Genomic DNA, 139,103 nt, shown 5'->3' with positions numbered 1-139,103 from the left:
TTTAGGGTTATGTTTATAGTTACGGTTATGCTTAGCATTAGCTTTAGGTTTTGTTTTTGTGTTAGGATTAGCGTTAGGTTTACCTTTAAATTTAAAATAATGGTTAGGGTTACAGTTAATGTTAGGGTTAGGATTTGGGTTAGGGTTAGTATTATGCATTGTGTTAGGGTTAGGGTTAGTATTATGGTTAGGGTTCTGTTTTGTGTTAGGGTTAAAGTTAGGGTTAGTGTTACGTTAGGTTTTCAGGTAGTATTAGGGTTTTGGTTAGAATTACTGTTAGTAATAGGGTTTGGATAGGGTTAGTGTTATGCTTAGGGTTCTGGTGGATTAGGGTTAGTGTTAGGGTTGGGTTTAAGGTTTGTTTTCGGGTTAGTGTTAGGTTTAGGGTTACGTTTAGGATTGGTGTAGGATTAGGGTTAGGGTAAGTGTCATCTTTAGAGTGAGCGATAGGAGTAAAGTTAGTGTTATTGTTAGCTTTAGGGTTCGGTTTAGGTTTAGTGTTAGGGTTAGTGTTAAGGTTAGGGTTAGGTTTAGGTTATGCATTAGGGTTTTGGTTAGTGTTATTGAGAGTGTTAGTTTTAGATTTAGGGTTAGGGTTTGTGTTAGATTTAGGATTAGGGTTAGGGATAGGTTTTCATTTTGGGTTAGTATTAGTGTGAGTTTTACTGTTAGGATAAGGGTTAAGGTTATTGTTAGGGTTAGAGTTCATGTTCGGGTTAGGGTTACAGTTAGGGTTATTTTTGGGGTTAGGGTAGGGTTAGTGTTAGGCTTAGTGTTAGTGTTAGGGTTTGGTTTAGGGTTAGTGTTTGGATTAGTATTAGGGTTAGGTTTAGTGATAGGTTTAGGTTTATGTTTAGTATTAGGGTTAGGGTTAGGATTAGTGTTATGGTTGATATAGGGTTAGGATAGGGTAAGTGTTAGGTTTAGGGTTAAGGTTACGGTTATAGTTAGTTTTAGGGTTAGGTTTAGGGTTAGGGGTAGTCAAGGTTAGGGTTATGGTTAGGGTGAGTGTTAGGGTTAGGATAAGGTTTTGTGTTAGGTTTAAATTTAGGGTTAGGGTTAGTTTTAGGGTTACAATTAGAATTTGGGCTAAGATAAGGGTTATGTTTATGGTTAGGGTTAGGGTAATGTTAGGTTTAGTGTTAGGTTTAGGGTTGTGTCAAGATTAGATATAAATTAGGTTTAGGGTTAGTGTTAAGGTAGTTTTAATGTTTGGGTTAGTGTTAGTGTTAGGTTAGTGTAAGGATTTGTTTTAGGGTTAGATTTAGGGTTAGGTTTAATGTCAGGTTTAGGATTAGAGTTAGGGTTACATTTAATTTTACAATTAGGTTTGGGTTAGGTTTAGGGTTAGGGATAGTTTAGGGTTCGGGTTAGGGTATGGTTAGGATTATGGTTTGGTTTATGGATTGTGTTAGGGTGAGGGTTAGTGTTAGGTTTGGGGTTCATGTTAGGGTTAGGGTTCGGTTTAGAGTTATGGATAGGATTAAGTTTAGGGTTTTTGTTAGGGTTAGAGTTAGGGTTAGATTTAGGTTTAGGCTTTGTGTTAGGTTTAGGGGTAGGGTTAGGGTTAGGGTTACATATAGGAAAAGGGTTGGATTTAGGGTCAGGGTTTGAGTTAGTTTTAATGTTAGGTTATGGTTACAATTAGGGTTAGTGTTAGCAATAGGGTTAGTGTTAGTGTTAGGTTTAAGGTTAGAGTTAGGTTTAGCATTGGTGTTAAGGTTATATTTAAGTTTAGGGTTAGGGTAAGGGTTAATTTTCAGGTTAGTGTTAGGGTTAGGGTTAAGTTTAGGGTCAGGATTTTTGTTAGGGTTAGGTTTAGTGTTAGTTTTAGGGTTAGGGTTAGGGTTAGGGTAAGTGTTAGGGTTGGTGTTAGCATTAGTTTTATGCTGGGAGCCATTAGCCAAGTAGGTATGACAATTTCCTTGCCAGAGTACCCCATGTTGCTTAGTGGAAGGACTCGTGGAAATAGGACATTTTGCAGTGACATTGAATGTAGGTGACCTTGGTCAAGGACCAGGGCGGATTAGGGTGTTCCTGGTTTAGGATAATTGGTTTTAGGGCGTTCCAGTTTAGGGCTTTCCAGGTTTAAGATTATTCCTCCTGGATATAGGGCGTATCCTGTTGCCTGAGTTCCCCTTGAGTTCTCACGGAATTCAGACAGTATATTTTGGAGATAGAAGCCCAGTGGAGTGGATTTGGTCAGAGAACGTGGATTTCCCCAGAACGTGATTGTAGACGGCTGGTGTGAGTTCGGGAATAAAGAGTTGCTGTTTGAATCTACAAGCTGTGTGGTGGCTCATGATTGTGTGCCCAGCCAGACTGCGGCATTTGTGCCCAGCCAGACGGCGGCAGTTTTAGTGTTTGGGTTAGGGTTAAAGTTAAGGTTAGTGTTTTGATTAGGATTAGAAGTAGGGTTAGTGTTAGGGTTAAGTTTACGGTTTTGTTAGTGTTAGTGTTAGGGTTAAATTTTGTGTTAGGGTTAGGTTTAAGATTAATGTTAGGGAAAGAGTTACGGTTAGGATTAGGATTAGGGTTAGGTTTAGGTTTAGTGTTTGGGTTTTCATTCAGGTTAGTGATAGGGTTAGTTTTAGGGATAGGGTTAGAGTTAGTGTTAAGGGTAGTGTTAGGATTAGGGTTAGTGTTAGGATTCATGTTAGGGTTAGTTTTGGGCTTAGGGTTAGGATTAGGGTTAGGGTAAGTGTTAAGTTTAGGTTTAGGTTTATTGCTAGTGTTAGTGTTAGGTTTAGAGTTATAATAAGGGTTAGAATTAGGGTTAGGTCGGGTTAGGGATAGGGTTAATGTTAGTGTTGAGATTAGTGTTTGTGTTTGGGTTAGGGTTAGGCTTAGATTTATGGTTCTGGATATATTTAGGGTTAGAATTAGGGTTAGTGTTAGTGTTACGGTTAGGTTTAGGATTAGTGTTAAGGTAAGGGATAGGGTTGTTGTTGGTGTTAGGTAACAGTTAGGGTTAGGATTAGTTTTAGAGTTAGGGTAGGAATTAAGTTTAGGGTTGCTGTTACGTTAAGTTAGCGTTAAGGTTAGGATTAGTATTAGGGTTACGGATAGGTTCAGGTTTATGTTTAGGCTTAGGGTTACTTATAGGTTTAGTTGGTGTTAAGATTAGTGTTAGTATTATGGTTTGGGTTAAGGTTACTGTAAGTTTTAGTGTTAGGGTAAGTGTTAGGGTTAAGATTAGTTTAGGGTTAGTGTTAGGGTTTGGATTAGGGCTACTATTAGCTTTAAGGTTAGGGTTAGGGTGGGTGTTAGTGTTAGGATCAGGATTAGGTTTAGTTTTAGTGTTAGAATTAGTGTTTGTGTTAGGGATAGGATTAGGGATAGTGTTAGGGTTAGTCTTAGGTTTATTGTTAGGTTTAGGGTTTGGGTTTGGGTTAGGGTTAGGGTTAAGGTTAGGGTTGGCGTTAGGGTTAGGTGTAGGGTTAGTGTTAGGTTATGGTTAGTGTTTGAGTTAGGGTTATGGATAGGGTTAGGTTTAGTGTTAGGGTTAGTGTTAGGATTAGAGTTAGTGTTTGGGTTAGTGTTAGGGTTAGGTTAAGGTTTAGGTTTAGGGATAGAGTTAGGGTTAGGTTTAGTGTTATGGTTAGTTTTAAAATTAGGGTTAGTTTTAAAATTAGGTTTAGCTTTTAAGTTAAGGTTAGGTTTAGGGTTAGTGTTAGAGTTAGTGTTTTGGTTTTCTTAGTGTGAGGGTTAGTGTTAGGGTTAGGGTTACAGTTAGGATTAAGGTGAGTGATAGGTTTAGGGTTACAGTTAGTGTTAGGATTATCGTTAGGGTTAGGTTTATTGTATGTTAGGGTTAGGGTAATGGTTAGTGTTGGGACTATGATTAGGATTAGGGTTAGGTTTAGGGTTAATGTTAGTGTTAGGTTTTGCATTAGTATTAGTGTTGGGTTAGCATTAGAATTAGTGTTAGTGTTAGTGTTTCGGTAAGGTTTAGCATTAGGATAAGGATTAGGGTTAGTTTTCGGGTTAGTATTAGGGTTAGGGTTAGGTTTAACCTTAGTGTTAGGGTTAGGGTTAGTGTTAGTGTTAGGGTTAAAATTACGAAGATCCTAGGGTTAGGGTTAGAGTTAGGATTAGTGTTAGGTTTTGTGTTAGATTTAGGGATAGGGTAAGTGTTTCAGTGTTTGTGTTCGAGTTAGAGTAAGGATAATGTTAGGGTTAGGGGTATTTTTAAGGTTAGTGTTAGGATTGCAATTAGGGTTAGGATTGGTGTTACTGTTAAGGTTAATGTTAAAGTTAGGTTTAGGGTTAGGGTTAGTGTTAGGGTTAGTGTTAGATTTAAGGATATGGTAACTGTTAGTGATAGTGTTAGAGTTATATTTAGGGATGATGTTAGGGTTAGGAATATTTTAAGGTTACTGTTAGGATTAAGATTAGGATTAGGGTTGGTGTTACTGTTAGTCTTAGGGTTAAGGTTAGGGTTAGGGTTAAGGTTAGGTTAGGGTTAAGGTTAGGTTAGAGTTAAGGTTAGGGTTAGTGTTAGGGTTAGAGATAGGGTTAGAGTTAGGATTAGGATTAAGATTATTTTAGCTTTATGGTTAGTGTAAGGGTTAAAGTTAGGGTTAAGGTTAGGGTTAGTTTAAGAGATAGTGTAAGAGTTAGGGTTAGTGTTAAGTTTAGTGTTAGGGTTAAGGTTTGTGTTAGGTTTAGGGTAAGGTAAAAGAATTTTTTAGGTTTAGATTTAGGGTTAGGGTTAGGCTTATGTAGAGAATTAGGTTTAGATTTAGGGTTACAATTAGTTTTAGGGTTAGTGGCAAGGTTAAAGTTAGGGTTAGTGGCAAGGTTAAAGTTAGGGTTAAGTTTAGGATGTGCGTTAGGTTCAGGGTTAGATTTTATGGTTGTGATAGGATTAGGTTTAGGGTTAGGGTTAGGTTTATGAATAAGATTTAGTTTAGATTTAGGTTTAGGATTAGTGTTAGGTTTAGGGTGAGGTGTAAGTTTAGAATTAGTGATAGTATTACGGTTGGGGATAGGGTGTGTGTTAGGATTTGGGTTAGGGTCAGTGATAGTGGTAGGTTTAGGTTTAGGGTTAGTGTTAGGTAAGATTTGGGGTTAGGGTTAAGTTACGTTTAGGGTTATGGATTGGGTTAGGGTTTCTTTTAGGGTTAGGGTTAGGTTTACGGTTAGGATTAGAGATAGGTTTAGTGTTAGGTTTACGGATAGTGTTAGGGTCAGAGTTATGGCTAGGGTTAGATTTCGGGTTAGGGTTAGGTTTACCAAAGCGGTTAGAGTTAGTGTTAGGGTTAAGGTTAGAATTTGACTTAGGGTTAAGGTTAGGCTTAGGGTTAGGGTTAGTTTAGGGTTAGGGTTAGGGAAAGGGTTTGTGTTAGGGTTATATTTAGGGTTAGGTTTAGTGTCAGTGTTAGGGTTTGTGTTAGGTTTAGATTTAAGTTAAGTCTTAGGGTTAGGGTTAGAATTAGGGTTAGGGTTAGGAGAAGGGTTAAATTAGGGTTAGTGTTAGGGTTAGGGTTAAATTAGGGTTAGGGTTAAGTTAGAGTTTTGTTAGGTTTAGGGTTAGTATTATGGTTTTGGTTAGGATTAGGGTTAGACTAGGGTTAAAGTTGGGGTTAGGTTATGGTTAAACTTAAGGTTTGTGTTAGGTTTAGGGTTAGTGTTATGGTTATGGTTACGGTTATGGTTAGTGTTATGGTTACTGTTAGGGTTAGGATTAGGTTTTGTATTATCGTTAGGGTTTGGATTAGGTTTAAGTTTATGTTTAGGATTAGGATTAGAATTAGTGTTAGGGTTAGGGTTAGTATTAGTGTTAGGGTAAAGGTTAGGATTAGTGTTAGGTTGAGTGTTAGTGTTAGGGTTAGGGTTAGGGTTAGGGTTATATTTTGGGTTAGGTTTTGGGTTTGGGTTAAAGTTAGCATTAGGGTTATGGTGACTGTAAGGGTTAGGTTTAGGGTTAGTGTTAGTGTTAGGGTTTAGATTAGGGTAAGTGTTAGGGTTCATTTTTGGTTAGGGTTAGGGTTAAAGTTTGTGTTAGATTAGAGTTAGTGTTATGGTTAGGGATAAGGTTAGTGTTGGAGTTAGGGTTAGTGTTACTGTTACGGTGAGTGTTCTGTTTAGGGTTAGGGTGACAGTAAGGGTTAGTTTTTTGGTTAGGATTAGAGATGGATTTGGGTTTAGTATTAATGTAACAGTTAGTGTTAGAATAAGGTTTAGGTTGTTTTTTTATTTTAGGGTTGGTATCTGGTTAGGTTATGGTTATTGTTAGGTTTGGGGTTAGGGTTAATTTTTGGTTTAGGGTAAGGTTAGGGTGAGTGTTAGAGTTAGGGTTTGTGTTAGGTTTAGATTTAGATTTATGGTTAGGGTTAGGTTAAGGGTTAAGGTTAGTTTTAGGGTTAGGGTTAGGGTTAGTGTAAGGTTAGGAAAGGGTTGTGATAGGGTTAGATTTAGGGTTAGGGTTAGGGTTACTGTTATTATTAGGGTTAGAGTTAGGGTTACGTTTAATTTTAGAATTAAGGTAGGGTTAGGTTTAGGTTAAGTTTACACTAGTGGTAGGCTTAGGGATTGGATAGGTTTAGGGTTAGGGTTAGGCTTACGTTTTCTGTTAGGTTTATGGTTGTGTTTAGGGTTAGGGTTTGGGTTAGTGTTAAGATTTATATTAGGGTTAGGGTTAGGTTTACGGTTTGTGTTGCAGTTAAGTTTAGGGTTAGAGTTAGAATTAGGGTTAAGTTTAGTGTTAGGGTTTGTGTTAAGTTTAGGGTTAGGTTTAGGTTTAGGGTTTGTGTTCCGGTTAGTATTAGGGTTAGGTTTTGGCTTAGGTTTAGGATTTGGGTTAGAGTTAAATTTAGGTTTAGGGTTTGGTTTAGTGTTAGGATTAGGGTTAGGTTTAGTGTTACGTTTAGGGTTAGGGTTAGGGTGAGTGTTAATGTTAATGTTAGGTTTATTGTTATGTTTAGGGTTAATGTTTGGGTTAGGGTTAGGGTTAGTGTTAGGGTTAGGTTTAGTGTTAGTTTAAGGATGGAGTAAGTGTTGTGGTTAGTGTTTAGGTTAAGTTTAAGGATTGAGTTCGGGTTACAGTTACGTTTAATTTTAGGGTTAGAGTTAGTGTTAGGTTTACATTTAGTGTTCGGGTTAGAATTAGTGTTAGAATTAGGGTTAGTGTTAGGGTTAGCATTAGGTTTAGTGTTATGATTAGTGTTAGGATTAGGGTTAGGTTTAGAGTTAGAGTTAGGGTTAGTGTTAGGGTTAGGTTTAGGGTTAGTGTTAGGGTTTATATTAGGTTTAGAATTAGTGTTAGGATTAAGGTTACATTTAGGTTTAGGTTTTGTGTTAGTGTTTTGGATAGGGTTAGTGTTTCAGTTATGGGTAAAATATAAGTTAGGGTTAGGGTTAGGGTTAGGTTAGGGTTAGGGTTAGTATAAGGGTTTGTTTTAGGGGTAGAATTAGGGTAAGTGTTAGGGTTAGGATTAGGGTTAGGCTTAAAGTTAGTTTTAGGTTTGGGGTTAAGGTTAGGTTAGGGTTATGGTTAAGGTTAGTTTTAGGGATAGGATTAGGGTTTTTGTTAGATTTAGAGTTAGATTTAGGGTGAGGGTTAGGGTTAGGGTTACTTTTAGGGTTAGGTTTAGAGTAAGAGATAGGTTTATCATTAGGGTTATGGTACAGGTTAGGTTTAGGGTTAGTGTTAGGATTTTGTATAATGTTAGATTTAGGAATAGGGTTAGGTTTAGTGTTAGGGTTAGGATTAGGATTAGTGTTTGTGTTAGGCTTATGTTATGGTTAAATTTAGTTTAGGTTAGAGTTAGGTTTCAGTTTAGGGTTAGGATAAGTGTTCACGTTAGGGTAAGTTTTATGATTTTGGTAAGGGTTAGGTTTAGAGTTAGGGTTAGGTTTATTGTTATGGTTATGGTTAAGGTTAGGGTTTGGTTTATGTTTAGGGTTAGAAATATTCTTAGGGTTAGTGTTAGGTTTTATATTTGGGTTAGAATTAGTGTTAGGTTTAGTGTTAGGTTTTATATTAGGTTAGAATTAGTGTTAGGACTAAGGTTACATTTAGGATGAGGGTTTGTGTTAGGGTTTTGGATAGGGTTAGGATTTGTGTTAGGTTTAGGTTTAGGGTTAGTATTAGATTAGGATTATGGTTAGGGTTAATGTTAGGGTTTGTTTTAGGGTTAGATTCAGAATAAGGGTTAAGGTTAGGGTTAGATTTATTGTTAGGGTTAGGGTTAAATTTAGTTTTAGGGTTATGGTTAAGGTTAGATTAGGGTTAGTGTTATGTTTAGGGTTAGTGTAGATTTAGGGTTAGGGTTTGTGTTACATTTAGAGTTAGGTTTACGGTGAGGGTTAGGGTTAGGTTTATTTTACGGTTAGGTTTAGGATTAGAGTTAGGGTTAATGTTAGTGTTAGGGTTTGGGTTAAGTGTTAGCATTATTGTTAGTGTTAGGGTTAGAGATAGGGTCACAGGATTATTGTTAAATTTAGGTTTTAGGTTGGTGTTAGTGTTATATTTAGTGTTAGAGTTTGTGTTAAAATAATGGTTATTGTTAGGTTTAGGGTTACATATAGGATGAGGGTTAGGTTTTGGGTTTGGTTTACTTTTAGGGTTAGTGTTAATGTTAGGGTTAAGTTTAAGATTAGTGTTATTGTTAGCGTTAGAGTTAAAGTTAGCAATAGGTTTAGGGATAGTTTTAGGGTTAGTGTTAGGGTTAGGATTAGTGTAATGGTGAGGGTTAGGATTAGGGTTAGAATTAGGGTAAGCATTAGGATTAAAGTTAGAATTAGGGTTAGGGTAAATGTTAGGGTTATGGTTAGGGTTAGCTTTAGGGTTAGTTTTAGAGTTAAGTATAGGTATAGGGTTAATTTTAGGGTTAGTGGTAATGTTATGGTTAGTGTTTTTGTTATTTTTAGGTTTAGGGTTAGGGTTTGTGTTAGAGTTAAGAGTTAGGGTTAGGGTTAGGGTTAGGGTTAGGTTTATTATTGGGGTTAGGGTTAGTGTAAGTGTTAGGGTTAAGGTTAGTGTTAGGGTAAGTGTTAGGGTTAGGTTTAGATTTACAGTTAGAATTAGTGTTAGGGTTAAGTTTAGGGATAGGGTTAGTGTATGGGTTAGGTTTAGCATTAGGTTTTGTGTTAGGGTTAGGGTTAGGGTTAGAGTTAGAGTTAGTGATAGGTTTAGGGTAAGAGTTAGGTTTAGTGTTAGGGTAAGGATAAAGTTTAGTGTTCGGTTTAGTGTTAGGGATTGGGTTCGGGTTAGGGTTCAGGTTAGGGTATGTGTTAGGGTTAGGGTTAGGGATAGGATTTGTGTTAGGGTTAGGTTTAGAATTAAGGTTGGATTATGGTTTGAGTTAGGGTTAGTGTTAGGTTTAGGGTTAGGGTTAGTGATAAATTTAGGATTATGTTTAGGGTTACCTTCAGGGTTAGGCTTAGGTTTAGTGTTTGGGTTAGTTTTAAAGTTAGGGTTAGGATTAGGTAAGGGTTAGTGTTAGGGTTAGATTAGTGTTAGGGTAATGATTTGGGTTAGGGTTTGTTTTAGGGTTAAAGTTAGAATTAGGGATAGGGTTAAGTTGGGGGTTAAGGTTATGGGTCAGGTTAGGGTTAGGGTTAGGGTTAGGTTTTGGCTTAGTGTTAGTGTAAGGGATAAGGTTAGGTTTAGTGTTTGGTTTATGGTTAGATTTAGGATTAGTGTTAGGCTGAGGGTTAGGATAAATTTTATGGTTAGTGTTAGTTTTAGGTTAGGGTTAGGGTTATGGGTAGGTTAAGTTTAGGGTTAGGTTTAGGGTTACATTTAGGATTCGTGTTAGGATTAGGGTTAGGGTTAGATTCGGGTTAGGGTTATTTTGGGTTCATCGTAGGATAGGGTTAGGGTTACTGTTAGGTTTAGGTTTAGGGTTAGGTTTAGCGTTAGGGTTATGGTTACAATTAGGATAAGGGTTATTGATAGGGTTAGGTTTAGGGTTACTGTTAGTGTTTAGGGTAGGGTTTGGTTTAGGTTTAGGGTTAGTGTTAGGGTTACATTTAGGGTTAGTATTAGGGTTCGTGTTAAATTTTCTGTTCGCGTTAGGGTTAGGGTTATTAGGGTTAGTGTTAGGGTTTGGGTTAGAGTTAGTGTTTGGGTTAATTTTATGGTTAAGGTTAGTGTTAGGGTTAGGGTTAGCATAAATTAAGGGTTAGGATTAGGGTTAGCTTAAGGTCAGGGTTATAGTTAAGTTTACGGTTTAAGTTACCATTAGTGTTGGTGTTAGGATTAGGGTTAGGGTTGCTGTTAGGTTTTTTGTTAGTTTTAGTTTTAGGGGTAGTGTTAGGGTTAGGGTTAGCGTTAGTGATAGGGTTAGGTTCAGCATTAGGATAATGTTTAGGATTAGGTTTAGAGGTATAATTAGAGTTAGTGCTATGTTAGGGTTAAGGTTAGGGTTAGGGTAACTGTTAGGGTTAGGGTTAGGGTTAGGGATAGAGTTAGGGTTATGTTTAGTGTCAGCGTTGTGGTTAGGTTTGGGTTTAGTGTTCGTTTTAAGGATAGGATTAGGGTTAGATTTAGGTTAGGGGTAGGGTTAGCTTTAGGGTTAGTGTTAGGTTTAGGTTGAGTGTTATTGATAGGGTTAGTGTTAGGGTTCGAGTAAGGCTTTGCGTTAGTGTTTGGTTTTGCATTATAGTTAGGTTTAGGAATAGGATTAGGGATAAGATTACAGTTAATGTCAGGTTTAGAGTTAGGTTTAGTTTTAATGTGAGGGTTAGGCTTGGGGATAGTGTTAAGGTTTGGGTTAGTATTAGGGTTAGACTTAGGGTTCGGTTTAGGTTTCAGTTTAGGGTTAGGATTGATGTTATTGTTAGGTTTAAGGTTAGTGTTAGGGTTAGATAAGGGTTAGGGTTATTGTTAGGTTTAGTGTTATGGTTAGCATTAGGGTTAGCATTAGTTTTCAGGTTAGGATTATGGTTAGCGTTAGTGTTAGGGTTAGGTTTAGGGTAAGGGTTAGGGTTTCTGTTAGGTTAGGGTTAGAGTTCGTATTAGAGTTAGGGTTAGTTTTAGTGTAAGGTTTAGGGTTAGGGTTAGGGTTAGTATTAGATTTAGGGTTAGAGTTAGTGTTTTGGTTAGGTTTAAGGTTATGGTTATGGTTATAATTATGGTTAGGGTTAGGATTAGGTTTATTTTTTGGTTAGTGTTAGGGTTAGTTTAGGGTTAGGAATATGGTTAGGGTTAGGGTTTGGGTTACGGTTAGAGTTAGGTTAGGGTTACTGTTAGGGTTAGCGTTAGGTTTAGGGATAGTGTTAGTGTTAGGGTTATGGTTAAGGTAAGGTTTATAGTTAGGGTTGTGGTTATGATAAGAGTGTTACTGTTAGGGTTAGGGTTAGGGTGAGTGTTATACTTAGGGATAGGGTTAGGGTTAAGGTTAGTGTTAGGTTTAGTGTTAATGTTATGGTTAGCATTAATGTTATGATAAGAATTAGAGTTAGGGTTTGGTTTAGGGTTATGATTAAGTTAGGGTTAGGTTTAGGGTTAGGGTTAGTTTTAGGGTTATGTTTAGTTTTGGGGTTAAGTATCATGTTAAGTTTAGGGTTAGTGGTAGGTTTACTTAGGGTTAGGGTTAGGGTTATAGTTAGTGTTATGATTATGGTTATGGTTAGGGTTATGGTAACGGTTTGTTTTAGGGTTAGATTTAGGGTTAGAGTTAGTGTTAGGTTTAGGTTTAGGTTTAAGGTTACGGTTAGTGTTAGTGTTAGGTTTAGAGTTAGGGTTAACTTTAGGGTTGGCTTAGGTTTAGGGTTAGTGTTAGTGTTAGGATTAGAGTTATCGTTATTGTTAGGGTTAGGATTAGGCTTCATGTTACGATTAGGATTAGGGTTCGTGTTAGTGTTAGCATTAGGTTTAAGGTTAGGCTTACTGTTAGTGTTAGTGTTAGGGTTAGGTTTAGGAATCGTGTCAGGCTTAGGGAAAAATAGAGATAGTTTTAGGGTTAAGGTTAAGATTTGTATTACATTTAGTGTTAATGTTAGGGTTAGTGTTGTGGCTAGGCTTAGTGTTAGGTTTAGTTTAAATGTAAGGGTTAGTGTTTGGGTTTGTGTTATGGTTATGAATAGTTTTAGGGTTAGGGTTTGTGTTAGGTTTAGGGGTAGTTTTAAGTTTTGTGTTAGGGTTACGTTTAGGGTTAGCATTATGTTTAGTATTAGGGTTAGAATTAGTGTTAGATTTAGTGTAAAGTTTAGTTTTAGATTAAGGATTAGGGTTATGGTTAGGGTTTTTTTTTTCAAATTAGGTTTACAGTTAGGGTTTGGGTTAGGTTTAGGGTTAGTTTTAGAGTTAAGTTTAGGGTTAGGTTTAGTGTTAATATTAGTTTTAGGTTCATGGATATGTTTTGTGTTGGGGTAAGTGTTAAGTTTAGGGTTTCTGTTAGGGTTAGTTAAGGGTTAGGGTTAGTGTTATTGTTAGGATTAGCGTTAGAATGAGGGTTAGAGTTAGGGTTAGTTTTAGGGTTATGGGTACGATAGGGTTAGTGTTAGTGTTATGGTTAGTGTTAGGATTAGGGTTTTTGTAGGGTTAGGTTTAGTGTGAGTGTTAGGGTTAGAGTTAGTTTTATTGCATGTGTTAGTGTTAGCGTTAGGGTTAAAGTTAGGGATAGTGTTAGGGTCTGGGATATCTTTAGAATTACTTTTAGGGTTAGGGTTAGAGGTAGAATTAGTGTTATGGTGGGATTAATGTTTAGGTAATGTTAGGGTTAGGGTTAGGGTTAGGGTTAAGGTTAGTTTTGGGGTTAGGTTTAGAGTTAGGGTTTGGGCTAGGGTTAGGGTTAGTTTTAGAATTAGCCATAGGGTTAGGGTTATGATTAGTGTTAGGTAAGAATTATGGTTTGTGTTAGGGTAAGGTTTAGGTTTAGATTTTCTGTAAGGGTTAGGATTAAAAGATAGATTTAGTGTTAGGGTTAGGGTTAATGTTACGTTTAGGTTTATGTTTAGGTTTAGGATTAGTGTTTGGTTTAATGTTATACAAAGGTTTATGGTTAGTGTTAGTGTTAGATTTAGGAATAGTATTACAGTTAGGGTTATGGTTAGGAAGAGGGTTAAATTGAGGTGCAAAATATGGTTTGTTTTATGGTTATGGGTAGGATAGGTATAGTGTTGGGTTTAGGGTTAGTGTTACTTTTAGGGTTAGGGATAGGGTTAGTGACATATTGAGTGTTGGGGTTAGAGTTAGTGTTAGATTATCCTTAAGGTTAGTGTTAGGGTTAGTGTTTGAGTTTGGGTTAGGGTTAGTGCTAGGTAACAGTTAGGGATAGTGTTAGGTTATGGTTAGGGTTATGTTTTGCTCTATGGTTTGTTTTAGGTTTATGGTTAGAGTTAGGTTTAGGGTAACATTATGTTTATGGTTAGGATTAGGGTTAAGTTAGCATTAGGGTTACTGTTAGGGTTATGGTTATGGTTAGGTTTAGGTTTAGAGTTAGTGTTGTGGTTACTTTTAGGGTTAGTGTTATGCTTATGATTAGGGTTATGCTTAGTGTTAGTGTTAAATTTAGGGTTAGGGTTAGTTTTAGGTTTAGGTTAGGGTAAGGGTAAAATATTGGTTTAGGGTTTGGGTTAAGTTTAGAGATAGTATTAGTTTTAGGGTTAGGGTTGGGGTTAATATTAGGGTTACTGTTCAGGTTAGTGTTAGCTTTAGGGTTAGGGTTTGTGTTGGGGTTACGGTTAGAATTATGGTTAGGGTTATAATAAAGGTTATGATTAGTGTTAGAGTTAGGTTTAGGTTTAGGTTTAAGTTAGATTTAGGGTTAAGATTAGGGTTAGTGTAAGGGTTAAGGTTACGATTAGTGTTTGTGCTAGGGTTAAGGAATGGGTTAAATTAAGGTTAGGGTTAGATTTACACTTCATGTTAGGATTAAGGTTAGGATTCGTGATATATTTAGGTTTAGGATTAGGGTTGGGTTTAGGGTTAGTGTTAGGGTAGGTTTAGGGTGAGGGTTATATTAAGTGTTAGGGTTAGGGTTATGGTTAGTGTTAGTGTTAGGGTTAGGATTAGGGTTAGTGTTAGGGTTAGGATAAGGGTTAAGGTAAGGGTTATGGTTAAGATTAGTTTTAGTGTTGGGGTTAGGGTTTGGTTTACATTAGGGTTAGGGTTCGACTTATGGTTCGTGTTAGGATTAAGGTCAGGTTTTGTGTAAGGTTTAGGTTTAGGTTTATGTTGAGGGTTAGGGTTAGGGTTTATGTTAGGGTTAGGTTTAGGGTTAGTGTTATATTTAGTCTTAGGGTTAGGATTAGGTTTAGGGTTAGTGTTAGGGTTGGGGTTAGGATTAGTTTTATGGTTAGGATTAGATTTAAAGTTAGGTTTAGTGTTTGGCTTAGGGTTAGTGTTAGGTTTAATGTTAGGGTTAGGGTGAGGCTTAGGGTTAGTGTCAGGGTGACAGTTAGCTTTACGGTTAGGGTTAGGGTTGTGATTAGGGTGAGAGTTAGGTTTAGGTTAAGGTTAGTGTTTAGTTTAGGTTTAGTGTTAGGATTATTGTTAGGATTAGATTTATGGAGAGGTTAGGTGTTAGGGTTGTGGTTAGGGTTTGTGTTAGGGATAGGGTTAGAGTTAGTGTTAAGTTTTGGTTTAGGGTGAGGGTTAGAGTTAGGGTTAGGGTTAATGTTAGTGTTAGGTTAATGTTAGGGTTAGGGTTAGGGTTAGTGTAAGTCTAAGCTTTCGGTTTAGGATTATGTTAACTGTTAGTGTTAGGGTTATGGTTAGGGTTAGGTTTTGTGTTAGGATTAGGGTAAGTGTTAGGGTTAGTGTTAAGTTTAGGGTTATTTTTAGGGTTAGAGTTAGTGTTTGAATCAGGGTTAGTATTAGGTTTAACATTAAAATTAGGGAGGGGGTTAGGTTTAGGGTTCCGGTGAGGGTTAGGTTTAGGGATAGGTAAGAGTTAGTTAGGTTGAGGGTTAGGTTAGGTTTAGGGTGAGAGTTAGTGTTAGGGTTCGAGTTAGAGTTAGGGTTACGGTTCAAGATAGGTTAAGATTACTTTTTGTGTTAGGATTAGGATAAGGGTTAGTGTTACAGTTAGAGTTAGGGTTAAGTTTAGGTTTAGTTTTATGATTAAATTTAGGGTTATGTTTAGGGTTATTTTGGGGTTAGAATTAGAGTTAGAGTTCAGGTTTTGTTTAGGGTTAATTTTAGAGTTTGGGTTAGGATTAGTGTTAGGGTTAGTGTTACGGTTAGTATTAGGGTTAGAGTTATGATTTGTGTTAGCATAAGTGTTGTGGTTAGTGTTTCTGTTAGGGTTAAATTTAGATTTATGCTTTAGGTTATGGTTAGTAAGAGGGCTAAAGTGAGGCATAGGGTTAGGGTAGATTTTATGGTTAAGGGTAGGTTAGGGTTAGTGTTAGGGTTAGGGTTCCTGTTAGTGTTAGTGTTAGGGTTAAGGTTAGGGTTAAGGATAGGGTTAGTGTAAGGTTTAATGTTAGGGTTAGGGTTAGTAATAGGGATAGGGTTTAGTGTTAAATTTAGTTTAAGGATTAAAGTTAGTAAACGGTTAGAATAAGTGTTATGTTAGGATTAAGGTAACATTTTGGGTTAGGATTTGTGTTAGGATTAGGGTTACAATTAGGGTTAGGATTACTTTAGGCTTAGGGTTAGAGTTAGGGTTTGTGTAAGGGTTAATGTTAGGGTTAGAGTTAGGGTTAAGGATAGGTTTAGTGTTAGGGTTCTGGTTAGTTTTAGAGTTAGTGTCAGGAATAAGGTTAGGTTTAGGGTTAGTGTTGGGGTCAAGTTTAGTGTTAGGGTTAGTGTTAGAGTTAGGGTAATGGTTAAGATTCTTGTTAGGGTTAGGGTTCTTTTTTAGTGTTAGGTTTAGTGTTAGGTTTATAGTTAGGGTTAGTGTTACTTTTAGGGTTATTGTTAGGGTTAGGATTAGTGTTTGGGTTAGTGTTAGAATTAGGTTTAGGGTTACAGTTAGTGTTAGGGTTATGGTTAGCGTTAAGGTGAGGCTTAAGTTTAGTGTTAGGGTAGGGTTAGTTTTACGGTTAGAATTAGTGTTAGGTTTAGGTTTAGGTTTAGGTTTTGTGTTTAGGTTAGGTTTACAGTTAGTGTAAGGGTTATTGTTAGTTTTTGGGTTAAGTTTAGGGTTAGGTTTAGTGCTAGGCTTAGGGATAGTTTTAGAGTTAGTATTATCATTAGGTTTAGGGTTATGGTTTTTCTTACCATTAGGGTTATGATTAGGGTATGTTTAGTGTTAGAGATAGGATTAGGGTTAGTGTTAGGGATAGGGTAAGGTGTAGATTAGTGTTAGGATTTGGTTAGGGTTAGGTTTCTTTTATGGTTATGGTTAGTGTTAGTGTTAGGGTTTCTGTTATGGTTAGGGTTAGGGTTACCGTTGGGGTTAGAATTTAGTTGGGGTTAAGTTTAGGATTAGTGTTACATTTAGGTGTAAGTTTAATGTTAGGGTTAGGGTTAGAATTAGGTTTAGCATAAGAGATATGGTTATAATTAGTGTTACTTTTAGTGTTAAGGTTATGGTTTTGTTTAGTGGTAGATTTAGTGTTACGGTTATTGTTAGGTTTAGGGTTAGGGTTTGTATTGGAGTTATGGTTAATCTTATAGTTTGGGTTACAATAAGGGTTAGGATTAGGGTTAGAGTTAGGTAAGATTTAGGGTTAGGGTTAGGTTTAGGGTTAGTGCTAGTGTTAGGGTTAGGGTTAGGTTTAGGGTTAGGATTCGTGTTAGAGTTAGCGTTTGTGTTAGGTTTAGGCTTAGGGTTAGGTTTAAAGTTAGGGTTAGTGTTAGGTTTAGGGTTAGTGTTAGTGTTTGGGTTACGGTTATACTTACGTTTAGGGTTACAGTTAGTCTTAGGGTTAGGGTTAGTTATATGTTTAGGGTTAGGGTGAGGGTTAGAGTTAGGCTTAGAGTTACAGTTAAGGTTAGGTATAAGGTTTGGATTAGAGGTAGGGTTAACACTAGGTTTAGTGTTAGAGTTAGGCTTACGGTCTAGATTAGTTTAGAATTAGTGTTAGGGCAGGGTTAGGGTTATGGTTTGTTTTAGGGTTAGGGTTTGGTTTACGGTTAGAGTTAAGGTAAGTGATAGGGTTATGGTTATGGTTATGGTTATGGTTAAGGTTAGAGTTAGGGTTAGGGTTAGTGTTAGTGTTAGTGATAGGATTAGAGTTAGAATTAGGGTTAGAGTTACTGTTACATTAGGGTTAGGGTTAGTGTTAAGTAAAGTTTTAGGGTTATAGTGAGGTTTAGGTTTAATGTTAGGGTTAGGATGAGCTTTAGGTTTAGGGTTAGGGTATGGGTTAGAGTTATGGTTAGGGTTAGGTTGAGGTTAGTCTTTGGTTTAGGTTTTGTGTTAGTGTAAGGTTTATAGTTAGGGTTACTGTGAAGGTTAGTGTTAGGGTTATGTTCGAGTTAGGGTTACAGTTTGGGTTCATGTTATGGTTAGGTTTAGGGTTAGTGTTAGGTTTAGGTTTAGGGTGAGGATTAGATTTAGGGTTACGGTTATTGTTAGTATTAGGGTAGTTTTATGGTTAGGGTTAGGGTTACTGTTAGCGTTAGGTTTAGGTTTGGATTAGGGTTAGTGTTAGGGTTAGATTTAGGGTTAGGTTTATGTTAGGGTTAAGTGAAGGTTAGGGATAGGGTGAGTGTGTTAGTGTGAGGGTTAGGGTTAGTGTTAATATTAGGCTTAGGTTTAGGGTTAGGGTTAGTGTTAGGTAAGGGTTAGGGTTAAGTTTAGTGTTAGAGTTTGGGTTAGGCTTATAATTAGATTTAGGTTTAGTGTTAGGTTTTGGGTTAGTGTTAGTGTTAGGTTTCGGGTTACGTTTAGGGTTAGGGTTATTGTTCCAGTTACAATTAGAGATACTTTTTGTTTAGGTAAGGTTTTAGTTTAGGTTTGGGGTTAGGATTAGGATTAGGTTTAGCTTTAGGGTTAGGGTTAGTGTTAGGGTTAGGGTTACGTTTGGATTGGGGTTATAATGAGGCTTAGGATTAGGGTTAGGGTTAGTTTTAGTTTTACAGTTAGGGTTAGGGTTATGGTTAGGGTTAGGTTTACAGTTAGGGTTAAGTTTAGTGTTAGGTTTAGTGTTAGGTTTAGAGTTATGTTTAGTAATAGCATTACCTTTGGGCTAAGAGTAGTGTTAACAGTTATGGTTAGGTTTAAGTTTAGTGTTAAGTTTAGTTTTAGGTTTAGGGTTAAGGATAGGTAAGGGTTAGGTTTAAAGTTAGGTAAGGGTTAGGATTATGTTTTGGGTTAGGGTTTGTGTTAGGGTTAGGGTTATGGTTTCATTAGGGTTAGGGTTTGGTTAGGGTTAGGGTTAGGTTTCGTATTAGGGTTAGGTTTAGAGTTAGGGATAGGTTTAGTATTAGGTTTTTGGGTAGGATTTGGTTAGTGTTAGGGTTAGAGTTAGTGTTAGTTTTAAGATTAGGGTTACGGTTAGTGTTAGTGTTACGATTAGGATTAGGGTTAGGGTTCATGTTAGGTTTAGGGTTAGGGTTAGGTTTAGTGTTAAATTTAAAGTTAGGGTAAGAGTTAGTTTTAGGGTTAAGGTTAGGTTTTGGGTTAGGGTTAGGTTTAGGGTTTGTGTTAGGGTAACTGTTACAATTTGTGTTACTGTTAGTGTTAATGTTAGTTTTAGAGATAGGTTTATGGTTAAAGTTCATGATAGGTTTAGGTTTAGGGTTAGGTATAGGATTAGGGTTATGGTTAAGGTTATGTAGGAGCTTTGGGTTAGTGATAGGGTTAGTGTTAGTGTTTAAGTTAGTGTTAGTGTTATTTTTTCTGTTAGGTTTAGGGTTAGTCTTAGGGTTAAAGTTAGGGTTATGTTTAGTCTTAGGGTTAGTGTTAGTGTTAGGGTTAGTGTTAAGGTTAGGTTTAGGGTTAGGTTTAGCGTTAGTGTATGTGTTTTGGATATAGTTAGCTTTAGGGTTAGTGTTAAGATTTGAATTAGGGTTAATATTAGGTTTAGAGTTACGGTTAGGAGCGGGTTAGGTTTAGGGTTTGGGTGAGGATTCTGTTTAGGGTTAGATAAGGTTAGGGTTAAGGTTAGTTTAGATTTAGAGTTATGGTTTGGGTTATGGTTTGTGTTAGAATTAGGGTTAGGTTTGGGTTACATTAGCATTAGGGTTAGGGTTAGTACTGAGATTAAGGTTAGGCTTAGGGTTATTGTTAGATTTAGGATTACGGTTATGTTTATGGTTATATTTAGGTAAGGGTTAGGTTTAGAGTTAGGGTTAGGGTTACGGTTAGGATGAGGGTTAGGTTTAAATGTAGAGATAGGGTTATTCTTAGGGTAAGTTTTAGCGTTACGGTTAGTGTTAGTATTAGTGTTAGCTTTAGGGTTATCTTCTGAGACAGGGTTAGCATTAGGTTTAGGTTTTGTATTAGGGTTAGGGTTAGGGATAGAGATAGGGTTGGGGTTTGTGTCAGTAATAGGATTAGGGTAAGGTTTATTGTTAAGTTTAGTGTTAGGGTTAGGGTTAGGATTAAAGTTAGGAAATGGTTAGGGTTATTGTTATGTTAGAGTTAAAGTTATTTTTGGGGTTAGAGTTTCTGTTAGAGTTAGGGTTACTTTAGGCTTAGGGTTATGGTTAGGGATGTGGTTATAGTTAGGCTTAGGGTTAGGTTTAGGTTTAAGGATAGGTTTAGTGTTAGGGTTTTGGTTATTTTAGTGGTAATGTTAGGGTTAAGTTTAGTTTTAGGGTTAGTGTTAGGGTTAGGATTAGAGTTAGTGTTAGTGTTAGGTTTAGGGTTTGGTTTATGGTTAGGGTTAGTGTTACATTTAGTGTTATTATTAGGGTTAGTATTAGTGTTTGGGTTAGTGATAGATTTAGGTTTAGGTATAGTGTTTGAATTAGGGTTAGGGTTAGTGTTAGGGTTCAGGTTATGTTTAAGTTGAGGCTTAGGTTTAGTGATAGGGTAGGGTTAGGGTTAGGGTTAGAGTTAATTTTAGAATTAGTTTTAGGTTTAGGGTGTGTGTTTGGGTTAGGTTTAGGTTTAAGTTTAGAGTTATTGTTAGTGTTTGGGTTAAGTATAGGGTTAGCTTTAGTGATAGTGTTAGGGAGACTTTTAATATTAGTATTATCATTAGGTTAAGGGTTAAGCTATTTCTTTTCTTTAGGGTTAGGGTTATGGTATGGTTTGTGTTAGGGATAGGTTTAGGGTTAGGGTTAGTGTTAGGGATAGGGTAAGGTTTTGGGTTAGTGTTAGGTTTTGGTTAGGGTTTGGTTTAAGTTATGGTTAGGGTTAGGTTTAGGGTTTGTATTAGGGTTAGTGTTGGGGTTAGAATTTCAGTGAGGTTTAGGCTTAGGCTTTATTTTAGAATTGGGATTAGGTTTAATGTTAGGGTTAGGGATAGAATTAGTGGTAGATTAAGTTTTACGTTTAGGGTTAGGGTTATTTTTTCGTTTAGGGTTAGGGTTATGTTTAGTGTTAGTTTTAGTGTTAGGGTTAGGGTTAGGGTTAGTGTTTGTGTTGGGGTTATGGTTAGTGTTATACTTTCGGTTACAATAAGGGTTAAGTTTAAGGTTAGAATTAGGTTAGGGTTAGGGTTAGGGTTAGGTTTAGGATTATTGTTTGTATTAGGTTTTTAATTTTAGGGTTAAATTAGGGATAGGGTTAGAGTTAGGGTTAGTGTTAGGGCTAGAATTCGTTTCAGGTTTAGGTTTAGGGATAGGGTTAAAGTTAGGGTTAGGGTTAGGTTTAGGGTCAGGTTTGGGGTTAGCATTAGTATTTGGGTTATGGTTATATTTAGGGTTCGGGTTACAGTTTGGGTAAGGTGTAGGGATTGTATTAGGGTTAGGGTTATTGTTAGAGTTAGTGTTAGAGTTAGGGTTAGTGTTAGGATTAGTGTTAGAATTAGTGTTAGTGTAGGGTTAGGGTTTGTGTTAGGATTAGGGTTAGTGTTAGAGTTAGGGTTAGGTTAAGTGTTAGGTTTAGGATTAGGGTTAAGGTTAGAGTTCATATTAGTGTTAGGGTTAGTGTTCGTGTTAGGTTTAGGTTGAGAATTAGGTTAGGGTTAATGTTATATTAGCGTTAGGATTAGGATTAGGTAAAGTTTAGGATTAGGGTGAGGTTTAAGTTTAATGTTAGGGTTAGGGTTAGTTTTCTGGTTAGGGTTAGAGTTGGGGTTTGGGCTATGGTTAGGGTTAGGTTAAGGTTAGTGTTGGTTTAGGTTTTGTGTTAGTGTTAGGGTTAGGGTTAGAGTTACAGTGACAGTTAGTGTTAGGTTTAGGTTCAGGTTAGGGTTAGGGTTTGGGTTCGTGTTAAGTTTAGGATTAGGGTTATTGTTTGGTTTAGGTTTAGGGTGAGGGTTAGAGTTAGAGATAGGGTTTTTTTCGTGTTAGGTTAGTTTTATGCTTAGGGTTAGGGATAGTGTTAGGGTTAGGGTTAGGATTAGGTTCATTGTTAGGGTTAGAGATAGGGTTAGGTTTAGAATAGGGTTAGGTTATCTTTATGGATAGGGTGAGGGTTCGTGTTAGTGTAAGAATTAGGGCTATTGTTAGTATAAGGTTTAGATTTAGTGTTAGGGTTAGTGTTAGTGTTAGAGTTAGGGTTAGGTTTAGCGTTAGAGTTTGGCTTAGAGTTATAGTTAGGATTAGGTTTGGGTTAGGATTTGGGTTACTTTTAGTGTTAGGTTTAGGGTTAGAGTTAGTTTGAGGATTAGGTTTAGGGTTTCAGTGAGGTTTTGGATCAGGTTTATTGTTATGGTTACAGTTAGAACTAGGGTTATGTTTAGGTAAGGTTTAGGTTTAGGGTTAGTGTTACAGTTAGGATTAGGTTTAGCTTTAGTGTTCCGGTTAGGGTTAGTCGTGGGTTTAGTTTTAGCATAAGTTTTAGTGTTAGGTTTTAGTTAGGGTTAGGGTTAGAATTAGGATTAGAATTATAGTGAGGCTTAGGCTGAGGTTTTGGGTTAGTTTTATCTTTACATTTAGGGTTAGGATTATGTTTAGGGTTAGGGTTACATTTAGGGTTAATGTTAGTGTTAGGTTTAGAGTTAGGTTTAGGGTTAGAGTTAGTGATAGAGTTAGCGTTGGTGTAAGAGTAGTGTTAACAGTTATGGTTAGGTTTAGGATTAGTATTAGATTTAGTGTTAGGTTTAGTTTTGGGGTAGGTAAGTGTTAGGGTGCAGTTAGGTAAGGGTTAGGGCTATTGTTTGAGTTAGTGTTTTTGATAGGGTTATGGTTGGGGTTATGGTTAAGTTAGGGTTAGGGTTATGGTTATGATTACGGTTAGGGTTAGTGTCATGGTTAGTATTAGGGTAAGGGTTAGGGTTAGGTTATATATTAGGTTTTTGTTTAGGTTTATGGATAGTGTTAGGGTTAGGGTTACTGTTAGTTTTAGGGTTACTTAGGGTTAGGGTTAGGGTTAGTGTAAGTTTTAGGGGTATAGTTAGTGTTAGGGTTCGTGTTAGGGTTAGGGATAGGGTTATTTTTAGGGTTAGAATTAGGATAGGGTGAGTCTTTGGGTTAGTGTTAGTGTTAGCGTTAGGGTCAGAATTAGTTAAAAATTAGGTTTAGTGTTAGGGTTAGGGTTAGTGATAGAGTTAAATTTATGGTTAGGGTTAGGGTTAGTTTTAGGGTTAAGTTTAGGTGTTGGGTTAGGGTAAGCTATTAGGGTTTGGGTTAAGGTAAGAGTTAGTATTTTTGTTAGTGTTAGTGTTAGGTTTAGGGTTAGGTGTAGGGTTAGGGTTCGTGTTAGAATTAGGGTTAGGGTTAGGTTTAGGGTTAGGGTTATGGTGGGGCTTTGGTTTATTGTTAGGGTTGGTGTTAGTGTTAAGGTTAGTGTTAGGATTAAGTGTAGGGTTAGGGTTATTGTTATGGTTAGGGTTAGGTTTATGATTAATGTCAGGGATAGGGTTAGTGTTAGTGTTAGTGTTAAAGTTAGGGTCAGGGTTAGGTTTAGCGTTCGTGTTTGTGTTTAGGATATAGTTATGTTTAGGGTTAGATTTTGAATTAGGGTTAGTATTAGGTTTAGCGTTAGGCTTAGGCAGTGGGTTAGGTTTTGGGTTCAGGTGAGGGTTGGGGTAAGGGTTAGGTACAGGTTAGGGTTAGGGATAAGATTTGGTTCAGGGTTAGGGTTAGGCTTATTGTTAGGATTAGAATTAGGGCTATGGTTAGGGTGATATATAGGTAAGAGTTAGGTTTAGGGTTAGGATTTTGGTTAGGATCAGGGTTAGGTTTAGGGTTAGGATTATGTTTAGGATCAGGGTTAGGTTTAAATGTAGGATTATGGTTAGTCTTAGGATTAGTTTTAGCATTAGCATTAGTGTTTAGGATTACAGTTACTATTAGTTTTGGGGTTAGGTTTATATTTAGGTTTAGGTTTAGTATTAGGGTTAAGGTTATAGTTAGAGTTAGGCTTAGGGTTAGGGGTAGGGGTAGGGGTAGTGTTATTTTTAGGTTTATGTTTAGGGTTAGTGTTCGCATTAGATTAGGGTTAGTGTTAGGCTTAGGTTTAGGGTTAAGCTTCGTATTAGATTTAGGGTTAGGGTTAGGGTAAATGTGAGTGTTAGGGTTAGGGTTACTGTTAGAGTTAATTTTATGGTTAGAGTTAGGTTTAGTTTTAAGTTTACTGTGCAGGATAGGGTTAGTGTTTGTGTTCTGGTTAGGGTTAGGTAATGATAAGGGTTAGGGTTAGATTAGGGACAGGATTATGTTTGGGTTAGGGTTAGAGTTAGAGTTAATGTTAGTATTAGTGTTAGGGTTAGGGTTAGGGTTATTATTAATGTTAGTGTTAAGGTTAGGATTATGTTAAGGGTTAGTATTAGTGTTTGGGTTAGGGTTTGGTTTAGGGTCGGGCTTAGTGGAATGGTTAGGTTTAGTGTTAGGGTTAGTGTCATGGTTATGGTTTAGGATAGGTTTAGTGTTCGGGTTAGGGTAAGGTTTAGTTTTAGGGTAAGTGTTAGGTTTAGGTTTAGAGTTAGGTTTAGTGTTAGTGTAAGGGTTAGGGTTTAGGTTAAGGTTATGGTTAGGTTTAGTTTTAGTGTTAGATTTAGTGTTACGGTTAAGGTTTGTTTTAGGGTTAGTGTTAAGGTAAGGGTTACGTTTAGTGTTAGGATTGGATTAGTGTTAGGGTTAGTGTTAGGTTAAGGATTAGTGTCATGCTTAGGGTTAGTGTTAGGGTTAGTGTAAGTGTTATGTTTAGGATTATGCTTCATCCTAAGATTAGGGTTAGGGTTATTTTAATGGCTAGGGTTAGGTTTAACTTTAGAATTAGTGTAAATGTTAGGGTTAAGATAAGGATTAGGAATAGGGATCATGTTAGGTTTAGGAATAGGTATGGGTTAGTGTTTGGGTTAGGGTTAGGGTTAGGGATAAATTTAGTGTTAGGGTTAGGGTTACAGTTAAGTTTATTGTTAGGATATGGGCTTGGGTTAGGCTTAGGTTTAGGTTAGTTTTAGGATTAGGTTTAGAATTTGAGTTAAAATTAGTTTTATGTTTAGTGTTAGAGTTAAAGTTATGATTAGCATTACGTTAGGAGTAGGGTTAGTGTTAGTGTTAAATTTTGATTAAGGTTTAGGGTTAGGGTTAATATTAGGGTTATAATTAGGGTTAGGGTTAGCTTTAGGTTCATGGTTAGGGTTAACTTTAGTGTTAGATTTAGCGTTAAGGTAAGGGTTAGGATTAGCATTAGGGTTAGTGTTAGGTTTAGAATTAGGGTTAATGTTAATTTTAGGGTTAGGGTGAGTGTTCAGGTTAAGGTTAGGGATAGGGTGAGGGTTAGGGTTATGTTTAGGGTTAGTATTAGTGTTTCTTTTAGGGTTAGGGTTAGTATTACGATTACAGTTAGGTTTAGGGTTAGTGTTATTGTTAGGGTTAGTGTTAGGGTTAAGGTTAGTGATAGGGTTATGTTTAGGGTTAAGGTTTGTGTTAGGGTAAGGTGTAGAGTTAGAGTTAGGGTTAGTGTTAGGGTTAGGTTTAGTGTTTGAGTTAGGTTTAAGGTTAGGGTTAGGGTTAGGTTTAGGTTACAGTTAAAATTAGGTTAGGGTTAGGGTTAATGTTAGTGTTAAATTTTGTCTTAGAGTAAGTGTTAGGGTTAGTGTTAGGATTAGGTTTACGGTGAGGGTTAGTGTTAGAATTGGGTTAGGCTTAGGGATAGGGCTCTGGTTAGTTTTAGGGTTATGATTAGGGTTAAGTTTAGGGTTATTGTTAGGGGTAAGGTAAGGGTATGATTAGGGTTAGGGTTAGTGTTAGTGTTCAAATTAGGGTTTGTGTTAGGGTTCGGGTTTCTTGTTAATGTTAGCGTTAGGGTTAGGGTTATGTTTGTGTTTCGGTTATGGTTAGGGTTAATTATAGTTTTAGGTTTAGGAATTGGTTAGAGTTAGTGTTAGGGTTAGGTATAGGTTTATAGTTAGTGTTAGGGTTAGGGTTACAATTGGGGTTAGTGTTATGGTTAAGTATATGGTTTCGTTTATGGTTTGTGTTAGAGTTAGGGTTTTGGTTAAGGTTAGTGTTATGGTAAGGCTTAGTGTTAGATTTAGTGTTATGGTTAGTTTTAGAGTTAGTTTTAGGATTAGTGTTAGGGTTAAGGTTAGTTACGGTTAGGGTTACGGTTAGGGTTAGGGTTAGGATTTGTGTAAGGGTTAGGGTTAGGGTTAGTTTTAGGGTGACAGATAGATTAGGGTTATATTTAGTGTTAGAATTATGGTTAGGATTAGTGTTAGGATTATGATTAAGTTTAGATTTACAGTTAATGTTAGTGTTAGGGTTAGAGGTAGAGTTAGGGTTAGTGTTAGTGTTAGAGTTATGGTTATGGTTATGATTAGGGTTAGGGTTAGGTTTGGGGTTATGATTAGGGTTAGAATTAATGATTGGATTAAAATTGGGGTTAGGTTCATTGTTAGGGTTATTTTTAGGATGAGGGATAGTGTTATGGTTGGTGTTAGTGTTAGGGTTAGGTTGTTATGTTTATTGTTAGGGTTAGGATTAGACTTAGGGTTCATGTTAGAGTTAGGGTTAAGTTTTTTATTAGGGTTAGTGTTAGGGTTAGTGTTATTTTTGGGTTTATGTTTATGTTTAGGGTTAGTGTTAGGATTATTTTAAGGTTTGGGATAGGGTTACCTTTAAGGTTTGTGTTAGGGTTAAATTTAGGGTTAGAGTTAGTGTTATGGTGAGAATTAGTGTTTCTGTTACAGTTAGCATTATGTTGAGTGTTACCATTGGGGTTAGGGTTAGGGTGAGGGATAGGTTTAAGTTTAGGTTTAGTGTTAGTGTTTGTGTTGGGGTTAGGGTTACAGTTTATTATACTGTTAGGGTTAAGAATAGGTTTAGATTTAGTTTTAGGGTTATAGGTAGGTTTAGGGTAAGTGTTATGATTAGTGTTAGGGTTATGACTACTGTTAGGGTTAAGATTAGTGTTAGGTTTTGGATTAAGATTAGTGATAGTGTTAGGTTTAGGTTTAAGGTTAGTTTTAGAATAAAAGTTAGTATTACAGTTAGGGTTAGGGTTAGGGTTAGTGTTAGGGTTACATTTAAGTTTTGAGTTAGGATTAGTGTTACAGATATTATTAGGGTTAGAGTTACAATTAGGATGAGGAAAGGGTTAGGGTTAATGTTAGTGTTAAAGTTTTGTGTTAGGGTTTGTTTTAGGGTTAGTGTTAGGATTAGGTTTATGGTTAGGTTTAAGTTTAGGGTTAGGGTTAGGGTTAGGTTTAGGGTTAGTTTTAGGGTTATGGTTAATGTTAAGTTTAGGGTTAGTGTTAGGGTTAACGTATGGGTTAGAATTCAAATTAGGGTTAGGGTTAGTTGTAGAATTAGAGTTTGTGTTAGGGTTCAGGTTAGTGTGAGTGTTAGTGTTAGTGTTATGGTTACATTTGTGTTAATGTTAGGGTTAGGGTTAATTATACAGTTAGGGTTAGAGATAGGATTAGAGTTAGTGTTAGTGTTAGGGTTAGGGTTAGGGTTAATTTTAGGGTTAGATTTATGGTTATGGTTAAGTTTAAAGTTAGGTTTATGGGTAGTATTAGTTTTAGGGTAATTGTTATTGTTAGTTTAGGGTAAGGGTTAAGTTTAGGGTTAATGGTATGGTTAGTATTAGGTTAGGTTTAAGGTTAGGGTTTGTTAGGGTTAGAGTTTTGTTAGGTTTAGGGTTAGGGTTTGTGTTAGGGTTAAGGTTATGGTGAGGGTTACGGTTATGGTTAATGTTAGGAGTAGTGTTAGGGTTAGGGTTAGTGTTATTTTTAGCATTAAGGTTGGGTTCAGAATTAGTGTTAGGGTGGGCATTAGGTTTAGGGTTAGGATTAAGTTTAGGATGTTTTAGGGTTAGTGTTAGGGTCAGTTAGGTAAGTTTTAGTGTTAGGTTTAGGGTTACTTTTAGGGTTAATGTTAGGGTTAGTGTTAGTGTTAGTGTTGGGGTTAGGGTTAGTTTTGGGTTAAGTTTGTGTTTAGGTTAGGGTTTGTATTAGGGTTAGGTATAGGGTAAATGTTAGGTTAAGGTTAGTGTTAGTGTTAGTGTTAGTGTTAGTGTTCCTATTATGGTTAGGGATAGGATTAGGATTAGGTTTATAGTTAGGCTAATGGTAAGAGTTAGGTTTAGTGTTAGGTTTACGGTGATTGTTTGTGTCATGGTTAGTTTATGGTAAGACTTACGGTTTGTGTTAGGTTAAGGGTTAGAGTAAGGGTTTGCATTAATGTTAGGATTAGGGTTAGTTTAGGGTTAGTGATATGGTTAGTATTTGGGTTACGTTTAGGTTTATGGTTAGAGTTAGATTTCCACTTAGGTTTAGTGTTATGGTTAAGGTTAGAGTTAGGGTTAGTGTTCAGGTTAGGGTAAGATTTAGGGTTAGGTTAAGGATTAGGTTTAGGTTTAGTGTTAGGGTTAGTGTTAGAATTAGGGTTAGGTTAAGGTTACAGTTTGTGTTAGGCTTACGTTTAGGGTTAGTTTTAGTATTAGTTTTACCCTAGTTTGTTTTACCCTAGTTAGGTTTAGGGTATATGTTAGGATAGGTTTCCAGTAGGATTAGGGTTAAGGTAAAGGTTAGTGTTAGTGTTAGTGTTAGGGTTTGCATTAGGTTGAGGTTTAGGTTTAGAGTTAGTGTTAGGTTTAGGGTTTGTGGTAGGGTTAGGGTTAGGTTTAGGATTAGTGATAGGGTCAGGGTTAGGATTAGTTTTAGTGTTAGGGTTAGGTTTAGGTTTAGAGTTAATGTTCATATTAGTGTTAGGGTTAGGTTTAGTGTAGTGTTAGTGTTAGGGTTAGAGTTAACAATAGTGTTAGGGTTAGGGAGAGGTTTAGTGTTAGTGTTAGGGTTAGGGTTAGGATTAGGTTTAGTGTTATGTGTAGAGCTAAGGTTAGTGTTAGGGTTAGTGTTAGGGTTAGGTTCAGGAATACAGTTAGGTTTAGGGTTAGCGTTAATATTAGGATTTTGGTTTGGGTTTGTGATAGGGTTAGGTTTAGAGTTAGTATTACTGTTAGGGTTACCATTAGAAGGTTTAGGGTTAGTATTACTGTTAGGGTTACCATTAGAATTATGGTTAGTGTTACAATTAGTGTTAGTGTTAGCATTTGCGTTAGGGTTAGTGTAAGGGTTAGTGTCATTGTTAAGTTTACGGTTAGTTTTAGGGTTAGAATTAGGGTTAGTGTTAGTGTTAGGGTTAGTGGAAGGTTTAGGGTTACTGTTAGGGTTAGGGTTGGGGTTAGTGTTAGGGTTAGGGTTAAGGTTCATCATAGTGTTAGGGTTAAAGTTAGAGTTAGGATTAATGTTAGGGTTAAGTTTAGGGTTAGTGTTAGGTTTAAAGTTTTTTTTTTTTTTTAGAGTTATGGTTAGGTTACATTTAGGGTTAGGTTTCGGGTTAGTGTTAGGGTTAGGGTTATGGTTAGTGTTAGGGTAAGGGTTAGTGTTAAGGTTAGGGTTAGGGTTAGATTTAGTGTTAGTTTTTGTTTTTGGAATATACTTAGTTTTAGGGTTAGTGTTAGGGTTTGATTTAGGGTTAGTATTAAGTTTAGTGTTAGGGGTTAGGAGCTAGTTAGGTTTAGAGTCCGGTGAGGTTTAGGATTAGGGTTAGGTAAAGGTTAGGATTAGGGTTAGGTTAGGCTTATGGTTATGGTTTGGATTAGGGTTTATGTTAGAATTAGGGTTAGGGTTACAGCAGGTTTAGGGTTAGGGTGAGAGTTTGGGTTAGGATTTGGCTTAGGGTTAGGGTTATGGTTATTGTTAGGGATTGGGTTAGTGTTATGGTTAGGGTTATATTTAGGTAACGGTTAGATTTAGGGTGAGGGTTACGGTTAGGATCAGGGTTAGGTTTAAATGTAGGGTTAGTGTTAGTCTTATTGTTAGGATTAGCGATAGAGTTAGTGTTACTATTAGTGTTAGCATTAGGATTATCATTTGTGATAGGGTTAGGGTTAGGTTTAGGTTTTGTGTTAGAGTTAGGGTTCGGGATAGTTTTATGGTAATTATTAGGTTAGAGTTATGATTAGGTTTAGTTTTAGGGTTAAAATTAGGGTTAGGTTTAGTGTTAGTGATAGCGTTAAGGTTAGTGTTAGGGGTAGGGTATAGTTAGGGTTAAGGTTACTGGTAGATATAGGTTTAGGATTAGGGTTAGGGTTAGCATAGGGTTAGAGTTGGAGTAAGGGATAGTGTTAAGATTTGGGTTTGAATTAGTGTTAGGATTACTGTTAGGGTTAGAGTTAGGTTTAGAGTTATGTAAAGTTTAGGGTTAGGGTAAGGTGAGGATTACTATTATGGTTTTGGTTAAGGATTTTTACGGTAAGGTTTAGGATTAGGATTAGAGTTACAGTAAAGTTAGGGTTAGGATTAGGGTTAGAGTAATTTTTAATTTAGGGTTAGGGTGACGATTAGGTTTCTGTTTAATGTTAGGTTATGAATAAATTCAGGATTAGTGTTATGGTTGAGTTAAGTGTTAGTTTAAGTGTTAAGGTTAGGTTTGGGGTTAGTGTTTGGCTTAGGGTAAGTGTTGCGGTTAGGGTTTGAGTTAGGGTTAAGTTTAGGGTTTGAAACAAGTTAGAGTCAATTTTGGGTTAGAATTAGGGTTAGGATTAGTGTTATGGTTATGGGTAGGGTTAAGGTTAGGGCTAGTTTTAAGAATACATTTAGGGTTATGGTTAGTTTTGGGTTAGAATTAGAGTTACAGTTACTGTTCGGGTAATGTTTAGGTTTAATTTTAGAGTTAGGGTTAGAGTTAGGGTTAGTGTTATGGTTAGAGTTATGATTTGTGTTAGGGTAAGTGTTATGTTTAGGATTTGTGTTAGGGTTAAAGTTAGATTTAGGTTTTGGGTTATGGTTAGTAAGAGGGTTAATGTGAGGCATATGGTTAGGTTTATGGTTAGTTTAATGGTTACAGGTAGATTAGGATTAGTGTTAGGGTTAGTGTTATTGTTAGTTTTCGTGTTAGGGTTAAGGTTAGGGTTAGGGAAAGGGTAAGTGTTAGGTTTAGGGTTAGGGCTAGGGTTAGGGTTGGGGTTAGAGTTTTGTTAGGATTAGGGTTAAGTTTAGTGTTACGTTTACTGTTAGGGTTAGGTTTAGGGTTAAATTTATGAACGGTTAGGATTAGTGTTATGTTAGGGTTAGGGTTATGTTTTGGGTTAGAGTTTTGTTAGGGTTATGGTTAGGGTTTACATTAAGATTATCTTAGGCTTAGGTTTAGGTTTAGGGTTAGTGTTAGTGTTAGGGTTAGGTTTAGTGTTAGGATTAAGGATAGGTTTAGTGTTAGGGTTAAGGATACTTTTAGCGATGTTTTTAACTTTAGTGTTAGGTTTAGTGTCAGTGTTAGGGTTAGGGTTAATGTTAGGTTTAGAGTTACGTTTTTTGTTAGGGTTAGTGTTAGGGTTAGGGTTATTGTTAGGGTTAATTTAGTGTTAGGGTTAGTGTTAGTGTTAGGGTTGGTTTAGGGTTAGGGTTAGGTTGAAATTTAGGGTTAAAGTTATGTTTAGGGTTATGGTTAGTGATAGAATTAGTGTTTAGTTTAGTGTTAGAGTTAGGATTATGTATAGTGTTAGAATTAGGGTTAGGGTTAGTGTTAAGGTTAGGGTTAGGGAAAGGCTTAGGTTTAGTGTTAGGGTAGTGTTAGAATTAGTGTTAGGGTTAGGGTTAGGTTTAGGGTTTGTGTTTTGATTAGGTTTAGGGTTATGGTTAGTTTTATTGTTAGTGTTTGGTTTAAGTTTAGGGTTAGGTTTAGTGTTAGGCTTAGGGAGAGTTTTTAGTTTAGTATTATTTTTAGGTTAAGGGTTAAGGGTTAAGGTATTTATTACTGTTAGGGTTAGGTTTAGGGTATAGTTAGTTTTAGGGATAGGTATACGGTTAGTGTTAGTGTTAGGGATAGGCTAAGGTTTTGAATTAGTGTTAGGTTTTTGTAAGGGTTTGGTTTCGGTCATGGTTATAGGTAGGGTTAGTGTTTGTGTTATGGTTATGGTTAGGGTTATGGTTGGCATTAGAATTTCAGTAAAAGTTAAGGTTATGATTTGGGTTAGGGTTTTTATTATGTTTAGGATTAGGGTTAGGGTTCGTGTTAGGGTTATGGATAGTTTTAGGTTTTATGTTAGGGTTAGGGTTAGTTTTATGGTTAGGATTATGGTTATAGTTAGTGATAGGGTTGGGTTAGGGTTAGGGATAGGATTATGTGAAGGTTAGGGTTAGGGTTAGGTTAGAATTAGTTTAGGGTTAGGGTTCATGTTAGGGTAAGGGTTAGGGTTAGTGTTAGTGTTGAGTTTATTTTTAGGGTTAGGGTTAGGAGTTGTTTTAGGGTTAGGGTTAGGGTTAGTATTCGGGTTACTTTTAGTTTTGGGGTTAGGGTTATAGTTAAGTTTAGGTTTAGTGTTAGGGTGAGGTTTAGAGTTAGTGTTAGGTTTTGGGTTAGGATTAGGGTTAGGGTGAGTGTTAGGTTTAGGTTTAGGGTTACTTTTAGGTTTATGGTTAATATTAGGGTTAGGGTTAAGTTTGGGGTTAGTGTTAGGGTTACGTTTAGGGTTAAGTTTCGTGTTAGTGTTAGGGTTAGGGTAAATGTGAGGATTTGGGTTTTGGTTAAGTTTAGAGTTAGTATTATGTTTAGTGTTAGTGTTAAGTTTAGGGTTAGGGTTAGCTTTATGGTTAGGGTTTTGGTTTGGTATAGGATTAGGGTTAGTGTTTGTGTTAGGGATAGGGTTAGGGATATTTAAGGTGAGGATTAGGGTTAGATTAGGGTCATTATTATGGTTGGGTTAGGATTTGTGTTAGGGTTAGAGTTAGAGTTATTGTTAGTGTTAGTGTTAGGGTTAGGGTTAGGATTAGTGTTAGTGTTAAGGTTAGGTTTAGGTTTAGGGTTAGTTTTAGGGTTAGGCTTAGGTTTTGGTTTAGGGTCGGGCTTAGTGGAATGGTTAGGGTTAGTGTTAGTGTTAGTGTTAGTGTTATGGTCCGGGTAAGGTTTAGTGTTCAGGTTATAGTAAGGTTTAGGTTTAGGGTAAGTATTAGGGTTAAGTTTAGTTTTAGGTTTATGGTTAGGTTTAGGTTTAGGGTTAGTGTTAGGGTTAGGATTTGGGTTCAGTTTAAGGTTAGGTTTAGTTTTAGTGTAAGCATTAGTGTAGTGGTAGGGTTTGCGTTAGTGTCAATGTTAAGGTTAGGGTTAGTTTTAGTGTTCGGATTAGGGTTAGGGTTAGTTTATGGTTAGGGTTAGGGTTAGAGTAGGGATAGGGTTAGTGTTAGGCTTAGGGTTATGTTTCATCTTAGGTTTAGGGGCAGGATTAGTGTAATGACTAAGGTTAGGGTTAACATAAGATTTAGTTTAGTGTTAGGGTTAGGGAAAGGGTCAGGATTAGGGTTAGTGTTAGTATTAAATTTTGTGTTAGGTTAATGGTTAGGGTTAATGTTAGGGTTAGAGTTAGGGCTAGGATCAGGTTTAGGGTTATTGTTAGGGTTAAGTTTAGGGTTAGTGTTAGGGTTATGGTAAGGGTTAGAATTAGCATTAGGGTTAGTTTTAGGTATAGAATTAGGGTTCAGGTTAAAGTTAGGGTTAGGGTGAGTGTTAGAGTTAAGGTTACGGTTTGGTTGAGGATTAGGTTTAGGGTTAGCTTTAGTGTTAGTGTTTGTTTTAGGGTTTGGGATATGGTTAATTATATTGTTAGGGTTAGGGATAGGTTTAGAATTAGTGTTAAGGTTACAGTTAGGTTTAGGTTTAGTGTTGTGGTTAGGGTTAAGGTTAGGGTTAATTTTAGTGATAGGGTTAGGTTTAGGGTTATATTTAGTGTTAGGGTAAGGGTTAGGGTTAGGTTTAGGGTTAGGGTTAGGATTAGGATTAGGTTTAGGGTTTAAATTAGGATTAGGGTAAAATTTATTGATAGAGTTAGGGATACTGTTAGGATTAGGTTAGGGTTAGGGTTAATGTTAATGTTAAATGTTGTGTTTGTGTTAGTGTTTGGGTAAGTGTTAGGATTAGGTTTAGGGTGAAGGTTAGTGTAAGAATTAGCATTAGGGTTAGGGTTTGCATTAGTTTTAGGTTTAGGGTTAGGGTTAATTTTAGGATTACTGTTAGGGTTAAGGTAAAATTTAGGATTACTGTTAGGGTTAAGGTAAAATTTAGGATTAGGGTTATGGTTCCTGTTAGTGTTTGAATTAGGGTTTGTGTTAGGGTTCGGGTTTGGGTTCAGGTGAGTGTTAGTGTTAGGGTTAGGGTTAGCGTTAGGTTTGTGTTATGGTTAGAGTTAGGGTTAACTAGAGTTTTAGGGTTAGAGATAGGTTGGAGTTAGTGTTAGGATTAGAGTTATGGTAGATTTATGGTTAGTGTTAGAGTTAGGGTTAGGGTTAGTGTTAGTGTTAGGGTTAGGTTTAGGGTTAGTTTTAGGTTTAGGGTTAGGGTTAGTGTTAGGGTTAGGGTTAGTGTTAGGGTTAGGGTTAGTTAGGGTTAGGGTTTGGGTTAGGGTTAGCATTTCAGTGTTAGGGTTTGTGTTAGTGTTAGGATTACAGGTAATATTAAGGTTATATTTAGGGTTAGAATTAGGGTTACGTTTAGTGTTAGGATTATGATTAGGTTTAGAGTTATAGTTATTGTTAGTGTTAGGGTTAGAGTTAGAGTTAGGGTTAGTCTTATTTTTAGGGTCATCGTTATGTTTAGGGTTAGGGTTAGTGTTAGGTTTGGGGTAATGTTTAGGTTTGGAATTAGTGATAGGATTAGGATTGGGGTTAGGTTTATTGTTGACGTTAGTTTTAGGTAAGTGTTACGGTTGGTGTTAGGGTTAGGTTTAGGGTAGTGTTAGGATTAGTGTTAGGGTTAGAGTTATACTTAGATTCGTGTTAGATTTCAGGTTATGCTTTGCATTAGGGTTAATATTAGGATTAGGGTTAGTTTTAGGTTAGGTTTAGTGTTAAGATTAGAAGTAGTGTTCATATTAGGGTTAGGGTCATGGTGATTTTAGAGTTAGGGTTAGTGTTAGGGTGAGGATTACGGTGAGTTTAGGGTTAGGGTTTGGGTTAGGTTTATTGTTTGTGTTAGGGTTAGGGTTAGGGTTTATTAGAGTGTTAGTGTTAGGGATAGGTTTAAAGTTAGTTTTAGTTTTAGGGTTAAGTTATAGGGTTAAGTTTTAGGGTTAGTTTTATGATTACTTTTAGGGTTAAGTTTAGTGTTTAGTTTTAAGATTAGTGTGAGTGTTTGGGTTAAGTTTAGTGATAGGGTTAGGTTTAGGGTTAAGTTTAGTTTTAGGGTAAGGGTTACGGTTAGGGTTAATGTACAGTTTAGTTTTAAGTTTAGGTTTCAGGTTTGAGTTAGGATTAGTGTTAGGGTTACTTTTACAGTTATGGTTGCATTTAAGATTAGGATAGGGTTAGGGTTAATATTCGTGTTAAGTTTTGTGTTAGGGTTAGTGTTACCTTTAGTGTCAGGATTAGGTTATCAGTTAGGTTTATGTTTAGGGTTAGGGTTAGGGTTAGTTTTAGTGTTAGGGTTAATGTTAAATTTAGGGTTAGTGTTAGGGTTAAGTAAGGGTTAGGATAAGGTTTAGGGTTAGTGTTAGTGTTACAGTTTGTTAGGTTTCAGGTTCAGATGAGTTTTAGTGTTAGGGTTAGGGTTAGGATTAGGTTTATGATATGGTTAAGGTTAGGGTTAATTATAGTGTTAGTTTTAGTGATAGGTTAGAGTTAGTTCTTAAGATTAGGGTTAGATTTAGAGTTATGGTTAGTTCTAGATTTAGGCCTATGGCTACGGTTAGATCTAAGGTTAGGGCTATTGTGAGGGTTATGTTAATGAATAGGGTTATAAATAGAAATAGGGCTCGGTGTGAGTTAGAGTTAGTCTTAGGGCTAGGGTTAGGTGTAGGTATAAGATTAGTATTAAAATAGAGCTAGGATTAGTTCTATAATTAGTGTTAGGGTTGGACCTATGGTTATGGCTTGAGGTAGGATTTATTTTAGGCGAAGGGATGGGGTTATATAGCTAGGTTCAGTGCTAGGGCATGGTTATATTTAGGGTTAGGTTGAGGGTGAGTGTGAGGGTTAGGAGTAAGACTAGGTTTAGGGCTAGGATGAAGACTAGGGTTTGTGTTAGTTTTAGGGCTAGGGATAATGTCAGATCTAGTGTTATGGTTAAAGATAGTGTCAGGGATAGTTTTATGGCTAGGTCTACACTACTAGGTTTAGTGTAAGGGTCAGGTATAGAGCTAGGTTATTATTAGGGTCAGAGTATGGATTCAGTTTGGTTTGGGTTAATGTTTAAAGCTAGGGCTCAAATTAGCGTTAGGGTTAGGGTTAGGGTTAGGGTTAGAGTAATGGATAGAGTTAGGTTTACAGTTCTGGTTAGGTTTAGAGTAATGTATATGGGTAGTGTGAGGGATAGTGTTAGGGTTAGGCCTAGGGTTAGCATTTGGTTTAGGCTTATGTTAAGAGTAATGAATAAGTTTAGTGCTAGTTATAGGGCTTAGATTAAGTTTAGCATTACGGCTAGGGTTTGGGTTACTCCTAGGGTTAGTGTTAGGGTTCAGTTTAGGGTAAATGTTAGGGTTTGAGCTAGAGTTAGGGCTAGGGCAAGGGTTAGGATTAGAATCAGGGCTATGCTTAGGATTAGGGTTAGAGTTAGGTTTAGGGCTAGGGTTAGCATTAGAGTTAGGTTTATGTTTAAGGAAGTGTATAAAGTTAGAGCTAGTATTTTGGCTATGGTTACACTAGAAATAGGGATAGGGTTAGGGTTAGGGCTAGAGCTAGGTTTATTTTTAGAGTAAGGGTTAGAGTTTGAGCAAGGGTTAGGGCTAGGGCAAGCATTAGGTTTAGGTTTTGTGCTAGGTTTAGTGTTAAGGTTAGGTCTAGGTTTAGGGCTTGTATTAGGGCTAGGTTTTGTGTGAGGTTTATGGCTATTGTTAGGACTATGTGTAAGGTAAGAGCTAGGGTTATGTTTACAACTAGATTTTTGGGTTAGGGTTATAGATATATATAGTGTTAGGTTTAAGTTTGGGGTTAGGATAAGGTTTAGAGCTAAGGTTTGTGTTAGAGTAAGCTTCAGTGTTTCTGTTAGCACTGGGTTTATGGTTAGGGCCAGAATTAGAAGTAGGGTTAGGTTTAGGGCTAGTGTTAGTCTTTGTGTTAGGTTAATGGTTATTTTAGGGCTATGGCTAGGTTTTTGTTTAGAACTAGGACTAGAGTTATGGCTATATTTAGGATTATGTTTGGGTCTAGTGCTAGTGTTATGGTTAGTTGTAGGTATAGGTTTATGTGTAGGGCTAGTGTTAGGGTTCGGTTTAGTGTTAAGGTCAGGCTTTGATCTAGGGTTAGCGTTAGGGTCAGAATAAGGGTAAGGTTTAGGCTTAGGCTTTGGGTTAGGATGAGAGATAGAATGAGGGCTAGGGTTAGGACTAGTAATAGAGTTAGAATTTGTAGTAAGCTAAGGATTAGGATTAGAACTAGGTTACCATTAGGGTGAAAGTTTGGCTTAGGGTAAGAAATAGGTTTAGAGCAAGGGTTTGGGTTAGTGTTAGGGTTAGGGTTGGGGTTAAAGCTAGGATTGAGGATCAGATTAGCTCTAGGTTTTGTGTTAGAGTTAGGGCTGTGGCTAAAGTAAGAACTAGCTTTACAATTAGGGATAGTTTTAAAGCTAGGATTAGGGCTAGGTCTAGTGTTTGGGTTAGGTTTAGGTTTAGGGTGATGTTTAGAGGTTGGGTTGTTTTTAGGTCAGAGTCATGGTCTGTATTAGTTGTAGGCTAGGTTTATGGCTAGGATGAGGGCTCTGGTTTGTGTTAGGTTTAAGGCAACAATTAGGTAGAGTGCTAATGTGAGGTCTAGGGTTTTGGTTAGGATACTGTTAGGGTTAGTTTTATGGCTAGGTCTAGTTTAAGGGTTATGTTTAGGGTAACGGTAAGGTTTAGAGCCAGGTGTGTTATTAGAGTCAGTGTCTTGCTCATAGTTTGGGTCAGGTTTTGGTTTAGTTTTAGGGTTTGAATTAGCATTAGGGTTTGTGTTAGGGTTAGGGTTAGCGTAATTGATAGGATTAGGTTTAGTGTTCAGATTGGGTTTAGGTAAGAATAAGGTTACTGTTAGCGATAGGTTTAGGGTTAGGCCTAAATGGATAAGGTTAGATTTAGGTTTAGGACTAGAGTTAGTGTTAGGTTTAGTGTAAATGTTAGGGTTTGAGCTAGGATTAGGACTATGGAAAGTTTACATTTATGATTAGGTCTAGGTTTAGGTTTACAATTAGGGTTAGTGTAGGTTTAGGGTTAGGACTAGGGTTAGGTTTACAGTTAGGTTTAGAGTAGGTTTAGGGTTAGTGCTAGTGTTATCATGACGTTTATTGATAGGATTAGGGTAATGGGTGGGTTTAGAGCTATGTTTAGAGATATGTTTTGGTTTGGCTTATGTTGAGGGTAATGGATAGGTTTAGGGCTAGGGTTATTGTTAGGATTAGGCCTAGGGTTAGTGTTAGGGTTAGGTTTAGGGTAATTGTTAGGGTTTGAGCTATGGTTAGGGCTAGGGCAACAGGTAGGTTTAGTGTAAGGTCTAGGTTTAGAATTAGGGTTAAATTTAGGGCTAGGGTTAGCATTAGGGTCAGGGTTATTTTTAGGGTAATGGATAGGGCTAGACCTAGAGTTAAGGCTAGGATTATGGTTAGGATTAAGTCTAGGGTTAGGTTTAGGGTTAGGTCCAGTTTTAGGGTTAGGGTTAAGTTTAGGGTAATGGTTAGGGCTAGGGTTATGTTTAGGATTAAAATGAGGTTTAGTGCTCAATTTAGGGCTGGGTTATGAGTTAGATTAGGGCTACACCTAATGTAAGAACTACAGTTATGATTAGGGCTACTTTTAGGGTTATATTAGGGCTAGTACTAGTTTTAGGTTTAGGTATACTTTTAGGGTGATGTTAGATCTAGGGTTAATGTAAGGTCAGAGTCAGGCTCAAGGTAGTTTTAGTGTTGGGTTAGGACTGGAATTAGGGCTAAGGTTAGGGCTAGGTGTAGGGTTAGGTTTTGGTTTATGTTAAGGGTTAGGTTTAGGGCTATGGCTCAGTTTTGTTTTAGGGCTTGAACTAGATTAGGGCTAGTTTTAGGGTTAATGTTAGTGTTAGGGCTAGTGTTAGTGTGAGGTTTAGGCTTAGGGTTAGGGTTGAACTTAGAGTTGTGGTTAGTTCTAGGGTTAGCGCTAGGGTTAGTGTTAGGGCTAAAGGTAGGGCAAGTGTTAGGATTATGGTAAGGGATAAGGTTAGATCTAGGAATAGGGCTAGGCAAGAGTTAGAGTTATTCTTAGTGCTAGTGTTAGGGTTAGGGATAAATTAGGGCTAGGATCAGCTCTAGGATTAGTGTAAGGGTTAAGTCTAGAGTTAAGGTTAGATTTGGGGGAAGGGATGGGGTTATAGCATGGTTCAGAACAAGGACAAGGGATAAAATTAGAGATAGGGCTAGAGTTAGGGTTTGCATTAGGATCAAGGCTAGGTATAGGGCTAGGATGAGGGCTAGTGTTTGTGTTAGGGTTATGGCAAGAATTAGGGCTAGGACTAATATCAGGTCTAGGGTTATGGTTAGGGATAGTTTGGGGGAAGATTTATAGATAGATATAGTGTCAGATTTAGGTTTAGGGTGAGGTTTAAGTTGAGAGTAGATTCAAGTTTTGGGTTTGGGTTAGGTTGAGGTTTAGGGTTATGGCCCAAATTAGCATTATGATTGAGTTAGGGTTAGGGTAATGGTTAAGGTTAGGTTTAGGCTTCAGGTAAGTTTTAGGGCTCAGGTTAGATTTAGGGTAATTGATAGGGTTAGGGTTAGGCCTAGGGTTAACATTAGGTTTATGGTTATCATTGGGGTAATGGATAGGGTTATAACTAGGGTTATGTTTAGGATTAGGGCTAGAGTTAGGGTTAGGGTTAGGGTAAGGGTTAAGGCTAGGGTTAGGTTTAGGGTATGAGTTAAGGTTTGAGCTAGGGTTAGTGCTAAGGATAGTGTTAGATTTAGGATTATTTGTAGGGTTAGGATTAGGATTACCGTTAGGTTTAAGATAATGGACAGGTTTAGGTGTCAGGTTAGAGTTAGGGTTAGGTTTAGGTTTAGAACTAGGATTAGTGTTAAGTTTAGCATAATTGTTAGAGTTTGAACTAGGGTTAGGACTATGGCAATTACTTAACCTAACCCTAGACCTAGCCATAAACCTAACTAACCCTAAGGGTTTTGCTTAGGGTTAGTTAGGTTTATGGCTAGGTCTAGGGTTAGGTTTAATGTTAGGGTTAGAGTAGGTTTAGGTTTAGGGCTAGGGTTATCATGGTTTATGGTTAGAGTTAGGGTAATGGGTTGGGTTAGAGAAAAGGTGAAGTCTAGTTTTAAGTTTAGGATTAGGGCTAGGGTTAGGGTTAGGCTTATCATTTTCTTACGGTTAAGTTAAGGGTAACAGGGTTTGAGTAAGTGTTAGGGCTAGGTTGAGGATTCAGGTTAGAATCATTGCTAGGGATAGAGTTAGGGTTAAGGTTAGGGTTAGGGCTAGGTTTAGCATTAGGTTTAGGGTTATGGTTAGGGTAATGGATAGAGTTAGAGCTACAGTTTGGGATGTGGTTATCGTTAGGATTAGGGCTAGGATTGGGGTTAGGTTTTGGGCTAGGGTTATGTTTAGGGTAAGGGCTAGGGTTTGAGCTAGTGTTAATGATAGGGCTAGGTCGAGGATTAGGTTCAGCCTTAGGTCTAGGGACAGGATTATGGTAGGTTTAGGGTTAGGTTAAGGTTAGGGCTAGGTTTATCATTAGGGTTAGGATAAAGCTTACGGTAATAAATATGGTTAGATATAGGTTTAGGTTTAGGGTTAGAGTTAGATTTAGTTTTAGGATTGATATTAAGGCTACGGTTTTGTTTAGGTTTATGGTAAGGTTTAGGTTTTGAGCTAGGGTTAGGGCTATGGCAAGTGTTAGTTTTAGGGTTAGGTCTATTGTTAGTTTTCTGGTTAGGGTTAGGGTTACACATAGGGTTAAGGCTAGGGTTATCAATACAGTTAGTTGTAGTGTTAGGTAAGGTGTAGGTTTAGAGCTAGGTTTAGTTATAGGGTTAAGTTCAGGATTAGGGCTAGGGTTAGGGTTTTAGAGTAAGGTATAGGTCTAAGTTTATATTTATGGTAAGGGTTAGGCTTTGAGTAAGGTTTAAGTCTAAGGCTAGGGTTAGGTTTAGTGTTAGGGTTAGGGCTAGGATTAGTGTTGGTGTTACACTTAGGGATAGATTTAGGCCTAGAATTTGCTCTAGGTTTTGTGTTAGGTTAAGGCATAGAGTTAGGGCTATGGTTAATGTAAGAACCAGGATTATGATTAGGGCAAGTTGTAGGGTTAGGGTTATGGCTATGTCTCGTGTTAGGTTTAGGTTTTTGGTTAGAGTCAGGTTTAGAGATAGGTTTAGTGTTTAAGGCAGGGTCAGTGTTTAGCTTTGAGTGTTAAGGTTAAAGCCAGAATTGGGACTAGGTTTATGTCTAGGGGTAGGGTTAGTCTTCAGGTTAAGTTAAGTGTTTTTGTTAGGGCTAAGGCTAGGTTTTTGTTTATGTATCAAGCTAGAGTTAAGTCTAGACTTAGGATTAGGTTTAGTTCTAGGGCTAGTGATAGGATCTGGTTTAGGTATAAGTTTACTGGTAGGGCTAGTATTACAGTTTGGTCTAGCATTAGGGTCAGGTTTAGAACTAGGTTAGTGTTATATTCAGAATAAGGGTCAGGGTTAGGGTTAAGGTTTGGGACAGAGTTAAAGCTAGAATGAGGGCTAGGGTTAGGACTATTATTGTGGTGAGAGTTTTGATTAGGCTGAGGATTGGGGATAGGTCTAGGGTTACTATTAGTTTAGGGGTTTGCTTAGGGTTAGGGATAGTGTTAGAGCTAGTGTTAGGTGTAGGATTAGGGTTAGGGTTAGGGATAGGGTTAGGGTTAGGGTTAAAACTAGGTGTAGGGTTCGGATTAGGGCTAGTTTTTGTGTTAGTGTTAGGTCTAGGGTTAAGGCAACAGGTAATGTAAGAACCAGGGTTACAATTAGGGTTAGCTTTAGGGTGAGGGTTAGGGGTCGTGCTAGTGTTAGTGTTAGATTTAAGGTTAGGGTGATATTTAGAGCTAGAGTTATTTTTAGGATAGGAGTCAGGGTTAGGGTTAGTTTTAGGGTTTGAGTTAGGATTCGAATTAGGTCTAAATTTACTGTTAGGGTTCAGTTTAAGGTTAGCATTATGTTTAGAGCTAGGGTGAGTGTTAGGATATGAGTCAGGATCAGGGTTAGTTTTAAAGTTAGGGTTAGGACTCGATTAGGGCTAGGTATAGTTTTTGTAGTAGTTTAGGGTTTGGTTTAAGTTAAGGTTTAGGGTTAGGTCTATTGCTCTTTTTTTTTTGTTTGTTTGTTTTGTCTTGTTTTTGTTTTTTGTTTTTTGTCCTAGGGTTAGAGTTAGGGCTAATTTTACAATTAGGGCCAGGGTTCGAGTTATGGTAAGGGATAGGTTTAGAACTAAAGATAGGGCTAGTGTGAGAGTTAGAGGTAGTAATATGGGTAAAATTAGAGTTAGGGTTTGGGTAGGGTTAAATTAGAGCTAGGATTAGGGCTAGGATTAGTTTTCAGCTTAGGCTTAGCGATAGGGATAGGGTTAGGTTTAAGTTCAGGATAAAGAATGGTGTTATAGCTAGGTTTATATGTAGGGTGAGGGTTAGAGTAAGGGTTAGGGCTAGGGTTGGGTTTAGGGTTATGATTAAGGCTAGGTTTAGTTCTAGGATGAGGGCTAGTGTTTGTATTAGATTCAGGGTTAGGATTAGTGCTAGGGCTAATATCAGGTCTAGGGTTATAGTTAAAGATAGTTTTAGGGTTAGGCTTATGGCTCTGTCTTGTGTAAGGGTTAGGTTTAGGGTAAAGTTCAGGTTTAGATCACGAGTTTTTAGGATTAGCATTGGGCTTAGGAAAGTATTTAGGCATATGGCTCAAATTAGCATTAGGGTTAGGGTTAGGGGTATATTTTGTGTTTGTTTTAAGGTTCAGGTTTGGCTAAGGGTAATTGATACAGTTACCGTTAGTGATAGGGCTAGGGTTAGGTTTAGGGTTAGCATTAGGGTAAGGGTTATGGTTAGGGTAATTGACAGGGTTAGAGCTTAGGTTAGAACTAGAGTTATGTTTAGGAATATGCCTTGAGTTAGGGTTAGAGTTACTGTTAGAACAAGGGTTAGGGTTAGGTTTAGGGTTATGTTTAGCATAAAGGTTAGGTTTTGAGCTAGGGTTAGGGCTAGGCTTAGAGTCAGTCTAGGGATAGGAATACGGTAGGTTTAGGGTTAGGGTTAGAGCTAGGGCTAGGGTTATTATTAACGTTAGGGTTAGGGTTAAGGTAACGGATATGGTCAGGTTAGGTTTAGATTTGGTTTAGACTTAGAATTAGTGATAGGGTTAGGATTAGAGCTATGGTTATGTTTAGGTTTATGGTTAGGTTTATGGTTTGATCTAGCTAATAATTAGGGCTATGCTGATTTTAATTCTAGGGTTATGTCTATGGTTAGTTTTCCTGTGAGGATTAGATTTAATGTTAGGTGTTGGGCTAGGATCATCAAAAAGTTTAGGTTTAGGGTTAGGGTTTTGGGTAGGTTTAGAGCTAGGTTTAGGGCTAGGTTAATTTTAGAATTTGAGCTGGGTTTAGGGTGAGAGTTAGGGATAGATCTAGGTTTATGTTTAGGGAAAGTGTTAGGCTTTGAGCTATCTTAGGACTAAGGTGAGGGCTAGGGTTAGGTATAGAGCTAGTGTTAAGATGAGGGTTATGCTTAGGGCTAGGTTTAGGCCTAAAATTAGCTCTATGTTTAGAGTTAGGTTTAGGCCTAAGGTTAGGGCTATGGGTAATGTAAGAATCTAGGGTTATGATTGGGGCTAGTTTTAGAGTTATGGCTTGGTCTATAATTAGGTTTATGTTTTGGTTTGTTTCAGGTTTAGAGTTAGGTTTAGTGTTAAAGCTAGGATCAGTGTTCGGGTTAGAGTTAAATTTAGAGTTAAAGCCAGAATTAGGACTAGGTTTACGTGTAGGGGTTGATTGATGTTTGGGTTAGGTAAAGGTTTTTTTAGGGCTAGGGCTCGGATTTTCTTTAGGTCTAGAGTTAAAGTTGAGGCTAGATTTAGGATTACATTTAGGTCTACAGCTAGTGGTAGGGTTAGGTTTCAGTATAAGTTTACAATTAGGGCTAGTGTTAGGGTTTGGTTTAGGGTTAGGGTCAGGTTTAGACCTAGGGTTTATGTTATGGTCAGAATAAGGATCAGGGTTGGGGTTAGGGTTTGGGATAGCATTAGAGGTAGAATGAGATCTAGTGTTATGACTATTAATAGGGTTAGGATTTGGTTAGCCTAAGGATTAGGGATAGATCTAGGGTTACCATTAGGTTTAAGGTTTTGCTCAGGGTAAGGCATAGGGTTAGGGCTAGGGTTAGGTTTATGGTTAGGTTTAAAGATAGGTTTATGGCTCAGATTAGGGCTAGTTTTTGTGTGAGGTTTAAGGCTATGGTTAGGGCAATGGCTAATATAAGAACTAGGGTTACAATTAGGGTTTGGGGTAGGTGTAGGTCAAGTGTTAGGGTTAGGTTTAAGATTAGGGTGATATTTATATCTAGGGTTAGTGTTAGGATATCAGTCAGGTCAGGGTTAGTTTTAGGGTTAGGGTTAGGACTCGAATAAGGGCTAGGTTTATTGTTAGGGTTCAGTTTAATTTTAGGGTGGTGTTTAGAGCTAGGATGAGTGTTAGGATATAAGTCAGGATCAGGGTTATTATTAAGGTTATGATTAGGACTCGAATTAGGGCTAGGGTTAGATCTAGGTGTGGTGCTAGAATTTGGTTTAAGTTAAGGTTAGTGATAGGCCTGTTGTTTGGTTTTGTTTTAATTCTATGGTTAGGATTAGGGCTAGTTTTATGATTAGCTTTAGGGTTAGGGCTAGGGTTATGGTTAGGTTTAGGATTAAGGCTAGATTTAGGGCTAGGATTAAGGCTAGGTTTTGTGTTAGGTTTAGGGCAAGAATTAGGGCTAGGACTAATGCCAGGTCTAGGTTTATAGTTAGTGATATTTTTAGGTTTAGATTTATGGCTAGGTCAAATTAAAGTGTTATGTTTAGAGAAAGGTTCAGATTAAGAGCTGGAGTATTATTAGGGTCAGAGCCAGGCTTCAGATTTTGGTTAGGTTAAGGTTTAGATTTAAGGCTCAAATTAGCATTAAGTTTAGAATATGGGTTATGGTAATGGATACGGTTAGGGATTGTGATAGGTTTAGGGTTAGGCCTAGGGTTAGCATTAGGGTTATGGTTATAGTTAGGGTAATTTATAGGGTTAGACCTAGGATTAGGGAAAGGATAATGGTTAGGATTAGGGCTAGAGTTAGGGGTAGGGTCAGGGTTAGGGCGAGGGTTACACTTAAGATTAGGTTTAGGGTACAATTTATGGTTTGAGCTAGGATTTTTCCTATGGCTAAGGTTAATTTAGGGTTTGGTCTAGGATTATGGTCATGGTTAGTGTTATGGTTAGTGTTATGTTTAGGGCTAGGGTCTTCATTATGGTTAGGGTAATAGGTTTAAATGTCAGGTTAAAGATAGGTTTAGGTTGAGGTTAGCATTAGGTTTAAGTTTAGGATTAGGGTTAGGCTTTGATCTAGCTTAGATTTAGGGTTAGGGTTAGGTTCACTGTTACTTCTAGGGTTAGTTTTATGTTTAGGATTATGGTAGGTTTAGCTTTATGTCTAGTGTTATCATTAGGGTTAAGTTTATGGTTAGGTTATTGGGTAGGGTTCAAACTAGGGTTAGGGCTAGGGTTAAGGTTAGGATTAGTGCTTGGGTTAGGGTTAGGGTTAGGCCTTGGGTTAGTGTTAGGCTTAGGTTAAGTGTAAGGGTTAAGGATTGAGGTAGGTTTAGGGCTAGGACGAGGGTTAGGTTTATAGTCCGGGCTAGGGTAAGTTTAGGGTTAGGTTTAGGGCTAGAGTTAGCATTAGTTTTAGGGTTATAGTTAGTGTAATGTATAGAGTTAGAGCTAGGGTTTAAGCTATGTTTACAGTTAGGATTAGGGTTAGAGTTAGGGTGAGGTTTAGGGTTAGGGCTAGGGTTATGTTTAGGGTAAGGTTTACTGTTTTAGCTAGTGTTAGGGCTAGAACGAGGGTTAGGGTTAGGGTTAGTGTTAGGGCTAGGTTTAGGATTAGAGTTATGCTTAGGGTTTTTGTTTAGGACTGTAATTAGGGCTAGGTTTTGTATGAGGTTTAGGGCTAGTGTTAGGTATATGGGTAATGTAAGAGCTACAGTTATGGTTATGGCTAGATTTAGAGTTCGTCTAGTGTTAGGGTTAGTTTTTGGGTTCAGATAAGGTTTAGAGCAAGGGTTTTTGTTAGGGTTAGTGTCTGGGTTCAGGTTAGGATTAGGTTTATGGATACATCCAGAATGAGGACTAGGGTTAGGTCTAGGGGTAGAGTTCATGTTTGGTTTAGATTAAGGGTTATTGTTAGGGCTAAGGCTAGGGTTATGGCTATATTTAGGATGAGGTTTAGGTCTAGGGCTAGTGTGAGTGTTAGGTTTAGGGTTAGGGTTATTGGTAAGGACTAGTGTTAGGTTTTGGATAAGGGTTAGGTTCAGATTTAAACCTAGGGTTAGAGTTAGGGTCAGAATAAGGGTCAGGATTAGGATTAGGGTAATGGATAGGGTTACAACTCAGGTTAGGGCTAGTTTTATGCTTAGGATTAAGGCTAGGGCTAGGGTTAAATTTTGGGTCATGTCAAGAGTTAGGGTTAAGGTTAGGTTTAGGGTAAGGGTTAGGGCTATAATTAGGGTTATGGTTAGGGTTAAAGTTAGTGTTAAGTCTCTGATTAGGGACAGGTTTTAGGTTAGGTTAGGTCTAGAATTAGGGCTACAGCCAATGTAATAACTAGGGTTACAATTAGAACTAGTATTAGGATTAGGGCTAGGTCTAGCGTTAAGTTTAGGTTTAGGTGTTGAGTGATGTTTAGAGCTCTAGTGTTATGGTCAGAGTCAGGGTCAGGGTTTGTTTTAGGGTTAGAGACATGACTCGAATTAGAGCTAGGTTTAGGGCTAGGTGTAGGTTTAGGATTTGGTTTTTTGTTAAAGGTTAGGGTTAAGGCTATGGCTTGGTTGTTTTGTAGGGCTACGGCTAGGGTAGGGCTAGTTTTAGGATTAGCATTAGTGTTATGGGGGCTTGTGTTAGTGAGAAGTTTAGCTTAGGGTTAGGGTTAGATTTAGAGTTAGGGTTAGATATAGGATTAGGGCTAGAGCTAGGGTTAGGGCTAACGTAAATGCAAGTGATAGGATTGTGGTAAGGGATAGGTTAGAAATAGAAATAGGACTAAGAGTTATATTTAGTCTTAGAGCTATGCTTAGGTTTAGGACTAAATTAGGGCTATGATTAGGTCTAGCATTTGAATTAGGGTTAGGCCTAGTTTTAGGCTTAGGTTTACGTTTAGGGATAGGGTTAGGTTTAGGGGAAGGAATGAGATTAGAGCTAGTTTTAGGGCAAAGTCAAAGGTTAGAATTCGGTTAGGGATAGGGTTATGGTTTTGTTAAGTAATAAGGCTAAGTTTAGGGCTAGGATGAGGGCTAGGGTTTGTTTTAGGATTATGGCAAGAATTAGGGCTATGACGAGTGTCAGGTCTAGGCTTACGTGAGGGATAGATTGAGGGTTAGATTTATGGCTAGGTCTAGTGTAAGGGTTCAGTTTAGGGTAAGGGTCAGGTTTAGAGCTAGGGGTATTATTAAGGTTAGAATTAGGTTTGGGGTTTGGTTTAGGTTAGGGTTTAGGTCTAGCACTTGAAATAGCATTAGGGTTTGGTTAGGGTAATGATAGGTTAAGGTTTAGGGTTCATGTTACGTGTAGGGTAATTGATAGGGTTAGAATTAGCAAAAGGGTTAGGGTTAGGCCTATAGTTAGCCTTAGGGTTATGGTTGTGTTTAGGATAATGGATAGGGTCAGGGCTTTAGTTATGGTTTTATTAGGGCTAGAGTTGGGGTAAGGCCTAGGGATAGGGTTAGGTTTAGGTTTAGATATAGTTTAGAGTTTGAGCTAGGGTTAGCACTAGGTCAAGGTTAGGTTTATGGTTAGGTCTAGGTTATAGTTATGATTAGAGTCAAGGTTAGTGTTAAGAGTAGGGCTAGGGTTATCATTAGGTTTAGGGTACTGGATGGGGTTTGATGTCGTGTTAGGGTTAGGGTTAGGGTTAGGTTTTGGCTTAAGTTAAGGATTAGGGATAAGCTTAGGTTAGGTTTAGGGTAATGGTTAGTGTTTGAGCAAGGGTTAGCTCTATGGCAAGGGTTAGGTTTATGGTTATGACTAGGGTTAGAGTTAGGGCATATTTAGGGTAAGGGCTAGAGTTATCATCAGGGTTAGGGTTCGGGTAATGAGTAGGGTTAGAGCTAGGGTTTGGGCTAGGGTTAACAATAAATTTAAGGTATAGTTAGGGTAATATGTAGTGTTAGAGCTAGGGTTAGGGCTAGGGTTAAGGTTAGGTTTATGTTTAGGCCATGGGTTAGTGTTAGGAATTAGGTTAAGTTTAAGGGTTATGGATTGAGCTAGTGTTTAGACTAGGAAGAGGATTAGTGTTAGAGTCAGTGTGAGGGTTAGAGCTAGGGTTACCATTAGGGTTAGAGTTAGGGTTAGGGTAATGGATAGAGTTAGAGGTAGGTTTTGGCCTAAGGTGATGGCTAGTTTCGGGGTTAGTGGTATGGCTAGGTCTAGTGTTAGGGTTATTTTTTTTAGGATAAGGTTTAGAACTAGGGTTTTTGTTAGGGTAAGTGTCAGTGTTCGGTTTAGTGTTAGGTTTGTTGTTAGGGCCAGCATTAGGACTAGGGTTTGGTCTAGGGGTTGGGTTAGTGTTTGGGTTAGGTTAAGGGTTATTATTAGTGCTAGGACTGTTTTTGTTTAGGGCTAGGCCTAGAGTTATCACTAGATAAAGGATTAAGTGTAGGTCTAGGTCTAGTGTTAGGATAAGGTTTAGTTATAGGGTTAGAGGTAGTGCCAATGTTAAGGGTCAGTTTAGGATTAGAATCAGGTTTAGACCTATGGTTAGTGTTAGGGTCAGAACAAGGTCAGGGTTAGGGATAGGTTTTGGGATCGTGACTGAGCTAGATTGAGGATTAGGGTTAGGACTAGTAATAGAGTTAGATTTTGGGTTAGGCTAAGAATTTGGTTTAGAACCAGGGTAGCTTTAGGGTTAGAGTTTGGCTTAGTGTAAGGGATAGGGTTAGTGCTAGTGTTAGGGCTAGGGTTAGGGTTAGGGCTAGGGTTAGGTTTCGGTTAGGGTTAAAACTAGGGTTAGAACTTAGATTAGGGCTAGGGTAGGTTTTGTGTTAGCTTTAGGGCTACAGATAATGTAAGAACTAGGGTTACAATTAGGGCCAGTTCTAGGGTTAGGGCTATGCCTATGGTTATGGCTAAGGTTAGGTCTAGTATTTGTGTTATGGTAAGGGATAGGATTAGAACTAGGAATAGACCTAGGGCAATAGTTAGAGTTAGTCTTAAGGCTAGGCTTAAGTTTAGGGCTAAATTAGGGCTAGGAATATGTCTAGGATTGGTGTTAGGTTAGGCCTACATTTAGGGCTATGTTTGGATTAGGTTTAGGGTTAGGTTTAGGGGAAGAGATAGGGTTATAGCTAGGTTTAGGGCTAGGGCGATGATCAGAATTAGGTTTAGGTCTAGGGTTAGGTTTGTATTAGAATTAAGGCTAGATTTGGGGTTAGGATGAGGGCTAGGGTTTGTATTAGGGTTAGGACAAGTTTTAGGGATAGGGATAATGTCAGGTTTAGGGTTACAGCTAGGGATAGTTATAGGGTTACGTTCATGGCTATGTCTAATGTTAGGTTAAGGTAAGGCACAGGTTAAGAGTAAGGTGTATTTTAGTGTCAGGGTCAGGTTTCCGGTTTGTGTTAGGTTAATTATTAGAGTTAGGGCTCAAATTAGCGTTAGGGTTAGAATTAGGGTTAGGTTTATGGATAGGTTTAGTTTTAATATTCTGGTTAAGATTAGGGTAATTGGTAGGGTTAGGGTGAGTGATAGGTTTAGGGTTAGGCCTAGGGTTAGTATTTGGGCTAGGGTTATTGTTAGGGTAATGAATAGCATTAGAGCTAGGGTTAGGGCTAGGGTGTTGTATAGGATTAGAACTAGAGTTAGGGTTAGGCTAGGGCTAGGGTTAGGTTTTAGGTTAGGTTTAGGGTACAGGTTAGGTTTTGATCTAAGTTTAGTGCTAGGGTGAGCGTTATGTTTAGGATTATGTCTAGGTTTAGATTTACAGTTAAGTTTAGGTTTAGTATTAGGGTTAGGGCTAAGGTTATCTTCAGAGTTAGGTTAATGGATTGGGTTAGATGTTTGGTTTGGGGTAGGGGTAGTTTTAGGTTTAGGATTAGTGTTAGGGCTAGGTCTAAGATTATCATTAGAGTTAGGGTAATGGAAAGGGTTATATGTCAGGTTAGGGTTAGGTGTAGTTTTAGGTGTAGGGTTAGTGTTAGGGTTAGGGCTAAGGTTAATGTTAGAGTAAGGGTTAGTGTTTTATCTAGGGTTAAGGCTACGATGAGGGTTAGGTTTAATGTTAGGTCTAGGATTATGTATACAATTAGGATTAGAGCAAAGGTTATCATTAGGGTTAAGGTTCGGTTTAGGGTAATGAATAATTTTAGACACAGTATTAGGGCTAGTGTTAACATTATGATTAGGGCTAGGATTAGGATTAGGTTTAGGAATAGGTTTAGGGTTATGTTTCGGTTTCGGTTTTGGGTTTTATCTAGGGTTAGGTCTAAGCCGAGGTTTAGGGTTAGCGTGAGGTTTAGGCTTAGGGTAAGGAATAAGGTTAGGTTAGGGTTACGATTATGCTTTGGGCTAGATATAGGCCTAGGATTAGGGCTAGGTTTTGTGTTAAGTTTAGAGGTAGTTTTAGTGATATGTTCATGTAAGGGTTATGTTTACAGATATGGCTAGGTCTAGTGTTAGGTTAGGTTTTGGTTAGGGTCAGTTTTATAGCTAGGGTTAGTGTTATTGTCAGGGTCTGTGTTTGGGTTAGTGTTAGGATTAGGGCAAGATCCAGAATTAGGATTGGTTAGTTCTAGAGTTAAGGTTAGTGTTTGGCTTAGGTTAAGGGTTATCATTAGAGCCAGGCTAGATTTCTGTTTAGGTCTTGGTTAAAGATATGGCTAGATTTAGGATTAGGTTTAATCTGGGGCTAGTATTAGGGTTAGGTTTAGATATAGGGTTATGGTTAGGGCAAGTATTAGGGTTTGGTTTAGGTTTAGGGTTAGAATAAGGGTCAGGGTTAGTGTTAGGATTTGGGTTATGGTAAAAACAAGAATGAGGGCTAGGTTTAGGACTACTAATAGGGTTATGGTTTGGATTAGACTAAGGATTAGTTTTAGGAGTAGGGTTAGCATTAGGATTGGGGTTTGGCTAGGGTAAAGGATATTTTTAGAGCTAGGGTTAGAGCTAGGGTTCGGGTTAGGATTAGATCTAGTGTTAGTGTTAGGGTGAAAGCTAGGGTTAGATCTCAGATTTGGGCTAGGCTGTGGTTAGCATTAGGTTTAAGGTTATGGCTAATGTATGATCTAGGGTTATGATTAGAACTAGTTTTAGATTTAGTGTTAGGACTAGGTCTAGTGTTAGGGTAAGGTTCAGGTTTAGGGTGATGTTTCGAGGTAGGGATCGTGTTAATGTCAGAGACAGGTTCAGGAGTAGTATTAAGGTTAAGATTAGAACTCGAATTAGGGCTAGGCTTAGGGCTAGATGTAAGGTTAGGGTTTGGTTAAGGGAAAAGTTTAGGGTTAGTGTTATGGCTCAGTTTTTTTTTTTTTTTTTTTTTTAGGGTTAAGCCTATGGTTCGGACTAGTTTTAGGATTAGCATTAGGGTTAGGCTAGTGTTAGGGTTAGGTTTAGGTGTAAATTTAGGGTTAGATTTAGAGTTAGATTTAGATCTAGGGTTAAGGCAAGATGAAGGTTAGGGCTAGGGTTATTCTAGGCTTAGGGCTAGGAATAAGGTTACAGTAAGTGATAGGGTTAGAATTAGGGCTAGGGATATGGTGAGTGTTTTAGTTAGTCTTAAAGGTAGGGTTAGGCTTAGGTTTAGGTTTAGGGCTAGGGTTAGTGTTAGGGTTTGTCCTAGGGTTACAGTTAGGGCTAGGTTTAAGGTTAGATTTAGGACTAGGTTTAGGGTCCGAGTTAGGATAATTGATAGGGTTAGGTTTAAGGTTCAGGTTGGGTTTAGACAAATGAATAGTGTTAGTGTTAGCAAGAGTGTTTTAGGGCTAGTGCAATAGTGTTAGTGTTAGGCCTAGGGTTAGCATTTGGGTGAGGCTTTTCTTCATGTAATGGATAGTGTTAGAGCGAAGGTTAGGGCTAGAGTTAAGTTTAGAATTAGGACTAGGGTTAGGGTTAGGCCTAGGGTTCATGTCAGGGTTAGATTTGGGGTAAGTATTAGCATTTGAGCTAGGATTAGGCTAGCGTGAGGGTTAGGGTTAGAATGAGGGCTAATGTTAGGGTTAGGGTTAGGGTTAGGGTTAGAGTTAGATTAAGGTTAGAGTTTGAGCTAGAATTAGGGTTAGAGCGAGGTTTAGGATTAGGATTAGGTCTAGGCTTATGGTTAGGGTTACAATAAGGGCTAGGTTTAGGGCTAGGATAAGGTTTTGTGTGAGGTTTATGACTATCATTACAGCTATGGGTAATTTAAGAGCTAGGGTTATGGTTATGGCTAGTTTTAGGCTTAGGGTTACGGATAAGTATAGTGTTTTAGTTAGGTTTTGGGTAAGGATAAGATTTAGATATAGGATTTGTTTTAGAGTAACGGTCATTGTTCGGGGAAGGGTTATGTTTAGGGTGAGGGCAAGATTTAGGACTAGCGTTGGTTCTAGGGATAGAGTTAGTCTTTATGTTATTTTAACGGTTATTGTTACGGCTAGTGCTAGGTTTTTGCTTAGGGCTAAGGCTAGAATTATGATTCTATTTAGGATTAGGTTTGGTCTAGTGCTAGTGTTAATATTCGGTTTAGGTATAGGTTTACTGGTAGGGGTAGGGGTAGAGTTTGCTTTAGGGTGTCAGCTTTAGACCTAGGGTTAGTGTTAGGGTCAGAATAGGGTCAAGGTTAGAGTTAGGGTTAGAGCTAGAATGAAGGCTAGGGTTAGAAGTTTTAATAGAGATAGGTTTTGATGTAGGCTAAGGATTATGGTTAGGACCAGGTTAGAATTAGGGTGAGGGTTTGGCTTAGGGTAAGGGATAGGGTTAGAGGTAAAGTTAGGGTTAGGATAGGGTTAGGATTAGGTTTAGGGTTAAACCTAGGTTTAGGGCTCAAAATATGGCTAGGATTTGTGTTAGCATCAGGGCTACAGCTAATGAAAGAACTAGGATTCCGTTTAGGGCTAGTTCTAGTGTTAGCGTAAGGGTAATGTTTATAGCTAGGGTTAATATTAGGGTCCAAGTAAGGGTCAGGGTTACTTCTAGGGTTAGAGTTAGGACTCAAATTAGGACTATGTTTAGGGCTAGGTGTAGTGTTACAGTTTGGTTTAGGTTAAGGTTAGGGTTAAGTTTATGGCTTGATTTTGTTTTAGGGCTAGGGTACTGTTAGGGCTAGTTTTCCAATTATCATTTGGGTTAGGGCTAGTGTTAGAGTTAGTCTTAGGGCTAGGGATAGTGTTAGGTTTAGGGTTAGGGCTAAATTAGGGCTAGATTATAGCTATGGTTAGTGGTAGGTTTAGGCCTAGGTTTAGGGCTAGGTTTAGGTTTATTATTAGGGTTAGGGTAAGGTATGATGTTAGAGCTACATTTAGGGCTAGGCCAAAGCATAAAATTAGGGTTAGGGTTAGGGTTAATATTAGGGTTTGAATTAAGGATAGGCTTAGGAATAGGATTAGGGCTAGGATTTGTGTTAGGGTTAGGGCTAGGATTAGGGATATGGCTAATGCCAGGTCTAGGGTTATCGTTAGGGATAGTTTTAGGCTAAGGATTATGGCCAGGTCTATTATAAGTGTTAGGTTGAAGATTAGGGTCAGGTTTACAGCTAGAGGTATTATTAGGGTCAGAGTCACGGTTAGGTTAAGGATTAGGCTTAGGGCTCAAGTTAGCATTAGGATTAGTGTTAGGGTTAGGGTAATGGATATGGTTAAGTTTAGGGTTAAAGTTAGAATTAGAGTAATGGACAGGTTTAGGGTTAGGAATAGGATTAGTTTTAGGCCTAGGGATAGAATTAGGTTAGGCTTATGATTAGGGTAATAGATTGGATTAGAGCTACAGTTAGGACTAGGTTTATGGTTAGGTTAGAGCTTTGGTTAGGGTTAGGCCTAGGGTTAGAATTTGGTTAGGGTTATGGTTATTTTAATAGATAAGATTAGAGATAGGGATAGGGCTAGGACTATGGTTAGGATTAGGACTATGATTCGGGTTAGATTTTGGGTTAGGACAAGGTTTAGTTTCATGGATAGGTTTAGGTTAAGTGTTAGGGCTATTGTTAGGGTTAGAACTAGGATTAAAGCTAGGGTTAAGGTTGTGATTAGGTCTAGGTTTTGAGATAGGTTATGTCTATTTAGGATTATGACTAATGTTAGAACTAGGGTTATGATTAGGACTAGTGTTAAGTTTAGCAGTATGTCTAAATCTAGTGTGTAGATTAGGTTTAGGATTAGGGTGATGCTTAGAGATAGGGTTCATTTACCATCAGAATCAAGATCAACGTTACTGATCAGAGTTAAGGATAGACTCGAATTAGGGCTAGGCTTAAGGCCAGGTGTAGGGTTAGGGTTTGTGTAAGGGTTAGCCAAGAATTAAGGATTGGTCTAATGTCACGTCTAGGATTATGGTTTGGTTAGGGTTAGCATTAGGGCTTTGTCTCAGTTTTGTTTTATAGCTAGGGCTACTTTTAGGATTAGCGATAGTGTTGGCACTAGTGGTATGATGAGGTTTAGGCTTAGAATTACTGTTATGGTTAGATCTATGTTTAGGGGTATGGGTAGGTTTAGAGCTAAAGTTAAAGCTAGTGTTAGGTTTATTAATGGATAGAGTTAGAATAGAAATTGGGCTAGGGTGAAAGTTAGAGTTAGTCATAGGGCTAGGGTTAGGGTTTGGTTTAGGGTTAGTGAAAAATTAGGGCTAGGGTTAGTGTTATGATTAGGCCTAGGGTTAGGGTCAGTGTTAGGGGAAGGAATGGGTTTATTGCAATGTTTAGGGCTAGGGCAAGGTTTAGAATTAGGGTTAGAGCTAGGATTAGGATTAAGGCTATGTTTAGTGCTAGGATGAGGTTTTATGTTAGGGCTAGGGCTAGGATTATGGATAGGGCTAATGTCAGGTCTAGATTTATGGTTAGTGTTAGTTTTAGGGTTAGATTATGGCTATGTCTAGTGTAAGGGTTAGGTTTACGTAAGGGTCAGGTTTAAAGCTAGGTGTATTAATAGGGTCAGGGTCTGGTTTAGGTTAAGTTTTAGGGTTAAGGATTGAATTACCTTTAGTGTTAGGGTTACGGATAGGGTAATGGATAGAATTAGGTTTATGGTTCAAGTTAGGTTTATAGTAATGAATAGGTTTAGTGTTAGTGATAGGGTTATCGTTAGGCCTAGGGATAGCATTTGGGTTAGGCTTATATTTAGGGTAATGGACCGTGTTAGAGCTAAGGTTAGGGCTAGGGTTAAGGTTAGGTTTAGGTTTAGGGTTAGGGTTAGGCCTAGGGTTAATGTTAGGCTTAGGTTTAAGGTAAGTTTAGGCATTTGAGCTAGGGTTAGGTCTAGGGCGAGGGTTAGGGTTTGAGTCATGGCTAGGGTTTGGTTTAGTGTTAGGGTTATTTTTAGGTTAAGGATTAGTGTTTGAGATAAGGTTAAGGCCAGGGTGAGGGTTAGAATTAGGGTTAGGTCTAAGATTATGGTTAGGGTTATGATTAGGGCTAGGTATAGGTCTAGGATAAGGGCTAGGTTTTGTGTGATATTTAGGGCTAACATTAGGGCTATGGGTAATGTAAGAGCTAGATATGTTTATGGCTAGTATTAGGGTCAGGGTTATAGATAATTCTATGTTAGGGTTAGGTTTAGGATAAGGTTTAGAGCTAGAGTTTCTGTTAGGTTAAAGGTCATTGTTGGGTTAGTATTAGTTTTATGTTTAAGGCCACAATCAGGACTAGCATTTGGTCTAGTGATATGTTTAGACTTTATCTTAGGTTAAGGGTTATTTTTATGGCTAGTGCTAGTATTTTTTTTTTTTTTTTTAGGGCTAAGGCTAGATTTATGACTCTATTTAGGATTAGGTTTGGTCTAGTTATAGTGTTACTGTTAGGTGTAAGTATAAGTTTATCAGTAAGGGTAGTGTTAGTGTTTGGTTTAGGGTTAGGGTCAGCTTTAGATCTAGGGTTAGTGTAGGATCAGAATAAGGGTCAAGGTTAGGATTAGGGTTAAAGCTAGAATGAGGGCTAGGTTTAGGACTAGTAATAGAGTTAGGGTTTGGGGTAGGCTAAGGATTAAGTTAGGACTAGAGTAGGATTAGGGAGAGGATTTGGCTTAGGGTAGGGATAGGGTTAGAGGTAGGGTTAGTGTTAAGTTTAGAGTCAGTGCTCAGATTAGGCTAGGATTTGTGTTAGCATTAGGGCTATGGCTAATGACAGAACTAGTTTTTGATTAGGGCTAGTTCTAGAGTTAGCATTAGTGCAATGTTTAGAGCTAGGGATACTTAGAGTCCCAGTCAGGGTCAGGGTAATTTCTATGGTTAGAGTTAGTACTCAAATTAGGGCTAAGTTTAGGGATAGGTGTAAGGTTAATATTTGTTTTAGGTTAACAGTTAGAGTTAGGATTATGGCTCAGTTTTGTTTTAGGGCTAGGGTAGGGTTAGAGCTAGTTTTCCAATTAGCATTAGGTTTAGGGCTAGTATTAGTGTGAGGTTTGGACTTAAGTTTAGGGTTTACAACCAGGTTTAGGGCTTGGATGATGGTTAAAGTTAGGGTTGGGGCTAGGGATAATGCTAGGTTTTGGGTTATGGAAAGGGATAGGTTTTGAAATTTGGATAGGGCTAGTGCGAGAGTTAGAGTTATTCTTAGGGCTAGGGATAGGATTAGGTTTAGGATTAGGTTTAAATTAGGGCTAGGATTAGCCCTAGGGTTAGTGTTTGGTTTTGGCCTAGAGTTAGGGCTAGGGTTAGTGTTAGCGTTAGTTTTAGGGAATGGGATAAAATTAGGTTTAGGCCTCTGGTTAAGATTAGGATTAGGATTAAGGCTAGACTTAGGGCTACAATTAGGGGCAGGGTTTGTGCTAGGATTAGGGCTAGGATCAGGTCTATGGCTAAAGTCAGTTCTAAGGTTATGGTTAGAGATAATTTTAGGTTTAGGTTTATGACCAGGTCTATTGTAAGGGTTACATTGAGGATTAGCATCAGGTTTACAGCTGAGGGTATTATTAGGGTCAGAATCAATATTAGGGTATGGGTTAAGTTAAGGTTTAGGGTTAGGGCTAAAATTAGCATTAGGTTTAGGGTAATGGATATGGTTAGGTTTCAGGTTCAGGTTAGGTTTATCATAATGGACAGATTTAGGGTAAGGCATAGGGTTAGAGTTAGGCCTAGGGATAGAATTTGGTTAAAGATATGGTTCAGATAATGGATAGGATTACAGCCACAGTTAGGACTAGGGTTATTGTTAGGTTAGGTCTATGGTTAGAGATAGGCCTAGGGTTAGAATTTTCTTAGGGTTGTGGTTATGGTAATGGATAAAATTATATCTATGTTGAGGGCTAGTGTTATGGTTAGAAATAGGGCTATGGTTTGGTTTAGGTTTTGGGTTAGGACAAGGTTTAGGTTAAGGGTTAGGTTTAGGTTAAGTGTTAGGGCTAGGGTTAGGGTTAGGGCTACAATTAAAACAAGAGTTAGGGCTTGGATTAGGACTAGGTTTTGGGTTAGTTTAGGGCTAGTGTAGGACTACAGCTAATGTAAGAACTAGGGTTATGATTAGAGATAACATTAGGTCTAGGTCAAAGTCTAGTGGTTAGATTAGGTTTAGATTTAGGGAGAAGATTAGAGACAGGGTTAGTGTTAGGGTCAGAGTCAGGATCAGTGTTGCTGATCAGGGTTAGGAATAGGACTCGAATTAGGGCTAGGATTAAGGCCAGGTGTAGGGTTAGGTTTTATGTTAGGGTTAGGGTAAGAATTAGGGATAGGTCTAATGTCAGGTGTAGGATTACCATTAGGCTAAGGTTAGGTTAGGGCTATGGCTCAGTTTTGTTTTAGAGCTAGGACTAGGTTTAGGGCTAGTTTTAGGATTAGTGATAGAGTTAGGGCTAGTAATAGAATGAGGTGTTTTATTAGGGTCAGGGTCCAGGTATGGTTTGGTTTCGGTTAAGATTTAGGGTTAAGGCTTATATTAGCATTAGGGTTTGGTTTAGGATTCAGGTAATGGATAGGGTTAGGTTTAGGATTCAGGTTAGGTTTAGAATAATGGATATGGTTATTGTTAGTTATCGGGTTAGCATTAGGCCTAGGGTTAGCATTTGGTTTAGGCTTATCTTTAGGGTAATGGATAGGGTTAAAGCTAGGGTTAGGGCTAGGGTTAAGGTTAAGTTTATGGCTATGGTTAGGGTTAGGCCTAGGGTTAGTTTCAGGTTTCGATTTAGGGTAAGTATTAGGGTTTGAGCTAGGGTTAAGTCTAGGGCAATGGTTAGGGTTAGAGTTGGGGCTAGGGTTAGTGATAGGGTTAGGGTTATGGTTAGGGAAAGGGTTAGAGTTTGAGCTAGGTTTAGGACTAGGTCGAGGTTTAGGGTTAGGGTTAGGTCATGTTTGGTTAGAGTTAAAATTAGGGTTAGGTTTATAGCTAGGATAAGGGCTAGGTTTGTGTGATGTTTATGGCTAGTGTTAGGGCTATGGTTTAAAGTTATGGCTAGTTTTAGGGTTAAAGTTATGGATAAGTCTAGTGTTAGTGTTAGATTATGGGTTAGGATAAGGTTTAGAGCTAGGGTTTGTGTTAGGGTAAGCGTCAGTGTTTGCGTTAGTGTTAGGGCCAGAATCAAGAATAGCATTGTCTATAGGCATAGCACTAGTCTTTGTGTTAGCTTAAGGGTTATTGTTAGGGCTAGTTCAAGGTTTTTGTTTAGGGCTAGGGCTAGATTTATGACTCTATTTAGGACTAGGTTTGGTCTAGTGCTAGTGTTACTGTTAGGTTTTTGTATAGGTTTACTGGTAGGGGAAGAGTTAGGGTCCGGTTTAGGGTTAGTGTCAGGTTTAGATGTAGGGTTAGTGTTAGGGTCAAAATAAGGGTCAGGTTTTGGGTTAAAGCAAGAGCAATAATGAGGCCGAGGGTTAGGTCTAGTAAAAGTGTTAGTGTTTGGGAGAGGCTAAGGATGAATATTAGGACTAAGGTAGCTTTAGGGTGAGTGTTTGGCTTAGGGTAATGGATAGGATTAGAGGTAGGGTTAGGATTAGGGATAGGGTTAGGGATAGGGTTAGGGTTAGTGTTATTGTTAGGATTAGGTTTAGGGTTAAGGTTGTGGTTTGAGTTAGTGTTAGGGTTATGATTATAGTTAGGGATAGCCGTAGTGTTTGGGTTAGGGTTATACTTAGGTTTAGGATTAGTGTTAGGTTTAGGGTTATGGTTATTGTTAGGTTTAGGGTTAGGATTATTTGAGTGTTAGGGTTAGGGTAAGGGTTAGGGTTATTGTTAGAGTAAACGTTAGGGTTAGAGAAAGAGTTAGGTTTAGGGATAGGGTTAGTTTTAATGTTATGGTTATGGTTAGGGTTAGGGTTAGTCTTAGGTTTAGGATTAGAGTTAGGGTTAGTTATAATGTTAGGGTTGGGGTTAGGATTAGTGTTAGTGTTAGGGTTAGTGTTAGGGTTAGGTTTAGGATTAGGTATCGGTAGGGGTTAGAGATAGGTTAGGGTTAGGGTTATGATTTGGTTAGGATTTGTATTAGGTTTAGTGTTAGGTTAAGGGTTTGTGTTAGGGTTAGGGTTAGGGTGTGGGTTAATGTTAGGGTTAAGGTTAGGATTAGGTTTAAGTTTTCTGTTAAAATTATGGTTAGAGTTAGTGTTAGGGTTATGGTTAGGATTAGGTTTAGGGTTCGTGTTAGAGTTAGGGTTAAGGTTAGTGTTAGTGTTAGGTGTAGATTTATGGTTAGGGTTAGTGTTACACTTAGCATTAGGTTTAGGTTTAGATTTACTCTTTGGGTTAGAGTTAGGTTTATGGTTAGTGTTATGGTTAGGTTTATAGTAAGTTTTAGGGTTAGGGTTACGTTTATGGTGAGGTTCAGTATTAGTGTTAGGGTTACTGCTAGTGATAGGTTTAGGGTTAGGTTTAGGGTTAGTGTTAGGGTTAGGGTTAGGTTTACTCTTAGGGTAATGGTTAGGTTTAGGAAAGTGTGAGGGATAGGTTTAAGATTAGGGTTAGGTTTAGTGATAGGGTTAGGGTTCGTGTTAGGGTTAGGTAAGTGTTAGGGTTAGTGTTAGTGTTAGGGTTAGGGTTTGGATTAGGGATAGTGTTAGGATTAGGGTTAATTTTAGGGTTAGTGTTAGAGTTAGCGTTAGGGTTATGGGTAGTTTTACAGATATGTTTACAGTTAGGTTTAGGATTAGTGTTAGGTTTAGGATTAGAGTTAGTGTTAGGATTAGGTTTAGGGTTAGTGTTAGTCTTAGGGTAAGGGTTATCATTAGGATTAGTGTTAGGCTTAGAGTTTGGGTTAGGGTTACGGTAAGGGTTAGGTTTAGGATTAGGGTTAGGGTTTGTATTAGGGTTATGGTTAGGTGTATGGTAGGATTAGGTTTAAAGTTAGTGTTAGGGTGAGTGTAGTGTTAGTTTCAGGGTTAAGGGTAGTATTAGGGATAGTGTTAGGGTCAGTGTTAAGGTTACGGTTAGTGTTAATATTAGGTTTAGCATTAGGGTTATAATTAGGTTGGGTGATAGGGTTAGGGTTAGGGGTAGGATTATTGTTAGGTTTCCAGTAGGGTTGGGGTTAGTGTAAATTTAGAGTTAGTATTTTGGTGAGGTTAGGTTTATGGTTACGGATAAGATTATGGTTTATGTTATGGTTAGTTTCAGGGTTAGGATTTGGGTTATGGTTGTGGTTAGTATTAGGATTACTCTTAGGGTTAGGTTAGTGTTAGTGTTAGGGTTAGAGTTAGTGTTAGGGTTAGGGTAAGTGTTAGGCTAAGGTTTAGGCTTAGGTTTAAGTCATAATCAGAGTTAGTGTTAGTGTTAGGTTTAGATTTACGGTGATTGTTGGGGTTATGTTTAGGGTCAGTGTTAGGGTTAGGGATAGTCTTAGGGTTAGTGTTAGGATTAGGGGGAATGGAGGGTTAGGTTTAGGGTTAGGGTTAGAGTTAGGTTTAGGGTTGGATTTAGGGTTCATGTTAAGGATAGGGTTAGGGTTAGATTTGGGTTAGGGTTAGGGTTTGGCTTAGGGTTTGTGTTAGGTTTAGGGTTAGATTAGTGTTAGGCATAGGTTTAGGGTTGGTGTTAGGTTTAGCCTTAGCGTTAATATTAGGGTTAGCATTATTGTTTGGTTTAGCGTTATTAGTAAGTTTAGGGTTAGATTTACACTTAGGATTATGGCTAATTTTAGAATAAGAGTTAGGTTTAGTTTTAATGTAAGGTTTAGGCATAAGGTTAGGGTTAGTGTTATATTTAGGGTGAAGTTTAGGTTTAGTGTTATAGTTAGGTTTAGGGTTAAGTTTAGTTTTAATATATGAGTTAGGGATAGGGTTAGGGTTAGGTTTTGGGTTAGTGTTATGATTAGTGTGAGGGTTAGGGTTAGGTTTTGTGTTAGGGTTAGATTTAGGGTTAGTGATATGTGTAGTATTAGGGTTATAGTTAGTTTTAGGTTTAGGGTTATTCTTAGGGTTAAGTTTAGGGTTTAAGCTTAGGTTTAGAAATAGGGTTAGGGTTAGAGTCAGGGTTAGAATTAGTGTTAGTGTTAGGGTTAAGTTTAGGGTTAGGTTTATGTCAGGGTTAGGGTATGGTTAGGTTAGGGTTATTGTTATTGTTTGGATTAGGGTTAGGTTTAGTTTTAGATTTATGGTTAATGTTAGTTTGTGTTAAGTTTAGTGTTAGGCTTAGTGTTAGAGTTAAGGTTAGTGTTAAGTTTATTGTTAGGGTTAGAATTATGGTTAGTGTCAAGGTTAAGGTTAGGTTTAGGGTTGGTGATATAGTTAGGATTAGGGTTGGTGTTATGGTTAGGATTAGGGTTAGTGTCAGGTTTAGGGTTAGGGTTCATTTTAGGTTTAGGGTCAGGGTTTGTTTTAGGGTTATATTAAGAGTTACGGTGAGGGTTAGGGTTAGAATTACGGTTAGAGTGAGTGTTAAGAATAGTGTTTGGGTAAGGTTTAGTTTTGGGTTTAGGCTTAGTGTTAGGGTTAAGGTTAGGGTTAGGGTTAAAGTTAGGGTAAGGGTGAGTTTTAAGGTAAGTGTTAGGGTTAGGGTTATGGGTAGGATTATGGTTAGGGTAAAGATTAGGTTTAGGGTTAGAGTTAGTTTTAGGGTTAGTGTTAGGGTACTGTTAGGGTTATGGTTAAGTTTACTGTTAGGGATAGGATTAGGTTTAGGCTTAGGTTTAGTGTTAGGGTTAGGGCTAGTGTTAGTGTTAGGGTCAGATTTATGGTTCGTGTAAAAGTTAGGGTTAGTTAATGTTAGGGTTGGGGTTAGGGTTAGGGTTACTGTTAGTGTTAGGTTTACAGTTAGTTTAAGGTTTAGGGTTATGATTAGGGTTAGCATTAGGGTTAGTGTTAGTGGTAGGGTTAGACTTAGGTTTAAGCTTACGTTTAGTGTTAGTGTTTGGGTTAGGGTTAGAAATATTGTTAGGGTTAGGTATAGGTTTAGGGTTCGTTTTAGGGTTATCGCTAGGGTAAAGGGTAGAGTTAGTGTTACAAATAGGTTTAAGTTATGATTAGGGTTCATGTTAGATTTAGGGTCAGGTTTATGATTAGGGATTATTTTAGAGTTAGAGTTAGGGTTATTGTTCGGGTTAGGGTTGGGGTCAGTTTTAGAGTTAGGTTTAGGGATAGGGTTAGTGTTAGGATTAGTGTTAGGGTGAAGAATACAGTTTGTGTTATGGTAATGGATAGGATTAGGGTTTGTGTTAGGTTTAGGGATAGAGCAAGGTTTATGGTTATGGTTAGTATTAGGGTTAGAGTGAGGCTTAGGGTTAGGTTTAGGCTTAGGTTTAGTGGTACGCATAGGTTAGGGTTAGTGTTATGGTTAGGGTTAAATTTAGAGTTAGTGTTAGGTTTTGGCTTAGAGTTTGGGTTGGGGTTAGTGATAGGGATGGGGTTGTGTTTAGGGTTAGTGTAAGAATTAAGGTTAGGTTTAGCATAAGGGTTAGTGTAAGGGTTAGTTTTAGGGTTTGGTTTAGGTTTTGTGTTAGGAGTATGGTTTGGGTAGGGTTAGGTTTACATTAGGCTTAGGATTAGGGTTAGGATTAGGTTTATTGTTAGGGTTATGGTTTGGTTTAGGGTTAGTCTTAGGGTTAGTGTTGGGGTTAAGGTTTGTGTTAGGGTTAGGTTTGGAGTGAGGGTTTTTGTTATAGTTAGGTTTAGGGTGAAGGTTCGTGGTAGGGTTATGTTTAGGGTAATATTAAGTTTCGTTTAAGTTTAAGGTTACTTATAGTGTTAGGATTCGGGTTTGTGTTAGGATTAGTGTTAGGGTTAGGGTTAATTTTAGAGTTAGGCTTAATGTTAGTTTTGGATTTATGTTTAGGGTTAGGATTAGGAATAGTGTTATCGTTAGGGATAGGTTTAGGGTTAGAGTTTGGATTAGGGTTAAAAGTAGGCTTAGTGTTAATTTTAGGGTAAGGGTAAGGGTTAGCGTTACAATTAGTATTAGGTTTAGAAAAAGTGTTAATGTTAGGTTTAAATTTAGGGTTAGGGTTAGTGTTACAATTAGGGTTTTGTTTAGGGTTCGTGTTAGTGTTTTGGATAGTGTTAAGGTTATTGTTAGGTTTAGGGTTAGGTTTAGGCATAGCGTTAGTGATAGGGTTGGGGTTAAAATTAGTATTAGTGTTAGGTTTAGGGTTAGGGTTAGGGTTAGGTAAGTGTTAGGGTAAGGGTTATGTTAGGGTTAGTTAACAGTTAGGGTTAGGATTAGGTCAGGGTTAGAATTAGGGTTAGGGTTAGTTTTAGGGTTAGTGTTAGGGTTAAGTTTAGGTATATGTTTAGTGTTAGGATTAGCTTAAGGTTACCGTTAGGTTTAGGGTTAGTGTTAGGGTTAGAGTTAGGGTTAGTGTTAGGTTTATGTTAGGTTTAGGATTAGGCTTCGTGTTAGGAATATGTTTAGGGTTAATGTCAGGCTTAGTGTTAGTGATGCAGTTATGGTTAGGGTTAAGGTTAGGATTAGTGTTTGAGTAAGGGTTAGAATTAGGTTTAGGGTTAGTGTTAGGGTTTCAGATAGGTTTAGTGTTAGGGTTAGGTTTAAGTTTAGGGTAAGTTTTCAAATTAGGTTTAGGTTTAGTGTTAGTGTTATGGTTATGGTCAGGATTTTGGTTGGGGTTAGGTTTAGGGTTAGGATTAGTATTAGGTTAGTGTTAGGTTTATAGTTAGGGTTACTGTTAGGGTAGGGTTAATATTAGGATTAGGTTTTTTATTAGGTTTACGGTTAGGTTTAGAGTTAGGATAGGGTAAGTGTTATGGTTCATGTTAGGGTTAATGTTAGAGATAATGTTAGATTTAAGTTAGGGTTAGAGTTAGGGTTAGGGTTATTGTTAGTTTTAGGGTTAGTGTTAGGCTTAGTTAAGAGTTAGGGTAAGGTTTAGGGCTAGGGTTGTGGTTGGGATTAGGGTTAGGTTTAGGGTTACAGTTAGAGTTAATTTTAGGCGAAGGGTTAGGATTAGGGTTAGTGATAGGGTTAGTTCAGTTTTAGGGTTATGGTTAGTGTTAGGGTTGGGGTTAGGTTAAGGGTTAGGGTTAGTGTTAGTGTTAGGTAATAGTTTGGATTTAGGGTTATTGTTAGTGTTAAGGTTAGGGTTATGGTTAGGTTATGTCTAGGTTTACTGTTAGTGTTAGGGTTAGGACTCGTGTTAGGTTTAGAGTTAGTGTTAGGCTTATGTTTATGGTTAGTTTTGGATTTAGGGTTGGGTTATGCTGAGTTTTAGGATTAGTGTAAAGGTTAGTGTTAGGGTTTGTTTTAGTGTTAGGTATAGGTTTCATATTAGCGTTAGGGTTAGGATTAGTGTTAGGGATAGGATTAGGTTTGGGGTTAGCTTTAGTGTCAGAGTTAGGGTTAGGGTTAGGGATAGTGTTAGGGTTAGGGATAGGTTTAGGATTAGGGCTCGGGTTATGGTTAGGGTTATTTCTATGTTTAGGTTTAGGTTTAGTTTTAGAGTTAAAATTAGGGTTATCTTTACGGTTAGTATTAGGGTTAGTTTTAGTGTTTGGGTTAGGTTTAGGGTTAGTTTTAGAATTAGGTTTAGGGTTAGTGTTAGTGTTAATATTAATATTAGGGTCAGAGATATGTTTTGTTTTAGGTAGGGTTAGGTTTAGGGTTACTCTTAGGGTTAGTGACAGGTTTAGGATTAGGGTTAGGGTTAAGATTAGAGTTAGAATGAGGCTTAGGATTAGGTTTAGAGTTAGTTTTAGGGTTACTGGTAGGATAGGTTAATGTTAGTGTTACAGTTGGGGTTAGGGTTAGGGTTAGGGTTATGCTTAAGGTAAGGATTAGTGTGAGGGTTAGGGTTAGGATTAGCTTTAGTGTATGTGTTAGTGTTAGGGTTAAAATTAGGATAGTGTTAGGGGTAGGGTTACAGTTAGGAGTCATATTAGGTTTAGGATTAGGGTTAGTGTTAGGGTTAGGTTTTGGGTTAGAAATTGGGTTAGGGTTAGTTTTACATTTAGGGTTATGGTTAAGTTTAGGATTGGTTTTTGTCTTTGTGTTACACTTAGATTTAGGGTTAGTGTAGGGTTCGAGATAGGGTTAGTGTTACAATTAAGGTTAGGGTTATGTTGAAGCTTAGGTATAGTGTTAGGTTAGGGTTAGGGTTAGGTTTAGGGTGTTAGGTTTATGGTTAGATTTAGGTTTAGTGTTATTGATAGGAATAGGATTAGATTTAGGTGAAGGATTAGGGTTAGTGTTCAAGTTAATATTACTGTTAGGGTTAAGGTTTGTGTTAGGGTTAGTTTTAGGGTTTGTGTTAGGGTTAGGTTGAGGGTTAGTGTTAGTGTTAGGGCTAAGGTTAGTGTTAGGTTTAGGTTTAGGGTTAGGGTTAGGTTAAGGTTAAGGTTATTGTTAGGATTAGGGTCAGGGTTGGGTTTAGGTTTAGGGATAGAGTTTGGGTTACTTGAGGGATAGGTTTGGAGTTAGGGTTAGGGATAAGGCTAGGATTAGGGTTAGGGAAATTGGTATGGTTAGTATTAGGTTTAGGGTTAGGGATAGTGTTAGTATTAGTGTTAGGATTATGGTAAGTGTTAAGGTAAGATTTAGGGTAAGGATTTTGGTAAGGTTTAGGGTTAGGGTTAGGGTTACAGTTAGAGTTAGTGTTGATATACGGTTAGGATTTGGGTTAGGGTTAGTTTTAGGGTTAGGGTTAGTTTTAGGGTTAGGGTTAGGATTTGTCTTAGGGTTATGGTTAGGATTATGTTTATGGTTCCAATTACGGTTTTGAATAGGGTTTGGGTTAGGGTTAGGTTAGAGTTCGGATTTAAGATAGGGTTAGGTTTAGGGTTAGGGTTAGGTTTAGGATTAAGTTTAGGGTTAGGTTTAGGTTAGGGTTAGGATTAGGTTTAGGGTTCATGTTAGGGTTAAGATTATGTTTAGGGTTAGGGTTAGGGTTAGTGTTAGACTTAAAGTGTTAGGGTTAGATTTAGAGTTAGATTTAGGATTATTGTTTGGATTAGAATTAGGTTTAGGTTTACGATTAAGGTTAGTGTTAGTGTTAAAATATTGTTATGGTAGTTTTTGTGTTAGGGTTAGTTTTAGGGTTTATGTTAGAGTTATGTTTAGGGTTAGTGTTAGGTTAGGGCTATTGGTAGTGTTAAGGTTACTATTAGGGTTAGGGTTAGGGTTAAAGTTAGGTTTAGTATTAGGTTTTTGGTTGGTGTTAGGGGAGGGTTAGTGTTAATTTTAGGGTTAGAGTTTATTGTTAGTGTTAGTGTTTGTGGAAAGTTTAGGTTTAAGTTTAGGGCTAGCATTGGTTTTAGAGTTAGGTTTAGGTTTATGGTTACGGTTAGGTTTAGGGTTAGGATTAGGGTGAATGTTATGGATAGGTTTAGGATTAGGGTGAGACTTAGGGTTAGTGTTAGGGTTATGGTTAGGATTAGAGGTAGTGTTAGGGTTAGGTTTAGGGTTAGGTTTAGGGTTAGTGTTAGACTTAAAATTAGTTTCAGGCTTAAGATTAGGTTTGGGTTAGGGTAAAGTTTAGGGTTTGGGTTTGGGTTATGGTTACAATTTGTGTTAGAGTTTGTGTTAGTGTTAGGGTTATGCTTAGGGTTAGTGTTAGGGTTAGGTTTAAGGTTAGGTTTTGGGTTAGGTTTAGGTGTAGGATTAGGGTTCGTGTTACGGTTCAGGTTTTAGGGTTAAGATTAATGTTAGTGTTAGGGTTAGGGTTAGGGATGGGTGGGGCTTATGGTTAGTTTTAGGGTTACGGTTAGTGTTAGAGTTAATGTTAGGTTTAGGTTTAGGTTTAAGTTTAGGGTTAGGGTTAGACTTAGGGTTAGGGTTAGGTTTAGGGTTAGTGTTATAGTTGGTTTTAGTGTTAGGGTTAATTTTAAAGTTAGAGTTAGAATTAAGGTTAGCCTTGGTGTTTGAGCTGGGTTATAGTAAGATTTATGGTTAATGTTAGGGTTTGAATTAGTGTTAGTATTAGGTTTACCGTTAAAGTTAGGAAACAAGTAGGGTGGTGGTTTGGGTGATAGTTAGAGTTAGGTAAGGGTTAGTGTTAGGGTTAGGTTAGGTTTATGGTTATGGTTTGAGTTAGGCTTTGTGGTAGAATTAGGGTTAGGGTTTGGCTTACAGTTACATTAGGGAAAGGGTTAGAGTCTGGGTTAGGGATAGGATTTAGGTTAGGTTTAAGGATATGGTTATTGTTAGGGTTAGGATTAGGATTAGGGTTACGTGTAGGTAAGGGTTAGGTTTAGGGTTAGATTTATGGGTTGAATTAGGGTTAGGTTTAAACTTAGGGTTAGTTAGACTTAGGGTTATTTTTAACGTTATAGTTAGTGTTTATTATTAGTGTTAATGTTAGGGTTATCATTTGTCATATGGTTAGAATTATTTTTAGGATTTGTGTTAAGGTTAGGTTTAGTGATGATTTTATAGTTAGGATTCGGGTTGGAGTGATGCTTAGTGTTAGTTTTAGGGTTACATTTAGGGTTAGTGATAGTGTTAGGGATAGAGTTAGTGTTAGCATTAGGGTTCAGTTAGGGTTAAGGTTAGGGTTAGTTTTAGGGATAAGGTTAGGGATAGGGTTAGTATAAAGTTAGGGTTGGGGTAAGGGTTATTGTTAAGATTTGGGTTTGAATTAGTTTTATGGTTAGAGGTAGGGTTAGGTTTAGGTTAGGGTTAGGGTTATGGTTTGGGTTAGGGTTTCTCTTAGTGTTAGGATTAGGGTAACTTTAGGGTTAGGGTTAGGGTTAGGGTTAGGTTTAGGGTTTAGGTAACTGTTAGCTTTAGGTTTAGGGTTTGTGTTGGGGTTACAGTTAGGGTTATGGTTAGGCTTATGATAAACTTTAAAATTAGGTTAGAGTTAGGTTTAGGATTAAGGTTAGGTTAGGGTTAGGATTAAGGTTAGTGTTAGGGTAAGGGTAAGGGTTAGAATTAAGATTAGTGTTAGGGTTAGGCTTAGGGTTTAGGTTAAATTAGGATTAGGGTTAGATTTATTGTTCATGTTAGGATTAAGTAAGGAATCATGTTAAGTTTAGGTTTATGTTTAGGGTTATGTTTAGTGTTAGGTTTAGGTATAGGGTTAGGGTTATATTTAGTGTTAGGGTTAGGGTTAGCATTAGTTTTAGTGTTACTTTATGGTTAGGGTTAGAGTTAGGTTTAGCGTTAGGTTAGGGTTGGGGTTACGATTAGGTTTAGTGTTAGAGTTAGGGTAAGTAAGGGTTAAGATTAGTGTTAGTGTTAGGGTTAGGGCTAGTCTTAGGGTTAGGGAATATTTTAGGATTAAGATTAGTGTTAGGGTTAGGGTTAGTGTTAGTGTTACATATAGTGTTAGGGTTAGAGTTAGGGTTAGAATTAGGTTAAGGTTACAGTTAGGATTAGGGTTAGTTTTAGGGGTGGGGTAAATTTTAGGGTTAAGATTAATGTTAGTGTTAGGGTTAGGGTTAGTGTTAGGTTTAAGGTAAGGGTTAGGGTTAAGATTAGTGTTAGTGTTAGGGTTAGGGTTTGAGTTAAATTAGGGTTGGTGATAGATTTCTGGTTCATGTTAGGTTTAAGGTGAGGGTTTGTGTTAGGTTTAGGTTTAGGGTTAGGTTTAGGTTAAGGTTAGTGTTTGGGTTGGGTTATATTAAGTGCTATTGTTAGTGTTAGGGATAGGGTTACTGTTAGGTTTATGGTTAGGATTAGATTTAGGGTTAGTGTTACGGTTAGGATTAGGGTTAGCGTTAGTGTTACGGTTAGTATTAGGGTTAGATTTAGGTTATGTGTTTGGGTTAGGTTTAGAGTTAGGTTTAGAATTAGTGTTAGGGTGAGGCTTAGTGTAATTTTCAGGGTGAGGGTTAGCTTTAGGGTTAGAATTAGGGTTGCAGTTAGGGTTAGGATTAGGGTTAGGTCAAGGTTAGTGTTTAGTTTAGGGTTTTTGTTAGGGTTATGATTAAGGTTAATGTTATGAAGAAAGTTAGTGTTAGGGTTGTTTTTGGGTTAGGATTAGGGTTAGGGTTCATGTTAGGGATAGGGTTAGGGTTAGTGTAGGTTTTGGATTAGGGTGAGGGTTAGAGATAGGGTAGTGATAGGGTTAGTATTAGTATTATCTTATTGTTAGGTTTAGGGTTATGTTTAGGATTAGGTTAACTGTTAGTGTTAGGGTTATGGTTAACGTTAGGTTAGGGTTAGGGTTAAGATTAGAGTTAGGGTTCATGTTAGGGTTAGGATTAGTGTAAGTTTAATGTTAAGTTTAGGGTTAGGGTCAGGGTTATCATTAGTGTTTGGGTTTGAGTTACACTTAGTTTTACGGTTAGTGCTACTTTTTGAATTAGGGTTAGTATTAGTGTTTGAGTTCGGGTTAGGGAGCGAGTTAGTGTTAGGGTTCGGGTGAGAGTAAGTGTTAGGTTCAGCTAAGGGTTAAATTTAGGGTTATTTTTAAGTTTTAGCTTATGGTTTAGGTTAGGGTTTGTGTTATAATTCGGGTTATGGTTAGGGTAAGTGTTACATTAGTGTTAGGGTTAAGGTGAGGGTTAGGGTTAGGATTTGGGATAGGATAAGATTTAGGGTTATTTTATGGTTATGGTTAGAGTTATTGTTATGTATAGGTAAGAGTTAGGATTAGAATTAGGGTTAGGGTTAGGATCAGGGTCAAGTTTAAACTTAGGGTTAGTGTTAGACATAGGGTTAGTTTTAGCATTGGGGTTAGTGTTAGAATTAGTGTTAGCATTCGGGTTATCATTTGAGATAGAGTTAGGATTAGGTTTATAGTTTATGTTAGGGTTAGTGTTAGGGATAATTTTGTGGTTAGTATTAGGATTTTAGTGAGGCTTAGGGTTAGTATTAGGATTAGGTTACGATGAGGGTTAGTGTTAGGAATAGGGTTAGTGTTATGGTAGGGTGTAGTTATGGTTAGGTTAATGTTTGATTAAGGTTAGGGTTAGTTTTAAGGTTAGTATAGGGTTAGCATTGGGGTAAAGGTTAGTGTTAAGGTTTGGATTTGATTTAGTGTTAGGGTTACAGATATGATTATGGTTAGGGTTATGTAAGGTTTAGGGTTAAAGTTGGGTTAGGGTTAGGGTTATGGTTTGCGTTATGGTTTTTGTTAGGGTTAGGATTAGGATTACATTAGGGTTAGGGTTATACATAGCGTTAGGGTTAGTGTTCCGGTTAAGATTACGGTTAGGTTTATGTTTAATGTTAGGTTATATTTAGATTTAGTGTTAGTTTTATGGTTAGGTAAGGGTTAGTTTAAGGTTTAGGGTTAAGATTAGGGTTAGTGTTAGGTTTACAGTGAGAGATAGGGCTAGGGTTTGTGTTAGGGTTAGGTTTAGTGTTCTAAATAAGTTAGGGTTAATTCTGGGTTAGGATTAGGGTAAGGGTTAGTGTTATGGTTATTGTTAGGGTTAAGGTTAGGGTTTGTTTTAAAATTATATTTAGGGTTATGGTTAGGGTAAATTTTTAGTATATAATTAGAGTTAGAGTTAGAGTCGGGTTATGTTTTGGGTTACTTTTAGAGTTAGGATTAGGATTAGGATTAGGGTTAGGGTTAGTGTTAGGGTTAGTATTAGGGTTAGAGTTATGATTTGTATTAGGGTAAGTTTTGTGGTTAGGGTTTGTGTTAGGGTTAAAGTTAAATTTAGGTTTAGGGTTATGGTTAGTATGAGAGTTAAAGTGAGGCATATTGTTAGGGTTAGGGTTAGATTTAGGGTTACAGGTAGGTTAGAATTAGTGTTAGGTTTAGGATTACGGTTAGGGTTAGTGATATTGTTAAGATTATGGTTAGGGATAGGGTTAGTTTTAGGTTTAGGGTAAGGATTAGAGTTATGGTTATGAAAGGTATAGGGTTGAGGTTACAGTTATTGTTAGAATTAGGGTTAGGTTTAGTGTTAGAGTTAGGTTTAGGGTTAAATTTAGGAAACGGTTAGGGTTAGTGTTATATTAGGATTAAGGTTACATTTTGGGTTAGGGTTTGGGTTATGGTAACGGTTAGGGATAGGGTTAGGTTACATTAGGCTTATGGTTAGGGTTAGGGTTAGGGTTAAGGATAGGTTTAGTGGTATAGTTATGGTTAGCTTAAGGATAGTGTTAGGGTTAGGCTTAGGTTCAGGTTTAGTGTTAGGGTTAGTTTTAGGGTTACAGTTAGGGTTAGAGTTCGTGTTAGGGTTAGTGTTAGTGTAAGAGTTAGGTTTAGAATTAGGTTTAGGGTTAGTGTTAGTGTTAGGGTTAAGTTTAGGTTTAAAGATAGAGTTAGTGTTAGGTTTAGGTTTAGAGTTAGGGTTAGGGTTACTGATAGGAATAGGTTGAGGTTAGAGTTAGTGTTAGGATTAGGGTTAGGTTTAGGGTTAAAGTTAGGAAACGATTAGGGTTAGTGTTAAGTCAGGGTTAGGGTTATGTTTGGGGTTAAGGTTTGTGTTATGGTTACAGTTAGCGTTAGGGTTAGGGTTACTTTACTCTTGGGGTTAGGGTGAGGGTGAGGGTTAGTGTTAGTGTTAGAATTAGGGCTAGGATTAGGGTTAAATATTGGTTTATTGTTAGGGTTATGGTTAGTTTTAAGGTTAGTTTTAGGTTTGGGGTTAGAGTTAGGGTTAAATTTATTGTTTGGGTTAGTGTTAGGGTTCAGGTTAAGGTTTGGGATAGGGTTAGAATTAGTGTTAGTGTTAGGGTTAGTGTTAGGTTTAGGATTAGTGTTAGGTTTAGTATTAGGTTTTAGGTTAGGTTTATGGTTACTCACAGATTAGGGTTAGGGTTAGTGTTAGAGTTAGGTTTAGGGTCAAGTTTAGGGATAGGTTTCATGTTAGGGGTAGGGTTAGGTTTTGGGTTAGGGTTAGGATTAGGTTTAGGGTTAGTGTTAGGTTTAGGGTTAGAGTTACACTTAGTATTAGGTTTAGGTTTAGATTTAGTTTTAGTTGTAGGGTTAACTTTAGGGTTATGTTTAGTGTCAGGGTTAGGGTTAGGGTTACAGTTTGGATTACAGTTACAGTTAAAATTTGGTTAGTATTAGTGTTAGGGTAAGGGTTAGGTTTAGGGTAAGGGCAAGTGTTAGATTTTTGTTTAGTGTTAGGGTGAAGTTTAGGGTTACTGTTAGAGTTAGAGTTAGGGTTATGGATATGGTTATGATTAAAATTATGTTTAGGGTTAGGGATAGGGTTAGGGTTAGTGTAATATTAGGGTTAGGGTTAGGGTTAGGATTAAGTTTAGGTTGAGTGTTAGGTTTAAGTTTAGGTTGAGGGTTAGTGTTAGGGTGAGGTTAGGATAAGAGATAAGTTTAGGTTTAGGGTTACTGTTTAGGTTAGGGTAAGTTTTAGTGTTAGGGATATGGTTAGGATTAGGGTTAGGGTTAGTGTGAGGGTTAATATTATGGTTAATGATAGGGTTAGTGTTAGAGTTAGGTTTAGGGTTAGAATTAGGTTTAGGTTCAGTGTTATGTTTAGGTTTTTGGTTAGGGTTAGTTTTAGGATAATTTTTATGGTTAGGGTAAGTTTTAGGTTTAGTGTTAGGTTTCGAGTCAGGTTTAGGTTTAAGGTTATGGTTAGTTTCAGAGTTAGGAATTGCGATAGAGTTTGGGTTCAACTTAGTGTTAGTATTAGGGTTAGGGTTAGGTTTAAGTTTATTGTTATGGTTAGCATGAGGATTAGGGTTAGTGTTAGTGTTAGTGTTAGGTTTACAGGAAGTTTTAGGGTAAGTGTCAGTGTTAGGGTTAGGGTTAGTGTTAGTGTTATGGTTAGGGTTAGAGATAGGGTTAGTGTTAGGGTAAGTATTAGTGTTTGAGATAGTTTTAGGGTTAGTGTCAGGGTTAGGGTTAGATTGAAGGTTAGTTTTAGAATTAGTTATAGGTTCAAGGATAGTGTTAGTGTTAGTGTTACGGTTTGGGTTAGGGTTAGGTTGAGCTTTAGCTTTAGTATTAGGGTTAGGGTTAAGTTTCATGTTAAGGTTAGGGCTAGGATTAGGGTTGTTTTTAGGGTTATAGTTAGATTTAGGGTTAGAGTTACTGTTAGAATTTGGGTTAGGATTAGGATTAGGTAAGTGTGAGTGTTAGGGTTAGGTTAGATTCAGAGTTATAGTTTAGGTTAGGGTGTTTGTTACATTTTGAGTTAGAGTTAGTGTTAATGTTATGTATAGGGTCAGGGATAGTGTTAGTGTTGATGTTAGGATTAAATTTAGGTATAGGGTTACTATTATATTTTAAAGTTAGGTTTGGATTAAGGGTTAGGTTTAGTGTTATGGTTAGTGTTTAGTTTCTTGTTAAGGTTAGGGTAAGGGTTAGTGTTAGGTTTAGTGTTAAGATTAGGGTTACAGTTAGGCTTATGTAAGGTTAGTGTTAGGGTTATGTTAGGGTTATTGATATGGTTTAATTTAGGGTTAGGGTTAGGTATATGGTTAGGTTTAGGGTTAGTGATCTGGTTAGTGTTAGGGTTAGTGCTACGGTTAGGGTTAGGTTTAGTGTTAGGGCTATGGTTAGGTTTAGGTTTAGTGTTAGTGTTAGGGTAAGTGTTAGTGTTAGAGTTAGGGTTAAGTTTAGGATTTGTGTTAGGTTTAGGGTTAGGGATAGAGTTAGGGTTAGTGTTAGTGTTATTGTTAGGATTAGGTTTTGTGTTAGAGTTAGGGTGAGGTTTAGATAAGGGTTAGGGTTAGGCTTGGGGTTAGGTTTAGGGTTATGCTTTTTGTTAGAGTTAGGGTTACGTCTTGGTTTTGTATTACGGTTAGGGGTAAGTTAAGGTTAGCGTTAAGATTAGGATTCGGGATACAGTTAGGGTTTGGGTTAGGGTTAGAGTTAGGTTTAGTTTTAGGATTAGTTTTAAGGTTACGAGTAGAGTTATTATTAGTTTTAGGTTTAGAGTTAAGGTTAGGTTAGATTTAGGGTTAGGATTAGGGTTAGTGTTTCAGTTTGGTTTAGGGTTAGAGTTAGGATAAGTATTAGGATAAAGGTTATGGTTAGGGTTAGGTTACTGTTAGTGTTAGGTTAAAGTTAAGGATATGGTAATGGTCTATGTTAGGGTTAGGTTTATTGTTAGGTTTAGGTTTAGGGTTAGGGTTAGTTTTAGGGTTAGTGTTAGGATTACATTTAGGTTGTGCATTAGTGTTTTGGTTAGGGTTATACTAAGGTTTAGAATTAGTGTTAAGGTTAGGGTTAGGGACAGTGTTTGGTTTAGGGTTAGGGTTAGGGTGAGATTCAGTGTTAGGTTTATTTTTAGGGTTAGGATTAGATTTAGAGTTAGCTTTGGGTTAGTGTTAGGGTTAGGATTAAGTTTAGTGCTAGTGTTAGGGTTAGTGTTATGGTTAGGGTTAGATTTCACATTAGGGTTCATGTAAGATTTAGGGTTATGGTTAGTGTTATTGTCAGGTATAGTGTAAGGGTTAAGTTTAATGATAAATTTAAAATTGGTTTTATGGTTAGGGTTAGTGTTACTTTTACAGTTATGTTTACAGTTACAATAAGGGTTAAGTTTAGGGTTCGTGTTAGGTTTAGGGTTAGGGTTAGTGTTAGTGTTAGGATAAAGGATAGGGTTAGTGAGAGGTTTAGTGTTAGGTTTAGGGTTACTGTTAGTTTAGGGTTAGGTTTAGGTTTAGGTTAAGGTTAGGGTTAGGGTTAGAGTTAGGATTTGTGTTACGGTTAGGGTTAGTATTGGGGTTAGTGTTATGGTTAGATTAAAGTTAGTGTTAGGATAAGGTTTAGGGTTAGGGATATGTAAAGGTTTAAGATTAGGTTTAGGGTTATGGTTAGATTTCGTGTTAGTGTAAAATGAGGGTTAGGGTTTATGATAGGTTGAGTTTTAGGGTTAGTTGTAGGGTTAGGTTTAGGGTTTCTAATAGGGTTACCATTAGGGTTATGTTTAGAGTTACAGATTAGGTTTAGAATTAGGGTTAGTGTTAGGGTAGGTTTGGGTAAGGCTTTGGTTTAAGGTTAGTGTTAGGGGTCAGGTTAGGGTTAGGTTTAGGGTTAGGGTTTGATTTAGGGTTAGGATTAGTGTTAATATAAGAGTTAGTGTTTGTGTGTTACTGTGTGGGTTACGGTTATACTTAGGTTTAGGGTGACTGTTAGGGTTAGGGTTAGGTTTAGGTTTAGGGTTAGTGTGAGGGTTAGGTTTAGGTTTAGGGTTAGGTTATGTTTAGGGTTAGGGTTAGGGTTATGTTTAAATGTAGGGTTAGGTTTAGTCTTAGGGTCAGGTTTAGGGTTTATGTTAGGATTAGTGTTAGGAATAGGTTTAGTGTTAGGGTTAGGGTTAGGGTTTGGGTGAGGGTAGGCTTAGTGATATGGTTAGGTTTAGGGTCCGTGTTATAGTTATGGGTAGAGTTATTGTTAGGTTTAGTGTTAGGGTGAGGATAATGGTTAGGTTTATGTAAGTGTTAGCGTTAGCGTTAGGTTAGGGTTAGGGTTATAATTTGGGTTAGGGTTTGTGTTAGGGTTAGGATTATGGTTAGGATTAAGTTTAGTGTTATGGTTAGAATTATGGTTAGGGTTAGGGCTAGGGTTAGGATAAGGGTTAGGTTTGTGTTAGGGTTATGTTTAGGGTTATGGTTAGGGTTACATTTACGTTTAGTGTTGAGATTCGCGATAGGTTTTGGGTTAGGCTTAGGATAGTGTAAGGGTTACGGTTTGGTTAGGATTAGGTTTAGGGTTAGGGTTCATGTTAGGGTTAATGTTAGGGTTATTGTTTGGTTTAGGTTTAGGTTACAGTTGTTGATAGGGTTAGGGTTATGTTTAGTATTAGTGTTTGGGTTAGGGTTATAGATAACTTTAGGGTTAGTGTTAGGATTAGGGTTAGGGTTATTGTTTGGTTTAGGTTTAGGGTTAGGGTGAGATTTAGCGTTAGGTTAATTGTTAGTGTTATGGTTTTATGGTTAGTGTTATCCTTACGTTTATGGTTAGGGTCAGTGTTAGGCTTAGTGTTAGAGTTAGGTTTAGTTTTAGTATTAGAATTTGTGTTAGAGTTAGGATTATGGTTAGTTTTAGATTTAGTGTTAGGGTTAGGGTTAATGATATGGTTAGTGTTGGGGTTAGAGTTAGGGTAAGTGTTAGGGTTAGTTTTATGTTTAGGGTTAAGGTTTGTGTTAGGGTTAAGTTTAGGGATAGTGTTAGGATTAGGATAAGGGTTAGGGTTTGTGATCAGGTTAGGGTTAAGGTTAGGGTTAGTGTTAAGGTTAGGGTTGGGATTAGGGTAGGGTTAGTGCTACGGTTAGTGTTAGGGTTAGGATTAGTGATTCAGTTAGGTTTAGGTTTAGGGTTAGTGTCAGGTTAGGGTTAGTGTTAGGGTTAGGTTAAAGTTTGGGTTATGGTTTGGGGTTTATGTTTGGTTTAGGGTTATAATTAGGTTTGGGGTTCATGTTAGTGTTTGGGTTAGGGTGAGTGTTAGGTTTAGGGATAGGGTTATGGTGAGGGTTAGGTTTAAGGTTAGGGTTAGGTTTAATGTTAGGGTTAGGATTACGTTTAGGGTTAGGGTTAGGTTTAAAGTTAGTGTTAGGTTTAGGTTTAGGGTTAGACTTAGCGTTATGGTTTCTGTTAGAGTTAGAAATATGGTTAGTTTTAGGGTTAGTATTAGGTTTGGGGTTAATATTTGGGTGTGGTTTAGGTTTAGTGGTATGGTTATGTTTAGGGTTCGTGTTAGACTTACGGTTATGGTTCATCTTAGGGTTAGGATTAACATCTTAGTGTTAGGGTTAGTGTTAGTGTTAGGATTTGGGTTTGGTTAGGTAAGCAATAGTATTAGGGTTAGGCAAAAGTTAGATTTATGGTTTGGTTAGAGTTGTTGTTAGTGTCAGGGTTCAGGTAAGGGTTAGGATATGTGTTAGGGTTAAGATTAGTTTTATGGTTCGGGTTATCATTATGGTTAGTGTTAGGATTCAGCTTAGGGTTAGGGATAGGAATATGATAGGGTTAGGGTTAGGTTAGGGTTAGTGTTAGGTTTAGGATTAGGGTTAGGACTAGTGTTAGGGTTAGGGTTAGGATTAGGGTTACTTTTCGTTTTTGGGTTAAGGTTAGAGTTATGTTTAGTTTTAGTGTTAGGGTTAGGGTTAGTGTTAGTTTTAAATTTAGGTTTTGGGGTAAGGTGAGGACAGGGTTAGGCTTAGGGTTATATACAGGTTTAACATTAGGGTTATGGTTAGCATTAGGGTTAGTGTCAGGGTTACGTTTAGGATTAGGGTTATGATTAGGGTTAGGGTTAGGGTTAGTGATAGGTTTAGGGTTAGGTTTAGGGTTAGGGTAAGTGTGAGGATGAGGGTTAGGTTTACAGTTAGAGTTAGTGTTTTGATTAGGGTACGGTGAGTCTTAATATTAGGGTTAGGGTAAGGTTTATGTATAGTGTTAGGGTTTGGTTTAGCGATAGGGTTAGTGTTTTTGTTAGAGTTAGGGTTAGGGTTAGGTAAGTGTAAGGGTTAGGGTTAGATTAGGTTCAGGATTATTGTTAATTAGGGTTTGTGTTAGGGTTAGAGTAAGAGAATAATGTTTGTTTATTTTGTTAGGGTTAGAATTAGGATTAGTGTTAGTGTTAAGGTTACAATTGTGTTTAGGGTTAGTGTTAGGGTTAGGGTTATGGTTTGGATTAGGATCAGGCTTACTGCAATGGTTAGGGTTAGTGTTATGGCTATGGTTAGGGTTAAGTTTAGTGTTCAGGATAGGGTAAGATTTAGGTTAGGGTAAGGTTTAGTGTTAGGCTTAGTGTTAGGTTTAGATTTAGGGTTAGGATTAGGGTTAGTGTTAGGGTTAGGGTTTCGGTTAAGGTTAGGTTTAGGTTTAATGTTAGAGTTAGGATTAGTTTTAGTGTTAGGGTTTGCCTTAGTTTAGAACTAAGATTAGGATTAGGTTTAGTGTTAGTGTTAGGGTTAGGGCTAGTGCTAGCGTTAGGTTTAGTGTTATTTTTAGGGTTAGGGTTACGTTTAGGTTTAGGGTTAGTGTTAGACTTACGGTTATGGTTCATCTTAGGGTTAGGGTTAGGCTTACTGAAATGGCTAGGGTTAGAGTTAATGTTAGAATTAGTGTTAGTGTTAGTTTTAGGGTAAGTGTTAGGGTTAGGAATCATGTTAGGTTTTTGAAATAGGTATTGGTTAGTGTTAAGGTTAGGGTTGTGTTAGAGTTAAGGTTAATGTTGGGGTTTTGGTTATGGTTAAGATTAGTGTTAGGGTATGGGTTAAGGTAAGGGTTAGGCTTACGGTTATGTTAGTTTTAGGGTTAGGTTTAGAATTTGAGTGAGGATTAGGGTTAGTGTTAGTGTTATTGTTCGGTTTATGGCTAGGATTATGTTAGGGTTAGGGTTAGTGTTAATGTTAAATTTTGAATTAGGTTTAGTGTTAGGGTTAATGTTCGGGTTAGGGTTAGGATTAGGGTTAGAATTTGGGTTAAGTTTAGGGTTAGTGTTAGGTTTAAGGTAAAGTTTAGGATTCACATTAGGGTTAGTATTAGGTTTAGAATTAGGGTTCATGTTATGGTTAGTGTTAGAATGAGATTTAGGTTAATGTTAGGTTAGAGTTAAGTTTAATGTTAGTGTTTGATTTAGGATTTGTGTTAGGGTTAATTATATTGTAGGGTTAGGGGTAGGTTTAGAGTTAGTGTTACGGTTACAGTTAGGTTTAGAATTAGTGTTAAGTTTAGGGTTAGGGTTAGGGTAAAGGTTAGTAATAGGGTTAGGTTTAGGGTTAAGGTTAGTGCTAGGTTAAGGGTTAGGGTTTGTGTTAGGGTTACGTTTAGGTTTTGAGTTTAAATTAGGGTTAGAATTAATGTTAGGTTTGGGTTATATTTAGGATTAGGTTAGGGTTAGGGTTAATGTTAATGTTAAATTTTTTGTTAGGGTTGGTGTTACAGTTAGTGTTAGGATCAGGTTTAGGTTAGGATTAGTGTTAGAATTAGGGTTAGGTTTAGGGTTAGGGTTAGTTTTAGGATTAGGGATAGGGTTAAGTTTACGGTTAATGTTAGGGTTAAGGTAAGGGTTAGTGTTAGGGTTAGGTTTAGTGTTAGTGTTCGAATTAGGGTGTGGGTTAGGGTTCAGTTTAGGGTGAGTGTTAGTTTTGGGGATATGGTTAGGTTTAGGTTTGTGTTAGGATTAGGGTTAGGGTTAATTATAGTGTTAGGGTTAGGGATAGATTAGAGTTAGTGTTAAGGTTAGGGTTAGGTTTAGAGTTAGTGTTAGGGTTAAGGTTAGGTTAGTGTTATGGTTAGCGTTAGGTTTAGGTTTATGGATAGTGTTAGTGTTAGAGTTATGGTTAGGTTTATTGTTAGTTTAAGGGTTATGTTTAGGGCTAGTGTTAGGGTTAGGGTTAATTAGGGTTAGGGTTAGGGTTTGTGAAAGGGTTCGGGTTAGGGTTAGTATTAGTGTTATGGATCAGATTAGGGTTATAATTAGGGTTATAATTAGGGTTATGTTTAGTGTTAGGATTATGATTAGGTTTAGAGTTAGAGTTAACATTAATTTTAGGGTTAGGTGTAGAGTTAAAGTTAGTATTAAAGTTATGGATAGGGTTAGTGTTAGGGTTAGCGTTAGTGTTAGGTTTGGGGTTATGTTTAGGGTTAGAATTAGAGATAGGATTAGGTTTCGGGATAGGTTAATTGTTATGGTTAGCGTTAGGGTTAGGGCTAGTTTTACAGTTGCTGTTAGTGTTAGGGTTAGAATTAGGGTTAGTGTTAGTGTTACTGTTAGGGTAGGGTTAGACTTAGGGTTCGTGTTATAGTTAGGGTTATGGTTTTGAATAGGGTTAGTGTTAGGGTTTAGGTTAGGGTTGTGTTTAGGGTTGCATTAAGGTTTAGGTTTAGTATTAGGTTTAGTTTTAGAGTTAGGGTAAGGGTTAAGTTTAAGGTTTATGTTAGGTTTAAGTTTAGGGTTAGTGTTAGTGTTAGGGTTACAATTAGTGTTTGTGTTTGGGTGAGGGTTACAGTGAGGTTTAAGGTTAGTGTTAGGGTGAGGGTAAGGGATAGGTTTAGGGTTAGGTTTAGTGTTAGTGTTTGTGTTAGGATTAGGTTAGGCTTTATTACACTGTTAGGGTAAGGGATAGGTTTTGAATCAGTTTTAGGGTTAAGGTTAGGGTTAGTTTTAGTGTTATGATTAGTGTTAGGGTTAGGATTAGTGTTAGGGTTAAGGTTTAGTGTTAGTGTTTGTGTTAAGATTAGTGCTAGGTTTAGGTTTAGGGTTAAGGTTAGTTTTAGTGTAAGGGTTAGGTTTAGGGTTAGGGGTAAGGTTATGATTAGTTTTAGGGTTTGGTTTAGGGTTTGAATTAGGATTAGGCTTAGGGTTATTTTTAGGGTTGGGTTACAGTTAGAATTAGGATAGGGTTAAGGTTAATGTTAGTGTTAAGTATTGTGTTAGGGTTAGTGTTAGGGTTAATGTTAGGATTAGGTTTGCTGTTAGGTTTAAGTTGAGCATTAGGGTTAGGGTTAAGATTAGCGTTAGTTTTAGGGTTAGGGTTAATATTAAGTTTAGGGTTAGTGTTAGGGTTAAGGTAAGGGTTATGATTAGGGTTAGTGTTAGTGTTAGAATTATAGTTTGTGTTAGGGTTCGGGTTAGGATTAGTGTTAGGGTTAGGATTAGGGTTAGGTCTGCGTTAGGGTTAGGGTTAGGGTTGATTATACTATTAGGGTTAGGAATAGGTTATAGTTAGTGTTAGGTTTACAATTAAGCTTACGGTTAGGTTTAGGGTTAGGTTTATGTTTAGTGTTAATGTTAGGGTTATGGATAAGATTAGGGTTATATTTAGGGTTAGAATTAGGGTTAGGTTTAGTGTTAGGATTATCATTAGTTTTAGGGTTAGAGTTAATGATAGTGTTAGGGTTACGGGTAAAGTTAGGGTTTGTGTTAGTGTTAAGCTTAGAGTTATATTTAGGGTTAGTATTAGTGTTAGGTTTGGAGTTTTGTTTAGGGTTAGGGCTAGTTTTACTTTGGGGGTTATTGTTAGGGATAGACTTAGTGATAAGATTAGTTTTGGTTTCAGGTTTATTGTTAGGGTTAGAATTAGGGTTAGGTTTACTGTTACGGTTAGTGTTAGTGTTAGGGTTAGGGTTAGGGTTAGTGTTATTGTTAGTGTTAAGGTTAGGCTTAGACTTCCGGTTCATTTTAGAGTTATGGTTACAGTTTTGATTAGTTCTAGTTTTAGAGTTAGGTTTAGGGTTAGGTTTAGGGTTGGGTTTAGGGTTAGGGTTAGGGTTAGTGTTAGGGTTAGGGTTAGTGTTAGGGTTATGCTTAAACATAGTTTTAAGGTTAGGGTAAGGGTTAATTTTAAGTTTTGTGTTTGGGTTGGGATTAGGGTTAGCATTAGTGTTAGGGTTAGAGTTAGTGTTCGGGTGACTGTTAGGGTTAGGATAGGGTAAGGGTGAGGGATAGGTTAAGGAATAGGTTTAGAGTTAGTGTTAGGCTTAGATTTAGTTTTAGGGTTAGTGTTATGTTTAGTGTAAGGATTAGGGTTAAAATTAGTGATAGGGTTAGGTTTAGGGTTAAGGTTAGTGTTAAGGTAAGGTTTAAGGTTAGGGTTTGTGTTAAGTTTAGGGTTAGTGTTAGGTTTAGCTTTAGGGTTTGAGTTAGGATTAGGGTTAGGGTTATTGTTAGGGTTAGTGTTACAGTTAGGATTAAAATAGGGTTAGGGTTAGGGTTAGGGTTAGAGTTAGTGTTAGAATTAAGGGTAGGATTAGGGTTAGGGTTAGATTTAGTGTAAGGGTTAGGATTAAGTTTAGGGTTAGTGTTAGGTTTAAGGTAATAGTTAGGATTAGGGTTAGGGTATTTTTAGTGTTAGGGTTAGTGTTATGGTTAGTAATATCGTTAGGGTTAGGTGAGTATTAGGTTTAGGTTTAGTGTTGGGGTTATGTTTTGTTAGTATTTGTTTTTGGGTTAGGTTTAGGTTTAATTATATTGTTAGGGTTATGAATAGATTTAGAGTTAGTGTTAGGGTAAGGGTTAGTTTTAGGTGTAGGTTTAGGGTTAGTGTTTAAGTTAATGTTAGGGTTAGGGTTATTTTTAGAGTTAGGGTTAGAATTAAGGTTAGGATTAGAGTTAGGTTTAGTGTTAGAAATAGTTTTAGGGTTTATGTTCAGTTTAAGTTTAGCACTAGGGTTATTGTTATGGTTAGGTTTAGGTTTAGGGTTAGGGTTAGGGTTACGGTTAGTGTTAGGGTTACAAATAGTATTGAGGTTATATTTAGGGTTAGAATTAAGTTTAGGTTTAGTGTTAGGATTATGGTAAGTTAGGGTTAGGGTTAGTGTTAGTGTTAGGATTAAGGGTAGGGTTAGGGTTAATGTTAGTGTTAATATTAGTGTTAGGGTTAGGGTTATTGTTAGGGTAAGGGTTAGGTTTAGGTGTAGGTTTAGGATTAGCGTTAAAATTAATGTTATCATTAGGGTTATTTTTATAGTTAGTGTTAGAATTAGGGTTAGGGTTAGAGTTAGGTTAAGTGTTAGGAATAGGTTTCAGGTTTTTGTTAGTTTTAAGTTTAGGGGTAGGGTTTTGTTAGGGTTAGGGTTAGGGTTAGTGTTAGGGTTACGAATAGTATTGGGGTTACACTTAGGGTTAGAATTAGGGTTAGGTTTAGTGTTAGGATTACGGTAAGTTTTAGAGTTAGAGTTAGTTTTAGTGTTAGGATTAAGGGTTAGGGGTAGGGTTAGGTTTAGTGTTAGTGTTAGGGTTAGGGTTATTGTTAGGGTTAAAGTTAGGGTTAGTATTATGTTTAATGTTAGTGTTAGCCTTAAAATTAGGGTTAGTGTTAGTTTTAGGGTTAAAATTATGGTTAGGGTTAGACTTAGGGTTCGTGTTAGGGTTAGGGTTAGGTTTAGGATTAGGGTTGGGTTATGTTTAGGAACAAGGTTGGGTTAAAGGTTAGAGTTAGTGTTAGTGTTAGGGTTACCATTATGGGTAGAGTTAGGGTTATGGTTATGGTTAATGTTAGAGTTGGTTTTAGTGTTATAGTTAGATTTTGTGTTAGGGTTAGGATTAGAGTTAGGGTTAGTGTTAGGGTTAGGATTACAGTTAGGATTATGGTTAGGGTAAGGGTTAGGGTTAGTGTTAGGATTAGGATTAGGGTTAGGGTTAGGGTAAGGGTTACGATTAGGCTTAGGTTTAGTGTTAGGTTTAGAGTTAGGGCTAGGGTTTTGTTTAGGATTAGTGTTAGGATTAGGGTTAGAATTGGGGTTAGGATTAGTGTTAGGTTTAGGGTTACTGCTTGTGTTAGTGTTAAGGTTAGGGTTGGACTTAGGGTTTGTGTTTAGGTTTAGAGTTAGAGAAGGGTTACAGTTAGGGTTATGGTTAGGCTTAGGGTTAGGTTTATGGTTAGGGTTGCTTGTTAGGGTTAGGATTAGCATTAGGGTTAGGGTTAGGGTTATGGTTAAGATTAGGTTTAGTGTTAGGTTTATGGTAAGGTTTAGGGTTAGGATTAGTGTTGGCTTTAGTGTTGGTGTTGGTGTTTGTGTTAGTGTGAGGGTTAGGGTTAGACTTAGAATTTTTGATAGGTTTAGGTTAGGGTTTGTGTTTGTGTTAGTATTAGGGTTAGTGTTAGTTTTAGGGTTAATGTTAGGGTGAGGATTACGGTGTGTCTTAGTGTTAGGGTTAGTGTTAGAATAGGGTTACTTGCAGGATTAGGGGTAGGGGTAGGGTTAGTGTTAGTGTTTGGGTTTACACTAGGATTAGTAATAAGTTTAATTTTAGGTTTAGTATTAATTTTGGGTTAGGGTTAGTGTTAGGGTTAGAATTTTCTGTTAGGGTTAGTGTTAGGGTTAGGGTTAGGATTAGTGTTAAGGTTAGGGTTTGTGTTAGCTTTAGGGTTAGTGTTAGTGTTAGGTGTAACGTTAGAGTCAGCAATAGTTTAATTAGTGATAGGTTGAGATTTAATGTTAGGGCTAGGGTTAGCGTAAGTGGTATTGTTATTGTTAGCTTTAGGGATAGTGTTAGTGTTAGAATTACATTAAGGGTGAGTGTTAGGGTTAGCATTACAGTTGGGATTAGTGCTAGTGTTACGGTTACTGTTAGGTTTACGTTATTGGTAGGGTTAGGGTTACGGTTAGGTTTATGTTTAGGGTTATTGTTATGGTTAGGTTTAGGTTTAGGGTTAGTGTTCAGATTAGCATAAGGATTAGGGATTGTGCAAAAGTTAGGTTAGGTTTAGTGTCAGGTTTAGTGTTAAAAAGTGTTAAGATTAGAGTTAATGTTAGTGTTATGTTTAGGGTTAGGTTTAGGGTTCGTGTTAGGGTTAGAGTAAGATTTAGGGTTAGATTAAGGATTAGAGTTAGTTTAGGGTTAGGTTTAGATTTAGAGTTAGGGTTAGGGTTGGTGTTTGGGTTAGGTTTAGGGTAAGTGTTAGGTTAGGTTTACAGGTAGGATTCGGGTTAAGGTTAGAGTTAGTGTTAGTGTGAGTGTTTGTGTTAGGGTTAGAGTTAGGGTTAGTGTTAGGTTTAGGGTTTGTGTTAGAGTTAGCTTTAGGTTTAGGATTAGTGATAGGTTTAGGGTTATGGCTAATTTTAGTGTTAGGGTTTTTTAGAGTTCATGTTAGGTTTAAAGGTAGTGTTAATGTTAGTGTTAGATTTAGGGTTAGGGTTAAAGTTAGCAATAGTGTTTGGGTTAGGGTTAGGGTTAGGGTTAGGGTTAGAGTTAGGTTTAGTGTTAGGGTTAGGATTAGGGTTAGATTTAGGGTTAGTGATAGGCTTAGGGTTATGCTTAGGTTTAGGGTTATGGTTAGGTTTAGATTTGTCTTAGGGTTAGTGTTATGGTTAAGCTTAGCTTTAGGTTTAGTGTTTGGATTAGGATAAGGTTTAAGGTTAGGTTAAGGGTTACTGTTAGGTTTTTCTTAGGTTTCGTTTTACAGACAGTGTTAGGGTTAGTGTTAGCATTAGAGTTTGGTTTAAGGTTACAGTTAGGGTTAAGCTTAGTGTTAGGGTTTTCAGGGTTAGGGTTATTATTAGAGTTAGGATTACAGTTAGAATTAGGGTTAAGTTTAGGGTTAGTGTTAGGGTTAGTGATTGGGTTAGGTTTATTGTTAGGTTTAGTGTTAGGGTTTGGGTTTGGGTTTGTGTTAGGGTTAGGGTTAGGGTTTGTTTTACTGTTAGGGTTACCATTAGGATTAACGTTAGTTTTAGGATTAGTGTTAGTGTTAGGATTTGCATTAGGGTTAGTATAAGGGTTAGTGTCATGGTTAAGATTAGGGTCAGTGTTAGGGTTAGAATTAGGGTTAGGGTTAGTGTGACGGTTAGCGTTAAGTTGAGGGATAGTGTTAGGGTTAGGGTTAGAATTAGTGTTAGGGCTAGTTTAATTTTCATCATAGTGTTAGGATTCGTGTTAGATTTACGATTAATGTTAGAGTTCAGGTTAGGATTAGTGTTAGGGTTATGGTTACGGTTAGGTATAGTGTTAGATTTAGGAATATATTAAGGTTTAGTGTTAGTGTTAGGGTTAGGTTTAGGATTTATGTTAGGATTAGGTTTAGAATCATAGTGTTAGGATTAGAGTTAGATTTAGGATTAATGTTAGGGTTCCGGTTAGGGTTAGTGTTAGGGTTATGGTTATGGTTAGGTATAGTGTTAGATTTAGGAATATATTAAGGGTTAGTGTTAGTTTTAGTGTTAGGTTTAGGATTTATGTTAGGATTAGGTTTAGAATGAGTTTTAGGGTTAGGATTAGGTTTAGGTTTGGTTTTACTCTTTGGGTTAGGGTTAGGGTTAGGATTAAGAATAGTGTCAGTTTAGTGATAGGTTTAAAGTTAGTGTTAGGGTTTGGGTTAGGGTTAATGTTATGGTTAGGGTTACATTTAGGGTTAGGTTTTGAGTTAGTTTTAGGGTTATTTTTAGGTTTACATTTAGAATTATGGTTTGGGTTAGGGTTACAGTTAGTGTTAGGGTACGTGTTAGGTTGAGTGTTAGGGTTAGGGTCAGTTGTTGTGTTAGGGTTTGGTTTAGTGTTAATGTTAGTGTTAGGGTTAGGTTTAGAATTAATTAAGGTTAGTTTTAATGTTTTTGTTATGGTTAGGATTAGGGTTATGGTTGGAATTAGGGTTAGGATTATCATTATGGTTATGGTTGAGGTTAAGTTTAGGGTTAGTTTTAGGATTTGGGTTAGGTTTAGTGTTACTCTTAGGGTTTGGTAAGGGTTAGGGTTAGTGTTAGTGTTAGCATTAGGGTTAGGTTTAGGGTTCATGTTAGGGTTAGAGTAAGGGTTCATATTAGAGTTAGGTTTAGTGTTAGTGTTAGGGTTAGAGTTAGGTTTAGGTTTCGTGTTAGTGTTTGGGTTAGGTTTAGGGTTAGTGTTAGGGTTAGTGTTAGGTTTATGGTTAGGTTTAGGTTTAGTGTTAGTGTTAGTGTTTAGGTTATGGTTATGGTTTGGGTTAGGGTTAGAGTTAGGTTTAGTGTTAGAGTTAGGGTAAGTTTTTGTGTTATGGTGAGGATTAGGGTAAGACTTATAGTTTGTGTTATGTTTAGGGTTAATGATAGGGTTAGGGTTAAAATTAGGCTCAGTGTTAGTGTTAGGGTTAGGGTTAGTGTTAGGGTTTGCATTAGGCTTAGTGTTATGGTTAAAGTTATGTTTTGATTTAGGGTTAAATTTAAGTTTAGTGTTAGGTTAGGTTTATGGGTCAGATTAGGGTTTTGGTTAGAATTACTGCTGGTGATAGGTTTTGGATAGGTTCAGTGTTATGGTTATGGTTATAGTTGGATTAGGGGTAGTGTTAGGGTTAGGGTTACGGTTTATATTTGGGTTAATATTATGGTTGTAGTTTGGTTTTGGATTAAGGTTAGTTTTAGCGTTAGGGTTAGGGTTAGGATTATGTTAAGAGTTAGGGTTAAAGATAAGTTTAGTTTTAGGGTTAGCATTAGGGTTAGGTTTAGGTTTAGTGTTAGGGTTAGTGTTCAGTTTAGGGTTAAAGTTAAGGTTAGGATTAGGGTAAGTGTTAGGGTTACTGTTAGTGTTACTGAGTGTTAGGTTTAGTTTTACGGTTAGAGTTAGTGTTTGTGTTAGGTTTAGGATTAGGGTTAGGGTTAACTTTGCATTTTGGGTTAGAGTTATGGTGAGTTTTACTGTTAGGATTAATTTTAGGGTTATTGATAGGGTTATAGATCAGTTTCAGGTTAGGTTTAGTGTTAGTTTTATGGTTATTTTTAGGATTAGGGTAGGGTTAGTGTTAGGGTTAGTGTTAGTGTTAGGGTTTGGTTTAGGGTTAGTTTTAGGTTTAGTGTTAGGTTTAGGTTGGTCTTAGGGTTTGTGTTACGGATAGGTTTAGTGATAGGGTTAGGTTTAGGGTGAGTATAAGGGTTAGGGTTAGGATTAGTTTTAGGGTTGATATAGGGTTAGGGTTAGGGTTTAGTGTTAGGCTTAAGGTTAGAGTTAGTTTCAGGGTTAGGGTTAGGTTTAGGGTTAGATAAGGATAGGGTTAGGATTTAGGGTTTGTGTTAGGATTAGGATAAGGAATTGTGTTAGATTTAAATTTAGGTTTAGGGTTAGGTTTAGGGTTACATTTAGGATTTGGGCTATAACAAGGACTATGGTTAGGGTTAGGATATGGTTAGGTTTCTTGTTAGGTTTAGTTTTTGTGTTAGGGTTAGATTTAAATTAGTGTTAGGATTAGAGTTAAGGTTATTTTTAGGGTTACGGTAAGGTTTAGGGTTAGGTTAGGGTAAGAATGTCTTTTAGGGTTAGATTTAGGGTTAGGTTTAGTGTTAGGTTTAGGGATAGAGTTAGGGTTAAGTTTAAATTTTGGGTTAGGTTTGGGTTAGGTTTACCGTTCGGGATAGGTTAGCATTAGAATTCGGGTTAGGTTAGGGTAAGGATTACGGTTAGGTTTAGGGTTTGTGTTATGGTGAGGGTTAGTGTTGGGGTTGGGGTTCAGTTTATGGATAGGTTTCCGTTAGAGTTACGGTTAGGATTAGGTTTAATGTTTGTGTTACTGTTAGAGTTAGCATTACGGTTAGGGTTTTTGTTAGGGTTAGGGGTATGGTTAGGGTTAGGGTTACAGATAGGCAAAGATTTGAATTTAGGGTTAGTGTTAGAGTTAGTGTTATTGTTCAGTTTAGGTTTAGGGTTACATTTAAGGTTAATATTAGGGTTAGGGTAAGGGTAGTTCAAGTTTTAAAGTTCAGGTTAGAGTTCATGTTAGGGTTTGGGTTAGTGTTAGGGTTATGTTAGGGTTTTGGTTAGAGTTAAAGTTAGTGTTAGTGTTTTGGTTAAGGTTAGGATTATGGTTAGTATTAGGGTTAGAGTTATTGTAAATTTAGGGTTAGGATTAGGGTTAGGTGAGGTTTAGGGTTATGCTTTTGGTTAGTGTTAGGTTTAGGATTAGGGTTAGGGTTGCAGTTAGGATTAGGTTAGTGTTAGTCTTAGGGATAGTGTAGGATTAGAATTAGTGTTATTGTTAGGATTATGTTCACCGTTAGGATAAGGTTCAGGTTTAGGTTTGGGTTATAATTAGAGTTAATCTTAGTGTTAGAGTTAGGATTAGGGTGAGTGTTAAAGTTAGGGTTAGGGTTAGTCTTAGGATTAGGTTTAAGTTTGGGTTAGGGAAAGTGTTAAAATTAGTGTTAGGGTTGGGGTTAAGTTTGGTTTTAGGGTTCGTGTTAAGGATAGTTTTAGGTTAGATATAGGTTAGGGTTAGGGTTTGGCTTAGGGTTCATGTAAGAGTTAGGTTTAGAATTAGTGTTAGTTTTAGGGTTAGAGTTAGGGTTAGGATTAGTGTTAATGTCAGGTTTAGAGTTAGGTTTAGTTTTAATGTAATGGTTAGAGTTAAAGATAGTGTTAGGATTGGGGTTAGTGTTTAGTGTTAGGATGAGGGTTTGGATTAGTTTTCGGGTTAAGGTTACAGTTGAAGTTATTGTTAGGGATAGGGTTACTGTTAGAGTGAGATAAGTGTTAGGGTTAGGGTTAGGGTTAGGGTTAGTGTTAGGATTAGGGTTAGGGTTTCAGTTAGGATTAGGGTTAGTGTTAGTGTTAGGGATACTGTTGGGGTTAAAGTTAGTGTTAATATTAGGGTTAGGTTTAATGTTAGGATAAGGTTTAGGTTTAGGTTTAGGGTTATAATTGGAGTTAGTGTTAGTATTAGGGTTAGGGTTAGGGTTAGGATTAGTGTTAAGTTAGGGTTAGGGTTAGGGTTAGGTTTAGTATCAGCATTGGGGTTAGGTTTGGGTTTAGGGTTCATGTGAAGGGTAGGGTTAGGGTTAGATTTATGTTAGTGTTAGGCTTTGTTTTATGGTTCATGTTATGGTTAGGGTTAGGGGTGATGTTGGGTTTAGGTTTAGAGATAGTGTTAGGGTTAGAGTTATGGTTACAGTAAGGCTTACCATTAGTGTTTCTTTTAGCGTTATAATTAGGTTTAGGTTTAGAGTTGCGGTTAGGATTAGGATAAATGTCAGGTTTAGAGTTAGGTTTAGTTTTAATGTAAGGGTTAGGGTTAGGGATAGGTTTGGTTTTGGGTTAGTGTTAGGGTTAGGGTTTGGTTTATGTTTTGGGTTAGGGTTAGGGTTGAGGTTATTGTTAGGGTTAGGGTTACTGTTAGGTTTAGGTAAGTGTTAGAGTTAGTGTTATGGTTAGGATTAGTGTTAAGATTAGGGTTAGGATTATGGTTAGGGTTAAGATTTGGGTTAGGTTTTGGGTTAGGTTAGGGTTACTGTTAGGATTAGGATTATGGTTAAGCTTAGGGTTAGGATAAAGTTTAAAATAAGGATTAGTGTTACTGTTAGGGTTAGGGTTAGATTTCATGTTAGAGTTAGGGTTAGGGTTACTGTAAGTTGTAGGATTAGGATTAGGGTTATGGTCAGTTTTAGGAATTGAGATAGTTTTTTTGTTTAGGTTTAGGGTTGGGTTAATGGGTAGAGGTAGGGTTATGGTTAAGGTTAAAGTTAGTGTTAGGTTAATGTTAGCGTTAGGGTAAGTTTAGGTTTAGGGTTGTGGTTATGATTAGGGTTTGTGTTATATTTAGGGTGAGGTTAGGTTTAGGGTTAGTGTTAGGGTTAATATTAGGGTTAGGGTTAGTGTTAGTGTTACGGTTAGTGTTAAGGGAATGTTTAGGGTTAGGGTTATGATTAGAGTTAGTGTTACTGTTAGGGTTAGGGTTTTGGTGAGTGTAAGCTTAGGGTTGGGTTAGGGTTAAGGTTAGTGTTAGGTTTAGGGTTAGTGTTATAGTGAGGCTTAGTGTTATGATTAGGACTAGGGTTAGGGTTAGTTTTAGGGTTAGGGTTAAGTTAGGGTTAGTTTTAGATTAGGGTTAGTGTTACGACTATGGTTAGGGTTAGTGTTTGTGTTAGGGTTAGGGTTAGGTTTACTTAGGGTTAGGGATAGGGTTAGGGTTAGTGTTAGGTTTAGGTTTAGATTGAGGGTTAGGGTTAGGGTTAGGATTAATATTAGGTTTAGGGTTATGGTTAGATTGAGTGTTAGTGTTACAGTTAGGGCTAGGTTTAGGCTTAGGGTTAGAGTTAGGGTTAGGTTTACGATTAGTGTTCGTGTTAGCATTAGTTTAGAGTTAGGTTTAGTGTTAGTGTTAGCATTAGAGTTAGGGTTAGTGTTAGGATTAGGGATAGGGATAGGGTTAGAGGTAGGTATAGTTTTAGGATTAGGATTATGTTTAGAGTTAGTGTTAGTTTTTGTGTTAGGATTATTGTTATGATTAGTGTTAGTGTTAAGTTTAGTTATAGGGTTTGGGTTAGGTTTAGGGTTAGTGTTAGTGTTAGTGATAGTGTTAAGGTTAGGGTTAGGTTGAGGGTTAGTTTTTATCTTAGTGTTATCAATAGGGTTACATTCAGTGTTAGTGTTAGTGTTAGGGTTAGGGTTAGGTTTAGTGTTAGGGTTAGAGTTAGGGTTAAGGTTAGGTAAGGTTTAGTGTTAGAATAAGGGTTAGGTTTAGGGTTAGTTATAGGGTTAGGTTTAGAGTTAGTGGTAGGGTTAGTTTTAGGGTTCTTTTTAGGTTTAGGATTAGGCTTTATGTTAGGGTTACATTTAGGGTTAGTGTTAGCCTTAGTGTTAGTGTTGCAGTTTGGAATAGGGATAAGTTTGGGTATAGTGTTTGTGTAATGTTAGATTTAGAGTTAGATTTATTGTTAGTGTTACGGTTTCAGTTATGTTTAGAGTTAGGGTTAGGATTGGGTTTAGGCTTAGGGTTAGGGTGAGTTTTTTTTTTTTTTTTTTTCAGAGTAGAAATTAGAAGTTTATTAAAGGACAGCAGAAAAGACTTCTCCAAGAGGAAGAAGGGGACCCAAGAGGTGGAATCCGTGGAAGGGATGTTGTCTCCCCTTTTTATAGTTCTTTCAGTAATGGAATGTAGGTGGGAAGGACCAAGGGGTGGGACACAGGTGGGCCAAAGAAGTAATCTGGTCAGGAAGGACTTCTGAGTCAGCACCTTTTTGCTGGGGACTGTTCATTAACATTTCTTTGAGGTGGACTTTGGCCTAGGGCCTTTTCAGGACTTCCATGAGTTGTTCTGTATTTTCCCTGAGTCATTCTCCACATGGTCTCCTCCATTTTAGATTTCACTCGATATTAGACCCGGATTTATCTAACTACACTGACTACCTAACTTTAAATCTGGCTTCATTCCCCCCTCTAAGTTGGGAACTCCTTACTGCTGTAAGGAAGGGGGGCAGAGAAGATCTTTCTGGCTTCTTCAGGCTGAAAAGGGACGATGTGGGGCAAGCAGTTTGGAGTCCCCCTTTAAAAATCGGGTCTATCGAGTGGTCCATGATAGAAGTCTGATTGCGAAGTAATAGGCTGGAGGGCCATTTGCGTGATGGATGGTCTATAAGAGAAACAAGAATTCATTAGTACTGGAACCATATTGATGCAGCAATAAATGCCATAGCACAGGAATATGCCAATGAGTATGATGGCAAAGACAAAGAATAACAATGTTTTCCACCAGGAAGTTCCAAGAACCAGGAGCTAAGATATTGTTTCCATGACAAAGTTGCTGAGGACATGGCTTCTATCTGAGCATGTAAATCTTTAAGGATATTTGTTACATTGCCAGAATTGTCAGGAATGTAAACACAACATTTAACTTTTAGGGTTACAGATGTCCTTTCCCTTAAGATATAGTTTAATAATTTAATGTCATCTGATCTTGCAAAATCCTTTTACTAGTATGACCTCTGTGTCTAATAGAGAAATTCTGTTACTTAGGGCTGGATAACCATACTTGCAAACACTAAGCCTACCTGTGTAGGTTAGAAATAAAGGCTTTAAACTAAAAACTACTCTGGCAGTTCCTTTTGATAGTTATCAGGCATTCCTGTCTGAGAATCTCTTTTGTAGCCTCCAGTTTACTTATTTTTGGAAGTTACATTTAACTATTATTATTATTTAAAATGTCCAGGAAGAGCTGTGCTTTGGCTTTGACTGTCTTTGCTAAGTGTTTAAGATGAAGCAAGTCAAACTGACTTTTGTTTTTATCTATTGTTAACAGTCAGCTGAGCTTCCCTGGGAGTCCTCGGGGAACTTCACAGCAGCTTCTCAGTTCTGCTAGTGCCATTGCGCTAGGATGGGTCCAGGCCTTGCTTGACCATGTGGCTTCCCTTGGAAGCATCAGGGATGTCTTCCTTTTCTGATGACCCTCCTCTTCACAGCAAATGAACTGATTGGCTTTCTGTCCTCCACTGGTCTCATTAATCTCCCTGCTCAGGAGGTTATGTGGCCTAGAGTTGCAGAGCCCTTTGGAGAAGTCCCCTATTCCCTGATTCAGACTGACTCAGAGGGCAAGAGCCAAATTTTTAATTTTAAAAATGTGATCGGTAGATGACTGGCACTGAGGGAAAGCCCCAATCACATTTGCCTCTGTATGGGCCATGCAACACTCCCAACCTCGCATCCATTCCTCCTGGATGCTCCCCTTCCTTCGCAGGTCAGAAATGTTAGCAATTCCGGTTGTAGGACTGAGAAAGGCATGAGATAATTAGCAAAATCTGCCCAGGTTCCCTAAGATGCATAGGTAAATTTCACTAGTCTGTTTTACGGCCCCAATGTTTAAAATGTGTTGTGTTCCCTAAGCTGCTAGAGAGGCATTTTTAGAATCAACTCCTCTGGTAATCTGTTACCAACCAGTAGATATTCCTTAACACTTAGGTGGCTCCTTTAGTCTACAGAGCAAAGGCAACAAAAGAGCACACAATTCTCTTTTGCAATGGGTTTTTAGTGGAGGGTAAGCAGTAATGCCCTTAAGTCTGAATCCTCCCAGGGTCTCTGGCACAGGGCAAACTGAGACTCTATCACTTTGCTAAAGGGGACCAGAAACCCCTGGCAAAGCAAGGTGAGAGACGGGTTTTCTGGACCGTTTAGGAAGCTCAAACTTAGCGAGATGTCCCTAATGAGAACTGTTTTCTCTGGCGCAGCGTGGGCGCCTGAGTCCTGTTCTTCTCACTCAGACGGGAGCTTCTCTCTCTCCAATATGCCAGGTGCACCACTAGCCTGCGTATTGAAAAATTGGGATAAATTTGAACCTCAGACGCTCAAGAAAAAGCGCCTCATTTTCTTGGCCTGGCCTCAACACAAACTCTCTGATGGAGAAACCTGGCCACCAGAGGGAAATATCAATTTTAATACAATTTTACAGTTTGATAAAATTTACAAAAAAAGAAATCGTGTAGGGTGAGTTTTAAGGTAAGGTTTACTGTTAGGGTTATGGTTAGTGTTACGGTTATGGTAAGGATTAGGGTTTGGGTTAGGTTTAGGGTTAAGATTAGTGTTAGGTTAGTGTTAATGTTACGGTTAGGGTTATTGTTAGGGTAGGGTTAATATTAAGGTTAGGTTTAGTGTTAGAGACAGGGTTAGGGTTAGGGTTATGTTAAGGATAGGGTTAGGGTTCATGATAGGGTCAATGTTATAAATAATGTTAGGTTTAAGTTAGGATTAGGCTTAGGGTTAGGGTTAATGTTAGTTTTTGGGTTAGGGTTAGGATGAGTGTTAGGGTTAGGGTTCGGTTAAGGTAAGCATTATTGTTAGCTTTAGGGTTAATGTTAGGCTTAGGTAAGGATTAGGGTTAGGGTTAGGGTTGTGTTTGGGATTAGGGTTAGGTTTAGTGTTAGAGTTAGGGTTAATTTTAGGTTTAGGGAAAGGGTTAGGTTAGTGATACGGTTAGTTCAGGTTGGGGTTATAGTTAGTGTTAGGGTTAGGGTTAAGGTTAATGTTAGGGTTAGGATTATGTTTAGGTTTAGGGTTAGTGTAGTATTAGGGTTAGGGTTAGGGTTACGGTTATGGTAAGGATTAGGATTTGGTTTAGGTTTAGGGTTAGGATTAGGTTTAGGGTTAGGATTAGTATTAGTTTTAGTGTTAGGGTTTGGGTTAGGGTTAGGTTTAGAATTAGGGTTAAAGTTAGGTTTAACTTAGGGTTTGTGGTGGGGTTCTGCTTAGTATTATAGTTTGGGTTACAATAAGGGTTAATGTTAGCGTTAGAGTTAGGTTAGGGTTAGGGTTAGTGTTAGGTTTATGTTTAGGTTTAGGGATAGGGTTAGGGTTAGGGTTAGGTTTTGTGTTAGGGTTAGTGTTAGGTTTAATTAGGGTTAAGTTTAGGGTTATGGTTCATGTTAGGGTTAGCATTAGTGTTAGGTTAACTTTAGGGTAAGTAAGGGTAAAATTTAGGGTTATGGTTTGCGTTGTATTTAGGTTTAGGGTTAGTGTTAGTGTTTGGGATAGTGTTATAGTTAGGTTTAGGGTTACTGTTAGTGTCAGGGTTAGGGTTACTTATAGGTTTAGTGTTAGGGTTAGGGTGAGGGTTAGGGTGAGAGTTAGGTTTACACTTAGGGTTAGGTATAGGGTTTCGATTAAAGTTAGAGTTAGCATTAGGTTTAGTGTTAGGAAAAGGGTTAAGATTGGTTTTAGAATTAGTAATATGGTAGGGTTAGGGTTAGTGTTTGTGTTAGGGATAGGGTTAGTGTTAGTGTTAGGGTTAGTGTAAGTGTTAGGTTTAGGGATAGGGTTAAATTTAGAATTCGTTTTAGGGTTCGGGTTAGTGTTCGGGTTAGGGTTAGGGTTACAATTAGTGTTAAATTTAGTGTTACATTAGGGTTAGGGTTAAAAGGTTTAGGGTTAGGGTGAGGTTTAGGTTTAATGTTACTGTTAGGGTTAGCTTTAGGGTTAGGTTTAGGGTTGGGGTAGGGTTATGGTTACGGTTAGGTAAAGGTTAGTGTTTCGTTTAGGTTTGTATTAGTGTTAGGGTTATGGTTATGGTTATGGTGAAGGTTAGTGTTAGAGTTAGGTTCGGGTTAAGGTTAGGGTTTGGGTTCCTGGTAGGTTTAGGATTAGGGCTAGTTTTAGGTTTATGTTTAGGGTGAATATTAGAGTTAGGGATAGGGTTATTCTTAGTGTTAGGTTAGTTTTATGGTTAGGGTTAGGATACTGTTAGGTTTAGCATTAGGGTTAGGGTTTGGCTTAGGGTTTGTGTTAGGGTAAGTATAAAGGTTAGTGTAAGGGTTAATGTTAGGTTTGGGGTTAGGGTTCATGTTAGCATTAGGTGTAGGGTTAGTGTCAGGTTTAATTTTAGGTCTAGGGTTAGTCTTTTTGTTAGGATTAGAGTTAGGTATAGTGTTATGGATAGGGATAGTTTTAGGGTTAGTGTTAGGGTTAGGCCTAGTGTTAGGATTAGATTTAGTGTTAGGATTATGTTTAGGGTTAGTTTTACGTTTAGGGTTAGGGTTATGGTGAGTTTTGTGGTTTGTGTGTTAGGGTTAGGGTTAGTTTTAGTGTTAGATATAGTGTTTTGTGTTAGTGTTTCATTTAGGTTTTGTGTTAGTGTTAGGGTTATGGTTATGGTTATGGTAAAGGTTAGTGTTAGAGTTAGGTTCGGGTTAAGTTTAGGGTTTGGGTTCCTGATAGGTTTAGGATTAGGGTTAGTTTACGTTTACGTTTAGGGTGAATATTTGAGTTAGGGATAGGGTTATTGTTAGTGTTAGGTTAGTTTTATGGTTAGGGTTAGGATAGTGTTAGGTTTAGGGTTAGGGTTAGATATAGGGTTTGTTTTAGCATGAGGGTTAGGGATAGAATTAGGTTTTGGGTTATCTTTAGTGTAATGTTAAGGTTAAGGTTAGGGTTAGTGTTATGGTTAGGGATAGGTTTAGGTTTAGTGCTATGGTTGGTTTAGTGTTAGTGCTATTTTTAGGGTTAGGTTTAGTGTCATGGTTAGGTTTAGAGTTAGGGTTGTGACTAGGGTTTGGGTTGGGTTTATGGTAAGTTTTATAGTTAGGTTTAGGGTTAGGATTAGTGTTAGTATTAGGTTCAGGGATATGGTTATTTTAGGGTAAGTGTTAGGTTTAGGGTTTCTTTTAGGGTTAGTGATATTATTAGGCTTAGGGTTATGGTTATCATTAAAGTTAGAATGAGGCTTAGGTTTAGGTTTATGATTAGTTTTAGGGATACGGGTAGGATAGAGTTAGTGTTAGTTTTAGGGTTAGGGTTAGGGTTTTTGTTGGGTTTAGTGTTATGTGAGAGTAAGGGTTAGGTTTAAGTTTAGTGTATGTGTTAGTGTTAGTGTTAGGATTAAAGTTAGGGATAGTGTTAGGGTTTGGGATATGTTTAGGGTCACTTTTAGGGCTAGGTATAGGGCTAGAATTAGTGTTATGGTAGGGTTAGAATTTGGTTAATGTTAGGGTTAATGTTAGGGTTAAGTTTAAAGTTAGTTTTGGGTTTAGGGTTAGGGTTAGGGTTCGGGTTAGGATTAGGGTTAATTTTGGATTTAGCGAAAGAGTTAGGATTATTTATTGTTAGGTTAGTGTTAGGGTAAGAATTATGGTTTGTGTTAGGGTAAGGTATAGGTTTCTGTAAGGGTTACTGTTAAAAGATAGGTTTAGTGTTAGGGTTAGGTTTAAGGGTCAGTTTTACGTTTAGGGGTTATTATTAGATTTAGGAATAGTGTTTGGGTTAGTGTTATACATAGGTTTAGGGTTAGTGTTAGGGTTAGAGATAGGGTCAGTGTTAGAGTTAGGTTTATCATTATAAAGAGTTTTAGAGTGAGGCAAAGTGTTCGGTTAAGGTTTGTTTTACTGTTATATATAGGTTAGATATAGTGTTAGGGTTAGAGTTAGTTTTAGTGTTTGTATTAGTGTTAGGGTTAGGGTTAGTGACAAAGTTGGTGTTGGGGTTAGGGTTAGTATTAGATTAGAGTTAGGGTTAGTGTTAGGGTTAGTGTTCATGTTAGGGTTAGGTTTAGGGTTAGGATTAGTGTTAAGTTTTGGTTAGTGTTTCCTTTAGGTTTTGTGTTATTGTTAGTGCTAGGGTTATGGTTATGGTTATCCTGAAGGTTAGTGTTAGAGTTCGGTTCGGGTTAAGTTTAGGGTTTGGGTTCCTGGTAGGTTTAGGAATACGGTTAGTTTTAGGTTTACGTTTAGGTTGAATATTAGACTTAGGGATAGGGTTATTATTAGTGTTAGGTTAGTTTTATGGTTATGGTTAGGATAGTGTTAGGTGTAGGGTTAGGGTTTGAATTAGATTTTGTGGTAGGGTTAGAGTTAGGGTAAGTGTTAGGGTTAGGGTTAGGGTTAAATTTAGAATTTGTGTTAGGGTTCGGGTTAGTGTTCGGCTTACGTTTAGGGTTAGAATTAGGGTTAAATTTAGTGTTACGTTAGGGTTAGGGTTAGGTAATGGTTTAGGGTTAGGGTGAGGTTTAGGGTTAATGTTAGTGTTAGGGTTAGATTTAGCGTTAGGTTTAGGGTTGGGTAGGGTTATGGTTAGGGTTACGTAAAGGTAAAGTTATGGTCAAGGTAAAGGTAAAGGTAAAGGTAAAGTTATGGTCAAGGTTAGTGTTTCCTTTAGGTTTTGTGTTAGTGTTTCATTTAGGTTTTGTGTTAGTGTTAGGGTTACTGTTATGGTTATGGTGAAGGTTAGTGTTAGAGTTAGGTTCGGGTTAAGTTTAGGGTTTGGGTTCCTGGTAGTTTTAGGATTAGGGTTAGTTTAGGTTTACGTTTCGGGTGAATATTAGAGTTAGGGATAGGGTTATTATTATTGTTAGGTTAGTTTTATGGTTAGGCTTAGGATAGTGTTAGGGTTAGGGTTAGGGTTTGGATTAGATTTAGTGTTAGAGTTAGAGTTAAGGTAGGTTTGGTCATGGTTAGGTTAAGGTTAGTGATAGGGTGAGGGTTTGTGTTAGTGTAAGGGTTAGGGTTAGTGTTAGTATTAGGTTTAGGTTTAGGGTTAGGGTTAGTGTTAGGGTTAGGGTAAGGTTTAGCTTTAGCATTACAGTTTGGGTTAGGGTTATAATTAGGTTTAGGTTTAGAGTTAGGGTTCGGGTTAGTGTTAATGTTAGGTTTAGTGTTAGGGTTAGAATGATGTCTAGGGTTAGGATTGAGGTTAGGTTTAGGTTTAGGGTTATTGTTATGGTTACAGTTAGTGATAGGGTTATATTTAGGTATGTTTTAAGGTTACGGTTAGGGTTAGAGTTAGGATTAGGTTTAGCTTTAGAGTTAGGGTTAGGGTTACTCGTGGGTTTAGGTTTATGATAGGTTTAGTGTTAGGGTTAGGTTTATGGTTATGGTTAGGATTAGGATTATAGTGAGGTTTAGGATTAGTGTTAGAGTTAGTTTTAGGGTTACAGTTAAGATTAGGGTTAGGGTTACGGTTAGAGTTAATGTTAGTGTTATGTTTAGAGTTAGGTTTAGATTTAGGGTTAGTGATATAGTCAGCATTTGGGTAAGAGTTACTGTTAAGATTTTGGTTAGGGTTAGTTTTAGATTTAGTATAAGGTATAGGGTTTGGGTTATGTAATGGTTAGGGTTAAAATTAGGTAAGGTTTAGGGCTATGGTTTGAGTTAGGGTTGGTGTAAGGATTAGGGTTAATTTTAGGGCTACATTAGGGTTACGGTTATGGTAATGGTTATGGTTAGGGTTAGGGTTAATGTTAGATTTACTGTTAGTTTTAGGGGTAGATTTAGGGTTAGGGTTAGTGTTAGTGTTAGGTTTGGGTTAGGTTTCAGATTAGATTTCTTGTTATGGTTGGGTTTAGGGTTAGAGTTAACGTTAGGTTTAGGGTTAGGGTTAGGCTTAGTGTTGGAATTAGGGTTACGTTGAGGCTTAGGGTTAGTGTTAGGGTAAAGGTTAGGTTTAGAGTTAGTATTAGGGTTAGGTTTAGGGTTAGTTTTAGGGTTAGTGTTAAAGTTAGGGTTATGGTTAGGGTTAGTTTTAGGGTTAAAGTTAGGATTTGGTTAGGGTTAAGTTTAGTGTTTGGGTTAGGGTTTTGGTTACAAATCATTTTAGTGTTAGGGTTAGTGTTAGGGTTAGTCTTAGTGTTAGGTTTTTGGTTAGGTTTATCGTTAGTGTTAGGGTAAGGGTTAGTGTTATGGTTAGTTTTAGGTTAAGGTTACGGTTATTGTTAGTGTTTGATTTAGGGTTAGATTTAGGGTTAGAGTTTTTGTTATGGTTAGGGTTAGTTTTAGCTTTAGCTTTACGTTTTTTGTTAGGTTTTATGTTAGGGTTTGTGTTAGGGTTAGGTTTAGGGTTATTGTTAATGCTAGGTTTCGAGTTAGTTTAAAGTTAGGGTTTAAATTAGGGTTATAATTACAATTTGTGTTAGATTAGATTTAGGTTTATGGTTATGGTTAGTGTTAGGGTTAGTGTTAGCATTATTTTTAGTGTTAGGGTTAAGGTTTGTGTTTATGTTGGGTTTAGAGTTAGGGTTATGTTTAAAGATAGGATTCGTGTTAAAGATAGGGTTAGGCTAGTGTTATATTAGGGTTAGAGTTAGGGTTACTGTTGGTTTTAGGTTAGGGTTAGTGTTAGGTTTAGATTAAGGTTGAGGGTAAGAGTTAGGGTGAGTGTTAGGGATAGGGTTAGGATAAGTGATAGGTTTAGGTTTAGTGTTAGAGTTAGTGTTAGGGTTAGGGTGAGGATTAGTGTTAGGGTTAGTGTTAGGGTTAGGGTTAGGTTTAAAGTTGGATTAGGTATATGGTTAGGGTTAGTGTTAAGTATTGGGATAGGTTTAGGTTAGAGTTAGCGTTAGTGATAGGGTTAGAGTTGATGTTAGTGTTAGGGTTAGGGTTATGTTTCGTGTTTGGGTTAGTGTTAAGTGTAGGGTTAAGTTTAGGGTTAGTGATAGTGTTAGGGTTGGGGTTAGGGTTAGGGTTAGTGTTGGTGTTACTGTTAGGATAAGTGTTAATTTTATGTTTCATGGTAGGGTTAGGATTACAATTAGTGTTAGTGTTAGGATAAAGGTTAGGGTTAATAATAGGGTTAGGGTTAGGTTTAGGGTTAGTGTTAGGTTAGAGTTAGTGTTAGGGTTAGGTTAAGGTTAGGGTTATGGTTAGAGATCTGGTTTGTGTTACGTTAGGGTTAGTGTTGGGGTTACTGTTAGTGTTAGGGTTAAAGTTAGGGTTAGGATTAGGTTTAGGGTTTGGGTTAGGTAAAGGTTTTGGATTAGGTTTAGGGTTAGTGTTAGAATTTGTGTTAGGTTAAAATTAGGGATAGGGTTTGTGTTATGTTTAGGGTTAGGTTTAGTTGTAGGGTTAGGGTTAGGTTTTGTGGTAGGGTTACTCTTAGGGTTATGTTTAGAGTTACAGTTTTGGTTTGGATTAGGGTTAAGGTTATGGTTAGTGTTAGGGTAGGTTTGGGTTGGGGATAGGGTTAAGGTTAGCGTTAGAGTTAGCATTAGGTTTAGGTTTAGGGTTAGTGTTACGGTTAGAGTTATGGTTAGGGTTAGTGATAGGGTTCATTTTTGGTTTAGGCTTAGGGTTAGTGTTATGTTTAGGGTTATGGTTAGGCTTAGGTTTAGTGTTAGGGTTACAGTTAATATTAAGGGAGGTTTAGTGTTAGTGTTAGTGTTAAGGTTAGAAGTAGTGTTACGGTTATGTTTAGGTTTTGTGTTAGTGGTAGCATAGGGCTGGACTTAGGGTTTGTATTAGGTTTAGGGTTAGAGTTAGAGTTAGTGTTAGGTTTAGGTTTATGGTTAAGTTTACATTTAGTGCTAGCTTTAGGGTTACTGTTAGGGTTAGGATTAATGTTAGGTTTAGGCTTAGTGTTTGTGTTAGGGTTTGAGTTAGACTTAGAATTTGTTTTAGGTTTAGGGTTTGAGTTAGGGTTAGGCTTAAAATAAGAATTAGGATTATGATTAGGGTTAGTGTTAGGGTTATGGTTAGTTTAGAGTTAGTATTAGGGTTAGAGTTGGGTTGTGTTAAGGTTAGGGTTAGTGTCAGAATAGGGTTACATGTAGGTTTATGGTTAGGGTTACGGTTAGTGTTAGTGTTTCGTTATGACTAGGGTAATTGATAAGGTTATTTTTAGGGTTATGTTAGGGATTTGTTAGGTTTAGTGTTCAGGTTAGGTTAGGGTTTGTGTTAGGGATATTGTAAGGTTAGGGCTAGTGTTAGTGTTAGGGTTAGGGTTACGGTTAGATTTTGTGTTAGGGTTAGGGTTAGGGTTAGTTTTAGGGTTATGATTTGGGTTATGGTTATGTTAAGGTTAGTGTTAAAGTTAGTAGTAGGGTTCTTGTTAGGGTTATGCTTATGGTTAGTTTTATGGTTAAATTTAGTGATATGTTAGGGTTAGGGTTAGCAATAGTTTAATTAGTGATAACTTGAGGTTTAGTGTTAGGGTGAGGGTAAGGGTTAGTGTTACAATTAAGATTAGGTTTAGGGATAGGGTTAGCGTTAGGGTTATGTTATAGGTTAGTGTTAGGGTTAGCGTTGCCGTTAGGGTTAGTGTTAGTGTTAGGGTTAGGGTTTGGTTTAAGGTTAGGCTTAGTGATAGGGTTTTGGTTAGGGTTAGGGTAAGTGTTAGGGTTAGGTTTACAATAACGATTAGGGTTAGTTTTAAGGTTACTTTCGGGGTTAGTTTTAGGGTTTGTGTTACGGTTAGGGTTAGTGTTAGGGTTAAACATAGGTTTAGGATTCATGTTAGAGTTAGGTTTACTGATATGTTTTGAAATGCTGTTAGGTTTAGGAACAGGTTTAGGTTTATTTTTAGGTTTATGATTAGGGTTAGTATCAGGTTTATGTTTAGAGTTAGGCTAAGGGTTATTGATAGGGTTATGTTTGGTTTATGGTTAATGTTAGTTTTAGAATTAGGGATAAGGTTTTTGTTAGGGTTATGGTTAGATTTAAGATAAGTGTTAGGGTTAGATTTAAGATAAGTGTTAGGGTTAGGGTTAGGGTTAGGGTGATGTTTAGTGTTAGATTTATTGTTAAGGTTAGGGTTAGTGTTCGGGTTAGGGTTAGGATAAGGGTGAGGGTTTGGGTTAGGGTTAGGGTTAGGTTTAGTATTAGGGTTATGTATAGGGTTAGGGTTAGGTTTAGGGTTAGGGTTAGGGTTAGGTTTTTTGTTAGGGTTATGGTTAGAATTACATATAGGTTTATGGTTCAATTAATTTTTAGTTTTAGTGTTAGAGTTAGTGTTAGGGTTACGTTTAGGGTCAGGGTTAGTGCAATGGTTAGAGTTAGGGTTAGTGTTAGAATTAGACTTAGGGTTAGTGTTAGATTTAGGGTTAGGGTTATGGTTAGTGATAGGTTAAGGTTTTGGGTTAGGGTTAGTATTAGGGTTAGTGTTAGTGTTAGTGTTAGGGTTACGGTTATGGTTAGTTAGGATTAGGTAAAGTTTAGGGATATGGTTTGGGTTACGGTTTGTGTTTGGGTTAGGGTTAGTGTTAGGGTTGGGGTTAAGGTTAGGTATAGGGCTAGGTTTTGTATTAGGGATAGAGTTTGGTTTAGGGTTAGTGTTAGTGTTAGCATTAGGTTTAGGATTAGTGACAGTGTTAGGGATTGGTTTAGGGTTATGGTTTAGGTTAGGGATATGCTTACAGTTAGATTTCGTTTTAGTGTTACTGTTAGGGTTAGGGTAAAGTTTAAGATTTTTGTTAGGGTTGGGTTTATTGTTAATGTTAGTGTTAGTGTTAGTATTTGTGTTAGGGTTAGGGTTAGGGATAATCTTAGGATTTGTTTTTTGTTTAGGGTTATTGTTAGTGTTAGAGTTAAAGTTACGGTTATGATTAGGGTTAGGGTTAGTGTTAGTGTTCAGGTTGGTATTAGGGTTAAGGTTAGTGTTTGTGTTAGCGTTAGGTTTAGGTTTAGTGTTAGGTTAGGGTTACAGGAAAGATTAGTATTAGGGTTATTGTTAATGTTCGTGTTAAGGTTTGCATTAGGGTTATGGTTAGAGTTAGGGTTAGGTTTATGGTTGGGATAGGGTTAGTGTTAGGGTTAGAGTTGGGGTTAGCAATAGTGTTATATTTAGAGATAGGTTTAGGTTTAATGTTAGTGTTAAGGTTAGGGTTAGACTTAGTGTTATGGTTACCATTAGGTTTAGGGATATGGTTACTGTTAGGTTACCGTTAGAGTTAGCTTTAAGATTAGTGATTGCATGAGTTTTAGGATTAGGTTTAGGTTTAGTTTAATGTTAGGATTTGGATTACGGTTTGTGTTAGGATTAGGGTTAGGTTTAGTTTAGGTTTACCATTAGATTTATGGTTAGTGTCACGATTAGAGTTAGTGTTATAGTTTGCGTTATCGTTATTGTTAGTGTTAGGGTTAGAGTTAAGGTTAGTGTTAGGGTTTTGGTTAGGGTTAAAGTTATGGTTAGTGTTAGGGTTAGGTTAGAGTTAGGGTTAGTGTTAGTGTTAGGCTTAGGGTTAAAGTTTGTCTTAGTGTTAGGGTTAGTGTTAGTGTTAAAATTAGGGTTAGGGTTAAGTTTAGGGTTAATGTTTCTGTTAGGGATAGGGTTAGGGATAGTGTTAGTTTTAAGAATAGTTTTAGGTTAGTGTTAGGTTTACGGTTAGGATTAGGGTTAGGGTTAGTATTAGGGTAAGTGTTAGGAATAGGTTTAGTGTTAGTGTTAGGGTTAGTGTTATGGTTATTTTTAGGGCTAGAGGTACAATTAATATTAGTGTTAGCTTTAGAATTAATGTTAATGTTTTATTTTGTGTTAGAGTATTGTTAGGTTTATTGTTAAGGTTTGGTTTAGGTTGAGGGTTAGATTTAGTGATAGGGATAAATTTAGTGTTAGTGTTATGGTTAGGGATAGGGTTAGGGTTAGGTTTAGCATGAGTGTTAGGTTTAGGGTTAGTGTTAGTGTTAGTGTTTGAGTCAGTGTTAGGTTTAGGGTTAAGTATAGTGTTAGAGTTAGGGATAGGTTTAGAGGTAATGTTAGGGTTATGGTTAGGGTTAGTATTATGGATAGGTTTAGGTTCGGTTTAGTATTAGTGTTAGTTTTAGCTTTAGGGTTAGAGTTTTTTAAGGCTAAGAATTAGGGTTAAGGTTAGGGTTAGGGTTAATTTTGGTGTTAGGGTAATTTGAGGGTTAATTTTAGAGATAGCTTTTGAGATAGGGTTAGGGTTAGTATTAGTTTGAGTGTTAAGGTTAGAGTTTGGGTTTGTGTTACATTTAGGGTTATGGTTATGGTTAGAATTAGTCATAGGATCAGGGTTGAGTTTAGGTTTAGTGATAGGTGTAGGGTAGGGATAGTGTTAGAGTTACTATTAGAGTTAGGGCTAGGGTGAGGGTTTGTGTTAGGATTTAGTGTTAGGGTTAGCCTTAGGCTTAGGTTTAGAATTCGTGTTATGATTAGGGTTAGGATTGGGGTTAGGTTAGTATTAGGGTTGGGGTTAGGGTTAGGGTTAGTTTTAGGTTTGGTGTTAGGGTTAGGGTTAGTATTAAGGTAATGGTTCGGGTTTGGTTTAGTGTTAGGTTTAGGGTTAGGTTTAGGTATAGTGTAAGTTTAGAAAAAGATTTAGGGTGAGAGTTAGGGTTAGGGTTATATTTAGTGTGAGTGTTATGGTTATGGTTAGGGTTAAGGTTTTGGTTAGGTTAGTGTTAGGGTTAGGATTAGCGTTTGTGTTTAGGTTTAGGGTAAGTGTAAGATTAGTTTTATGGGTAGGATTAGGGTTAAGGTTAGGGTTAGTGTTCATGTTACGGTTTGCATTAGGCTTAGGGTTAGTATTCAAGTTAGGGTTTGTGTTAGGGTTAGTGTTGGGGTTTGCATGAGGTTTAGTGTTAGGGTTAGGGTTAGGGTTCATATTAGGGTGAGGGTTAGGGTTAGTGTTAGTGTTAGGGTTTGGGTTAGGATTAGTGTTAGTGTTATGGTTAGGTTTAAAATTAGGGTTAGGATTAGGGTTAGTGTTATATTTATGGTTAGGTTTAATGATAGGTTTAGTCTTAGTGTTTGCATTAGGGTTAGATTTAGGGTTAGAGTTAGGGTTAGTGTTAGGCTTAGGCTTAGGGTTAGTTTTAGGTTTAGTGTTAAGGTTACTGGTTATTGTTAGTGTTGGGTTTATGATTACTGTTAGGTTTGGTGTAAGCATTGGGGTTATTATTAGGTTTAGGGATTGGTTTATTGTTCGGGTTGGGGTAAGGTTTAGGGTTACATAAGGTTTAGGATTAGGTTTATTGCTAGGTTAAGGGTTAGGGTTAGGGTTAGTATTACGGTTAGGCTTTGGGTTAAAGTTAGGTTTAAGGTTAGTGATAGGGTTAGGGTTACATTTAGGATTAGGTTTAGGGTTAATGTTAGGCTTAGTGTTAGGGTTAGGGTTAGGTTTATTGTTTGGTTTAGGGTTAGGGTTTGTGTTAGGGTTAGGGTTGAGGTTAAGGTTTGTGTTAGTGTTTGGTTTATGGTTAGGATTAGGTTTAGTTTTAGGATTACTGTTAGTGTTAGGGTTCATATTAGGGTTAGTGTTTGGGTTAGTTTTACTGTTAGGATTAGTGTTAGGGTTAAGATTAGTGTTATTGATTGCGTTAGGGTTAGGGTTAGGGTTACATTTAGGGTTAGTGTTAGGGTTAGTTTTCCAGTTCGTCTTAGGGTTAGGGTTAGTGTTAGTGTTAGTGTTAATGTTAGGGTTAGTTTTAGGGTTAGGGTTAGTGTTATGATTATGATTAGAATTAGGGTTAGTGTTAGGTTCAGGAAAGGGTTTAGGGTAAGTGTTATTGTTAGGTTTAGGTTTAGGTTTAGTGAAACAAATAGAGATAGGTTTAGGCTTAGGTTAAGTGTTATAGTTATGGTTACTGTTAAAGTAAGTGTTATGCTAAGGGTTAGGATTTGGGTTATGTTAAGTGTTAGTGTTAGTTTAAGAGTTACTTTTAGTGTAAGGGTTAGTGTTAGACTTAGAGTTGGGTTTAAGTTTAGGGTTACTGTTAGGGTAAGTGTAGGCTTAGGGTTAGGTTAAGTGTTAGGGTTAGTTTAAGAGTTAGGTTTATGGTTAGGTTATGGTTAGTTTTAAGGTAAATGTTAAGGTTAAAGTTAGGATAAGGTTTAGGTTTAGGTGTAGCCTTATGGATAAGATTATGGTTAGAATTAGTGTTAGGTTAGGGTTAGGGTAAGTGTTAGGGTTACTGTTAGGGTTACGGTTAGTGTTAGGTTTAGGTTTAGGGTTGGGGTTAGGGATAGGGTTAGGGTTAGGTTTAGTTTTAAGGTTAGGGTTAGGTTTAGGGTTAGTTTATGGTTAGGGTTATGATTAGGTTAAGTTTAGAATTACGGTCTGGGTTAGGGTTTGTCTTCAGTTTATGGTTAGTGTTATGGTTAGGGTTAGGGTTACGGTTAGAGTTACGATTAGTGTTATGGTTAGTTTTAGGATTTGTGTTAGGGTTAGGGTTAGGATAGGATTGGGATTACAGTTACAATTAGCTTTATGGTTAGGGTTAGGGTTGGTGTTAGGGTTAAGATTCTGATTAGGGTTTGTGTTAGGGTTTGGATTATGTTTAGTGTTAGTGTTACTGTTGGGTTTGGTTTAGGGTTAGTGTTAGGGTTAGCATTAGGGTTAGGGTTAGCATTTGTTTTAATGTTAATGTTAGGACTAGTGTTAAGATTAGAGTTAAAATTAGGGTTATTGTTAGTGTTCTGTATATGTTTAGGGTTAGGGTAGTGTTTGGGTTAGGTTTATGGTTAGGTTTAATGTTACAGTAAGTGTTAAGTTACTTTAGAGGTAAAATTAGGATTAGAGTTAGGGTTAGTGTTAGTGTTAGTGTTAGGTTTGTGTTAGGGTTAATGTTATGGTCATTGTGAGGGTTATGGTTAGGGTTGGGGTAGGGTTAGTGTTAGCGTTAGGGATTGTCTAGGGTTAGTGTTAGTGTAAAGATGAGATTTGGGATTAGTGTGAGTGTTAGGGTCAGAGTTAGGTTTAGGGTTCATGTTAGTGTTAGAGTTAGGTTTATTTTTAGCAATAGGGTTAGGGTTAGGTATATGTTGTTGTTTAGTGTTAGGGTTAGTGTTAGAATGAGGGTTAGTGTTATGTTTAGGGTTAGATTTAGGGATAGGGTTAGTGTTAGGGTTAGTCTTAGATTTTGGTTTAGGTTTAGTGTTAGGGTTAGCAGTATGTTTAGGTTTAGTTTTATTTTTAGTGATAGTGTTAGGATTGGGTATAATGTTAGGGTTGGGGTTATGGTTAGGTTTAGGTACAGTGTTAGGGTTAGTGTTATGGTTAGTGTTAGTGTTAGTGTTCAGGTTAGGGTAAGATTTATGGTTAGTTTAAAAACTAGGGTTAGGTTTAAGGTTAGGGTTACTGTTAGTGTTAGGGTGTGGGATAAGTTTAGTGTTAGGATTAGGGTTAGATTTAGGGTTTGTGTTATGGTTAGGGTTATTTTTTGGTTTAGGGTTACAGTTAGGATTAGGGTTAATTTTAGGTTTAGTTTTAGCATTAGTGTTGGGGTAAAGTTTAGGGTTAGGTTTAGTGTTAATGATTGGTTTAAAGTTTGTGTTAGGGTTAGGATTATGGTTAGTGTTAGTTTTAGGATTACCTTTAGCATTTGAGTTAGTGTTAGGATTAGTGTTAGTGTTAGGGTTTGCGTTAGGGTTAGTGTTAGGGTTTGCTTTAGGGGTAGTGTTAGGGTAAGTGTTATGGTTAGGGTTCGGTTTAGTATTAGGTTTTCTGTTTGGGATAGAGTGAGGCTTAGTCTTAGTGTTAGGGTTAATGTTAGGTACAAGGTTAGTGTTAGGTTTAGGGTTAGTGTTAGGTTTAGGTTTAGGGTTATGTTAGTGTTATGGTTAGGGTTAAGTTTCTTCAAAATATTAGGGTTAGAGTTAGAGTTAGGATTGATATTATGTTTAAGGTTAGGGTTAATGTTAGGGTTACAGTTAGGGTTAGGATTAGGTATAGTGTTAGGTTTATGAATAGGTTTAAGTTTAGTTTTAGGGTTAGTTTTATGTTTAGGGTTAGTGTTATGGTTATGGTTAGGGTTAGGATTAGTGTTAGGGTTTGGGTTAGGTTTAGTGTTAGATTACACGTTAGGGTAAGTGTTAGTGTTAGGCTTAGGGTTTGAATTAGGGTTAGGGTTTGATTTAGGGTTTCGGCTAGAGTTACGGTTAGGATTAAGTTTTGAGTTAGAGTTAGTGTTAGTGTTAAACTTTGTGGTAGTGTTAGTGTTAGGGATAGTGTTAGGATTAGATGTATGGTTATGCTTAGTGTTAGGTTTAGGTATATTTATAAGTTTAGGCTTACTGTTAGGGTTAGGGTTATGTCTACTCTTAGGGAAGTGTTAGGGATAGGGTTCATGTTAGGGTTAGGGTTAGTGTGAGTGTTAGGGTTAGGGTTATGTTTAGGTTTGGTGTTAGTGTTTGGTTTAGGGTTAGGGTTAGGGTTAAGGATAGTGTTAGGGTTAGTGATAAGTTTAGAGTTAGTGTTAGGGTTAGGGTTCGGGTTAATGTTATGGTTAGATTTAGGGTTAGGTTAAGGGTTAGGATTAGGGTTAGTATTTGTGTTGGGGTTAGGGTAAGGATTAGGGTTAGTTTAAAAGTTAGAATTTGATTTAGTGTTAGGGTTAGTGTTAGGTTTAGTGTTAGGATTAGGGTTAGGGTTTTTTTAGGGTTAGGGTTAGGATTTAAGTTAAGGTTAGGGTTAGGTTAGTGTTATGGTTACAGAGAGAATTAAGGTTAGATTTAGGGTTTAGGTTAGGATTATAATTAGTGTTAGTGTTAGGATTATGGTTAGTCTTAGGGTTAGGGTTAGTGCTAGATTAGGTTTAAAGCTATATGATTGAAATTTCAAACACACAATCAGTTATAAGTGTTTACTCTGTCGATTTTTTTTTTTTTTTTTTTTTTTTTTTTTTTTTTGTCAAAGCAGCTCTAAGCAGAGGCACGCAGGAACAGCTTTCTTTATCTGTGCTTAGGAGCTAACAAGAAAATTCCAATGTATTTAAAGAGCAGCATCACTTTTTTGGTTTTATTTCTTTTATACTCAGCTGGATTTATGTTTTTTTAAGCACAGTTGGTTCCGCAAGATTGGTTCTCATAGCTTCAATGGTTTGCAGACAGGAACATTTTGAACTTTCAGGTTTCACTTCATTTGACACTATATAGTTGCATAAAAATAGAGAAGCAAATCAAACACTGTTTTTTTCTAGCTGCTTTAAACATGTCATACACAATCAGTTCTGAGTTCTCTCTCTGTGGTTTGTTCCTGATGGAAGCAATTCTAAGCACATGCATGCAGGAATTATTTTTACTAACTTGCCCTAGGAGCTAGCAGGAGAATCCCTATGCAATTAAAGAGCTACAACATTTCTTTTTGTTGGATTCCTTTGATACTCAGAAGGCTTTACCCATTCACTAATCCCACTTTGTAAACTCAGTTTGGGATGTCTAGGTTCAATAGTTTGCACACAGGAACTGTTTGAATTGTTAGCTTTCACTTTGTTTTGCCCTAAATAAATGGATGTAAATAGAGCTACAAATCAAACATGGTATGTTCTTAAAGCTTTAAATTTCACACACAAAATCAGTTCTAAGTGGTCACTGTATGGTTTATTTCTGGTCTATGTAGCTCTAAGCAGAATCTCACAGCAAAATCTTCTCTGTCAGTGCTTTCAAAGCTAGCAGGAAAATTCACATGAACAAAAAGAGCTGCCAAATTATTTTCATTGGATCGCTTTGATACTCTGCATGACTTATCCCTTTACTAAACTCACATTGTTCCCGAAGTTTATGTCTTCTAGATTCAATGGGTTCCAGACAGGAACAGTTTGAATTTTCAGGTTTCCCTTCATTTTGCACTCTAGAGAAAGATGGAAATAGAGCTACAAATAAAACATTGTTTTTGCTAGATGGTTGATACTTCACACACACAATCAGTTCTAAGTGTTCACTCTGTTGTTCCTTGTCAAAGTTGCTGAAAGCTGATGTAAGGAGGAACAGTTTATTTTTTTGTTTATTTTTTATTTTTTTTCTCCACTGTAGGATCTAGTTGAATAATTCCAATATACTGAAAGAGCTGCAACAACTTTTTCATTCCCTTCATTGGATCCTCTGCACTTTTCATCTTCGCCTAAACACACTTTGCTCTTTATGCTTGGTTTTTATAGGTTCAAGGTTTTTCACACATTTTTGAATTTTCAGATTTCATTTCTTTTTGCACTATACAGTGGATTAATATATAAATGCAACTCAAACATGGTTTCTGCTAGCTGCTTGAAACTTGACAATCAACATCAGTTCTCAGTGCTCACACTGTTTCTGCTTGAAGTTTTCTTAGCAGAAGCACACAGAAATTTTCTCTACTAACTCGTTTTAGGAGCTAGCAGAAAAATTCCAATACACTGAAAGTGTTGAAACACGTTTTTTTCATTGGATTTCTTTAATTCTGGGTGGGGTTCACCCACTTTTTAAACCAACTTAGTACCTCCAGTTTGGGACCCCTAGGTTAACCTGTTTGCACACAGGAACATTTTGAATTTTTAGGTTTTACTTTCTTGTGCACTATAGAGATGGGTAGAAATAAGGCTAAAAGTCAAACAAAATCGTTCTAGCAGTTTTTAATTTCACACGCACAGTGAAGTCTATATGATCACTCTGTGGATTGTTCCTAATCAAGGTAGCTCTAAGTAGAGGAAGGAAGGAACACATTTATCTATCAACGTTTTTAAAGGTAACAGTAGAATTCCTATGTACTGAAAGAGCTGCAACAATGTTTTTTATAGTATTTCTTGGATACTCAGTAGGGTTCACCCTTTAGTTATATCCACTTAGTACCACAAGTTTTGTGCTGCTAGGTACAAAGTTTGCACAGAAGAAGAATTTGAATTTTCAGGTTTAACTCTGGACTATAGCGATGGTGGCAAGTGTGCTAGAAATCAAACACGGTTTTGCTAGATTCTTGAAGATTCATACACACAATCATTTCTCAGTGTTCACTCTTTTTTCTTTTTTTTTGGTGGGAGGGTTAATGTAGATTTAAACAGAGGCTTGCAGGAACAGCTTGGTTTTTCAGTGTTTTAGGAATGAGAAGAAAAATTCCCATATACTGAAAGAGCTGCAAAATTTTTTCATTGGATTTTTTGATACTCAGGAGGATTCACCATTTCACTAAACACACTTTATTTCTCATGTTTGGTTCTCTTAGGTTCAACAGTTTTCAGACAGGAACAGTTTGAATTTTCAGGTTTCACTTTACTTTGCACTATACTGGTGGATAAAAATAGATCTTCAAAATCAAACATGGTCTGTGGTAGCTGCTGTAACTTGGCATAAAAAATCAGTTCTCATTGCTCACTCTGTGCTTTGTTCCTGGTGGAAGTACCTCTATGCAGAATCAAGTAGGTACAATTTATACTACCTCACTTTAGGATTTTGCAGAAGAATCTCTATGTACTGAGATGTACAACAATAGTTTCAGTGGATTTCTTTGATACTCAGCAGAGTTGACCTTTCACAAAATATAATTTGCACCCCAGGTTTGATACTCTTAGATTCAAAGGGTTAGGGTTGGTGTTTGAGTTAGGGTTAGGGTTAGGGTAACGTTTAGCGTTAGGGTTAGATTTAGGGTTATGTTTAGAGTGAGGGTTAAGTTTAGGGTTAGTGTTAGGGTGAGGGTTAGGATTAGGGTTTAGGGTTAGTGTTTTTGTTAGGGTTACGGTTAGTGTGAGGGTTAGGGTTAGGGTTAGGTTTAGTGTATGTGTTAGTGTTAGTGTTAGGATTAAAGCTAGGCATAGTGTTAGGGTTAGGGATATGTTTAGGGTTTTTTTAGGGTTAGGGTTAGGTCTAGAATTAGTGTTATGGTAGGATTAGGTTTTGGTTAATGTTAGGGTTAAGTTTAGGGTTAGGATTAAGGTTAGTTTTTGGGTGAGGGTTACGGTTAGGGTTAGGGTTCCAGTTAGGGTTAGGGTTAGTTTTAGAATTAGCAATATGGTTAGGGTTATGGTTAGTTTTAGGGTAAGAATTATGGTTTGTGTTAGGGTAAGGTTTAGGTTTAGATTTTCTGTAAGAGTTAGTGTTAAAACATAGGTTTAGTGTTAGGGTTAGGGTTAGGATGAGTGTTACGTTTAGGGTTATATTTAGGTTAAGGATTAGTGTTTGGGTTAGTGTTATACATAGGTTTAGGGATAGTGTTAGGGTTAGAGTTAGAGTTAGTGTTACAATTAGGGTTAAGGTTAAGAAGAGGGTTAGCGTGACACATAGGGTTAGAGTTATGGTTAGTTCTATGGTTATGGGTAGGTTAGGTATAGTATTGGGGTTAGTGTTAATGTTAGGGTTAGGGTTAGGGTTAGTGGCAAAGTTGGTGTTGGGGTTAGGGTTAGTGTTAGGTTAGGGTTAGTGTTCATGTTAGGATTAGGGTTACATTTAGGTAAGGGTTAGGGTTAGTGTTAGGTTATGGTTAGGGTTATGTTGTGCTAAAGGTTTTGTGTTAGGTATATGGTTAGTATTAGCATTAGGGTAACGTTAGGTTTACGGTTAGGGTTAGTGTTAGGTTTAGTGTTAGGGTTAGGTTTAGGTTTAGAATTAGGGTTATGGTTAGTTTTAGGGTTAGTTTTATGTTTAGGGTTAGGATTTGGTTTAGTGCTAGGGTTAGGTCTAGGGTTAGGGTTAGTGTTTGGTTTACAGTTATGGTTAGGATTTGTTTTAGGGTTATGGTTATGGTTAGTGTTAGGTTTAGGTCTAGGGTTAGGCTTAAGATTAGGGTTAGTGTTACCTTTAGGGTTATTGTTAGGTTTAAGATTAGTTTTGGGGTTCGTATTAGACTTAGATTTAGGGTTAGTGTAGAGATAGAATTAGGGTTAGTGTTACAGTTAGGGTTAGTGTTATGGTGAGGTTTAGGGTTATTGTTAGGTTAGGGTTAGGATTAGGGTTACAGTAAGTGTTAGTGTTAGGGATAGAGTTAGATTTAGGGTTATTGTTAAGATTAGGTTTAGGTTTACATTTAGGATTAGGGTTAGTGTTTGAGTTAAAATTACTGTTAGGGTTAGGGTTTGTGTTAGGTTAGTTTTATGGTTTATGTCAGGGTTAGTTTTAGGGTTAGTGTTAGGGTTCAGGCTTAGGTTAGTGTAAGGGTTAGGTTTAGCGTTAGGGTTACGTTAATTTTAGGGTTATTAATACGGGTAGAGTAAGGGTTGAGTTTAGGTTTAGGGATAGAGTTAGGGTTAGAGTTACTGATACTTTAGGGATAGGGTTAGAGTTAGGGTTAGTGGTAGGATTAGGATTAAAATTAGGTTTAGAGTTAGGGTTAGTGTTATGGTTAGGATCAGGTTTAGGGTTAGGGTTAGGGTTACTGTTAGGTTTAGGTTTAGTGTAAGTGTTAAGGTAAGGTTTAGGGTAAGGGTTAGGGTAAGGTTTAGTGTTAGGGTTAGGGTTAAAATTAGTGTTAGTGTAAGTTTAGTGTTAGGGTTAGTGTTGGCGATAGGATTAGGTTTAGTGTTAGGGTTAGGTTTAGCATTTGTCTTAGAGTTACAGTTAGGGTTAGGGTTAGGTGAGTTAGGGTTCAAGATAGGGTTAGGGTTAGTATTAGTGTTAGGGTTAGGTTTAGGATTAGGGTTAGGGTTAGGTTTAGGGTTCAAGTTAGGGTTAGGTTTAGGGTTAGTGTTAGCTTTAGTTTTAAATTTAGGGTTAGGTTTAGGGTTAGTGTTAGTGTTAGGGTTAGGGTTATACTTAGGTTTAGGGTTAGTGTTAGGATTAGAGTTAGGTTTAGTGTTAGCTTATGGTTAGAATTAAGGTGAGGGTCAGAGTTAGGCTTAGGTTTAGGGTTATTGTTAGGGTTAGTGGTAGGGTTAGGGTAAGTGTTAGTTTTAGGTTTAGGTTTAGGGTTAGAGTTAAATTTAGTGTTAGTGTTAGGGTTAGTGTTATGGTTAGGGTTAGGATTTCTCTTAGGGTTATAGTTAGGATTATGTTTAAGATTTCATTTATGGTTAAAATTAGGGTTAGGGTTAGGTTTAGGTGAGTTAGGTATCAAGATATGGTTAGGGTTAGTATTAGTGTTAGGGTTATGTTTAGGATTATGTTTTTGGTTAAATTTAGGTTTAGGGTTCATGTTAGGGTTAAGATTAGGGTAATTGTTAGCTTTAGTCTTATAGTTAGTGTTAGGTTTAGGGTTAGGGTTAGGATATAGTTAGGTTTAGGGTTAATGTTAGGATTAGGGTTAGGTTTAGGGTTATCTTATGGTTAGATTTAGGGTGAGGATTAGAGTTAGGATCAGGATTAGGATTATTTTTAAGGTTAGTGGTATGGTTAGGGTTAGGGTTAAAGTCAAAGTTAGGGTTAGTGTTAGTCTTAGGGGTAGTGTTAGGTTTAGGGTTAGGGTTGCTGTTAGGGTCAGAGTTCGGGTTAGGTTTATGGTTTGTGTTAGTATTAGGTTTAGGGTTAGGGTTATGGTTACAGTTATGGTTAGGGTTAGGATTAGGGTAAAATTTTGTTTTAGGGTTAGTGTTAAGTTTGGAGTTAGTATTAGTTTTAGGGTTAGGGTTAGGGTTAGTGTCAGGCTTAGGTTTTAGGTTAGTGTTAGCTATAGGGTAATGGTTTGTATTGGGATTGGGTTAAGGTTTAGTGTTAAGATTAGTGTTAGGGTTAGGTTTAACGTTGGTGTAAATTAGAGTTTGTGTTAGATTTATGGTTCATGTTAGGGTAAAATTAGGATTCATGTTAGGTTTAGGTTTAGGTTTATGGTTAGGGTTACGGTTAGTGTTAAAGTTAGGTTTAGGGCTAGGGTTAGGGTTAGAGTTAGGTATAGGGTTTGTTTCAGGGTTCAGGTTAGGGTTAGGTTTACTTAGGGTTAGGATTAGGGTTATGTTTAGGTTTAAGTTTAGGTTTAGGTTTATTGTTACTGTTAGGGTTAGTTTTTGTATTAGGGTTAGTGTTAGGGATAGAATTTGTGTTACGGTTAAATTTAGGGTTATGGTAGGATTATGATTTGGGTTAGGGTTAGAATTAGCGTTAGGGTTAATGTTATGGTTAGGGTTAGGATTCAGGTTAGTCTTAAGGTTAGGGTTAGTATTAGATTGAGGGTTACATTTACGGTTAGGGTTAGGTTTTGTGTTAGTGTTAGGTTTAGTATTAGTTTTAGGGTTAGTGTTAGCGTTAGGGTTACAGTTAGGGTTATCATTAGTCTTAGGGTTAGGATTAGGGTTCCTGTTAGTATTAGGGTTATGGTTAGTGTTAGGGTTAGCATTAGGTTTAGGGTTAGGCTTATTTTTAGTGTTAGTGATAGTGTTAGGGTTAGGAATAGTGTTAGGTTTAGGGATAGGTTTAGAGATAGTGTTAGGGTTATGGTTAATGTTAGGGTTAGTGGTAAGTTTAGGTTTAAGATTAGGTTTAGTGCTATGTTTCAGTTTATGTTTAGGTTTATTTTAAATTTAAGGGTTTGAGTTAGGGTTACAGTTACAGTTATGGTTTGGGTTACTGTTAGAATTAGGTTACAGTTCGGGTTAGGGTTGGGATTAGTTTTAGGGTTAGGGTTTTTGTTAGGGTTAGGGTTAGGTTTAAGTTTAGTGTTTGGGTTAGGTTTAGGGTTAGCCTTATGGTTAGTATTAGGGTTAGAGTTAATGATAGGTTTAGGATTTTTGTTAGGGTTAAAGTTAGGTTTGAGTTTAGTGTTAGGTTTAGATTTAGGTTTAGGGTTAGTGTTAGTGTTAGGGTTAGTGCTGGTTTAGGGTAGTTTTAAGTTTAGAATTGGAAATAGGGTTAGGGTTAGTGTTAGGGTTAGAATTAGGGTTAGGAATAGGGTTAGGGTTAAATTTAGCTTTTGGCTTAGTGTCACTGTTAGGTTTATGTTTAGGGTTAGGTTTAGAAATAGTGTGGGGGTTAGAGATATGTATAGGGTTAGTGTTTCAATTAGGGTTAAATTTAGGGTTAGTGTTATGTTAGGGTTAGGGTTACTGTTAGCGTTACAGTTAGTATTTGGTTTAGAATTAGTGTTAGGGTTGATTTTAGTGTTAGGGTTAGGGTTAGGGTTAGTGTGAGGTTTAGGGTTAGTGTTAGTGTTAGGAATAGTATTATGGTTAGTGTTAGGTTTAGGGATAGGTTTAAGCTTATGGTTAGTGATAGGGTTAGAGTTAGGGTTAGTGTTCATGTTCTTGTTAGAGTTAGTGTTAGGGTTAGGTAACGGTTAGGGTTAGGGTTAGTTCAGCATTAGAGTTAGGGTTAGAGTTAGGGTTAGGGTTAGTTTTTGATTAGTATTAGGGTTAGGGTTAGGTTTAGTGTTAGTGTTAGAGTTAGGATTAGGGTTAGCGTTAGGGCTAGTATTAGGGTTCATATTAGGGTTAGTATTAGGCTTTATGTAAGGGTTATGATTAGGGTTATTGTTAGGCTTAGAGTTAGTGTTACAATAGTTCAGGATTAGTTTTTGTGTAAGGTTTAGAGTTAGGTTTAAGGTTAGTGTTATGGATATGGTTAAGTTTAGTGTTAAGTTTAGGTTTAAGTTTAGGGTTAGGTTTCAGGTGAGTTTTAAGGTTTGGGTTACGGTTAGAGTAACGGTTAGGGTTGCAGTTATGGTAAGGGTTAGTGCTTGTGTTAGGGTTAGAATTAGTATTAGTGTTAAGTTAATGTTAGGGTTACGGTTAGGGTTAGAGTTCGGGTAGGGTTAATATTAAGGTTAGGTTTAGTGTTAGAAATATGGTTAGGGTTAGGGTTTTGTTAGGGTTAGGGTTAGGGTTCATGTTAGGTTTAAGTTTAGGGATAATGTTAGGTTAAAGTTAGGGTTAGGATTAGGGTTACTTTCAATTTTAGGGTTAGGGTTAGGATGAGAGTTAGGGTTAGGATTTGAGTTAAGGTAAGGGTTTTTGTTAGCTTTAGGGTTAATGTTAGTCTTAGGTAAGGGTTAGGCTTAGGTTTAGGGTTAGGGTTGTCTTTGTGATTAGGGTTAGGTTTAGTGTTAGAATTAGGGTTAATTTTAGGTTTAGGGATAGGTTTAGGGTTAGTGATAGTGTTAGTTCAGGTTTAGGGTTATTATTAGTGGTAGTGTTAGGGTTAGGATTAGGTTTAGGGTTAGTTTAAGGTTAGCATATGGTTTAAGTTTAGGGTTAGTGTTAGTGTTAGGTTTACGGTTAGGGTTATGGTTAGGTTTAGTGTTAGGTTTGGGTTTAGGTTTCATGTAAGCATTAGGGTTATGGTTAGTGTTGGTTTTAGGGTTAAGACTGGGGTTAGTGTTAGGGTTAGGTTAGGGTGAGTGTTATTGTTAAGGTTAGTGTTAAGGTTATTGTTAGTTTTATTGTTATAGCTATGTTTAGGGTTCCGGTTTGTATTATGGTTAGGGTTAGTGTTAGGTTTAGATTAAGGTTTATGGTTAGTGTTAGTGTTAGGATTAGTTTTAGGGATTGTGTTAGGTTTAGGGATAGGTTAATTTTAGTGTTAGTGTTAGGCCTAGTGTTGGGGTTAGAGTTAGTGTTACATTTATGTTTAGGTTTAGTTTTAGGTTTAGGGTTAGGGTTATTGTGAGTTTTAGGTTTAGTGTAAGGGTAAGGGTTAGGGTTATTTTTAATGGTAGGTATAGGGTTCATGTTAGTGTGAGGGTTAGGATTAGTGTTAGGGATAGGATTAGCTTTCGGGTTAGCTTTAGTGTTTGCTAGGGTTAGGGTTAGGAATAATTTTAGCATTAGGGATAGGTTTAGGGTTAGTGCTAGGGTTAGGGGTAGGTTTAATCTCATGGTTAGGGTTACAGTTAGTGTTAGAGTTAGTTTTAGAGTTAGGAGTAGGGTTATTTTTAGGGTTAGTTTTAGGGTTAGGGTTAGAGTTAATGTTTGGGTTACATTTAGGATTAGTTTTAGAGTTAGGTTTAGGGTTAGGGTTAGTTTTAATATTAGTGTTAGGTTCACGGATATGTTTTGTGTTAGGTTCAGGGTTAGGTTTAGGGTTTCTGTTGGGTTAGTGATAGGATTAGGGTTAGAGTTATGGTTAGGATTAGAGTTAGAATGAGGCTTAGGATTAGGTTCAGGGTTAGTTTTACGGATACAGGTAGGATAGGGTTAGTGTTAGTGTTACAGTTTGTGTCAGGGAAAGGGTTAAGGTTAGGGTTTTTTTTCGGTTTAGGGTTAGTGTTAGGTTTAAGGATAGGGTTAGGTTTAGTGTATGTATTAGTGTTACTGGTAGTGTTAGAGATAAAGTAAAGGATAATATTGGTGTTAGGGATATGCTTATGGTTACTTTTAGCGTTAGGTTTAGGGCTAGAATTAGTGTTATGGTAGGGTTAGTGTTTGGTTAATATTAGGGTTAGGGTTAGGGTTAGGGTTACTTTTGGGGTTAGAGTAAGGGTGAGGGTTTGGGTTAGGGTAAGGGTTAGTTTTAGAATTAGAAATAGGGTTAGAGTTATGGTTAGTGTTAGATTAGTGTTAGGGTAAGAATTATGGTTTGTGTTAGGGTAAGGTTTAGTTTTAGGTTTTCTGTAAGAGTTACGGTTAAAACATAGGTTTAGTGTTGGGGTTAGGTTTAGGGTTAGTGTTATGTTTAGGGTTATGGTTAGGTTTAGGATTAGTGTTTGGGTTAGTGTTATACATAGATTCAGGGTTAGTGTTAGGGTTAGAGTTAGCGTTTGTGTTACACTTAGGTTTATGGTTAGTAAGAAGGTTAGAGTGAGCAGTAGGGTTAGGGTTAGGTTTAGTTTTATGGTTACAGGTAGGATAGGTATAGGGTTAAAGTTAGGGTTAGTGTTACTGTGAGTGTTAGTGTTAGTGTTAGGGTTAGGGTTAGTGACAAAATTAGTGTTGGGGTTAGGGTTAGTGTTAGGGTGAGTGTTTGTGTTATGGTTAGGGTTAGGTTTAGGTAAGGGTTAGCATTAGTGTTAGGTTATGGTTAGGGTTGTGTTTTCCTATAGGGTTTGTGTTAGGTTTATGTTAGGGCTAGGGTTAGGGTAAATTAGGGTTAGGATTAGGGTTACGGTTAGAGTTAGTGTTAGGGTTAGAGTTAGGGTTAGCGTTAGGTTTAAGTTTAGTGTTAGGGTTATGGTTAGTTTTAGGGTTAGTGTTAGTGTTAGGGTTTGGAATAAGTTTAGGGTTATGGTTAGAGTTAGTGTTAGGGTTAGTTTTAGTGTTAGGGTTAGTATTAGGCATAGTCTTGTGTTTGGGAATACGTTTAGTGTTTGTCTAGGGTTAGGGTTAGATTTAGGTTTAGTGTTATGGTTATGGTTAGGGTTAGGGTTAGATTTAGTATTAGGATTAGGGCTAGGTTTAGGGTTAAGGTACAGATTATGGTTAGGATTAGTGTTAGGGTTAGGTTTAGGATTTCAGGTATGCTTAGGGTTAGGGCACGGTTAGGGTTAGGTTTAGTGTTATGGTTAGGTTTAGGGTTTTTGTTAGGGTTATTGTTAGGTTAGGATTGGGATTGTGGTTAGGATTTGCATTAGGGTTAGTGTTATTGTTAGGGTTAGGGTTAAGGTTATGATTAGAGTTGGTGTTACGGTTTGAGATAGGTTTAGTTTTAGTGTTAGGTTTGGGTGTGTTTTAGGGTTAGTGTTAGGATTAGCATTAGGTTTAGTGTTAGGGATAGCCTTAGGTTTAGTATTAGTGCTGGGGTTAGTGTTAAGGTCAGTGTTAGGGTTAGGGTTCTGGTTCTGGTTAGGGTTAGGGTTAGTGTTAGGGTTAGATTAATGGTTAAGATTAGAGGTACAGTGTTAGGTTAGGTTTAGAGGTAGAATAAGGGTTAGGGTTAGGATTAGTGTTAGTGTTAGATTTGCATTAGGGTTAGTGTTAGGGTTATTGTTAGGTTTAGGGTTGGGTTAGGGTTAGTGTTAGTGTTAGCGTTAGGGTTTGTCTTAGGGTTAGTGTTAGGTTTAGGATTATATTTATGCTTATTGTTAGTGTTAGTGTTAGGGTTATCTTTAGGTTAGGGTTAGTTTTAGGGTTGGTTTTAGTGTTAGGGTTAGGAGTAGGTTTAGCATTAGTGTTAGGGTTAGGGATATGTTTACAATTACACTTAGGGTTAGGTTAGGGTGATGGTTACTGTTATGTTTAGGGTTAGGTTTAGGAATAGTGTTAGTGTTAGGGTTAGCCTTATGATTAGGTTCATGTTTTGTGTTAGGTTTAGCATTATGGTTAGGTTTAGGTTAGTTTTAGTGATAGTGTTAGGATTAAATTTAGTGTTAGGTTTTTGGTTGTGGTTAGATTTAGGTTCAATGTTAGGGTTACTCTTATGATTAGGGTTAGTGTTTGGGTTAGGGTAAGACTTAGGGTTAGGTTAAAATTAGGGTTAGGTTTAGTGTTAGGTTTAGGTTTAGGGTTACAGTTAGGGTTAGAGTTAGTGTTAGGGTTTGGGTTAAAGTTCGTGTTAGGATTAGGATTAGTGTTAGGGTTTGTGTTAGGGTTAGGGCTATTTTTATGTTTTGGGTTACAGTTAGGATTAGGGTTAAGTTTAGGGTTAGTGTTATGGTTAGTGTTGGGGTTAGGATTAGGGTTAGGGTGAGGGTTAAAGTTTGTATTAGGATTAAGTTTATGGTTAGTGTTAGTTTTAGGATTACCTGAAGGATTAGAGTTAGTGTTAGGATTACTGTTAGTGTTAGGGTTTGCATTAGGGTTAGTGTTATAGTTAGGGTTAGTGTTAGGTTTACTGCTATAGTTAGAATGAGGGTTAGTGTTAGTGTAAGGATTAGTGTTAGGTTTATGGTTAGTGTTAGGTTTAGAATTAGTGTTAGGTTTTGGGTTAGTATTAGGGTTAGGGTTAGAGTTAGTTTTATGGTTAGGGTTAATGTTCGTCGTAGTATTAGGGTTAGAGTTAGAGTTAGGATTAATGTTATGGTTAAGGTTAGGAATAGGGTTACGTTTAGGGTTAGGTTTAGGGTTAGGCGTAATGTTAGATTTAGGAATATGTTTAGGGTTAGTTTGAGGGTTTGTGTTAGGTTTAGGGTTAGTGTTATGGTTACTGTTAGGGTTAGAGTTAGTGTTAGGGTTAGGTTTAGGGTTTGAGTTAGGGTTTGGTTTGGGTTAGGGTTTGGACTAGGGTTAGGGTTAGGGTTAGGGTTAGGATTTTTTTAGGGTTAGGGTAAGGATTTATGTTAAGGTTAAGTTTAGGGTTAGTGTTAGCTTTACAGAGAGGATTAAGGTTATATTTAGGGTTTTGGTTAGGGTTAGGTTTAGTTTTAGTGTTAGTGTTAGGATTAGTGTTAGGGTTAGGGTTAGGGTTAGTGTTAGGTTAGGTTTCCGGGTAGGAATAGTGTTAGGGTTATGGTAGCAGCCGCCACACCGACTCATGCACCCTCTGGTAATGAAAATATTCAGCAATAGCCTTTTGTTGCAACTTTTTTTTTTCCTGATAATCCTTCCTTCTCTGAACTTTCTTCTTTCTGACGAGAGTTCCTGGGCTTCCATCAACACGTTCCCTAACTATTCTTGGTTCCACTGGGGTGCCTCCTTACCTTAGTAATTTATTTCTCACCCCTTCCATATTTTCAGCACAAAAACAATACAAAACAATGAGACAAAACAAGACAAAAACATACTGTATCAATCTTCTCCATTTTCTCAAAATGGCCATTTTCCCTCTCGCCCTATCTGTCTAGGGATGAGCAGATTTGCTCCCGTCCTATCTATGGACAGGCAGCTTTTTTTTTTTTTCATCACTTACCCCTGAGTGTCCCGGGGCTCCCCGTAATGGGCCACCATCTGTCGCAGGCCGGCTGCAGCAAAATAACTGGGGGGGGGGGGGTGACAAACAACTTGTGTAGATTGATACAGCAGGAGTGGGAGCAGTTTATTGTAGGACAGGAAGGGTATATATACATTCCACACAGCTTATCTTAATTAACATAAACTAGATACAGCCAGTCAACTAATAAGAAATCTCCACCCTTAATGGCTCCCTGGCTCAACCTCACAAACCACTCCCCCTGGCAAAATTCCAGGCACCATCCTGACATTTTTACAGACTCTAACAAGGTTTAGCGTTATATTTAGGGTTAGGGTTAAGGATAGGTTTAGTGTTAGGGTTAGCATTAGTTTTAGGTTTAGGGTTAAAGTTAGGGTTAGCATTAGGCTTAGGGTTAGGTTTTAAGTTAGGTTTTAGGTTTAGTGTTACAGTTAGGGTTAGTGTTAGTGTCAGGGTTATGGTTAGGTTTAAAATTAGCAATAGGTTTAGTGTTAGGTTTAGGGTTATTGTTAGGGTTAGAGTTATGACTAGAGTTAGTTTTAGGGTTAGGGTTAAGGTTACTGTAACTGTTAGAGTTAGTGTTAGGGTTATGGTTATATTTTGAGTTAGGGTTAGTGTTAGTGTTAGGGTTAGGTTAGGTTAAGTTTAGGGTTAGAGTAAGGGTTTGTGTTAGAGTTAGATTTAGGGTTAGCTTTAGGTTGTTACAGTTGATCTTAGTTATAGGGTTAAGGTAAGTTTTAGATTTAGGGTTAGAATTAGGGTTAAATAAGGCTTAGGGTTAGTGTTAGTGTTAAAGTTAGGTTTAGGGTTACTGTTAGGGTTAGGGTTAGGATTATTGTTAGGATCTTCTGGTTAGGGTTAATGTCAGGGTTAGTGTCAGATTTAGGGATATGGTAAGTGTCAGTGTTAGAGTTAGAGTTAGGGATAATATTAGGTTTTGGGATACTTTTAAGGTTAGTGTTAGAATTATGATTAGGGTTAGGGTTGGTTTTAATGTTAGGTTTATGGTTAGGGTTAGTGTTACTGTTAGGAATAGATTTATGGTTAGAACAGTGTTAAAGTTAGTGTTAGGGATAGGGTTAGTGTAAGGGTTAGGCTTAGGGTTTGAATTCTGGTTAGAGTCAGGGATATGGTTAGGGTTTGCATTAGGGTTAGGATTAGGGTTAGTGTTAGATTTAGTGTTAGGTTTAGGGTTCGGGTTAGGTTTAAGGTTACAGTTAGATTTATGATAGTGTTAGGGTTAGGGTTAGTGTTAGGGTTAGGTTTAGGTTTAGTTCTAGGTTTAGGGTTAGTGTTAGAGTTATTGTTAGTTAGAGTTAGAATTTGTGTTAGGGTGAGGGTTATGGTTAGGTTTAGTGTTAGGGTAAGTGTTAGGGTTCGGGTTAATGTTAGGCTAAGGTTTAGATTTAGGGTAATGGTGATGGTTAGTGTTAGGTGTAGTTCTAGGATTAGGGTTAGTTTTTAGGTTAGAGTTAGTGATTAGGGTTAGGGTTTGCATTAGGCTTAGATTTAGAATAAGGGATAGGGTTAGAGTTAGTGTTAGGGATAGGAATAGGGTTAGAAGTAAGTTTAGTTTTAGTGTTATGTTTAGGGTTAGGTTCAGGTTAGGTTTAGGGTTAGGTTAGGGTTAGTGTTATAATTAGTGTTATGTTTGCGTTGGGTTTACTGTTAGTGTTATGTTTAGGATTAGGTTTAGGGTTTCTGTTAGTGATAAGGTTAGGGTTAGGGTTTGTGTTAGGGTTAGGTTTAGGGTTAGGATTACTCTTATGGTTAGTATTAGGGTTAGAGTTAGGTTTAGGTTTAGGGTTGTGTTAGTTTAAGGGTTAGAGTTAGGGTTGGTGTCAGATTTAGGGTTAGGTTTAGAGTGAGGGTTAGGGTTAGAGTTAAAGTTAGTATTAGTGTTAGGGTTAGGGTTAGTGTAAGTGCTAGGTATAGGGTTTGGATTAGGGTTAGGGTTAGGGTTAGGGTTAGGGTTAGAGTTAGTGTTAGGTTTAGGGTTAGGGTTAGGGTTAGGATAATGTTAGGTTAAAGTTTATGTTTAGTGTTAGGTTTATGGTTAGGTTATTGATAGGGTTAGGATAAGCTTAAGGTTCATTTTAGGGTTATGGTTAGGGTTTGAGTTATGATTATTGTTAGGGTAAGAATTAGGGTAAGTGTTAGGGTTACGTTTAGGGATAGTTTACGTGTTAGGGTTAGGGTTAAATTTAGAGTGTTAGGTTTAAGATTGTTGTTAGAGTTATTGTAAGGATTAGGGTTAGGATTAGGTTTAGGGTGAGGGTAAGGGTTAGAATTATGGTTAGAGTTACAGTTGGTATTAGTTTAGAGTTACGGTTAGGATTATGGTTAGCTACTGCAAAAGGGAATAAAGCATAGGGAGTGCATTGACAACTAATTGAGTGTATCAAGTTTCAAGCAGCTAGCACAAACCGGGTTTGATTTGGAGTTCCAAATGGGGTATATCTATAGTGGAAAACGAAGTGAAACCTAAAAATTCAAAGTATTCCCTCAAATGAATGCTTTAACCTAGAAGAACAAAGTTTGGGGAGACACGTGCAATTGGTGTCCCAATGATTTCTGCAACATAACCACAGATTGGGTGAAAAAATATTTGCTGGAAGTGCAGGAAACTAGGTGTTCTGGGGAATCTTGGCAAACACTTTCAAATGAGTGATTTTTCCTTGTCTCTGTTTAAGGCTACTGCAATAGGAAACAAAGCATAGAGAGTGCTCTGAGAACTAATTCAGTGTGTCAAGGTTTAAGCAGTTAGCACAAACCTTGTTTGATTCAGAGTTCCAACTGCATCTATCTCTATATAAGAAAATGAAGTGAAACCTAAAATTTCAAACGTTCCTGCAAAGAAACCATCAACCTAGAAGATTGAAATTTGGGGGCCCAAGTGCAACTGCAGTACCGATCTTTACAGCCAAGTATCATCAAGATCGAGTGAAAAAGTATTTGCTGGGATTTCAGTAAACTCGCAGTTCTGTGGAAGCTTGGCAAATGCTTTCAAATGAAAGTGATTTTTCCTTGCCTCTGCTTAAGTGTACTGTAAAAGGAAAAGAAGCACAAAGAGGGCACTGAGAACTAATTGAGCATGTCAAGGATCAAGCAGCTAGCACAAACTCTGTTTGATTTAGATTTCCAACTCGGAGTATACCTCTTGGGGAAAACAAAGTGAAACCTAAAAATTCAAAGAGTTCCTGCAAAAGAACACTTTAACGTTGAAGTACGAAATTTAGGGAGCCAAGTGTGGTTGGAGTAAAGATGATTCCTGGAACGTATCAACAAGATCGAGTGAAAAAAAAAATTGCTGGAATGTCAGTAAACTCGGAGTTCTGTGGAAGCTTGGCAAACACTTTCAAAGCAAAGTGATTTTTACGTTGCCTCTGCTTAAGGATACTGCAAGAGAGAACAAAGTATACAGAGTGCACAGACAACTAATTGAGGGTGTCAAGTTTCAAGCAGCTAGCACAAACCCTGTTTGATTTAGGGTTCCAAATGGGAGTATACCTATTGGGGAAAACGAAGTGAAACCTAAAAATTCAAAGTGCTCCTGCAAATGAATGCTTTAACCTAGAAGAACTAAATTTGTGGGGCCAAGTGGGACTGGAGTACCGATCTTTACCACCAAGTGTCATCAAGATCAGGTGAAAAAAATGCTTGCTGGGATTTCAGGAAACTTGGAGTTCTGTAGAAGCTTGGCAAATGCTTTCAAATGAAAGTGATTTTTCCTTGCCTCTGTTTAAGGCTACTGCAAGAGGGAACAAAACTTAGAAAGTGCACTGAGAACTAATTCAGTGTGTCATTTCAAGCAGCTAGGAAAAACCGTGTTTGATTTACAGTTCCAACAGCATCTATCCCTACAAGGGTAAACGAAGTGAAACCTAAAATTTCAAAGTGGTTCTGCAAATGAATGCTTCAACCTAGAAGATCGAAATTTTGGGGCCTAAGTGAGACTGGATTACCAATCATTATGGCCAAGTATCAAAAACATCGGGTGAAAAAAATATTTGCTATGATTTCAGTACACTCGGAGGTATGTGGAAGCTTGGAAAATGCTTCCAAATGAAAGTGATTTTTCCTTGCCTCTGCTTAAGGCTACTGAAAGAGGGAAAAAAGTTTAGATAACTAATTCAGTGTGTCACATTTCAAGCAGCTAGCACAATCCATGTTTGATTTAGAGTTCCAAATGCCTCTATCGCTATAGGGGAAAACAAAAATAAACCTAAAATTTCAAAGTGTTCCTACAAAGAAACGATCAACCTAGAAGATCGAAATTTGGGGGCCCTATTGGGACTGGAGTATCGATTTTTACCACCAAGCATCATCAATATCAGGTGAAAAAATGTTTGCTGGGAGTTCAGTAAACTCAGAGTTCGGTGGAAGCTTGACAAACACATTCAAATGGAATTGATTTTTCCTTGCCTCTGCTTAGGGCTACTTCAAGAGGAAACAAAGCATAGAGAGCACTCTGAGAACTAATTCAGTGTTTCAAATTTCAAGCAGCTTGCACAAACCATGTTTTACTTAGAGTACCAAATGAGAGTATATCCATAGGGTAAAACGAAGTGAAACCTAAAAATTCAAAGTGTTCCTACAAACGAATGCTTCAACTAAGAAGTACGAAATTTGGGGAGCCCAGTGTGGCTGGAGAACAGATGATTCATGGAATGTATCAACCAGATCAGATGAAAAAATATTTGCTGGGATTTCAGTAAACTCACAGTTCTGTGGAATCTTGGCAAAACTTTCAAATGAAAGTGATTTTCCCTTGCCTCTGCTTAAGACTACTGCAAGAGGGAACAAAGCTTAGAGAGGGCACTGAAAACTAATTGAGTGTGTCAAATTTCAAGCAAATAGCACAAACCCTGTGTAATTTAGAGTTCCAACTGAAAGTATACCTATTGGGGAAAACGTAGTGAAACTTAAAAATTCAAAGTGTTCCCGAAAACAAACGCTTCAACCTAGAAGAACTAAATTTGAGGGGCCAAGTTGGAATAGAGTACCAGTCATTACTGCCAAGTATCATCAATATCGGGTGAAAAAAATATTAGCTGTGATTTCAGTAAACTCAGCGTTCTGTGGAAGCTTGACAAACAATTTCAAATGAAAATGATTTTTCCTTGCCTCTGCTTAAGGTTACTGCAACAGGGAACAAAGTATAGAGAGTGCAGAGAAATAATTGAGTGTGTCTAGTTTCAAGCAGCTAGCACAAACCATGTTTGATTTAGAGTTCCAACTGCATCTATCCCTATAGAGGAAAACAAAGTGAAACCTAAAATTTCAAAGTGTTCCTGCAAAGGAACACTTCAACCTAGAAGATGGAAATTTGGGGTCCAAGTGCAACTGGATTACCAATCATTATGTCCAAGTATCAAAAAGATGGGGTGAAAAAATTGTTTGCTGGGATTTCAGTAAACTCATATTTCTGTGGAAGATTGGCAAATGCTTTCAAATGAAAGTGATTATTCCTTGCCTCTTCTTAAGGGTACTTCAAGAGGGGAAAAAAAAACAAAACATAGAGACTGCAATGAGAACTAACTGAGTGTGTCAAGTTTCAAGCAGCTAGCACAAACCCTGTTTGATTTAGAGTTCCAACTGCATCTATCACTATAGGGGAAAAAGATGTGAAACCGAAAAATTCAATCTGTTCCTGCAAAAGACCCCTTCAACCTAGAAGAACTAAACTTGGTTGGCCAAGTGGGACGGGAGTACCGATCTTTACTGCCAGGTATTATCAAGATCGGGTGAAAAAATGTATGCAGGGATGCAGGAAACTCGATGTTCTGGGGAAGCTTTGAAAACCCTTTCAAATGAAACTGATTTTTCCTAGCCTCGGCTTGCGGAAAAGTCAAGAGAGAACAAAGCATAAAGAGTGTTCTGAGAATGAATTCAGTGTGTCAAATTTCAAGCAGCTAGCACAAATTGTGTTTGATTTAGAGTTCCAACTACACTGATCACTAGGAGAAAACAGAGTGAAACCTAAAATTTAAAGGTGTACCTGCAAACGAACGCATCAACATAGAAGAACAAATTTGGGGGGTCCATGTGCGAAGAAAGTACTGATTATTATGGACAAGTATCATCAAGATTGGGAGAAAAAATATTGGCTGGGATTTCAGAAAACTCAGAGTTCTGTGGAATCTAAACAAACTATTTCAAATGAATTTTTTTCCCAGCCTTTCCTTCCTTCTACTTCAAGAGGGAAAAAATATAGAGAGCCTATTGAGAAGTAAATCATTGTGTCAATTTTCAAGCAGCTAGCACAAACCCTGTTTGATTTAGAGTTCCAACTCTTTATTTCCCTAAAGGGGAAAATGAAGTGAAACCTAAAAATTCAAACTGTTTCTGCAAACGAACGTTTCAAACCAGAAGAACGAAATTTGGGGGGCCAAGTGGGATTGGTGTACTGATCATTACCTCTAAGTATCATTAAGATTGAGTGAAAAAATATTTGCTGATATTTCAGGAAACTCATAGTTTTGTGGAAGCTTGGCAAATGCTTCAAATGAAAGTGTTTTTACCCAGTCTCTGCATACAGTTTCTTCTAGAGGGAACAAACCGTAGAGAGAGCACTCAGAAATAATTCAGTGTGTCAAGTTTCAAGCAGCTAGCACAAACCCTGTTTGATTTAGAGTGCCAACTGCATCTATCACTATAAGAGAAAACAGAGTGAAACCTAAAAATTCAAATTGATACTGCAAACGAACGCTTCAACCTAAAAAAACGATATTTGGGGGGTCAAGTGGGATTCGTGTACTGATCATTACCACCAAATATCATCAAGATTGGGTGACAAAATATTTGCTGGGATTTTAGAAAACTCGGACACTGAATTAGTTCTCAGTGTGCTCTCTATATTTTGTTCTCTCTTGAAGTACCCCGAAGGAAAGGCAGGGAATAAACAATTTAATTTGATAGTGTTTGCCAAGATACGACAGGACTCCGAGTTTTCTAAAATCCCAGCAAATATTTTTTTCACTCAATGTTGTTGATACTTGGCCGTAATGATCAATACTTACTTTGCACATAAGCTTCCAAAATTCGTTCTTCTAGGTTGAAGCATTCGTTTGCAGGAGCACTTTGAAATTTGAGGTTGCACTCTGTTTTCTCCTATAGTGATCGATGCAGTTGAAACTTTAAAACATGGTTTCTGGTAGCCGCTTGAAATTTGACACCCTAAATTAGTTCTCAGTGCTATCTGTATGGATTGTTCCCTCTTGAAGAAGCCCTAAGCATAGACTTGGGAAAAACATTTTCATTTGAAGCATTTGCCAATCTTCCACAAAACTACGAGTTTCCTGAAATCCCAGCAAATATTTTTTTTCACCCAATCTTGATGATACTTGGCGGTAATGATCAGTACACCAATCCCACTTGCCCCCACCCCAAATTTCTTTTTCTAGGTTGAAACGTTCGTTTGCAGAAACAGTTTGAATTTATATGTTTCACTCCATTTTCCCTTTAGGGAGAAAAGCAGTTGGAACTCTAACTCAAAAAGGTTTTTTGCTAGCTACATGAAACTTGACACCCTGAAATAGTTCTTGGTGTGCTCTATAAGTGTTCTTCCCTCTCTCTTGAAGTAGAACGAAGGAAAGGCAGGGAATAAAGAATTTCATTTGAAAGCATTCACCAAGTTTCCACAAAACTCCGAGATTCCTGAAAACCCAGCAAATATTTTTTCACTCAATCTTGATGATTCTTAGCGGTAATGATCCAATCCCAATTGGAGGCCCAAATTTTCTTCTCTAGGTTCAAGCGTTCGTTTGCAGGAACACTTTGAAATTTTGGGTTTCATGTCATTTTCACGTATACTGATAGATGCAGTTATAACTCTAAATCAAACACGGTTTGTGCTTGATGGTTGAACTTGACACTCTGAATTAGTTCTGAGTGCTCTCTCTATGCTTTGTTTCTCGTAAAATAGCTCGAAGAAGAGCCTGAGGGAAAACACTTTCATTTGAAAGCGATTGCCAAGCTTCTACAAAACTACGAGTTTCCTGAAATCTCAGAAATATTTTTTCACCCAATCATGATGATACTTGGTGGTAATGATCAGTATACCAATGCCACTGCCACCCCCCCAAATTCGTTCTTCTAGGTTGAAGCATTCGTTTGCAGTAACACTTTAAATTTTTAAATTTCACTCTGTTTTCTCCTATACTCATAGATGTCGTTGGAATTCTAAATCAAACCCAGTTTGTGCTAGCTGCTTGAAGCTTGACACACTGAATTATGTCTCAGCGTACTGTCAATGTTCCATTCCCTCTTGAAGTAGAACGAATTAAAGGCTGGGAATGAACAATTTCATTTGAAAGCATTGTCCAAGATTTCACAGAACTCCGAGTTTCCTGAATACCAGCAAATATTTTTTCACCCAATCTTGATAATACTTGTCCGTTTTGATCAGTACCCCAATCCCAATTGACCGCCCAAATTTCTTCCTTCTAGGTTGAAGTGTTCATTTGTAGTAACAGTTTTAATTTTTAGGTTTCACTGTGTTTTCTCTTCTAGTGATAGATGCCCTTGGAACTCTAAATCAAACATGGTTTCTGCCAGTTGCTTGAAACTTGACACACTACAGGAGGTCTCATGGCTATATCATGATTTGTTCCTTCTTGAAATAGCCCTAAGCAGAGACTGGGAAAAACACTTCAATTTGAAAGTGTTTGCCAAGCTTTCACAATACTACGAGTTTCCTGAAATCTCAGCAAATATTTTTTTTCACCCAGTCTTGATGATCCTTGGCATTAATTATCAGTACACCCATCCCACTTGCCCCCCCCCCCAATTTCATTCTTCTAGGTTGACGCTTTCTTTTGCAATAACAGTTTGAATTTTATGTTGCACTTTGTTTTCCCCTTTAGGGAGAGAAGCAGTTGGAAGTCTACATCAAACACAGTTTGTGCCAGCTGCTTGAAGCTTGACACACTGAATTAGGTTTCAGTGTGCTCTCAAAGTTCGGTTCCCTCTTGAAGTAGAACGAAGGAAAGGCAGGGAATGAACAATTTCATTTGAAAGCTTTGGCCATGATTCCACAGAACTCCGAGTTTCCTGAAATATCAACAAATATTTTTTCACCCAATATTGATGATACTTGGCGGTATTGATCAGTACACCAATCCCCCTTGGACCCACAAATTTCTTTCTTCTAAGTTGAAGCTTTCGTTTGCAGTTACTGTTTGAATTTTTCGGTTTCACTCTGTTTTCTCCTCTAGTGATAGAGGGCATTGAAACTCTAAATCAAACACGGTTTGAGCTAGCTGCTTGAAACTTGACACACTAAAATAGTTCTCAGTGTTACCTGCAAGATGTATTCCCTCGTGAAGAAGCCCTAAACAGAGAATGGGGAAAAACACTTTCATTTGTAACGTTTGCAAAGCTTCCACAAAACTACAAGCTTCCTGAAATGTCAGCAAATATTTTTTCAACCAATACTGGTGATACTTGGTGGTAAGGATCAGTACACCAATCCAAATGGTCTCCAACAAATTCCTTCTTCTAGGTTGAAGCGTTCATTTGCAGTAACAGTTTGAATTTTTAAGTTTCACTCTGTTTTGTCCTATACTCATAGATACCGTTGGAACTCTAAATCAAACACGGTTTGTGCTAGCTGCTTGAAGCTTGACACACAGAATTAGGTCTCAGTTTGCTCTCAATGTTCTGTTCCCTCTTGAATTAGAACAAAGGAAAGGCAGGGAATGAACAATTTCATTTGAAAGCGTTGGCAAAGATTCCACAGAACTCCTAGTTTCCTGAAATCTCAGCAAATATTTTTTTCAGATTATATTATCTGAAAATACTTGGTGGTAGTGATCAGTATACCAATAAGCCTAACTGTAACAATAACCCTAAATCTAAAACAAATCCTAAATCTACCCCTAAACCTAACACTAACTTTAACTCTAAATCTATTCATAATCCTAACACTAATCCTAACCATAATTCTAACCCTAAATATAAACCTAATCTATCTGTAATCCTGAAACTAACCTTAAATCTAACCCTTACACAAACCCTAACCCTAACCATAACTGCAACCCTAACCCTAAGTAACCCTAACCCTAAAACTAACCCTAACACTAACCCTAAACCTAACCCTAAACCTAATACTAACCCTGACACTAACCCTAACACTCAACCTAATAGTAACCATAACCCTAACCCTAACCATAACCCTTACCCTAACACAAACCCTAAACCTAAACTTAACTGTAACCCTAACACTAAACCTTACCCTAAAACTAACCTTAAACCTAAACCTTTCCCTAACCCAAACACTAAACCTAACCTTAACCATAACATGGCACTAACCCTAATATTAATGCTAACCATTCCATTAAGCCTGACCCCAATCCAAACTTTAATCCTAACCCTAACACTAACACAAAAACTAATCTTAACCTTAACACTAACACTAATCCTAACCCTAAACCTAACCCTAACACTAATACTAATATTTAACACCAACCATAACACAAACCAAAACCCAAACATAATCCTGACCCTAATCTAACCCTAACCCTCACACTTACCTAGCTCTAACCCTATCACAAACACTAATCCAAACCTTAAACTTAACACTAACCCTAATCCTAACCATAACCCTAGCAGTAACTCTAATGCTAACACAAACCCTAACTATAAACCTAAAAAAAACCCTAACGTAACCCTCACTCTAACCCTAACCCTAAACCAAACACTAACACTCACCTTAACCCTAATACTAAACCTAAACTTAACTATAAGCCTAACCCTAAAACTAAAAGTAACCCTAATCAAAACCCTAACCCTAACCCGAAACCTAACACTAAACTGAACCCTAAAACTTACCCTAACCCTAAACCTTACTCTAACCCAAACACTAAACCTAATCCTAACCATAACAATGCCACTAACCCTAATATTAACCCTAACCATTCCACTAAGCCTGACCCTAACCAAAATTTAAGCCTAACCCTAACACTAACCTTAAAACTAATCTTAACCTTAACACTATCACTAATCCTAACTCTAACCCTAAAACTAACATTATCTCTAACTCCAACCCTAACACAAACCCTAACCCAAACATAATCCTGACTCTAAACTAACCCTAACCCTCACCCTTAACTAACCCTAACCCTAACACAAACACTAACCCAAACCCTAAACATAACAGTAACCCTAACCCTTACAAAAACACTCACTTTAACTGTAACCCTAACCCTAACCCTCACACTTAACCTAACCCTAAAGCTAACCCTAACACAAAGCTTAACTCTAAACCTAAACCTAACCCTAACATTAACTCTAATGCTAACACTAACGCTAACCATAAAACTAAAAATAACCCAAACCTAACCCTGACCGTCAACCTAACCCTAAACCTAACACTAACCCTAACTTTAACCCTAAAACTGAACCTAAACCTAAGTATAAACCTAACCCTAAAAGTAAAAGTAACCCTAATCCTAACCATAACCCTAACCTTAATCCTAAATCTAATCTTAACCCTAACACTAACCTAACCCTACCATGAACCTTAACCCTAACACGAACCCTAACCTAACCCTAATCCTAACACTAACCCTAAAATAATCCTATCCCTATCCCTAACCCAAAATGCTAACACTAACCATAATCATAACCCTTACCATAAAACTAACCGTAAACTTAACACAAACCTTAACCATAATCCTAAACATACCCTAAACCTATCCCAAAAACTAACACTATCACTAGACCTAATCCAAACACTAACCCTAAACCTAACCCTAACATTAACACTAATCCTAACACTAAACCTCACCTTAATCCTAAAACTATCCCTAACACTAAACCTAAACCTATCACTTATTCTAACCCTAACCCTAACCCTCACCCTAACTCTAAACCTCAACCTAAACCTAAACCTAACACTAACCCTAACCTAAAACTAACACTAAACCTAACCCTAACACTAACCCTAATGTAACACTAAACTTAACCCTATCCCTAATCCTAATTCTAACTTTAACCATAATCATAACCGTAACCACAACCCTAACTGTAACCTTAACAGAAACCCTAGCCTTAACCCTAACCCTAAACATATCCCTAACATTAACACTAACCCTAACACTAAAACTAATGCAAATTGTAACCATAATCCTAATCCAAACCCTAACACTGTCCCCTAACCCAAACCCTAACACTAACCATAACCCTAAACCTAACCCTAACACTAAACCTAACCCTAGCACTAACTCTAACCCTAACCCTAACACTAATCCTAACCCTAACACTAACCCTAACCCTAACCCAACCCTAACCCTAACCCTAACCCTAACACAAACCCCAAACCTAATTTTACCCTAACACAAATTCTAAACCTAAACCTAAACCTAATTCTAAACCATAACTTAAACTGAACCCTAAACCTAATCCTAACATTAACTTTAACCCCAACACTAAAACTTACCTCATCACTAACCCTAACCGTAACATAAACCCTAACTCAAACCATAACCCTAACCTTAACCTACCCTAACACTAACTCTAACCTAACACTAACCCTAAACCTAACCCTAACCCTATCACTGACCCTAACCTTTATCCTAACACTAACATTAACCTTAACCCTAAACCTACCACAAACCCTAAACTTAACACTTATCCTACCCATAACACTAACCGTAACCCTAACCCCAACCCTAACTCTATCACTAACAGTAACCCTAAATATAAACCTAATCTATCTGTAATCCTGAAACTAACCTTAAATCTAACCCTAACCCTAATCCTAACACTAACCCTAACCCTAACACTAACACTAACCTAAACCTATCCCAAAACCTAACACTAACCCTAACCCTAGACCTAATCCAAACACTAACCCTAACCTTAACCCTAACCCTAACACTAAACCTAAACATATCACTAATTCTAACCCTAAATCTTTTTTTTTTATTGGTTGTTCAAAACATTACAAAGCTCATGACATATCATCTTTCATACATTTGACTCAAGTGCATTATGAACTCCCATTTTTACCCCAAATACAAATTGCAGAATCACATCGGTTACACATTCACATTTTTACATAATGCCATATTAGTGACTGTTGTATTCTGCTACCTTTCCTATCCCCTACTTTCCCCCCTCCCCTCCCCTCCAATCTTCCCTCTCTACCTCATCTGCTGTTGTTCAATTCTCTCCTTTGTCCCCTCCTTTCCCCTCTCAAACTCTTATATGTAATTTTGTGTAACATTGAGGGTCTCCTACCATTTCCATATGATTTCCCTTCTCTCTCCCTTTCCCTCCGCCCACTCATCTCTGTTTAATGTTATTCTTTTCCTCATGCTCTTTCTCCCTGTTCTGTTCTTAGTTGCTCTCTTTATATCAAAGAAGACATTTTGCATTTGTTTTTTAGGGATTGGCTAGCTTCACTTAGCATAATCTGCTCTAATGCCATCCATTTCCCTGCAAATTCCATGATTTTGTCATTTTTTATTGCTGTGTAATACTCTATTGTGTATAAATGCCACATTTTTTTTATCCATTCATCTATTGAAGGGCATTTAGGTTGGTTCCACAGTCTAGCTATTGTGAATTGTGCCGCTATGATAATTGATGTGGAAGTATCCCTATAGAATGCTCTTTTAAGATCCTCAGGGAATAGTCTGAGAAGGGTGATAGCTGGGTCAAATGGTGGTTCCATTCCCAGCTTTCCCAGGAATCTCCATACTGCTTTCCAAATTGGCCTCACAAATTTGCAGTCCCACCAGCAATGTACAAGTGTACACTTTTCCCCACATCCTCGCCAGCACTTATTGTTGTTTGACTTCATAATGGCTGCCAATCTTACTGGAGTGAGATGGTTTCTTAGGGTGGTTTTGATTTGCATTTCTCTGACTGCTAGAGATGGTGAGCATTTTTTCATGTACTTGTTGATTGACTGTATGTCCTCCTCTGAGAAGTGTCTGTTCAGGTCCTTGGCCCATTTGTTGATTGGATTATTTATTATCTTATTGTTTAATTTTTTGAGTTCTTTGTATTTTCTGGATATTAGGGCTCTATCTTAAGTGTGAGGGGTAACAATTTGTTCCCAGGATGTAGGCTCCCTATTTACCTCTCTTATTGTTTCTCTTACTGAGAAAAAACTTTTTAGCTTAAGTAAGTCCCATTTGTTTATTCTTGTTATTAACTCTTGGGCTAGGAGCATCCTATTAAGGAATTTGGAGCCCGACCCCACAATATGTAGATCGGAACCAACTGTTTCTTCCTCAGGCTCAGAGCCCCTGAGTTGATAACAAGCTCTTTGATCCATTTTGAGTTAACTTTTGTGCATGGCGAGAGAAAGGGGTTCAGCTTCATTTTGTTGCATATGGATTTCCAGTTTTCCCAGCACCATTTTTTGAAGATACTCTCCTTCCTCCATTGCATGCTTTTAGCCCCTTTATCAAATATAAGAAATTTGTAATTTTGTGGACTGGTCTCTGTGTCCTCTATTCTGTACCATTTGTCCACCTGCCTGTTTTGGTACCAGTTCCATGCTGTTTTTGTTACTATTGTTCTGTAGTACAGTTTGAAATCTGGTATCGCTATACCTCCAGATTCACACTTCCTGCTTAGAATTGCTTTTGCTATTCTGTGTCTTTTGTTTTTCCATATGAATTTCATGATTGCTTTATCTATTTCTACAAGAAATGCTGTTGGGATTTTGATTGGCATCACATTAAACCTGTAGAGAACTTTTGGTAATATTGCCATTTTGATGATGTTAGTTCTGCCTATCCATGAACAGGGTACATTTTTCCATCTTCTAAGATCTTCTTCTATCTCTCTCTTTAGGGTTCTGTAGTATTCATTGTATAAATTGTTCACTTCTTTTGTTAGGTTGATTCCCAAGTATCTTATTTTCTTTGAGGATATTGTGAATGGAGTGGTTTTCCTCATTTACATTTCAGAAGTTTTGTTGCTGATATACAGGAATGCCTTTGATTTATGCATGTTGATTTTATATCCTGCCACTTTGCTGAATTCATTTATTAACTCTAGCAGTTTCTTTGTAGACCCTTTTGGGTCTGTTAGATATATTATCATATCATCCGCAAATAGTGATAATTTAAGTTCTTCTTTTCCTATTTTTATGCCTTTAATTTCTTTTGTCTGTCTAATTGCTCTGGCTAGTATTTCAAGAACTAAATTGGTCTATTATGGTTTTGAATGTTTCGGGTCCTGTAGGCTTGCAGGATTTGGCAATCCATTCCATCTTTCATCTCTGGGAAGTTTTCTAGGATTATTTCATTTAATAGGTTGTCCAATCCTTTGGTTTGAACCTCTATCCCTTCTTTTATTCCATTGACTCTCAAGTTTTTTTTTTTTTTTTTTTTTTTTTTTTTTTTTATGACATCCCATATCTCTTGGATAGATTGCTTGTGAGATTTAAGCATCCTTTCTGTGTTGACTATATTCTTTTCAAGTTGATAAACTTTGTCTTCATTATCTGATGTTCTGACTTCTACTTGATCTAGTCTATTTGTAATATTCTCCTTTGTGTTTTTAATTTGGTTTATGGTTTCCTGCATTTCTAGGATTACTGTTTGATTTTTTTTTTTTAAATCTCTATCTCCTGTTAAAGCTCATTCTTTGGCATTTGAATTTGTTTGTTTAATTCATTTTCAAAATATACTTTCATTGCTTGGACTTTGTGTCTCATTTCTTCTCTAATATTCCGTTCCATCTGAGTTAGGTATGCCTTGAGTTCTTTCCCTGTCCATGTTTCTGAGGCTTCTAGATCCTCCTGTAGATTTAATTTGTCCTGCATTGTTTGTAATCTTTTGTCCCTTGTTTTTTCATGTTGTTCATGTTACTTTCCAGCTCCGTTTGACTGCTGTGTTTCTGTTCTCTCCTATAAATTTGTTTTTGTTTTGTATATCTCTGTTGTCTCTCCTTTGTGGTGGTAGACTATGCCTAGAAATGTTGGGCTTTATTGTACTTTAAAGCTGATTCATTCAATTCATAAAAGGCTTCCAGATTCTGTATGCATATAGTGATTTGTTGTTTGTTCTTAGGACTTTATGTTTAGGTTAGGTGCTATGATGGTATGAGGGTTAGTATGTCTTGGCTACTTTAGAAGACTGATCTACTGAAGGTGATTGGATCAGGGTGTTGGTAGTAGCTAGGTATTTCGGTGCCCTATAGACAGCCTCGAAACATTCACCTATTTGCATTTAGACAATTACATGTAATGGAAGACGTAATGCTTGGGATGAATGTTGGGGGGTAGGGGAAGGAAGGTGCTCTTAAAAAGAAAGAAGGAGAGAGATTAGAGGAGAATGGAAAGAACAATAAAACTTGAAACAGGAAAGAAAGAAAGAAGGAAAAGGGGAGAAAAGAACAAAGAGAGAAAAAAAATTGAAGTCTTAGAGATCCATTTTCTTCTCTTCCAGTAGGCGGAGCTGTGCCCTCCACGCCGAGCTTCTACCCTGTACGTGCTGATAGCAATCCCTGTAAGGTGGCTCCTGAGAATCTCTCAGTCCTGTTAGTCCAGAGCCGTTTCATTTCTCTGTCCCCTCCCCCCTTCCTCCTGACAGCCAGCCAGCCAGGTCCTGTTCACCAGAGGTGGTTCCCCAAAGATCCGGTTTACACTTGCAGCCCCACCCTGTGTCCTAATTCCCGAATGACTGAGAGCTCTCTCCATCATTCATCTAAGCCCCAGTGCTGTGGTGCGGTGTTCTGGGGACCAACAGTTTTAATTTTTCTAGACCCCTTTGGTGGGCATGCCCCAATAAACTGTTGGCTAAGACCTTGGGTGTCTCTGCTCATGGTAAGGGGAGTTAGGGATAGGGAATCCCCTCTGCTTCCCTACAGACACGCACCCAGGGAGAGTCCCAAGTTTTCCTGGCTGCTTGTATCTGGAGGGGGTTGGAGTCATACAGCTGCTAAAGTGGATTCCACTGGGAAGGAATTCCGGCGGCCGAACTCCGGTGATATCACCTCTCTGTTATGGCGGGCCCTGGGCTCCTTTCCAGAGTGTCTGAAGGGAGGGGTTGGAATTGGTCTGTCTCTGGTTGGTTTCAGCTCCTGGTTCACTACCTCATGAAGGCCTGGCTAGAGACCTCTTCCTAGAGTCCCTGCACTGCACCTGCTGGTCCGCGACTTGGGGTCTAGCCGCGTGGTTGCTGGAGGGCGTGCGATCTCTAGCTGCCAAGTCACAGGGGCCGTGGGCAGGTGGTTGCCCGCTGGCCAGCGGTCTCTAGCTGCACAGTCTTGCAGGCAGCGGGCAGGCGGTCACCAGCGGGAGGGTGGTCGCCGAGTCGAGTCGTGCTGGTGGGTCTGGACCTCTGCGCTGAGATGAGTGGCGGAGATTCAATCGTCTAGGGCAAACTGTCACCTCCAAAAATCCTACTAATTCCCGGAAGGTCTCTCTTCAGTGGAATTTCACCAGGAGCCTCTCAATGGGTAGAATCCAAGCGTATGGACGAGTCTCTCTGACCCCATTACTGAGGAGTTACTGAAAGCGCTTCCTCTACGCCTGCTGCCATGTTGGATCTCCCTAATTCTTTTTTTTTAATTAAT

The sequence above is a fragment of the Marmota flaviventris genome, chromosome 13, assembly GCF_047511675.1.
Source record: "Marmota flaviventris isolate mMarFla1 chromosome 13, mMarFla1.hap1, whole genome shotgun sequence".
Lineage (NCBI taxonomy): Eukaryota > Metazoa > Chordata > Mammalia > Rodentia > Sciuridae > Marmota > Marmota flaviventris.
This window is presented reverse-complemented; position numbering follows the sequence as displayed.